We start from the raw sequence: 121,248 nt of genomic DNA on the forward strand, positions 1-121,248 counted from the left end.
GATCTTGTGTGGTGACAAGTTCATTTTTCTGAATGCCTGAAAATTATATCATTTGAGCTTCTCTGTTAAGTGCCTTAGAACAAATGCAGTTGTAGGATACAGCCTGACTGTAGTTGATAGATTTGGCAGTGGACTGATTGCATAGACAAGTTGAGGCTGAGATTCATTGTGGAACTCATGAACCCATGGTGGAATTTGATGACAGATTCATGTTCATGTATCCAGATGATCAATATAATTATCTCAAGTACAGGGGCTTCAGAAAGGAGGAATTGATTAAAAATAAGCAAGGATTTCCTAATGATATGTCTCTGATCATTGGTGGAGCCTAGGGGGCAAGAGATTCTCCTATGTTAGAGATTCCTAAGAAGTGAGTAGATTACAACAGTAGGAATCTTATAGTTATCAGTTTCAATTACAGTATTGACAATCAGTCTTGTATGTAACCTACATTGTCACAATTAAAGTTCTACATCAGTCTAGCCACTCTATGAAATTTTACAAATTATTATAATTTCTTGATATGCTTCTAGATTCCTTCTGAATCACCATCCCTTCCCCTTGGTGTTTTTATTTTTATATAACTGCAGTGTTACCTTGGATTCCAATCTATGAAATGACCGGTTAGGTCCCACAGAGTTGGCCTTCTCCAGGTCCCGTCAACTAGACAATGTCATTTGGCGGGACCTATGGGAAGAACCTTCTCTGGCCCTCTGGAACCAGCTCCCCCCAGAGATTCGTACTACCCCGAGCCTCCTCACCTTTCATAAGAGTCTTAAGACTCATTTATGTCATTGGGCCGATTAGATCTTATCCCCTGGCCAACAAATGATTGTATGACTGCTGTAAGAATGGGTGTGATTGATTTTTAATACAATTAGGGATTTTAGATTGCTATGTAAATTTACTATTTTTTAATATGTTGTAAGCCACCCCGAGTCTTCAGAGAGGAGCGGCAAAAAAATCCAATAGATAGATAGATAGATAGATAGATAGATAGATAGATAGATAGATAGATAGATAGATAAGAAAGAAAGAAAGAAAGAAAGAAAGAAAAGACTTATACCTTCATCCATTTGGCAACCTCTCAAATCTTTTAAGGTGGTAAATGAGGTTTTCTTATAGGCCTATTTCTATTCATTTTACAAATTAATTTATTGTGAAAATTCTTTTTAGTTCTTTAAAATTATCCAGTTCCGCCTCTTTTCGGCTGGTCCTGCCCACTCCGCCCCTTCCCTCCCAAGAGTCTCCTTGCGGCCTGTTTTGGATGGCAGGTAAGTACAAGACTTGCGCAGAGGCTCCTGGAGGGGATGAAAAATGGGCCTCCTGGAAGTTCAGAAATGAGCCATTTCCAGCCTCGGGAGGGCTGGAGGAGGGCATTTTGGCCCTCCCCAGGCTCCAGGAAAGCCCCTGGACCCTGGGGAAGGCAAAAACTGGGCCACTGGGTTACCAAAATTTTTACTACCACACTGTGGGCTTGCCTTATGCATTTTGTTTCAACATCTTTCAGTGCAAATTGGGTGTTCTAGGTTGGAGCTCCATTTTCGCTACCCCACTGCCAGTGATGGGCTACCAAAACTTTTACTACCACACTGTGGGCGTGGCTTATGCATTTTGTTTCAACATCTTTCAGTGCAAATTGGGTGCTGTGGGGTGGAGCTCCAACTTTTGCTACCGGAACGGCATTCCTGACCATTCCTGTAGGAGCCCATCACTGCCCACTGCATTCCCCTCCATCCAGGCAGTAGCCCACCCCGATTATCTACTATATAAAGTATATAAAGTGTATGTACACACACGCTCTTCTAAAATTATACACATTCAACTCAACCTCATTTACTGTGATAGGAAAAACATACCCAGAGTCCAGAAGGGAAAAAAAGAAAAAAAATCAAAATTTTACTACCGGTACTGTGTAGCTGACCAAAATTTTGCTACCGATACTGCGTACCTGACTGTAGATGTAGGAGCCCATCACTACATTTCTGGCCTCCGGAGGTTTCAAGAAAGTCTGCTAGCCCAAAAACAGGGTGTAGGGAGTTGTGCGCTCATGTATGGGGGTGCAGGAGATCGCATGTGCATGAGCAGGGCACACACGGGGGCATTGCATTATGGATGTGGTCACACAGACGCAAGCTATCATGCATGTCTGTATGCTTTCGACATCCGAAGGGGAGGGAGGAAGGTTAGCCATCACTCGCCTAGCACCTCTGAACCAAATGCAAGGGAAGTCTTTTAAGGAAGTATATGTGAGCTTTGGACTCATCTTATTTTTATAGTTAAATAATTTATAGTTAAAAGTTGAAGCATCAGTCTTTTGCATGGGTGGGGTGGGAGGAAAAGGGACAATGTGATTGCCCAAATTACTCTTTTAAATGATAGATCACAGCTGGATTCTTGGAGGGTCAGCCAAGACCAATAGATTAGAATATGATTTAATTTTTGAGAAAGAAATATTTGTAATGAAAAATAACAACAAAAAACGACCACCAGTAATCAAGTCTCCAGTAGCTGTGGAAAAGCTGCTACTTTGCTGAGATTTTGCCCTTGGTTTAAATGTTTGACAAGAGCTTTATAAATGAGCAGGAGAGGTGGTTTATGTTTCATTAATGAGGCTGATAGTGGTTAATTACCAAAGTGGCTATAAACAATCCCCTACCAGATCAGGCAAGAAGGGTCAGTTGCTGCAGTGAAAAGATCCAGCTGGACTAAAGCAGTTTTCATTAACTCTTTAAATACCAAATCTAACAGTATCTTTCTATTGCCTGTTATCAAAAGAATTCAGAAGCAATCACATTACAAGGAACACATGGTGAGTTCAGACATAAGAATCTTTTCTAGAAAGTAAGAAAAGTAACAGTAAGTAAGGGAAGAAAATTTGTGAAAAATCAGTCACAACTAGCCCTGATGATGTTACCTAGTTTGGGTAATGAGATGTCTGAAAGAAAACAACCAAGCTCAGAGAGCAGCAAAAAGCCCTAAGGTCAAATCTTTGAGATGAGGTGGCCTGGAGATAAAATTTCTCTTTTGCAGAGAGATTGATTGATTGATTGATGAACTAACTAAATTATTTTGAATTGAGATCTCAACCCATTAGATTTCCATTCTGCTATTTTTTACCATTTCATGGTACACTGTGAAAATGAGTAATAAATTAAGTGCCACTACTCAAAATATTTCTCATTCATTGTCTTGTAAAACAACCCTCACAATTACTTTATAATTTACTACTTCCATATAATGTTGAATTATGGGATTTCAAGCACTTTGATATCAGAAGGTACTAAATAAAGTGTTGAGTTTAGTGAGCCTTCCTCCTAAGATTATAAAATACAACTTCAGTTATCATTATTTTAAGTCATATGTCTAGTTCAAAATACATGAAGTTCCTAGTTTTCAGTTGTTTTGCTATTATTTTTTCCATTCATTATTTTTACAGTAGCATTTAATGAAAATATCTGAATTAGATGGAGTATAGGTGAAACATTCTGTAGTTTATTTATTTATTAATTTATTAGATTTGTATGCCGCCCATCTCCGTAGACTCGGGGCAGCTCACAACAACAATAAAACAATTCAAGACAAATCTAATAATTTAAAAACATAAAAAAAAACATTATTAAAGCAGACATACACACAAACATACCATGCATGAATTGTATAGGCCCAGGGGAGATGTCTCAATTCCCCCATGCCTGACGGCAGAGGTGGGTGGGGGCAGTTCTAATCTCAGGGGGGAGCTGGTTCCAGAGGGTCAGGGCCGCCACAGAGAAGGCTCTTCCTCTGGGACCCACCAAACAACATTGTTTAGTCGACAGGACCCGGAGAAGGCCAACTCTGTGGGACCTAATCGGTCGCTGGGATTCGTACGGCAGAAGGCGGTCCCGGAGATATTCTGGTCCGATGTCATGAAGGGCTTTATAGGTCATAACCAACACTTTGAATTGTGACCGGAAATTAATCGGCAACCAATGCAGACTGTGGAGTGTTGGTGTAACATGGGCATACCTTGGGAAGCCCATGATTGCTCTCGCAGCTGCATTCTGCACGATCTGACATTTCCGAACACTTCTCAAAGGTAGCCCCATGTAGAGAGCATTACAGTAGTCGAATCTCGAGGTGATGAGGGCATGAGTGACTGTGAGCAGTGAGTCCCGGTCCAGATAAGGCCGCAACTGGTGCACCAGGAGAACCTGGGCAAACGTCCCCCTCAACACAGCTGAAAGATGGTTCTCTAATGTGAGCTGTGGATCGAGGAGGACGCCCAAGTTGCGGACCCTCTCTGAGGGGGTCAATAATTTCCCCCCCAGGGTTATTGACGGACAGATGGAATTGTCTTTGGGAGGCAGAACCCCCAGCCACTCCGTCTTATCCGGGTTGAGTTTGAGTCTGTTGACACCCAGCCAGACCCCAACAGCCTCCAGGCACCGGCACATCACTTCCACTGCTTCATTGACTGGACATGGGGTGGAGATGTACAACTGGGTTCAAGAAACATAAAGAAATGAAAAAGAAATAGTTAAGGTTACCTGGAAAGACATAATCTACTTTCATCATAGTACAGAGAAAAATGTGAAGTGTCTTTATAGTTTGTAACAATAAGTTACAAAATAAGTTGGAGCAGTGGTCCCCAACCTTTGTGGCCCAGGGATTGGGGACCCCTGTGTTAGAGAAATGTCCAAAACAAATAACTGAATATTTTTATTCCTGACCATCTTTAAACAATCCCCACCTTGGGGGAGCATCTCAATTTAATTATGTCATAAAGTCTCAGCTTCATATTATTTGTGCTGGAGAAGATTTAACATTGGCGCCCTATCGTTATTATTTTGCAATGATTAAGGAATGAAATAGGAAAACAATCTAATTTAACAAATACTTGAAAACCGTCCATTATAAAATAACAATTAATATACACAGACAAGCACATAAAACCAATGAAATTATTGCACTGTTAAATGTTAAAATAATTAACATAGAGAAATTTGGAAAACAATTAATTTCAAAAGTAATAAAACTATTGTACTCCTATTTATCTGTAAAATTGAGCTTAAATGGACTCCAACGGATGGTAGAGGGAGGCCTGGAGGAACATTGACCGTGGGGTCGCGATGGATTGGACACAACTTTGCAACTAACAGCAACAACAATCTGTAAAATATTTGGACATCTTTGCACACATGTAATGTTTCTCTTTTCACCAAAAATGTGTACACTGCAAGTCTTGATTCCAAGTGGTATGTACTGATTAATTCACATTGCAGTAAAGTGTCCTGAAACAGCTGACTTGTCTGTTTCTCAGAATGTTGATACCAATCCCAGTAGATGTTCACCAAGATTCCAAGAAATACCAATCCCAGTGGATGTTCACCAAGATTCAATTTTTTTATGGAGGTACAGGAGGTTTGTGACATTTCTGTGATAGTAACTTTTAAAATACATATATTGAACTTGGGTATGTGATGCGTGCTCACAGTATTAATAACTGCAATGTTTACTATCAGAGTTGTAGGAGAACAGTCATGATGCCACAGTACATGATCAATAATGACAAAACCAATAGTACAGTGGTACCTCAAGATACGAACCCCTTGTCTTACGAACAACTCGTGATACGAACCCGGGGTTCAGAAAAATTTTGCCTCTTCTTATGAACTTTTTTCGAGTTACGAACCGGCGTTCGGAGACTGCTGGGAAGCCGCGCGGGGCTTCCCAGAAGCCTCCCGAACGCCGGTTCGTAACTCGAACAAAGTTCGTAAGAAGAGGCAAAATTTTTCTGAACCCTGGGTTTGGGGTTCGGGGGGGTGCTGGGAAGCCCCCCAGGCCGGCTGCGACCTTTTAAAACAGCCACGCCGCTTCCCAGCTGTCTCCTGAAGTCGAACGCCAAAGCCGAACTTCCGCGTTCGGTGTTCGGAGACAGCTGGGAAGTGGCGCGGCTGTTTTAAAAGGTCGCAGCCGGCCTGGGGGGCTTCCCAGCACCCCCGGGTTCGGGGGGGGTGCTGGGAAGCCCCCCAGGCCGGCTGTCACCTTTTAAAACAGCCGCGTGGCTTCCCAGCAGTCGCCGAAAGCTGTTTTTTTGCGGGGGGTTTTTTGGTTGCACGGATTAATTGACTTTACATTGTTTCCTATGGGAAACAATGTTTCATCTTACGAACCTTTCGTCTTACGAACCTCCTCCTTGCACCAATTAAGTTCGTATCATGAGGTATTACTGTAGTTTACTTTTCATATCCAGCTGCCCCACTGTCTACAGTACAGATAAACTATATACACAGATTAATTTGAAGAAACAGGAAGCAGAGATGACCTTACTTTGAGACAAACTGTGATGGTTGTAAGGAATGCCACTAGGATCTGGATTATGAAATACTGTTTCTTATCTATTCTCTATATTGCTCTATATTCTCTATATTGCTCTATATTCTCTATATTCTCTATATTGCTTATCTATTCTCTATATTGAGATACATGCACTTCTACCCATCACCTTTGACTCTATGTCATCTTAACTTAGAGGTTCTGTCACCTTGATAAGTCTATATTATTTTACCTCTCTATGCCTCCTGTAAGTCCATGAAAAATCTTACTATTCAGAGAAATACTATAAATATGAATGTGGCGGTCCTTTAAAGTATTTGACCCCAAAACATTTAAAATTATAAAGTTTTAAAACAACAGTTTAAATGGGGCCCACAAAATAGATTGACAGCTAACCATCTTGATGAAGAATCTATCTATCTGGAACATTACATCTGATGCATTGTCGAGAAATCCAGACCTATTGACGCTACTATTATGATAGTTTGGATATCACCAGGTCTGCTTTTCAGATATATTGCTTCTAATGGTCACAACTAAAAATCATCTATTCCATCTTCAACAAGATAACTTGATAAAAATTTGCATGAAAAGAAAGTAAGTTGAAGAAGAAATGAAAGAAGGATTAAAAGTAGAGGTAACATTATTTCTAGAATTCTATAAAGAAAAAATACGCCATATTAAATGATCTTGAAGATATTTAAGTTTGATTTAAACATGTTAAATCAATGTGTGATGTGAACTAGCCACCTGTGGCTTGTTAAACAAACCATGTTTAAGCAAACATGTATAAGGCAAATCTATGAATGGGACAGGATAATTATAAAAATAGCATGGCAGGAATAAGTATTTTGTTATCTATTTGTTACTTTTTAATCCTCTGTTCATTCTAAACAAACATATTGTCTAGCTACCTCCTTCAACACTGAATGATGCTGTGAAACAAATAACAATTAGCCCAATGTTATCTGAGTAGAAGTAGAGTAGAATCCTGTCTTCTCTATTTCTGGTTTTAAATTCTGTTCACCATGTTGCATTCTGCTTGCTGTTTGTCTTTCCATGAGAAGGTGCAGACAGTTTGTGCTGGTAACGTGCTATGTTAACAGTGTGAAGCAATCAAAATGAGCATATGTCAAACTTTGAATCAGGACAACCAAAAAGTTGAGAGAGCTGGCTCCAGAGATTGCTGGGAAAATGTGACGTGTAGATCCTGATGGCCTCTGTCCCTGATGATTCAGTTATTGTTTGATTTATGTGATCTTGCAGCTGCCCTTGCTTTGACCCTGGGGATGGCTGTGTGGGAAGTTTGTGTCTCTAAGATAGAGTGAAGTGCCGCTCTGTAATGCATTTGGAGCCAAAGTGAGTGCAAAGAAACAGATAAATACAGAAAACCCTCTTTGCTCCAGATGGACTGAAAAGAAGAACTATAAGAGGGCTGAAAAGAGGGACTATAAGAGGACAGTTCCCTGGAACGAAGTGGTGTAAGTAATTTTATTCACTTTTGCCTCAAAATTGTCCATTTTAAAAAAATACTACACTTTAAAATCATTATGTCAAGTTTGTCATGTGACTTTCAAAATGCAGAACTTAATTATGATGAAAGATTTAGTTATTCAATTGCTTTTACTTTTTTTCATTTTAATTATTTTCTTGGTTAGAAATAGTGTGGGGATGTGAGACTGTCTGTCTGTCTGTCTGTCTGTCTGTCTGTCTGTCTGTCTGTCTGTCTGTCTATCTATCTATTATCTACAGAAGCAGGACTTTCAACTTTATCATCTACATTCTCTTTCAATGAAAAGAATACTGGCACATATTTAGTTCTCACCCACATATACGTGCCTTGGCTTCTATTATCTGAAAATTGAATATTGAGTTATATAATATTACATTGTTGCAATGAACATTCTAGTCTTTTAAAGATAAGATATTCAATTGCTTTTTAAGTTACTCTGATTGTTCTGTCCCATCTTCTGGAACAGAATAAATTAGTAAACTAACCATACTAATATAATGTTTAACAATATATTCATTAAACACACTGAAAAGAAAAATGGTGCATCTTTCCATTCTAAACCAATAATGAAATACACAAACTAATCTTGAATAATCTAGAATTATTGGATACAAACATGGGACTGCAACATGGAGATATTAACATTTTGTGATATTAAATAAAATGGTAACAATATTACTATTTCTATTTTAAATAGAACTATATTTGGCTTTACAAAACATTATAATTTGTTACAATGGGAATATTTTGTGATATTCTTATTATATTTGAGTATGGTATGGTATGATATTCCTATGTTATTCTTCGTATTATATGGCATGGTTGTGTAGTTTTGATTGTTTTTTAATGATCATGGGATTTTAATTTTAACTATTAGATTTGTACTATACTGTATTGTTATTGTTGTTGTGAGCTGCCCCAAGTCCTCAGAGAGGAATGGCATGCAAATCTAATAAAATAATAATAATAATAATAGTTGTTGTTGTTGTTGTTGTTGTTATTATTATTATTATTATTATTGTTATTATTATTATATAATATAAACTAAATTATGACTGGAATGTCCAAATAGAAAAACTCCCATTTATTTTCACTGGAAAATTTTACTTCCATTTCATATGCTTACACTTTCCATCTCTAAAGGTAGCTTTTGATAATTGCTATCTTTTGATAAATTTTGATAATTTTCTCCACAGTGATACCACTTAAACAATGATTTAGAAGTACTTATAGGGAAATTTGGCACCGTAATGATTGTATTAATCACTGTGATTTTGATAGTATCAGTGAGTAGAAGATATATCGATATTGATATCCTATTGATTGCGGAAGTCAGAGAAATGTATTTCTCAGCACGTTCAGTATTAATAAAACCTTCTGCTGGGAAGCATCCTTTGAGTATATAAAATAGATGCAATAATGGGGAATTATTTAGCTGGAGAGAAAGCAAGAGTAATGTCACATATGAAATGTATTGCAGTATAGTCATGAATGCAAACAGTTGTAGATGTATTCGGTTAATTTTTCCTTATAGTTAACAGATTTGCTTTAAAATAAAGCTTTTACACATTCAAGTTTGAGAAAATGTGTATGCTGATGTATGCATGTATCAACGGTGGGTTGCTCCTGGCTCGGCCCGGTTCTGGTTAATCTGCAGAAATGCACGTGTTTGTGTGAACATGAACCTGTAGCTATGGGTTTGGAACCCACTACTGGTATGTATGTAATGCTCATAATTACAAACCATTACATACAGTGTGTGTGTGTGTGTGTGTGTGTGTGTCTGTCTGTCTCTCTGTCTCTCTGTCTTTCTCTCTCTCTGTGTCTATGTGAGAGAGAAAGAAGTTGCCATCCATGGCGGGTCATATCGATTTATTTTATTTCTACAGATAATTCTCTATGTAGATTTTACTTCATTTCAAATGACTCAAAACTTCAGAGGAATTCATTTACAAATATATAATATTTGAAAATGAATTCTGCTTTATACAAACTAAAAACTGCTTTATAATAGTAGTCTTAAATGTAGTCATATTTTAATTTTTTTAAGTCTTGTAGCATGTAAAGGAAAATATAGCAAAGTAATTAAACAATGCAAAATAATAAGTCCCTGACATATTAACAATTCTTCATATTTCTGTTATCGTTATGAAGCTTTAATGCTAAAACACTGAAAAATTTAAAGTCCATTAGAAATAATCAAAGTTGTCTATGTAAAATTAAATTTTTATATGACAGCAATAGTTCCAGTTATTTTTGTATATTAGGGTCTGAAGAAAGAGTTAGGACAAAATCCAAATCAAGATTTGAAACTTTTGGTCAAATCTGATGGTTTTGTAACTCTAGATTTTTTCCTCCCAGGAAATAAATGCACTACAGAAATGCAGGAAGACTTTCTGCTCAAATTCCTAAAATTCTCTCTGGTCAAGAAATTTCCCTTTTGACACTACTGTCAAAATATTTACGATAGATGTTAATGGACTGTCAATTGAAACATTCTGAAATACTCCCTGGGGGGTCTCCTCTGAGGCCTATGCTCTACATTGTGCAATAAAGCAAGTATTACATTTTTATTGGCATTTATAATAGTTAACAGCTGCACAGTTTCTTTGCAATAAATAAATAATTTTTTGCCATGAGATTTTTAGTAACATTCATTATTTTTGAATGTTAAAATATTAAGATCAGTATAAAATAAGCAACTCCTTTATTTTGCTTCTTTTGCATGATAATGAATGAATCCTGCTATTTAATCCGTAAAACACTTTAATTCATAAGCTTCCTACACAAATATGTCCAATTGCATCCTTATCATAATTATAATCACCTTTACTTAAAGCAAATTTAAAGCCATTATTTTGTGAAGCTTTCTTCTATATGCAAAATGCCAATACATGCTTCCTCTGATGACAAATACAACTTTTAACAATTTTCCCCATCACAGTTTAGTTCCCCCTACCAGTTTCCCCCTTCTGTTCTAATATCGATTTCTGGAATAAGGGGGTACAATAGGAAGAGAGATTCTGTAGCACTTGTTCTCCTCAGAGGATTCAACAAAGAAAACTCCATGAATGAGATCTCTTTATCTAGTCACTGGAGTCAGTGGTACCTTTCTTTGCCTTTAAATCACAAGTAAATATTTCGTGCACACCTCAGAAACATTGGAGGAAAGTTAAGGTGTTTAAAAAGTTTATGCAGATGTTAGATGTTTAAAAAGTTTATGCAGAATAGAAATATTACTTGGAAAGTCAGGTTCCAAAGAAAAGCTATTTTTGTTTGGGCAGCAGGAAGTGTCAGGTATCCAATTCTTGCCTGTGTGAAGAATATGGTTCTCATAGCAACAATCAAGAATTATACAGGCTATATAACTCCATGGATCTAGTGGTCTCATGTATGACAGCTAGACTCATGAAAAAAGAAAAAGGCCCCAACAGGCAGTTTGTACAGTAAGCAATACTGTCTGAAGGAATTGTTCATGAACATCAGATAACTTCTTTCCGTTTAAGACAGTGCCATGGTGCCTTGCAATTTGTTTTCTGAGTATTTTTCAATATGACAGTTGGGGTTTTAATTTGTTTTCCTAGCCTTTTTTTGCACTCTTTTCTCCTGCCTACTTCCAGGATTTGAAACCATGGTAGTAGAAAAAGAAGTGGGGGAAAGTTGAACCTTCCTGGCCAGCCATTCCATGGTCCATGAGAGTTGGGCGACACAGATCCAGTGCAATTTACTGGGAAATTGTTTATCCTCTGGGACGCAATCCATTGGACTGAGTAAACGGAAGTTGCCCAATACTCCAGACCAGCGATGGCAAAACTATGGCACGCATGCCACAGGTGGCCCGTGGAGCAATATCAGAGGGAAAGTGAAACGTTGCCCTATGTCAGCTCCGGCATGCACGCACTGGCCAGCTGATTTTCGGCCTTCAGAAAGGCTGTTTCTCCCTCTGGATGCTTCAGGAAAGCTGCCCTGAAGCTCTAGAGTGCAAAAAAATAATAATCACCCAATGGACAAATTAGAAATTCAGAAAACGCACTTCCAGTTTGCCCATTCTTGGGTTTTTTTTGCATTCTGGAGGGTTCAGGGAAGCTTCCTGAAGCCCGGGAATGCAAAGAAACAGCACAACGAGCAAATCGGAAATGCATTTTGCAAACTTCCGGTTTGTCCACTGAGCTGTTTTTTGTAATCCAGGCAGGGGTGGGCTACTGCCTGGACCGGGGTGGGTGGGAACGCAGTGGGGTAGCAAAAATGGAGCTCTACTCCAGAGCACTCAATTTGCACTGAAAGATGTTGAAAGAAGATGCAGGGCGTCATGCATAAGCCACACCCACAGTGTGGTAGTAAAATTTTTGGTAGCCCTTCACTGACTCCAGGGCTTCAGGAAGCTTCCCTGAACCTCTACCATCTAAAGTGCAAAAAACAGCACACCGGGCAAACCAGAAGTCTGTTCTTTGTACTCTGGGTAGGGGTGGGCTGCTGCCCGGATGGGTGAGAATACAGTAGGGTAGCAAAAATGGAGCTCCACCCCAGAGCACCCAATTTGCACTTAAAGATGTTGAAAGAAAATGCAGGGCGTCATACATAAGCCACACCCACAGTGTGGTAGTAAAACTTTTGGTAGTCCTTCAACCGGAAGTCCGTTTTTCTGACCTTCTGGTTTGACTGTATTGCTTTGTCTTGTTTTACATTAAATTTATAAGAGGATCATGCACCACTCATTGGTCTTGTTATTCAGCAAGATTAGAGCTCAACTGTTGTCATAGAGTAAATTATTATAGCATACTTTTATGCTGCTTCATGGACCAAAAGCAACTATTTTAAAATAGTTGTTAATTTATACAGTGCCAAATATGACAACTATTCAAATTGCCATTACAAACACCATACATTTGTTACCCGGCAAAATATTGATCTAAAATTCTGTATTTTGAAGGTTGCCCTGCTATTTATGCAAACTATCTGGATTATAAAAGAATTACGAAACTCATTGTGGCTCCGTACTTTCCACCTATCTATTCTGTTCTTAGAATATTCAGGAAAAGGATGCTTATATTTACTTCAATTTTGCCACAAATGGATAGACAAGATTGGTAATTAAACACAACTTTAAAAACAATATTCACTGTATTTTAATAAAATGGGCAACTATAGTTTACAATTACATACCCAACCAATCAATTTCAATCAATCTACTTCTCTTCTGGAACAGCTATTAAACATATTGTGAACTTCCTTCTGTTTTAAATTAACAACCATTTATTATTATGCTTAAACCCAGTACTGTGCTTACTTTTAATTAGGGATTCAAATTTAAGACAAATGAAAATTAAAAATTTCTCTAAAATTCAACAAAATAAATAGTAATCTCATCTAGTATCCAAAAGTGTAATTTGAAACACTGTACATCTATTTCATCACTTCAGCCTGTCATAACTGATGTTTTTATTTTTAAAAAATGGAGCTACTAATTTTTTAAAAAAATAATCCTTATTTTAAGTGGGCCAAATCCACAATAAAAACTTGTTAAAAACACAACTTATCCAGGCTTGTATGTATGAAAGTTTGTTGATAACGAAAACAAAATTCTGGCCTTCTTTTTAATGTCATGATGAAATTTTCTGTCCACTCCTTGTTTCCCTCGCTTTTAGTCTGAAAAATAAAAATGGCCTTTGAATAATATTTCAGGCTCCACATTTCAAAAAAATATATGGGCCCATGAAAATAAACTGAGCCAGGATTAAACCTAAATTTGATTCAACTCATGCATAATTAAAAAATGTAATTACATTAATTAACTGTGCCTACTCTGATTAATCTCTGCATATTTATGTATTTTCCTCTGCTGACATTATATTATATTTTATGGCAACTATTGGAGAGCCTTTGGCATTTGCACTGCAGCTAGTGATCACATCTAACCTCTGAGTCACAATTAATGAATCCTATAGTGGAAGAATCTTATAGAGGAAAGAATTGATTGATTTGAAGACACAATTATTTTCCTTGTATTTCTGCATTAGTGAATGAGTTGTTGAGAAAGTGTAGATTTCTTCAGTTATTCTATATTCAAAATTAATTTGAAACAAAAACCACACACACAATATTCACTTTTAAAAATGTATGTGAATCCAGCTATTTAACCTGTAGGACACTTTAATGTCCAATTGCAAACCACACACAATGTTAACTTTTAAAAATGTATATTTGCTGATTAAAACAGGTCGACTGGGTTCATGCTTTACTGATCAGTTTATCTTATTGATAAAGTTTTCATGATTCATCTAGTTGCCTCTATTTCAAACAAATATTTACAAACAGATAACAAGTGGCAGCATTCCAACCATGCCATGCCTTTTCACTTTTTGCTACTTTGTACTGGAAGAGGGGAAGAGATGCCTGAGGAAGCAAGACTTACAAATCAGAAATACCTTTCAAGAATCTGTAAACAAGGCTTTCACGCACCATGGAACTGTTTTTCAACCTTTCTAACTCTTAAGACATCCAAACGTTAAACATGCCAGTTCAATTGCAATGTGGTTAAAATTAAAAGCCTAGAGGGAAATAATTGCTTGGTTAATTCAAAGTCATTAAATGAAATTCAGCTTTAGGCATGTTTTTAGTCAGGGTTTATTTTTTGGGAGGGGGATTCACTAGAAATAAAGGAAGAAGCACAACTGTTATTACATTAGCTTATGTGATTTGAATCTAACTTTTTGGAACTTGATGCAATATCATAAATCAGGTGTCGGCAACCTGTGACTCTAGAGCACATACGGCTCTTTCAGCCCTCTGCTGAGACTCCCTGAAGCCCTGTTGCAAAAGAAGGATGAAAGAGCTGTAGCCAGTGAAGGGCTACCAAAAATTTTACCACCACACTGTGGGCGTGGCTTATGCAGGATGTCCTGCATTTTCTTTCAACATCTTTTAGTGCAAATTGGGTGCTCTGGGGTGGAGCTCCATTTTTGCTACCCCATTGTGTTCCCCTCACCGTCTGGGCAGTAGTCCATCCCTGGCTGTAGCCCTGTCACCTTAGGGCGGGAGCGAAGCATCTCTGTATGCCTTTGTGTGGCAACAAGATTCCTTCTGGTACATTTGCTGTTTCTGCCAGCAAAAGGGGCTGGAAGAAAATGGCATGGGCAGATATTGCCCTGGCCTTCATCATTCCTCATTGGTGGGGCCAAGAGAAAGAAAGTGGCGGCATGGAGAAGCGCCATTTTCCCCAGCTGAGCGCCAAATGCAAAAGCCCATTGGGATGTCTGTGGCTAGCCTGGCAGAAACATCCCCATTGGCGAGCCAGATGATGGAGAGACCTGGCTCTCACAGCTGTCCCACTGTTTGGCACTTCCAATGCAAGCTGACAACTTTGAGGAAGCTGGGCTGGGGCCAAGGGGAGGCATCAAGGCTGCTTGCACCCTCCTCAGTAAGCTGAGTCTGGAGGAGGGCTCTAGAACCACATGTAGCTCTTTCATCCCTCTGCTGAGACTCCCTGTGGCTCTGTCACAACAGAGGGATGAAAGAGCAGTAGCCCTGTCACCTTAGGCTGAGAGCGAAACGCCCCTGTACACCTTTGTGTGGCCAAGCGCCAGAGGATCGTCCCAACATGCATTTCCAGTGCATGGTCCTCTGTTCTGAAGTGGGATTGAATGGGGGGTAGAAGAAGGGAGCAGGGGGGAAGGTGGCTGTGGAGTACCCCAACTGGCTTTCCATTTGGCATGGGGCATAGTAGACCTCAATAATTAGTTGAATAAAAAAACAAATAATAAATTCAAACTTTTGCTGTAATTATTTTTAAATGTAGCAGATATTATTTTGCATCATATGATATACCGGTAGTATGTTTCAATTTATTTAAGACTTAGTAGAGATGTTTGGATGCCAGTTTAAGTTTCTTTGAATCTGCTATACTGCCAGGAAATAGAATCTTCTATTGTTCATTCTGTCTCAAAATTCCAAATTATTTTCAATGAGTTCTGATCATCATCATAATCAACAACACAATTGGAAGGGACCTTGGAGGTCTTCTAGTCCTACCCTGTTTGGGCAGGAAACCCTACACTACTTCAGACAAATGGTTATCCAACATATTCTTTAAAATGTATAGTGTTGGAATATTCACAGTTTCCGGAGGCAAGCTGTTCCACTGGTTAATTGTTCTAACTCTCAGGAAATTTTTCCTTAGTTCTAAGTTACTTCTCTCCTTATTTAGTTATCAATCTTTCTTTTCTATTCTGTAAATATAATTAGCATTTTTGTTTGTTTTAGGCTTTATGTTGATTTTTTCTAAGTATAGGAATGTTAACCAGAATATTTTCTTGACTTCCAGATTGAACTAGTGTTGGCTTTTTCCATTTTTATGGCAGCTTTATTGTGACCAGGGTATTTACTTTTCTCTCTTTTTCTTTCTCTCTGGTAACTGGTAGTCATCTAAAGATTGGATAACATCATCAGAGTGGGAGGAGGTAGAATTGTTCATCTGCTACTACTGTCACGGGTGGTCTGTTGTTTTTGTTTTTTTAAGGAAACTAAGCACATTACACTATAAAATATCAATTCCATTCGAGACCCTTATGACTCATGTCAACATTAGAAGTTTATTACCAAATTTTAGCAGCAGAATCTCTGAGGCAGAGGTTTCCAAGAATCATAAAATACCAAACCCATAATCATAAAACACCAATCCTATAAGCATGACTTGAGAAGGAAATGTATTAGAAAGGGATTGTGTAGTAAGTCTTCTTTCGCAATGAAAATAGGTTATACAGTACTACATAATTTATATTTCCAACATATTTTTACAGACAATATATAATAAAACAACATGCTCTGTTATCTGTATGTTCACTTTGCAATGAAATGATGTCATCATAGTTCATCTACACACAAAACAAATCTACAAAGAATACGGTTTTCAATGGAGGCCTAAAAAAGATTTTAATCAAATGTATATTGTCAACTAAATTATACTTTAAAGCCATTCATAGAATTGCTTTTTCCATTTCTTCTTTTCGGTATATTTTGTTTCTATAAATTTCTTCTAGAAATCTTCCATTTTGGCAGCAAAATCTTGGTTTTTGTACTTTAAAATAATTAAATGCAATCCCTTTCTTCAGGTCTGATTTTTTTTTAAACAACAATTACATCCATATTGAATGAAGCACTGGAACTGGAACAGAGCATGGCAAATACCTTTGTAACAGTCTCTGATGGATACTGTCTTAGTGAGCCAATACAGTATTATGGTGAGTAAAACAGAAATTTCCAATAAAATACATGTGTTAGTAAAAACAAGAATTTCTGCAATTGTTAAATAAATGTTCTGAATCATATATGAAGAATATTCAAAGATTATTTGGGATGCCATTTTATATCTGAGGGAGTCAAAAATAACACACACACCCAAAATACATTCAATTCAATGATTCAAAGATGATGGAGGTTATTGAGATGATGAATATTTTAACACATTAATTCTTCTTAAAATCTGTTATGAATGTCATTTTTTGTACTTCATAAAATTCTGTACTGTTATCCAGATGTTAAGTCTTCACAGACAATGTTTAGGTCCTTCCTGGATTATATTTTTTAAATCACTGGGAATTGAATCTCCTTCAAGCATAGTACTCCTTTAAACAGAAGATTCTTCTCCTGTAGCCCTTCAAGGAGCAAGTGTTTCCAAGTAAATATATTAATGGTTGTACTGTAAAATTCTGTTTACTTTAATTCTACAAAAATAAAGATGAATTCTCCAGAAAAGGATATATTGTCTACAGGAGTTCCTAAAAGCAGACTCCAAAACTGAAAATAATTCTAGAAACATGCTTCATTTCCAGTTGGACATTATAAAATGACAATGTCATTCATTTTGTTTCTTCCTTTTTTTTTACTTTCCTCTTGGGGTGTTTTCTATATTGTTAACTTTAACCATTAGAGTCATTGGATACAAGATGGGTGGCAAATATTTAACTCAGATGTGGAGGTTGGTGGGTTTTTTAAAAATCAAGTATCAAAAATTTTAGTTAGATATAGAAATATTACCTTATTTTACAATTCAACGTGTCAAATTCTAAATTGTGATTTCCCCCCCCAAAACAATCCAGATATCTTACCAGAACATATCAGTTATCCAGTGCAAGACCTTGATTTCCAAGCTGCTCCTTACTGCCAATATTCAACTGTTCAGTTCCCTCCAGTATTACAGACATCATCTCCACAGACCCATTACAATTCATATGGCTTGGACTCTCAGTTCAGCGATGGTCAATACATCATCAATAATTGTGAACTCAGTAAACCCACCTGCATGGGTGCCCATCATGATGGGGTAGGATACCTTGGACAGAAACGACCCAGGCTTAATCATTCTGCCTTACGAATAAAAGGGCAAGAAGAACTCTGTGTAGTTTGTGGAGACAAGGCATCAGGATATCATTACAATGCGCTCACCTGTGAAGGCTGTAAAGGTAGTAAGAAAAGAATCTTGCATCTTAAGTGGGACTGGCATTTGAAAGGTTTAGGAATGAAGTGCCAAATACTGATTAGTCGCTCAGTCCGTTTTGGAGTGAACAGCATATAAATACAATAAATATAAATATTATATATTATATTATATATAATACAATAATATATTCAAAATACTGTATACATGAGTTAAGAAGATAAGGGGACAGAGATTGGTGTTGGAAATTGTAGGATTGTAAGGTCTAAGCTTATTACAGGAAGCAAATTATGTTCTGTTCATTTGCAAATGACATTTGATAATAGTCAGTGGACTTTAGATAGTTTGATAGTATTAGAGTTGCAGGAGTAAAGATCAAAAGCAGGACATTCAGGGCTATTCAAAAAATAAAGTAATGAGGATTCTGAAGATGAACAAACATAATCTGGAGATTGTTTTATTTTCCCCCTCAATAGTCTTCAGCAATATGGTCCCTGCCAATTGTACTAATCAAGCCTAGCATTGACAAGTGTTCAAATTTTCATCACCGTTGAAGTTCAATAAGCAAATTTTCTTATTGAATTTCAATGGGGTGCGTGTAAAAAATTCTATTTTAGGGAAATATCAGATAATCTTCAGATTAAGTTTGTAATGAACATTCTCAGAAATTCAGCCTAATCTACACATGAAGTGATGGTGAGGAGGAAGGTGTTTTGAAGTTGAAGTTTTGAAGCTGTTTAAAATGTCTAATCTCTTATAAATCATTGTAAGCTATATAAATAATTGCAAATAATTACCTTCTTATCATAATAGCATCCATTTATTTCAGAAGTAAGACAAGTTCAATGGTGCTCATTTCCTTCTAAGAAATTATATTTTAGATTTGTAATTTTTAAATCTTATTTACTGACACTATTTTTCTAAAATACATTAGTATTTTGAACACTACAAATTAAAGTATTGTAAGTTGCTGATGTATAATTTCTTTATTATTTGTCATAATCTGAAATAATCATTGCAAGGATTTTTTCGACGGAGCATCACCAAAAATGCAATATACAGATGCAAGAGTGGAGGTCATTGTGAAATGGATATGTATATGAGGAGGAAGTGTCAGGAATGTCGCCTAAAGAAATGTAAAGCTGTGGGAATGCTGGCTGAATGTGAGTGCCAAAACTACTTCCCTCTTGTTTCTGATATGTACTTAGTTTAGGAACATTTCTGATAAGTTTCATATCATGGAATAGAATAAATTAACCAAATATAGTAATTATTAATACAATTTCAATTTCAACAGTGCCATATATTTTACAATGCAACTTAAATATCAACAGAGTTCTTAAATATGCTTATGAATTTTGGTGTAAATTCTTATAGGTTTGCTAACTGAAGTCCAATGTAAATCAAAACGACTTAGGAAAAAAAGTAGTTTCCTTTGCAACATCAAAATGGAAGATGAGGGAATGGACAGCAAGCATGTATCTTCTACAACCAAACCTTTAAAAGTAGGGTCATCTTTCATATATTTTAATATATTTTTAATGTTTTATATTTTATATGTTTCTGTTATATTATTATTTATATGTATATCATGTCATATTAATTATACATATATAAATTATAAATACTATTAATGATAGTATTTGGCATTGAAGTAAAGCCTACCTTTTTTTCAAAGGTCCAGGAAAGAATGGAATTTACTCCTGCAGAACATGAACTTATTGATCATATTTTGGTTGCTCACCAAAAATGCACCATTCCAGTGGAGGAAGCAAAAAAGTTTGTACGTGCTTATACATTAATTTTTATTTATTTATTTTTGAAGGGGCGTGATAGCTCAGCAGGTAAAGACAGAGCTTGTCAGCTGAAAAGCTGACAGCTTGATTCAAGATTCCAGTGCCACAAGAGTGGTGAACCCCAGCTCCTGTCCACCTAGCAGTTCAAAAATATGCAAATGCAAGTAGATAAATAGATACCACTTTGGTGGGAAAGTAAAGGTAACAGTGTTCCATGTGCCTTGGCCATATGACTAGGCAAATGTCTTTTGACAATGCTGGCTCCTTTGGCTCTCAGTTAGACATTACTGGAAAGGGGAAACCTTTACCTTTATTTTTTGAGAGGTGTAGTATTTCAAATGGCATATAGGCTCATTCTAAATATTTGTAATTAGTTACAGGAAAATACTAATGCTGAAGAGAATTTTCTACGTCTTTCGGAAACAGCAATGGTTCATGTGCAGGTCCTAGTAGATTTTACAAAAAGACTCCCAGGTAATCCTTTTTAATATAGTATTTTACAAACTAATTCTGACCAAACTCTTTAGCTGACTCAAAATATGTACTTACTTTGGGTATACAGTATGACTATAGCAAATTATAATCTCCATGGTCCCAGGTGGCAGATCTTGTATAACTGGATTTGGAAGGTAGATATTACCAAAACAACCTACAGCACAGTGGCAAACTACAAGATTTCCTTATTTCATGTAAATTCATTTTATTTGGGGGGGAAATGGTTTTATATGTCTTTATCAGTATTCTATATTCATTCTAGCTGTTCATCCTGTCTTTATTCCTATTTATTTGTTGATGTTCCTGAAAATAGCCACTATTACTATGGAATTAAAATGTCTATTCACATCTTGTCCATTAGATCTTGAATTGACACTGATATCATCGACTCTAGTGGCATTCATAACTGGTCGAGAGTCAAGACGGTGCTTGTGGCAGTGTAAATAAGGCTGCATCCCTTTATATGTGATTATGTATGCACTGTCAATGCTTTCAAAAGTTTTGTTTGTGTTGCTTTCTTAACTTTTTAACATATTCTCTGGATACTGCTGCTCTAGTTCAAGTATAAATAAGTTTGGACCCAAAGGAAACTGCTATTAATTGATCTAGTTGGCATTCCCCAGTTTTTGATATGTTGGTTATGTTTTTTATGATTTTTGACAATGGATACATTGCAAAATTATAATAGCAGTCTAAGATACTTGATGGAATCCAAATTAGAGATAGATATCAAAATCAGTTTAAATATGTGCCGTCCCTGTACATTTCAATGTAACTGATAAAACTTTAACCATTCCATTGCTGGATCTGGAATGTTCTGCTGGTGCTTTTATTATGGCAGTGATACTCTCTAGTTTTCCACTTTCTGCAAATCATTAGCCCCTGGTGTATTCATAAACTTCTTCAGCGTTTGGAATGCCTTTCAACTTTACATTTAAAGTTTAATTTTCACAATGGACAACAATTTAAAAAATATTTCAAATGTCTGTAATAGTCCTATTTAGGTCCACAATTTTCTTTGTCACAGTACAGTATTCAGTATCAGAGTGTCTAAGATTACTACAGCCCTGGATGTTTCTATTGGCTAAGTGGGACCAAAACATAATTTCTATTCTTTCCTTCTCTTCAAATTACAAGCAGAAAAATGTTGCTGGGCTAGCAGTTTAGAAGCTAAATTCTTTTCGCTCACTGCCTGGAAAGTTCATGAAACTCCCCTCCCCCCACCTTTGGATCTGTCCAACATAGAATTTTTATGATGGGAAACAGAACGTTTCCAGCAACAATTTTCATATCTAAGGCTGCAAAATTTTAAGAGGAATCTAAAAAATTACAGCCTTCAATTTTTTTAATTAATTCTTTTATTATCAGAACAGGTAATTATCCAAGGGTAAATTTTCCTTAGTGTAATTTAACCTATTTCTTTACACTATAGGATTTGAAAGTTTAGCCAATGATGATCAGATTGCACTATTAAAAGGTTCTACAATTGAAGCCATGTTCTTACGCTCAGCACAATTATATAATGAACAAGGAATTGAATATCAGACACCATTTCATGAAAGTAAGTTTAATACCAGTATTTTTATTTTATGTATACAATGAAGTGGCTTACCATGCTTGTTTACTATACTTGTTTACTATAAAGCTTGACCCATCCGTGCCCTTTCTTTTGAATGACCTTTTCTTCTAACAATATAAGCAACAAGCAATGTTCTTGTAGTCTGATTTATTCTGTTAAAAATATTTTAAAAGAATATTCGGGCGGGTTTTTTGTTCTTTATTGTAGATCACTTAAGATTTTCTGACCATACTATATGTGGACAAACTAAAAGTGTTTATCCCATGGAAATGTCTCATAGAGAAGAAAGTCCAACATCTACTAGTACAACAGGTAACAGGGTATTGTTATATATTTAATAAATGGCTAAATAATTATTTAATTTAAATATATCTAGTTTCAGAAAAGTAAATAAAATATATTGAAAATTTATCTGCTGAATTTTTAATAATGAAGTATCTTCATGTCATATTTTTTATTTCATCCAATTCACTATTTGAATTTAGCATCTTTATAACGCCATCATGTATATTTTTCTTTTTAAAAAAAATCCTGGCATCATCTTTGGTCACTTCAACCATTCTTTACATTTTTTCTAGTGTCTATTTCACTTTGTTAAATGTTTCCTCTTAATTTCATATCCTTGTTTCTCACATAGTTTATCACCTCCATTGTTAATATGTTCCATGATCTTTTTTTTACTGACTTCTTAAAATAATCATTATATACCGTATTTCTGGGATTATAAGACACAACGGAGTATAAGACGCACCTTAGTTTTTGAGGAGGAAAATAGGGAAAAGAATCTACTTACCAGGTATTCATCTGGCTAGCGTCCTTAGTCTGAACAGCTTCAGCACATTATTTTCTCCCCTGGTTAAGGGCTAAAAAAAACCTTTATTCTGAGATAGTAACAATGAAAGAGCTTCCAAGCCAATAAGAGCTGGGGACATCATTAGCACCTGGAAATAAACAGTTGGAGCAAGTAGAGCAATGGAAAAAACCCTGCAAAGTCTTAGGGCTTGGAAAACATTCTTCTTCACAGAAAGTAACAATGAAAGAGCTTGCAAGCTGGTAAGAGCTGGGAACATTGTTAGCACCTGGTTAGAGCTGGAGCAAGTAAAGCAATACCAAGACAGGGTTTGGAAAACATTTTTCAATAAAAGAGCTTGCAAGCCGGTAAAAGCTGGGAACATTGTTAGTACCTGGCTAGGGCTGGAAAGAAACTTCTTTGGAGCAAGTTAGAGTAATGGAAAAACTCCTGCAAAGACTTAGGGCTTGGAAACATTATTCACAGAGAGAAACAATGAAAGAGCCTGGAAGGTAAGAGTTGGGAAGATTGTTAGCAGCTAGTTAGGGCAGAGTATAAGACGCACCCTAATTATCCGCCTCTTTTAGGGAGGAAAAAGGTACCTCGTATACACCGAAAAATACGGTCATTAATAAACTATTGTTTAGTAGTTTTTTCTTGTTCTTCCTACACTAGTGGATGAGATGATACTGTGGGTGTTATTATTTTGTGTTCATATAACTTTGAAGGACTTATATTACTTTTCTCAAGTTTAAATTTGAAAAAGTTTTCTTTTTACTAGCTGGAGGTCTATTTTTTTTTAAAAGTTTGTTTTTTCATTTTTCATTTAAGCTTTTTCCATTGAGCTTTAAAAGTCTTACCTTTTACTCCCCCCCCCTGAATATACTAATTTTCACTGGTTTTTTAAATTCACCATTCTGATTCCTCTAACTCAATTCTTTATTTTTAATATGTCTACTACCATTAACTTATGCCAACAACCTTCTCACAAAAAATGTTTCTGAATGAATTTTACTCATTTATATTTAGCCTAATATTTGTGTTAAGACTGAATCAATGATATATTATTTAGCTGTCATCTGATATTTTCTGTTATTTTTATAGGTATAACTGAGGATTTTATCACCGCATTATTTTATTTCTACAGACGCATGGGAGAACTTAATGTGACTGCAACAGAGTATGCATTACTTGTTGCAACTACTGTGTATTTTTCAGGTAGTTTTAGCAATTACAAAAACAAAGTTCAAATTTTAAGAATGAAAACATGTAAAAACTGATTGTGAGCAATCCTATACTGCAATCAAAGTATTGGATTTCAGAAAAACAAATTTTAATGAATTAAAGGGGAGGGTTAAAATGACAGGAGCGAGCACCCAGTGGACTGTATTATAAAAGGCCATCCTAAAAGCCACTGGACTGTATGTAAGGCAAATAACTAAAGGTAAAAGGAAGAAGAAACCGCTATGGTTTAGCAATGATGTAAGGGCTATAGTCAATGAAAAAAGGTTGCCTATAGGAGGTATAAAGAGTCTGGAAGTATAGCTGATAGAGGTGTATAAAATGAGACAGAAAGAGGCGAATCAGATAATATATGCTGCTAAAGCCTCAAAAGAGGAAGAAATTGCCAAATCTGTAAATAAGGGGGATAAAACCTTCTTCATATATATTAGTGATAGGAAGAAGAAAAACTGTAGCATCACGAAGCTTAGTACCGGCAATAATACATGCATTGATGGGAATAAGGAGATCACTGACCATTTCAATAGCTACTTCTGTTCAGTTTTCTCAAAAGACACTTTACAACACTATAGATGGATACAGCATTGCTTTCAGCTGTACGGATTCAGCTCCAGTGATCTTAGAAGCCGATGATTTAGAAGAACGATTAAAGATAAATAAGGCAATGGGTCCAGATGGCATCCACCCCAGAGTTCTTAAAGAACTCAGATTTATCATTGTTACCACCCTGACTGATTTGTTTAACCAATCCCTGTTAACAGGAGATGTTTCTGAGGATTGGAGAATGGCCAGTGTAGAGAAGAAGCTGGTAACTACAGGCCAGTTAGCTTGACATCAGTTATAGTTAAAATGATGGAGACGCTACTCAAAAAGAGGATAAATCAGAACCTAAAAAACAATAACTTATTGGACCCAAATCAGCATGGCTTTACTGAAGGCAAATCATGTCAGACTAATCTCATTGATTTCTTTGACTATGTCACAAAGGTGTTGGATGAAGGTGGTGCGGTGGATATTGCCTATCTGGACTTCAGCAAAGCCTTTGATACGGTTCCACATAAAGAGCTGATAGATAAATTAGTGAAGATTAGATAGTTCAGTGGATTTGCAGCTGGCTGAAGCATAGACATCAGAGAGTTGTTAATGGCGAGTACTCTGAGCAGACAGGTTATAAACGGTGTGCCACAAGGGTCTGTTCTGGCTCCTATTCTTTTTAATATCTTTGTGAGTGACATAGGGGAAAGTTTGGTAGGGAAGGTTTGCCCATTTGCCAATGACTCTAAAGTGTGCAATAGGGTTGATATTCCTGGAGGCATCTGTAATATGGTAAATGATTTAGCTTTACTAGCAATGGAAACTGCAGTTTAATGTTTCCAAATGTAAAATAATGCACTTGGGGAAAAGGAATCTTCAATCTGAGTATTGTATCCATTCAAAGATAAAATACAGGAAATAGTATAAGGGCAGACTAGATGGACCATGAGGTCTTTTTCTGCTGTCAGTCTTCTCTGTTTCTAAAACAGAAATTTTATTTTTCTCTTTTAGGAATACCATAATTTTCCACATTTTAATAAATCTTTAATAAATTATTTTTCTAAATTAAGTATTTATTTTTTAAAAGATACAATACTATATTATCCCTACTCTGCTGAAATTAGCAGATTACCTGAATGAGCATAAGAGATTTCTGGAAAATTGGTAGCCAATAGCACAAGAATATATACAGTAGTATTCTCATACCAAACATGGTTTCTACTTAAGAATCCAATGCTGTCTTTTTTATATTGCCTGGTAATTGACATAAGAACACAAATTAATGGATTCTCTCATAAGGATAGACAAACAGATTTGTATGCGCCATGCTCAGTTTTATGTTCAGTTGCTCTGTAATTTTGAAATATCCTAACAACAGGTGAAGTTGGAAATCATAGCTGTTTTGTTTTACACAAAATTATGTGTATTTTCATATTTAAAAATCATGTTCATATTTTTCAGATCGACCACTCCTAAAAAACAAGCAACATGTAGAAAAACTCCAGGAACCTTTTTTAGGAATTCTGTACAAATATTCAAAAATCTATCATCCTGAAGAACCACAACATTTTGCCCGTCTCATAGGGCGGCTCACTGAACTCAGAACACTTAATCATAACCACTCAGAAGTACTAGTAACTTGGAGAACAAGGGATCCTAAGCTGACTTCTTTACTTTGTGAAATGTGGGACTTACACTGAAAAATTGCTACTTATATGAATTGTTAGAAAGGACTGTTTTCTCAAACATGCTGTTCCTTAATTCTTACTTTTATTTTAATAAATCATTTATGTTAAATGGCTTATATCTCATAAATCTGTTATGTAATTATTCAGAACATTAATTTGTATTTGAAAGCACCCATATGTATTTTGAACAAGCAAAAATATGAAAATGTGTACAATTTATTGAAAAGATGTTACTGCCGCATTTAAAAAAATATGTGTAAAATTTGTTTAAACTATTAGATATTGTAATGCATATGTACCATTCAGACCTCTAGTAAAAGGTTGTTTGATTTTCCATATGGATATACAGTACATTGGGCCTTAAATTAGTACTTACATTATTCTATTTTATGGATAAAGAAAAAAATGATTATAAGAACAATGTTTTATAGGTAGCCCACACATACACAAACACTGCAATTGACCTTGCAAATATTACAATCTGTAATGTATTTGGATATACTGCATAAATGTTGATTAAATTTACCATTTTATATAAATATGCATGTCCCCAAACCATGTCATTCACATCATATTATAATTCATCTCATTTGCCAAAGCTGAATACTTACAACAATTAAATATTAACATTTGTGGACAACAATGTTTCCTTCTCAACAATAATGGAAATGTATTATCACTACATTCCTTTGAAATTTGTTTTCAGTCACTGTATTCTTTTGGGATGATCTTTTTCTGGTCTCCCATCCAAGAACCAAGCAGGTTGCATCCTGCTTACTTTTTGTTAACAACAGGTATAGAATCTGTTTGAATTTTTGGGTTCAGTACTTGAGGCTAATTTAGGCTGGTATTAATGATTTACATTAATATAGTGATAACTAATCCCCAGTTTATCTTTTGATATAATTTCTCAATTTAAAAATCTTCCTGTTAATTTCTATTATTGTAACTTTGAAGATATATATCTTAAAGTTCTGTTTTTTATTGGAAATATCTTTGCATTTAAGAATTATTATTCATAACTAAAATAATATTGTGTAAATGACAAAGCTAATATTTTTCAGGTATATTTAAGTCTAATAAATGCACTATCAGTCTGATTTTCTGCAGCAAATTAATTGATTTCATATGCTTAACTGGGTCAGAAGTCTTTATTTCTAAAATACATTGATACACGTTTAAACGCTAGCCCTCCAATTTAAAATCATATTGAATTATTTCAAAATGTGGAAGAAATAAAACACCAAATGGCAGAGATTGCTGCTATTGGATGGTACAGAGGGTCCGTTAGTTCCTAGTTGAATTTTTTGCGAATAAACACTAACCATGTTTTGTTAGTAGAAAAAAACATTCACCCCGCGTCCTCTTGTCTGATTTGGCTGCGCCCAGATTTTCTAAGTGCTTTCCAATTCAGCGTCAATGAAATCGCCTTGCTTCATTTGTAGATGCCACCGATGGCGAGACGTTGACTGATTTCCTGACACCATTTGCGACTGTTGAGTAGCTCTACTCTGAAAGCTTGCTTACCCTGACCAGCTATCGGCGGCTCTCCAAAACTAAACGGCCATCTGTTTACGAAGCCAGTTCTTTCTCATGTGTTAAACATACAGTATTTCCTTCCCCCCTTCTGATCATAGTGTTGAGTCCAATTCGCTACAACGCTCTCAATTTAGGTTTTGTGAAGACTAAGGGTTGCCTTCAACAAGAAAACGTGAAATATCCAACCGTCTATGGAGTTTCTCAGTCATCCAGGTCACGAGTGTCATGGTGCTTTTTCCCCATGAGGCATTTGGATTTTCTTGAAGACGTTTCGCTTCTCCATTCTTGGATGATAAGCGAAACTGAGAAAGAGGGCTCAAGTCTTCTGAAAGGATCGCGCGAGAATGGTCTGCCTGCGGCGGGTATCTGTGATTTAACGAGATACCGATTATTCTTTTATCTTTGGGCAGACGCCCCTCCTTCTCCCCGAATTAACTTCAATCAAAAGGCGTTAAACCGCCGATCTGCGGCGCGCGCTCGGTTTCCCGCCTTTTGCTTCGTTATTTGTTACGCCCGGTTTGAGGTAAATAGTAATTCACGCACATGACTCCAGAGATTATGGTTGTTGTTGTTGTTTTAGCTCTGCACTATAAAATAAATGTTTAACAAGTGAAAAAAAAATCCCTGCCTGCAATAATACATGTTACTAGTGAGCTATTTCACATTTGCATTCATTGTTGGAATGCAAAACGTTACATTTAGTTAAGCTTTGCTCTTTATTTCATCAGTAATGTTAACAAATGGCACATTGTCTTAGACTAAAGTTAAGTATTACCTCAACATTATTTTTATGATGATGGGCTTTTCAAAATGTTGAGTGATTGACAATTGATCTAGAAACCCATGTTCTAGAAAGAGTGAAGCGAGAGAACATAATTATAAACAAGTAGAAAAGAAGTACATTTGTTTGCATATTGATTCAAAAACATATTGATACAAAAGTTTCTGAATTGTTTGGGAGTCATTTAGAGGTAAATAGCTGTGACTTTAGTTACTGTTCTGTTACTACGCTTTAAGTAAATATAAGTTCATCATTATTTCTTAACAGTTCAGTTAAGGGCATTACTGTATTATATTTTAATTTTAAATAGGTTTTTGCACTTGCTTCTTCCCCTCTAGATAATTTTTAGACTTTGTGGTCTTATGCATATCTTTTATTTTTTGCTTAACTGTAAGTCAGTGTTACTAAATTTGAAAGCCCTCTGGATTTCTACCCCCACTTTTCTATTTTGTTGGAAACATAATATTCTTCATTAAAATATCCAGAAAAAAGAGCAATCATATGGAGACTTTTCATATATAGTAATGAAACCTATGCCAAATTAAATCAACTATATCCAAAAAAGTATTCCAGTTTTAATACCAACTAAACATTCTATCATTTATTTCTATTTTTGTTAATTTATTTCCATTTGTGTGCTTCTGAATCTGCCAGAGACTCCAGTGGTTTACAAAAATAAATCAACAATGAAAACATCCAGGGTAAACAACAATTTTCTTAACTTGAATTATAATAATACAAATTCAGTTTAATAAAACATTAGATTAGAAATAAAAATGTTTCATATTAAGAAATGAAAAGAACACATTTAGCAATTCAAAAACTGTCTAAACTGAGGCTATAAACTGAGAAGATAGTCATTCATACCTAAATGATTGTATCTCATAGAAAGGCAGCTTACTATGATCTTATATTCTAAGATTCATATTTGATCCCAGTCTGTGTCATTGCCTAATGAATAATGATTTATTTAATTGAAATTGGCTTTTAAATATAAGAAATATATAATTTTTATCTTTTAAATATAAGCAATATAATTTTTATCCCAACTATTAGAGTAGTAACAATGCCAGCCTACTATGTAGTATTAGTCTACTATGGTATCAAGTAGTAGATTATAATCTGCAGAGTATGAAAAAGTGCAAAGAGAAGCAACTTGATACAAACAAGAAGTGCAATAAAGCATGAAACATTACTAAATGTTATTTTGAGATTTGAGTCTGGTGTCTTTTTAGAGTGAGAAAGAAGAAGAGAAATCTTTTAAATTTACATTGTTTGTACCACCAAGACTGAGTAACACTCAGGTATCTGCAGTCAAACCACAATCAAGTACACGGGATGAGGGTTTCTTTCAGGTAAATATGAATATATCATTTTTAATCTAAGTAAATGCAGAAAAATGTTAGTTTATCTTGTAAAAAAAGAATAGAAGAAGAATTGAATAGAAGAAAACTTTTTAATTAAAAAAATAATTTCAACATTTATTAAATATCAAGGGCATGAAAACATTGGAAATGAAATAAAACATTTCAGATTTTAAAATTAACATATTTAATTGCTAAAGGTTTGGTCCTAAATTGAAGATCTAAATCAGTTCCCAGTTTTCCTTCATAACCAAAAACTGCTTATCAGAAAGACCCACCAGCACACTGGATTGAAAAAAGGAAGTTTAGATCCCAAGATCCAAGATCTCTAGCCCAGTATGCCAGTTTCTTTGCTCTCTTTGAGCTAAGTCTTTCTAGCCTTTAGAAACACTGCTTTCGCTAGCTTTCTGGCAATCTTTCTGAAGGGTGGAAAGACTGGAAAGTCGTTTTATGCTTCAGTGCTTCAGAAAGATCCTGTTTGGTGATCTTTGTTGCTCAATTGAAAGTTGTGTGTAAGAGATCAGAGGTGTGGAAAACTATGCTATTTCAATGAACTTAAATGCACATAATATTAGATTAAAGTCAGATCTGTTATTACATTTTCTAAGACTTTAATAGTTTTAACATGTCCTGTAAATGAATAATTAGTTTTAATTGACTTTTTCATTATGAATCATAATTTAATTTATACAGTATCGAAGTGCTGTATCTGAATTAATATAATATTACTATTTTTATATTTTTTGCAGAATTTTAGTAATGGAAAAGAAGAATATTATAACTTGAAAAATATTTCAAAACATACAGAAGTCATTGGTACGTTAAAGGATGGATTGCTTAATTTAAAATTGCATTGTTTTATATATGTAATTGATAGCTTTTCTTTAATTTTTTTTTAAATAAAATATATACATTTAGAAACATTTTCTCAATTATCTTTACATTAACCGTCAAACCAATCAGAAAAAGAAGCGAAAGAGAAAACCATAGACATAACAAAAACAAACTATACATAACCACTCCCCCCTTTTGTCCCATTGACAGCTGAGTCCTTATTTATCAATTTATCATACGGTGCATGTTACCAGCGAATACTATTCTGTCTTATGTATAACCAACTTTCACATAAATTTATCTTATTTAATCCTATTTTCCTATCTTCTCACATCTATATTCAATTATTGCAAGATTCTAAACAAAACTACTATTTTAACCCTTTACAAGTCTTTTATACAGCTTATTTTTTCTCCCTTTTTTCAAGCCATTCATAAAAATCGTTCCACGTAGTACTTTGAATCTTCTTGGTCTTTAAGTTCCATAGTCATCTAGTTCTGCACAATCAAGTATTTTTCTGATCAGACTTCTTTTGGATGTTGTTGTTTCTTGTTTCCAATATTGTGCAATATTTATCATTGTTGCTGTTGTTATGTGTTGAATTAGATAGTAATATAGCTTTTCTATTACATTTCTATTTTTTATATTTCATTTTATTTTTCATTTATGATTTATGGTAACCAGATAAACATGCGCCCAGTAGGAAATGTATTATATTATTAATATCCTCATTCAATATTATTTTACTACATTAACAACAACAACAACAATAATAATAATAATTTATTAGATTTGTCCTTTTATCCTGATTCCAAATATTCACAAACATAATTGATAAAATCCATGAAACAGTGTTTAAAAAGCCACTATATCAAACCTGACAAATATTATTGACAAATAAAACTCCAAATATTTATTTATTTATGTATGTATTTATTTATTTATTGATTTGATTTGATTTGCATGTCACCCCTCTCCGCAGACTCAGGGCAGCTATAAATAAAAATGGTATCCCTACATTACTACTAAAATTCACTTTTTATCTTAAATAAGAAATGCCAATAACAAAGAGGCCAAAGTGGGAACAAGAATTGTTTCTAGATAAGATGTAAATGAAATTGTTCTTGTCATGATAAAGGGAGATATTATTTTTTTATACACATTTTTTCACATTTTATTCTTCGTATTTTTTTTGTTGGTAGTTTTTATCTTTGTAACTATAAACTTTAATAAAATCATTACAAAAGTAATGTTTCATTTTACAGACCCTTCTCCACAGAAAGTAAAGCTTGTGCCTGACATAGAGCAAGAGGTCAGTTAATTATATAATAGAAATGTTGTTTTAAAATTTGGATTGCATTAATTTGGGAGTTTGGTTATATTGATTGTTAATTTTTTGGTGAGTTAATAAAAAGGTAGCTGTAGGTCAGCAGGATATACTCCATGTCAAAATGAAATAATATTCCTATCAAAATACAGAATCCTATTTACTCATGTATATAAAATAGCATTGGTGCATTTATGAATTATCTGGCAATGTATTGGCAAGATGCAATCTTTAGTACAGTTTTATCTGCACTTGTATGAAATAGTTCACATTTTTAAATATAACAATTCTTTGTGTATCATTTATTGTTTAATATCTTAATACATGGTTTAGATATGGCAAGTTTATTATATCTTTATCAATTTAGGTATTTTCCTCTTTCTAGATAAAATAATAAACTTTTAATATTTCACTATTTCTTACATGTATATAATGTGAATATTACTGATTTCATCCTTTGTACAACAATACTTTTGAAACTACATGAATAAGAAAAAAACTTTTATTGAGGGAAAGGTAACTACAGTGATCCCCCGAGTTTCGCGATCCCGATCATTGCGAAACGCTATATCGCGATTTTTCCACCCGATGACGTCACTCCCTTACTTTCTCATCTTTCTTTCTCTCTCTCTTTCTCTATCTTGCTTCTTCCTCTCTCACACTCTCTTCCTCCCTCTCTCATCTCTTTCTTTCCTTCTCTCTCTTTCTCTATCTCTCCCCCTCTTGCTCTCGAGCGGCGGGCGGCACCCAGGGAAGGTTCCTTCGGCCGCCCACCAGCTGATCTGCTCGGCAGCGCGGCAGCAGCGAGGAGCCGAAGATGGGGTTTCCCCGTTGCCTGGGCAATGGGGAAACCCCATCTTTGGCTCCTCGCTGCTGCCGCGCTGCAAGCGAGCGGCAAGCGAGCGGCAAGCGAGCAGCCGGGCGGGCGGGCGAACGGGCAAGCGGCAAGCGATCTTGGGGTTTCCCCTTTGCCTGGGCGGCGGGAAGACCCAGGGAAGGTTCCTTCGGCCACCCAACAGCTGATCTGCTCCGCAGCGCGGCAGCAGCGAGGAGCCGAAGATGGGGTTTCCCCCGTTGCCTCCTCGCTGCTGCCGCGCTGCGGAGCAGATCAGCTGTTGGGCGGCCGAAGGAACCTTCCCTGGGTCTTCCCCGGGTCTTCCCCGCCGCCCACACGCAAACTCCACCATCTGCGCATGTGCGGCCATGGAAAAAGGGGCGCGCATGCGCAGATGGTGTTTTTACTTCCGCACCACTACATCCCGAAATATCGATTATCGCGAGGGGTCTTGGAACGGAACTCTCGCGATAATCGGGGGATCACTGTATTCATATTGAAAAATATGGATGAGAACCAAGGCTACATACCATTTATCTTGCTTCTCTGATCAAAATTTATACTTAGTTTAATGATTTTTAAAAAAATTTAAACTGTTTTTTCTGATTGCACATGACAACCTGACAGTTTCATGGATTATGAAATTTAGCCATTCTTAAAGAAAAATTCTCATAGCATGAAGCTTGTTTTTTTTAAATAAAAACTTCAGACTTAGTTTTTACTGAAAATTAAACTGCTTTAGGTCAGTGATGATTTTTTGATACAAATATGTAAGCAAATTAAAAAAAAATTAATACAGTTATGAAATAAATACAATTTCCTGAAGGATACTATTAAGAAGTATTTTTCAGAGTACAGTGAAACCTTGTCTTACGAACTTAATTGGTTCCACGACGAGGTTCGTAAGGTGAAAAGTTCGTAAGATGAAATAAATGGAAAAGCGATTAATGCATGCAAGCCCAAAATTCACCCCTTTTGCCAGCTGAAGTGCCCGTTTTCGCGCTGTTGGGATTTCCCTGAGGCTCCCCTCCATGGGAAACCCCACCTCCGGATTTTGTGATGCTGTAGGGGAATCCCACCAACGCGAAAATGGGCACTTCGGCTGGCAACGGAGGTCCGGAGGTGGGGCATCCCAGCAGCGATGGGTTTGTAAGGTGAAAATAGTTCGGAAGAAGAGGCAAAAAAATCTTAAACCCCGGGTTCATATCTCGAAAAATTTGTATGATGAGGGGTTCATAAAACGAGGTATCACTGTACAACAGTACAGAGTTCACCCAAAAGAGGGTGAAAACTTGGGTGTGTCTTATACACTGAATGTAGTCCCAGCCAGCCAGCCACCCCTACCCTTTGGCCTTTGCATCCCAGCAATTTACCTCCTTGCAGTAAACAGAACAGAGCCTGTGAAGCCAAGCAACTCATTATCAATTTCCTGACTCTCAGCTGATTGAGGCTGCAAGACAAATCACACAGTAAAATAAAAGTGAAACTAAAGTGTAGCTTTAGCTGCAAAGAGAGGCAGAGGCAGAATTTTACTTTCTTGTGCTAATCATTTGCTGAATCTGGATGCAAGAAGATAAGTAATAACTATAAATGTCTATAGAATGTTCAAATTATTGGACTTTTTAAAAGACTGCTTTATTATTGTTCTAGATAGCTTAACAAAATGAAGAAGCTTTTTAAAATAAATGCTTGATCTGAAGAGGCCAAGTGCTTTTGTATTTTCTTTTAAATAATAGAGAATAATGTATATTTCCAGAAAGCCACATTGGTTTTAAAAATCTGTAAAAATATAATCTGATATATAACAGTGCCTTGTTTTAGTATTAAGATACGTTAGCTGAGCTAAACCCTGATTTAGTCATGTTTGGAGTAACTATTGAAATAATTGGGAAGTATGTAATAATTTATTTATTTAAGAAAACTTTCTGGCATTAATATACTGCCATTTCTATGGGTCAGGCATACATGCACATAAATACACAGCTTATATCAGTGATGGCAAACCTTTTTTCCCTCTGGTGCCAAAACAGTGTGTGTGCACATGCGCAAATGCTGGGAACATTGTTAGCACCTGGTTAGAGCTGGAAAGAAACATTCAGAGCAAGTAAAACAATGAAAAAAAACCCTACAAAGAAAGGGTTTGGAATACATTCTTGGCAGAGTGTAGTAATGAAAGAGCTTGCAAGCCAGTAAAAGCTGGAACATTGTTAGCACCTGGTTAGGGCTGAAATTAACTTACTTAGAGCAAGTTAGAGTAATGAAACAAACCCTGCAAAGACTTAGGGCTTGGAAAACATTATTCACAGAGAGTAACAATGAAAGAGCTTGGGTACATTAATAGCACTTTGTTAGGGCTTGAAAGAATTATCTGGAGCAAGTAAAGCAATGAAAAAAAACTCCTACAAAGAAAGGGTTTGGAATACATTCTTGGCAGAGAGTAATAATGAAAGAGCTTGCAAGCCGGCAAAAGCTGGGGACATTGTTAGCACTTGGTTAGGACTAGAAAGAAACTTACTCAGAGCAAGTTAGAGTAATTTAAAAAACCGTAACAAGACTTAGGGCTTGGAAAACATTCTTCGCAGAGGAAACAATGAAAGAGCCTGCAAGGTAAGAGCTGGGAAGATCATTAGCAGCTAGTTAGGGCTGGTGGGGGGGACACCTACATTTAGAGTATAAGACACACCCTAATTATCAGCCTCTTTTAGGGAGGAAAAAGGTGCATCTTATTTACCGGAAAATATGGTAAATGTATATCCAAGAGTAAGTTTAATTGCAAATGTGAGAACTAAAAAGAGATGATACATGCTTAACTAATTATTTATTACACTGAAACCTGTTTTTGTAGAATACTGAGACAATGAATGAGCTTTATTCAAGGCTTTACAAAGAAGCAGAAAAGATCAAGAGATGGAAAGTCAGTGTACAATATGAATTAAAGGAAAAAGAGAAAAAATTGCAAGAAAATAGAAAGATTATTGAAGCATTGCGCAAAGCTATTCAAGAATTACAGGCAAGTGTTTATTGTCCTTTGAAATGAACTTCAAAATAAAGTAATAAAGTAAACTATTTTTGTAAAAAACATGTATTATGCAATTTTAAGATGAGTTCTGTGAGTGTTTTATTATTTTTCCATTGTATGTTAGTATAATTATAGACAATAATCTTTCTGTTTCCCGACTCATCTCACTAAAAAATTCAGAGATTTGTCAAAACTGTTTTTTCTGATTGCACATGTCAAGACAGATCGTGGATATGTTTATATATGTTTGATTCTATAAAATTCATAGAAAAATGACAATAAGACTCACCCTTCACTAGAGTGAACATAGAAAATTGTTAAATAATCCATTTGTTTGCCAGCAATTGATCTGCCTTATCCTGCTATCTCAGTTTCACACAAATATACATTGATTTCTCACTCTCCCCTGCCCCTTTAAAAAAAAGATAACATCCCTAACTTCACCATGGTGGTATGGCTTCATTCTTGCTGGTTTAAAAACAACACTATATTAAGCTAATTTTTAAGTCATGTTATCATGCCATTGCAGTTGGATCCTAGGAGCTGGTAAGTGAGATGAATTGGCCACTCCTATCCATAATTATCTTTGTTTTTATGGTAATTTCATCTTGAAATATAATTTCCTTGCTAATGAGTAAGACAACAGTGATGCAAGAATTTGCAAATGGACAATAATACAAATGATTATATGATGAGTATACAGTTATGACAAAATAAAATCAGAACGTTCGTTATATTTCATTCTTGGGATTCCCAAACATTTTTATACAGCCTGGAAAAACTTTTAGAATTTAAGCTCTGTTGAAAAAAATGTGAATAGTTTTCATTATATTCACCCAGAATATTTCCTAAAATAGAATTAAATTAAGAATTAGAATACGGTAACTTGTAGAAGTCAATCATAAAATAATAATTTTCAGGTACTGATTATCCCCAAAAAGAAATAATGGGATGGGTATCCATGAATGCATTTAATATTAAATAGTAAATATTAAATAGTAGAACTGTATTTAAAACAGGATTTGTATTGGATTCTAAGATCTGAGTTTTGCTAGCTACGTATTGCTGGTTTCCCCCCAAAAGAATATCTTATAGTTTTTTCTTTGTTTCTCCCTATGGGGGTTACACATCCAGACTTTCTACTGTTTGGAGAAAAGGAGTGCTGTTTGTACAGTATATCTCTAAAGTATTTTCTCTTTTTAAAAGATACTTCCAGTAATGATAACCATAGCTATTCATGGCCAGTATTCTCTTTCATTATCTTAACAACACTTATGGATTTGGAATATTTGGGAACTGGAATAAAAGTAGGAACAGTCTGCCATTTTTATATACAGGCTGATTGACAAGTCACAGGCATAACTCAAAATCAAGGTTGAGGCAGTAGGGAATGATCCATTGCTCTTTGGAACTTCTTCATTATGCCTGTAATCAGGCACAGTGCAATAGAGCTGTATTCAGAAGTGGTTCAAGTGATAGTTACTTATTGGCATGGAACAACACCAAGCTAGCAACTGTTACTAACGCAACTTGTAAGCTCTCTAAAGTCTTTGCACTTAGCACATATAACAAAATCTGGCCTACCACTATTAAGGAGAGTAATTGGCAGTAGTTTTGGATGTTATGCTGGAAGAAGAAATAACTATTTTCTTCACAACCGCACAAATTGTACTAGCATACTTTTCTGTCAAACCCAGGATTGAAAAAATATATACACTAACACAGTCATGAAGATAAGTCCATGTTTTTATATTTGGGAGTCACAATTTATTCAAACTAAAATATATCATTTGCATCTTTATGAATTTAGTTTGAAAATGAAAAATTAAGCCTAAAACTTGAAGATGAAATACATGAAAACAATGAACTTCTAAAAGAGTAAGTGATATTACTAAAATATTACTAAAATATTACTAAAACAAATTATAGAACTTAAATTATAGATTATAGCAATTGGCAATACTCTTCTGACTGGCTGATTTCAAACAATGCTAAGTAATATATTCATAGCACAGATCATCTTTAATTTAAAACCACAATTAGACTGGAATTTTTTGTCCTAAATCATAAGTCAAGGACTACCTGTAGTTGAATGGGAAATGCTTTAGGAAATCCTAGGGCTGGTGGGAAAGTTGAAATAGTGAGAAAAATTCCTCATGAAAGGACACCGTTGTTAAATTGTTATCAAGGAAAGAGATCGATGTGTCCGCATCCAGTCGACCTTGCAGTAATTATTGATATATATCTTGGCAAATTTATTCATTCAAACTTGTATGCTGCCATTTCGCTAAAGACAATCCGCTGTTTTGAAATGATAAATCTTCAGCTTGACCCATCTCACATAGTTTTTTTAATATAAATAATTTGTTATTGCTGAGCAAACTAAACAGTTTCTATACTTTTATCAAACTATGGTATCAGATCTATAGTTTGATAGCATATCTACAGGTAGAATATTTTTGATGCATCCCAATAATGTTTTCATCTCATGATAGCCTATGAGCGAAGTAATCTTTAGCTGATTCTGGTGATAAAGTAACAATTTCTCTTTGTTCTGACATTACCAGGAATAGCTGGAAATTACATCTTACCACCATTTATTACACTTGTATCAGCCTTCTATTGGATAGAATTGAGAAAACTTGCAGTGATTGAGAAAAGAGGCAGAAGAGCATTGGTGTAAAACTCACATCGTCATAGTATCACAAGACATATTGGGACTTTTTTCCACTTTGCTAAACTGAGCATGGGCTAGTGTATGACCCATCTGGGCCGGGAGTTTGACAGCCCTGCAATAGAGGGTTGGCTACAATTTCGTAAAGAGATTAGCAAATTTAATATCAATAGTGTTCTTGCTGGTCAGGGATAGATGAAGAGCATGTACATTTCTTTTCTCAGCTATGGAGAAACGTTGTATGACAGTTACATTATGAATAAGCAAGCTTCCTTCCACAATGAGGCATTTTGTTAAAGCAATCAAGTAAGCTCTTAAAAATTTGCACCCAGCAGCACAAATCTTTTCCTCCCCTTTGTTAAGAAATAGGTCTTTTACTTTAATTTGAATCAGGTGAGGAAACTACTCCACAATTTTTAAATTGATCTGTAAAGAAATTTCTTTATAAAGTAAGGAACTATGATAGCAACATAATGTTGTTAATGTTATCTTTTCTCTTCAGAAGCAATGCTACAAGACATTTGTGCAACTTACTTAAAGAAAAATGTATGCAATCAGTAGAGAAGTGCAACAAATGTAAATATTCTTATCTGCGCTATCTTTTCCACACTATAAATCGTAAAAAATACTTATATATGAATAAAAATATTAAATTAATTAATTTTCTAAATTTGTAAATAAAAAAATATGACGTGGTTCTTCACAAAAAAATTTATTATATGTACTATAACAATGATGGTGAATCTTTTTTGGATCAGATGCCAAAACAATGTTTGTGCATGTGTTAGTGTGCCTGCACGTGCTCATAGTAATGCCTCCCCCTGTGCATGCGCACAACCACCCGTGCATGCGCACAACCCCCCATTGGTCCTTCCATGTGCAAGTGCACAGGCTTCACTGACGTCTCTGGACTCCTGAAGACTGAGGAGAGCAAAAAATGGATCAACGGGCCAACTGGATATTCAGAAACAAACTTCCGGTTGGCCCATTGGGCTGCTTTTCACAGTCTCCAGGGTTCAGAAGTTCATTTACGAATTGGGCCATTTCTCTCCATCCCTAGGGTTCAAGAGACTTTCCTGATGTCTGGGGAGAGTGAAAATGGCTGAAAAGAAGGCCAAAAATGAACTGGCCAACACGTGCATGTATGCTGGAACCGATATAGTGCCCTCAGATATGGTTCCATGTGCCACAGATTCGCCATCACTGTACTATAAAGTAATCCTTACATTCAGAACTACTTGTCTGGTCAGTTCCTCAGGAACTATCATGCCTAAATAGGAGTTTACTGATAAAAATAAAAAGGTGTTTTAAATTAAAATTGTTTACTTGGTTGAGGATAGAATGGATGGGTAGATGGATGGATGGATAGATAGATAGATTATGTGTCTTTAAGTCAGTGGTTCTCAAATAGCGGGGCACCCCCCGGGGGGTGCAAAGCAATGCCGGGCGGGCACATGACCTTTGGAAATGTGCTTTTTTGCTGCAGGGAGTAGGATGCACGTTCTATCTAACACTTGTACTGATACCTCCGTCACGTTCTGTGGTGTTGTGTCCAGAGCAGCCTATGCTAAAAGAAAACATCTTGCAAGTTCAATCAAACTTCTTGAACTCGCAAGACGTTTTCTTTTAGAATAGGTGTCCTGGACACAACGGCAAGGAACGGCGTTACCGATACAAGTGTCAGGTAGGATGCGCGTCTCGTGGAGTGGCACTGTTTGAGGGTGGCAGGTCGGGTGGGGCGCAAGATGCACATTGGCGGAGAGTTGGGGGTGCGCAAAATGTGTACTTCTTTCTGGGGAATGTTACAGAAAATAATTGAGAAGCACTCTAAGTCAATGTCAATTCTTAGTTCTCACATAGGTAGATTTCCTCCAAGTGGATCTGTTCCTAATGTCATAAGTCCACCAGTGTAGTTGAGTGTACTATATTACTGTTAGTGGTCTTTCTTTTCTTCAACTTTACCCAACATTATATACTTTTCAAGAGCTTAGGTCTTCCTATAATGTGTCTTAAGTATGGTAATTTGAATTGAGTCATTTCTGCATCTGGTTGATTTGTTTAAAGAATCATTTGTTTGTTTACATGGCTAACCATGATAATCTCAAAAGTCTTCTCAAATTCCAAAATTCCAAAATGTCAAGAATATAGATAGGAAAGCATTTTTAAAAATAAGATTTATAGACAAATTGATAGGACAATCAATTGCTTTATTATGACAGATTATAAAATACTCTGTCCTAAACACCTAACATTTAATCCTAATTTAATTCTAAATTGAAATATGTATTATTAAAGCTGATATTTTTTTATTTGACACACTAACATTTTTTACTCTACATATCATTAATTTTGTTAAAGATGAAGGTGAACGAGAAGAAACCAGACAAATGTATGTGGATCTTAACAATAACATTGAGGTAATACACTGAAAATACTTAAAATAATTAAATGTTTAGACTTGGTTTAGTAATGCATCTTTAGCTGGATCCTGAGGCCATTAGATGATCTTTTAGCTAAAGATGGATGAAATGGTACCTCAAAAAGCAGAAGGTGATTGTGGTGATGCATCAATTGCTGTGGCCTTTCCCCCTTATTTGTTCTTTAAATTATAGTTATGAAAAACTCAAGTGAAAATATAGTTGACTGTTGACCAGCAAGCTGTGGTTACATAGTGGTTAGAAGGCACTATTGCAGATTAATTCTCCTGACTGCCAACAGTTCAATTTCCACTGGCTCAAGGTTGACTCAGCCTTCCATCCTTCTGAGGTCATTAAAATGAGGACCCAGATTGTTGGGAGCAATATACTGATTCTATAAATCGCTTAGAGAGGGCTGTTAAACACCATAAAGTAGTATATAAGTCTAAGTGTTATTGCTATATTTGACTATTGTTTATTTCATTCTGTTTTAATGTTTTCGAAAAGGTTTATTGATTTATTTCCTTTATATCCTACCTAACAACCTGGTCCAAAGTCATAGACTGATTCTGGATGAGCATGGAATTCTCATTATCGATCGTATATATCATTCTACCATATCATACTAATTCCTAATAAATAGTATGCCATCATATCATATATAGAAACGAAGAAACATAGAAGATTGACGGCAGAAAAAGACCTCATGGTCCATCTAGTCTGCCCTTATGCTATTTCCTGTATTTTATCTTAGGATGGATATATGTTTTTCCCAGGCATGTTTAAATTCAGTTACTGTGGATTTACCAACCATGTCTGCTGAAAGTTTGTTCCAAGCATCTACTACTCTTTCAGTAAAATAAAATTTTCTCATGTTGCTTCTGATTTTTTCCTCAATTAACCTCAGATTGTGCCCCCTTGTTCTTGTGTTCACTTTCCTATTAAAAACACTTTCCTCCTGAACCTTATTGAACCTTTTAACATATTTAAATGTTTCAATCATGTTCCCCCTTTTCCTTCTGTCCTCCAGACTATACATATTAAGTTCATTAAGTCTTTCCTGATAAGTTTTATGCTTAAGACCTCCCACCAGTTTTGTAACCCGTCTTTGGACCCGTTCAATTTTGCCAATATCTTTTTGTAGGTGAGTCTCCAGAACTGAACACAGTATTCCAAATGTGGTCTCACCAGCGCTCTATAGAGCGGGATCACAATCTCCCTCTTCCTACTTGTTATACCTCTATGCAGTCAGAAATCACTACTCCTAAATCCTTCTCTTCTGAAGTTTTTGCTAACACAGAACTGCTAATACAACACTCAGATTAAGGATTCCTTTTCTCCAAGTGCATTATTTTACATTTGGAAACATTAAACTGCAGTTTCCATTGCTTTGACCATTTATTTAACAAAGCTAAATCGTTTGTCATATTACAGACGCCTCCAGGAATATCAACCCTATTGCACACTTTAGAGTCATGCGCAAATAGGCAAACCTTCCCTACCAAACCTTCCCCTATGTCACTCACAAAGATATTAAAAAGAATAGGACCCAGAACCAGACCCTTATGACAACCACTTGTAAACAGTCTCTGCTCAGAATACTCGCCATTAACAACAAGCCTCTGATATCTACGCTTCAGCCAACTGCAAATCCAGTGATTAAGTCCAATCTTCACTAATTTATCTATCAGCTCTTTTTGTGGAACGGTATCAAAGGCTTTGCTGAAGTCCAGAAGGCAATATCCATGGCACCACCTTCATCTAATACCTTTGTGACATAGTCAAAGAATTCATTAAATAGTTTTTATTTAAATTCTTTAAAAACATAACAAAAAACAAACAAACATACATTTACAAAATACAAAAAGAAAAAGAAGGGAAAAAACAAAATAAAAACAACATCACCATAACAAATAACAAATAAAGAATTCAATGAGATTAGTCTGACATGATTTTCCGTCAGTAAAGCCATGCTGGTTTGGGTCCAATAAGTTATTGGTTTTTAGGTGCTGATTTATCCTCTTTTTGAGTAGAGTCTCCATCATTTTAACTATAACTGATGTCAAGCTAACTGGCCTGTAGTTACCACCTTCTTCTCTACTCTCCTTCTTGTGGATAGGCACAACACTGGCCATTCTCCAATCATCAGGAACATCTCCTGTTAAAAGGGATTGGTTAAATAAATCAGTCAGCGGGATAGCAATGACAGATCTGAGTTCTTTAAGAACTCTGGGGTGGATACCATCTGGACCCATTGCCTTATTTATTTTATAATTGTTCAAGTTCTTCTAGGACTTCAGCCTCTAAGATCACTGGAGCTGAATCCCTAAAGCTGGAAGCAATGCTATATCCATGCATAGTATTATATTGAATACTCCTTTATATATAGAATTATATAATTCTATATATAATATACATATAGAATATAGTATTATATTCAATATAGTATTATATTGAAGTACTATATTATATATATAAAATTCACTATTGCTTGAACAATTGGAATCTTTAAAAAAAGTAATAATTTTAAAAAATGAAGAAGATTAACAGTGACTAGTCCTGAAGATAAAGTATTGCCAACAAATATCAATGATTATATCTTTGGACACTATGGTATACAGTAAATATTAATATTAAATCTGAATATCTTTATAGAGGATTAATACATTAATTTCTTCAGGAACATTTGTTTTTAGCCAATTTTATTTTCATTTTTAGAGAATGACAAAGGCTTTTGAAGAACTTCGTGTACAAGCAGAAAACACCACACTGAACTATTACTACAAAAGTAAGAATATTATATCTGGCATATCTGTGATGCATAATAACCAAACTAAAATAGTCACTAATAATTATATAATCTTATTTCTTGTTTTCTTATTTGATCTTGTACGAATGCTATGTAAGTCATCTTGAACAATTAAAAGAGAGTTGCAAAAGTGTAATTTTGGTTGAGGTTTTGAAATTATCTCCTATTTTGTTATGTTCTCTTTATTATAAACATATGAAGCATTTAGTGGATTTATTTTATTGAGATATTAATTGAAATTGAAAATATGGAACATATAGCAAAATTTATATATGGAATTTATCAGAAATTTCTATTGGATTGTGTTCCTTGAGACAAGGAATCTAATATAAGTATGAACTAGTGAAGTAGCTCTTTATAACTTTAATAGAAAGAGGTATAGGTAGCCCTTCACAGTTGGGACCAGAATCTTGAGCAAAGCAGTCATTATGCAAAATGCTGATATAACCATTTCATTCAACAACTACAATCCAGTTTCCTTAGTTTCAATTGTTAAGCAGTCACCCAGATTGTGTGGGATGCCTCAGGGAGTGGAGCATGCATCATTGATGCATGGAAAACTGCTGCAGACTGGGAGGCTTTGTCTGGGGATAGACTCACCAGCATACTTGCCACGAGCCAGGAAGCCTGGGTCCTCTCCCTTCTCATCATGTCTTTGAATGCCTTGGCCATCTCCCTATACATCACATCTGGGAGCCTAATTTCTCTGTCCTACTACACTTGGGTCACCCTGGCCTTCTCCCCATTCCTTCATGCCTGGGTCTACTGAATCTTTTTGTCTTTTGCTGCAGCTCCTGAAAGAGCCTTCCCTGCCTTCACTACAAAGATTATTGTTTGGAAGGATAGAAAGTATGGGAGTCACAGTGCCCTTGAAATCATAAAGGCATATGCACTGCTGAGTACATGAATTTTGATCATGTGACTGTAGGTGCTGTAACTACAGGCAGGGGTTATAACTCTTCAGCATCATATATTTAAAACAATCACTGAATAAATGATTGTAAATCAAGGATTGTATTACAAATAATATGGGGAGGGGATAGAGTATATATTTTTATTTATTTATTTATTATTTGTTTTGTCACATATGTATTGGTGATATACAAAGATATAATTTTTATATACATGATATACTAGTAAAAGAGAAACATTAGGACAGGGGATGGAAGGCACTCTGGTACACGTATGCACACCCCTTACTGACCTTAGGAATTGGGAGAGGTCAACAGTAGATAGTCTAAGGGTAAAGTTTTGGGAGTGAGGTGATGATACTACAGAGTCTGGTAGTGAGTTCTGTGCATCTATTTCCTGCAGTTGAGTTTAGAGCAGTTTACTTTAAGTTTGTATCTGTTGTGTGCTCGTGTGTTCTTGCGGTTGAAGCTGAAGTAGTTGTTAACAGGAAGGATGTTGTATCAGATGATTTTATGGGCTATGCTTAGGTCGTATTTAAGACGACGTAGTTCTAAGCTTTCAAACGAAAAAGAATTGGAATCTAACTTGGATTAATGAAGTATGTTTTTTAACTTTAACCAAAAGATGATTTATTTACAGGACGTATATTGTTAAGATAGACAAAGTCAAGCATTTGCTCTTATTGGGAGACTCCAACAGCTGTGTTTTGTGCATGTATACCCAGAAAAAGCAGAAGGAAGTGATTTATATCTGATACATAAAAGCCATACATACACTTCTTGTTAAATATGTTCTTATGTACTCATGTTGGTTTGTTTCTAAAATGGCTTAAGTAAATCCTGTCCAAATTGAGATATTTTGGTAATAGCTTGGAAAAGACTTACACTTACTTACACACTTATACTTACAGACATACAAGACTTACAGTTGTCCCATTCAGCATAAGCATTCTGTTTTGTTCCTTGAGATGAATTTATATCAGTAAGCATCTTTAAATAGTATTAGGCTGCTGTCATTCTAAGACCTGGTGATATATTTTGGAGCAGGTTACTTATAGAGCAGGTTACTTATTTGAGGTTGCAGTAAAATCAGTATGAGATATGATTAGCATACAAAAATATATCTATTATCTTCTCATTTTAAATTAAGGGCTTTCCAACCCTTAGCAAAGCTGGCTGAGGAACTCTGGGAGTTGGAGTCCACAAGTCTTAAAGTTGCCAAGGTTGGAAAACCCCAAGGTTGGAGATAATATGTTTTACTTTCTTTACTAATTTAAATGTTAATGCAAATTATTGTTATTTTGGAAGCAAAAGAAGCAGCTGATAAAATAGAGCATCTTGAAAAAGAACACAAGAGAGAGATAAAGTCCATGGAAAAAGAGGTTTGTTTATGATTACTTATTTTTGTTAGATTAATTATAAGTAATATATATAAATCAACATTTTAAATTATTTTTCTGAATATTGTAAGGGCATTTTATTTTTATAAAAATAATATATAGTTGTAAGTCCTTAATAGAAAATTTGAGTTTTCTCCTAGATTGTCACAATCAATTGTAATAAGAACATAGTAAAGACAAATGAATTAATGCATTTGACAGAAAAAAGAGAAAAAAGAGAGGTGGTATTAAATTGTTGAAACCTGCATTCTACATTGGATGGAAGACTAGCAGAATTTAAAATAAATGTTTTGTTAAAAATAATAGATTTTCAAGAAGCATTTTTATCATCAATTTCAACACTCCTGCTTGGTTCATGAATCCAAATTGAACATTTCAGATAGATACCTGTATTCTTTACTGGAAGATGAATGGAGTCAACCACTTGTGTCCCAATAACTGTAATTAGTTCAAAATGGAAGTAGATACTAGAATAGGGAAGGCATAGCAAAATTTTGTGCTTAACTCTAAATTATAGTTAGAAATATGTACAATCCTTTGGATCACATTAAATCTAGGAATTTGAACATTGTATGCATATATACATGTGTGCCAAAAACCACAAAACAAACTGTACCCGCCTGTAGTGGAAAAATACATAACTTTCTTCAGGTTATAAAGCAGAGGTAAAAAAAAACCTTTTCCATCCCATTTTCATTTGAAATGTCATTATTATGAGAGGTAGGAAACCAGCTAGATAGTGAAATTAAATTCCTTCTTTCGTGCACACAGATACTATATCACAATCCCATTTATTTTCTTAAATTGTAATAGGCAGAAAGAGTGTTATGTTCTTGCATTAAAACTGATAGTGGATGCTGAAATATCTCCTGACTAAAACCACTGGTTTCCCATTTAATCAAGATAAATAGCTGAAGTTGAAGTTTTATATCCCTCTGTCCTCCTCTTATATTGCAGTCTTCACTAAATTCAGATCAAAATGGAGATTGTAAACTCTTAAAATGAAAATCGCTGCTGTACGTAAAAAGCCTGGGATATTGAACTTTTCCTTACTGCTAAATGTGGAGGGACTTAGCTGTATAAGTCATAGAGAGATCAACTGTGAGTTGTTTCATTCTTAGTGTATACCTTGACCTTGTCTGGTATAACTTCAGAAAATTTATGTTCCATTTTAGTTTTATTGCATGTATCAAGTGCAAAGTGTCAGTGCTATATGTTAAGTTGCAGTTTAGAAGATTTATTTCTCAAGTCTATGCACAAGAATCTAGTCAACTAATGGACAATACTAAATTGATGCTAGACAGGAATTAACTGAATTTGGGGTGGGTGGGGCTGGACTTGGGGCTACTCCCTTAATTCCACCTTCTGACTTTGCCTCTTCTCCTATATCTTGCCATATAAAAAACTGTGTAGCACAAGAATATGAAACTCAAAGGTAATCTTGCAAACATAATTTGTCAATTATTTATTTGATTAGATTTCTATACTGAAAGAAGAAAATAGTAAAAAAGATAATAAAATAAAGCAGACAGATAGTCAGCTACAGGAATCAAGATTGTTAATACTTGAATTTGAAGAAATAAGAAGTAAGTATTTTTATTGCTATCCTAGTTATCTTTATCTTTTTGTTTCTCCCTGTAAGTGTGTGTGTGTGTATTCAATTTATTTCTCTCCTCTATTCCTCTTTGTTCTGTTTCTTTTTCATTCTGCTGCTTCCTCCTTCACCGCATTTCTCAGTCAATGTACAAGTGAAATTTTAAAAATTAAAATATCGTGCAAAAGTCCATTTATTTCAGTAATGCAACTTAAAGGTGAAACAATATATGAGAGAGACTCATTACATGCAACGCAAAATATTTCAAGGCATGATTTGTCATAATTGTGATGATTTGGGGTATAGCTCATGAAAACCACAAATCCACCAGGGATCTGCAACTTTAAATACTCAAAGAACCATTTGGACCCATTTCCAACAGAAAACACCGGGAGCCACAAAATCTGAGTGGACATGGCCAACTTGACATCACTTCCTCCCATTTAGTCATATGACACCCTCCCCAAGTCATGCCTAGCCAGGTTTTGTGGTTACAGGTAGTGTTGGGCGAACCCGTTGAAGTTCGGGTTCGGCGGGTTCGGACGAACTTGCCGTCGGAGTTTGGGTAGGTTCGCCGAACCCCAACACCACTGGCCCTGCGGGTGGCGAAGCGCTGGAGGGGTGTGTATCAGGCTCCATCAAACAGGCGATGGCCGGGAGCCGCTGAAAATCCCTGCCCCTAGTTCTCTCATTTCGGCGGCTCCTGGCCATCGCCCGCTTGATGGAGCATGACACCTCCCCCCCAGAGCTTCGCCTCCCGCCGGGCAAGAGGGCTCGAGAGGCAGGTTCTGCTGGGCCGGCTTTTGAGGATCCTGGCGGGGAGCTTCAAGTGGGCGATGTCCGGGAGCTGTCGAAATTAGAAATAGGGGCAGAGATTTTCGGCGGCTCCCGGCCATCACCCGGTTGAAGCTGCCCGCCAGGATCCTCAAAAGCCGGCCCGGTAGAACTTGTCTCTTAAGCCCCCTTGCCTGGCGGGAAGCGAAGCGACTGGAAGGGCGGTGTCAGACTCCATCAAGCGGGCGATGGCCAGGAGCCGCTGAAAATCCCTGCCCCTAGTTCTTTCGTTTCGGCGGCTTCTGGCCATCGCTTGCTTGATGGGGCCTGACACCTCCCCCCCAGCGCTTCAGGATCCTGGCTGGCAGCTTCAAGAGGGCGGTGGGTGGGAGGGGGAGGCGGGGAAGGCTCTGACTCAGAGACCTCCCCACCTCCCCCTCCCGCCCAGCACCTGGTTGAAGCTGCCGGACAGGTTCCTGAATAGCCGGCCAGCAGAACCTGCCTCCCCACCTCTCTGGCCCGGCGTGAAGCGAAGCACTGGGGGGGAGGTCAGGCTCCATCAAACGGGTGATGGCTGGGAGTTGGCGAACATTGAACCTGAACACGGACTTCTAAAAAATCTGGGTTTGGGTTCGGTATGCCGAACCCCACAAAGTTCGGCACGGACCCGAACTATGCAAGTTCGGTTCACCCAACACTAGTTACAGGTGTTTTCTATGGGAAGCAGGTATCTCTCTCCCTCTCTCTCCCATCACTCCCTCTCTCCCATCTCTTTCTTCCTTCTTCTCTATCGTCCTCCCCATCTCTCTTTCACTGTCTCTCTTTCTTTCTCCCTCCCTCCCATCTCTTTTTCTCTCCCTCTTTCCCATCTTTTTCTTTCTCCTTCCCCCCTTCATCTCATCTCTTTCTTTTCATCTCTTTCTCTATCTCGCTTTCATCTTTCTCTCCCCCTCCCCCTCATGTCCTTCTCTTTCTCTGTCTTTTTTCTCTCTCTTTTTCTTTCTCTTTTTTCTTTATCTTGCTCTCTCTCTCCTATCCTCTCCCTCCAGGCTCCCCCGAAGACACTTGGCAGCATAGTAAGGGATGAAACCCCCCATCATCACCAAGGCAGTATCCACTTTAATTCCTTGCAAAACTGGACAAAGATGGAGAGATGGGTGCAGATGGAGCCAAATCAAGCTGAATCTCTCTTTCTCTCTGTGTGTGTGTGTTTCTCTCGCTGCCCAACAGCAACAGGAAATGGTGGGAAGCTACTTCTGGCTTTGTTAGTGCTGGATGTATGACCTGAGAGAGAGAAAGAGAGATAGATAGATAGATGATTATGATAATGATGATGATGATGATGATTATTATTTAGATTTCTATGCCGCCCCTCTCCGCAGACTCCGCAGATAGATAGATAGATAGATAGATAGATAGAGTTGCCAGGGATGAGTGGCAGGAAGTGGGATCCAGGAGGACATAATATCAGTATTCTAGTATTCTAGAGGTTGCCACAATGAGGAGGGGATCACCTTATTTTCCAAAGCACCAGAGAAACAATAGATAGAAACAAATCAAAGAAAGAAGGAACCTGAAATTAAGGAGAAACTTCCTAACAGAACAATTAACCAATGGAACAGTTTGCCTTCCGAAGTTGCAGGTGCTTCATCATTGGTGGTTTTAAGAAGAGACTGGACAGTAATTTGTCTGAAATTGTATAGGGTCTCCTGCTTAAGTAGAGGGTTGGACTAAAAGACCTCCAAAGTCCCTTCCAAACATGTTCTAATTGATTGATTGGTTATATCTAAACTGCTTAATATATTTTAGTAAAAGCAGTTTCTTTGCACTGCAAATCTAGCAATCTATAATATCAGAAATCTTAGTAATGATAGCAGTTTTAGAGCAGTATAAGCTCAGATGAGGAAGAATCAGGAATAAAACAATGCTTATTTTTAAATCTACTTTTTTGCAGAACTACAAAATAAAATAAATTCTTGAATTCAATAGATTCCTGCACTTACTAACTATATTGTACAGATCGGAAACTACTTTGTATCATTTTTCTTCTTTCATGCCCCCTCCTCTCTATTAGTTTGTATTTATGTGTGTATGTATAATTTATTCATTACATTCTTTTCACTTCTAACATACTCTGTGGATTTTACTGCTGTTTCAACCACCAATGTAAAAGTATATGTATTGGACACCTGCAAAAATAGAGAGTTATAATTATTAATTATAAGGAAGTAAAAGGCAGCTTGAAATAGACACAGACTCAAAAAGAATTATAATATGTGTGTTTGTGTTTTATTTTTATAATTATATTGTATACTGAAGATGACATTTAATTTCGTTGTACAAGGTCCAATGACTGAAGTAAACTAAATAAAACCAAACTAAGGAATATAAAATTTTGTTTTATTTTTCTCATTCTGGTTTTTCTGGCTTCTTTTTTTCTTTTTGTTGATACTCTTCCAATTTTATCTTCTTCATTAATTTGGGGTAATCAGTTGGTGGAATAAGAAAGCAGTTGTCATTGACAACTAAATCCAATTAAATAAATAAATAAATAATGGTGCTGACTCTTCGGCATTTATAATTTACTGTCCACTAGGGGGGAGTAAGGTGTAGAGGAAAGTATTAAAGATTTATTCTGTATGTTCCCTTTGTCTTTAACATAGTTCTAAAGCAGAGGTCAGAATTTTGGGAGTTGAGGTTCACAAGTCTTAAAGTTTCCAAGTTTGAAGACCCCTGTACTAAAAGATTAATCTGAAGTCACTTTGTTCCCTGGCAAAAATGCATAGAACTTGTGTTCTTTGAATCTCTTTTCTGTTACAATTATAAACCCCGCCTTACTTATTTTAAGTTACATTCCTGCTTAGATGCACATATAGTTCAGTTTCCAAAAGTCATTTCAATTGATTTATATACCTTTCTTTTTAATTATTTTCTTCACTTTTGTTGCAACCTACAGATCACAGTCTTCCTTTGCAATATAATAATATCACATCCTCCTCCTCCTCTCCTTCCCCTCCCCATTCCACCTTCCTCCTCCTTCACCCAACTAGTGTCCTAGACTGCAAATGTCCTTTGTTTAAAGAATGCTTTAAATCTAAAAACATTTTGCCAAGGAAGCAACAAGAAGCTACAGGCTGAACTTTGCTATATGCTTACCACTGATCAAAACAGTTTAAAAATATCACTTTTTTAAAAAATATCACATTTTTAAAAAGTTTTTAAAATAGATACTGTAGTTGGTATTTATGGAAGGTTTAGATAGAGATCAGTGAGGGATAGCCTTGGTTGTTATGATTGGTGTACATGTTGACTAATATTGTTTATTTAATTTAAAACATACATTTTCTGTACACATGATAGATAGATTCTGTGTCTGTAAACTTTCCTGAAAATATTTTATTTTATTTTTAATATTTAAAATTCAGAACAACAAGATGAGATAATTAAAAAAACAGAAAGCAAACAACAAAACCTTTTGGCAGAATTGGAAAATACTACACATTCTTTGGAAGATACAAAGGTAGGACTTCACAATAGTTTAAGTTCAATAATACTGAATATAAATGAGAAATCCAGGATAGTTTAAATAATGAATATTTTCATTTAGTAGAATCTTAATTATAAAAATGTATCACTACATATAAGTTGGAAAAAATATTTTTTTATTCTCTTTAGAATACTTATAAAAATTTAGAAACTGAGTTGCAAAGTACAGTAAAAACATTAGCAGAAGTTACTGAGCAAAAGGAATTGATTGTAAGAGAATTTGAAGAAACTAAAGTCCTGAATATATCGATTATTGATGGGTTCCAGATTGAAGTTTCTAATTTGAAGGAGATGCTATTGAAAGAAGAAAATAGGTAAAATGGTTTTCTATGTAAATTTTAAAATATAGTTGTGACAAAGGGAAAACATCAACCTCCCTGTGAATAGGACAGCAGCAAAGTATGACTGATTTTAGACTTTGCCTGCTGGGCATAAAGGCTGCTTGATAAAGGAGCAGTTGTGGAGGTTGCAGGCAGATATCAAAGATTAACTAAGACAACTCTAAAAAAGAAGGAGCCTGCTGAATTATCCTTAATAACCCTGTACATACAATGTCCACTACCTTTCTACACTTTCTGGCTTTGACTCAATTCACTGTCCAGCAGAGACCAATTTCTGCTAGCTGGAAACTCTTTCTCAGCAGGAAAGAAAAGGCATCAAAGACTACATGAATAAGAGCTATTTATATTCCCCCCTCTTCCCCTATCCCCCAGACTGGAAGGCCTATTGAGACTTGATAAAAGCAGGAGACCAACTGTTCACTCGTTCCCACTGTTCAACCACTTTTGGATATATGTTTCTTGCAAGAAGACTCACTGCTGGGTAGTTTCTAGCATCATCATTACTTTGTTCTCTTAACAGTAGGCCATATCTGAGAATGTCTCACAGTATTGGGAGTTCAGATGGTAACAAGTCTCTTCTAGTCTCAATTGGGTTGCTCATGTAAGTGAATGTTTCCAGTCTTGTTCTTATTTTAGAAGCCATTACAGATCAGTTATTACCCTCACAGGAAATGAGGCCAGCTGTATTAACACTTTCAGACAAAATAATGTTTAACAAAAAGAGAAGTAGTTACTTACCTGTGGCGTACCTGTGTGTCCGCCCGCAGTTTCGCTAACTGCCCAGGTGCAGTGGCATAATTGCACTGGACTCCTCTAGCACTCAGAGCCATGAGGGTGAGCACACGTCACCGTTCCACCTTAGCAGCCCACCTCTGCGAGGAGGCACCCCAAGAGCAACCCTGACCAGAATTTTTGATGATAAATAACCAAATCTTGAGGTCTCTTGCACCTTCTATCTTTTCTGGGTTCAACCAAAACCTATTGTCCCCCATCCAGATCCTTACAGCTTCCAAGCACTGAAAAAGGCAGCCAGGGCATCATTGAATCACCGAAGATGGAGATGTAAAGCAGTAAATCATCAGCATATTGATAGTATTTCATCTCATAATGTGATATGATCTCACCAAACAGTTTTATATAAATGTTATAAAGAAGAGGAGAAAGTACTGAACTCTGTGGCATTCCATAAAGAAGAAGTAACAGGCTAGATCTGTTGCTCCCTATTAACATTGATTGGGATTGTCCTTGGAAAAAGGAACTGATGTACTGAACCAACACATTATTGTACAACCCAGCCTCAGGCCCTATAACCAGCCCCAAAATATACCCTTGTCAATCATATTGAAAGCCCCTGACAGGTTAAGGAGAATGCACTACCTTCGCATCTTGCTTTCACCAGAATCATTCAGAAGTGTGACTGATGTTGGGTTTTTTTCTATAACCTAGCTTGAAGCATGACTGACAAAGGTCCAAATAATACATTTGATCAAGGACTTTCTGGAGCAGCAAGGTAATGACTTTTTCCATCATCTTCCCCAGAAAGGGGAGATAGAAAACTGGACAAATTTTTTCCAGACAGCTTGGGTCCAGCAATGTTTTCTTGAGGAAGGGGTGCACCAAGACCTTCTTAAATGGTACTGGAAACTCCACCTCTTGTAGCAATGTATTGATCATTGCTTGGATCCATCTGCTCGTTATTGTCCTGGGTGCTTTCACCAACTAGAGGGACAGGAATCTAATAAGTAAGACACAGACTTCAGAGGATAATCAGAACTGCAGAAAAAGCAATTTCTGCCAACCTGCCTTCCATTAAGGATCTGTATAATGCACAAAATTAATACCAGTTTTTAATGTACAGTTTCTCATTGAACCAGCTGCAGACATTATAACTAATGAAACCAAAGCCTTCCCTTTTTACACCGTTCCTTTATCCACACAATAAACTCTGCTAAATGTTGGACTTTCCCTTTTTGTTCCTTATATACTGTACTGGTAAAACCTCTGAAAAGATAAGCTTACAACCTATACTACTAAGTTCATACCCCAAGCCTTGGAAATCATTCTGAACAGAAAGTACATCTTTTTGGGACAGATCATTTGTGCCAAGATATATAATAGCATCAACATCCCAGTCCTTGCTGATATTCTTGACTATCTTAAGAATATGCCTCTTGTCTCTGCTGGCAGTAGCATCTGGCAGACATCTGACCTCTTTCAAAACCTCAATATCCTTTTCTAAATTTACATTTCTTATAATTGAATCACCAATCAGAAGGTAGCTTCTCTCTTTGTAAACCTTGCTGCTCTTGTATGATTGATGTGTAATACCTGATTCACACTTTCCCCTTTCTAAAATACGTTATTCCTCTCGGATCACGATCTCCTGCTTATTTGAGTTATAATTATCTCAACTACCTTGACCTGTCACTTTAGTGTCCCAATTAAGGTCAGCAAGGGCATTATCTCTGTTATGTTGGGACACAGCAAAAGCTTTGTATTTATGGTTCATATTCCAAATTCCTCATATAATGAAACATACAACGAGACTACAAAATTAGGAAAATCTACACTATGATAAGTTTAGACCTACTTTATTTATTATTTATTAAATAAATGTATGACGCCCAACTCACATAAATAATAAATAAAGTAGGTCTAAACTTATCATAGTGTAGATTTTGCTTATGTGTGTGTGATATAGATAATCTTTGAGTTATGAATGAATTGAAGACTATCGATTACATTTGCAAAGTGAGAGGATATTAAGTGAAACCCTTAGACTATCCACGGTTGACCTCTCCAGATTCCTAAGAGGTCAGTAAGGGGCGTACATAAGCGCACTAGAGTGCCTTCCGTCCCCTGTCCTATAGTCTCTCCTATATCTCGTATTTCTTCTCTACTATATCCTCTATAACATTCATTGTGTATTATTGTGTATTGGACAAAATAAATAATAAATAAATAAATGTAAATTGAACGAGCTCACACCCACACTTCTTGTGTATTACAACACATTTGGTAAATAAATGCACAGGTTATTAAGTACGTATGGGATGCCTCAGGGATGGGGAAGACCAGAAGGGGCCTAGTGCAGGAACAAAACCACCTGGCTGTGATGTTCTGAGGCCTCCCCTCACCCTTTCATGCTCCTCTTCCCATAGCTGCTTGAGCATCCTCTGTACACAGTCCTTGCACCCAGCCCTCCATCACTGATTTCTCACTTACTTTCATAGATCTCCAGTGCCTAGGATTCTGAGATAGGAAAGGAGGAGAGACAGTTCCATTGCTAGGCCATGTGGCAGAAAAGTGCCTGTCCTTTTCTGGGACACTTAAAAAAAACCTGTTGTTTTTTGTCATTAGACACATTAGTCTTCTCTGGTAACATTGATCTGCTAACCAGAGCATACAAAGCATTTGTATGACCAATCCTAGAATGCAGTTCACCTGTATGGAACCCACATTGCATATCTGACATCAACACAATTGAGAGAGTCCAGAAATACTTCACAAGAAGTCCTTTACTCCTGTTCCCGCAACAAAATACCTTACTCCACCAGACTTGAAATTCTTTGATTAGATAACTTACAACTCCGTCGCCTCCATTCTGACTTAACTATAGTTCATAAAATCATATATCAAAATGTCCTTCCTGTTAGTGACTACTTAACCTTCAACCGCAACAACACACAAGTACGTAATAGATTTAAACTAAATGTCAACCGCCCTAAATTAGACTGCAAAAAATACGACTTCAGCAATAGAGTAATCAACGCCTCGAATGTGCTACCTGACTCTGTGGTTTCTATTCCTAACCCCAAATCTTTAATATTAGATTATCTACAATCGACCTATCCCCCTTTTTAAGGGGTGTGTAAGGGGCGTGCATAAACACACCATTGTGTCTACCGTCCCTCTTCTGCCCTGTTGTCTTTTATCATTACTTTTTATCATTACTTTATGTTATGTTTATACAAATTATTATCCTATAATTATCTGATGAATATATATAAATAAATATAAATAAATAAACAAACACCAGCCATGTATTCCACAGCAAAAGCAAATGGGGAGGGAAAGAAATGTTCCCCTTCCTTGCTATTTGCCTTTGCTCACTTGCCTAATGGTGGCTGGAGAGAAAAAACGAAGCAGCCAGAAATCTATTCCTTTAGAAATAAACTTTCCTTAGACGTTGTCACTGCATACTAACAGATGTGCAGCTAGTGGTGTTGGAGGAAAAACATGGAAGCCACCCAAACATTTTATTTTTAGAACGAGCTTTCCTTAAACATTGGTCTCTGCAAACTGACAAATGCACAACTAATAGCTGATGGAGGGAAAGGATGGGTTTTTTCGTTGCTTCCATGTTTTCCCTCCATCCATCATTAGCAAGGGACCAAAGACAAACAGGAAGGAAGAGAAAGATTTCCCTTGCCATTTATTTTCACTGTGGAATGGAACACTAGCATTTAGTGACAAAAGGAAAATAGAGAGGTTTTTCCAGCATGTCAGAAAAAGATGGCTGCTTTTCTGCCACATACCCTAGCAATGGATCAGGCTGTTCTCTTTTCCTACCCTGGCATTCTGAATTCTGGAGATCTTCAAAAGATGAGTGAGTGATCAGTGACACAGCAGAACAGAATGTGGGAGAAATAGGCAGCAGGGGCATGCTGCAGAGTCTGCAGTCATTCATAAATGCAAATGACTGCAGGGAAGCTGCAATGCTTATAACTTTGAGACTGGGTCGTAAGTACTTTTGTGGGGAGTCTATTGTAACTTTGAACTGTTTCTAAGATATCTGTCATAACTGGAGAAATACCTGCTCTTTAGATTGTTACAGGGAAAATAATTTGCTAAATATAGAATTGGAATGGTCAGTTAACCACTGCTGTATCTCAGCTTTATAGCCTTATTTATTTATTTATTTATTTATTCAATCATTTTTAGTGGTTATATAATGTGTGCTCACGTTATTCATTCAGACATAATTCCTTTTTCTTAAGCCATTCATTGAATGTTTCAAATTATTTTTAAAGGCAAAAGGAATTGAGAGATGCCTCAGATGCATTAGTTTTGGAACTCCAAAATAAATCAACTGAACTAGGTATGTTGAAGAACTGAAAACAGGTATTGTTCTTTAAAACTATTTAAAATTGTAACAATTTAAATTTTGTATGTATCAATTGTATCGTTCATCCTGTATCATGGTCATGCTGCATTAAATCAATTTATATAGCCACCCATTTCACAAACAACTGGGCGACAAATGAAAGCTAAAAAATATAAATATATTAAAATACTTTTAAAAGTATAAAAAAGCTGAATAAAAAATAATAGATGAAGGAAAATTTAAAAATAATGAAGTCATTTCATTAGTTCACCCATTTCTTGGGGTCCCCAGGCCTGATGACAAAACTGGGTCTTGGGAGACCTCCAGAAGTTCAGTGACAAGGTCAACCTCATCTCAGGGTTGAAAAGATTTCATCAGTGAAAGACACTGCAACAGAAAAGGCTTGCTTCCTAGAGCTACTTATGAGACAGACTCTATCATGCCCCCTCTGCTGCATCTGGTAGGACAGCAAAGTGATACCACTTTGCTTAGTAGCAGCAATCTCTACAATCCTTGTTGTCATTAACCAAATCCCACAGTTGTTAGGCAATTTTCTGCCAACTTCTCACAGTCAGTGGGAAAACAGGCAGGCAAATAGGCAGGTACGTGAGCAGCTGCTGTTGAATGGAAGGGCATCATGCAGCTGCAAGGATGATGTAAGAGGGTGTGACGAAGAGTTGGGGAGAGTGAGGGGGAGAGTGAGGGGCTATGTGAGAGTCAGGGAAAGTGCATAAATGTATTGCGGCCTGTCAGCAGCCTGTAGAATTGGACAGTGAGGAGGTTGGGGAGGAACATGAACCAGTCCTGGCGGCATAGTTCCCTCTAAGCTGAGCAGTGAGCAATCGCTCACTTAAAAATCATCATCAACTCAGAGTTTTTCAAACCTGCCCAGAAGCCGAGAGGGAAATAGTGAGAGGGAAGGAGAGATAGAGGAAGAGAGGAAGATAGAGAAACAGATAGAAAAAAGAGAGGAAGGAAAAGAGAAAGAAAAAGAATGGGAGTAAGGAAGAGAGAAAGAAAATCAAAATCTATTTTGAAACTAGCTCAACTATTTAAGTGGCATTTTGATATTGATAGAGTTGCCCTATTATGAGCTCACTGTTATAGACACACAGTACAGTATTTTATTTTGAAATTCTCTGAGGCAAAACAGGGTGGGTTTTTTATTTGTTTGTTTGTTTGTTTGTTTGTTTGTTTATTTATTTATTTATTTATTTAATATTTCTGTGCCGCCCAGTCCCGAAGGGACTGCCGCTCAGACACTATACTTTTCCGCCCACCCCAAAAATCAATTAGAGGGAACACTGCCTGGCGGTTGGGGAAAGTTTGGACGAAGACTCTGCATCGGAGGCAGAGATGAACCTAGGCAGCAGTGAGGCAGAGGAACAGCTGGAGCCTGATCCCAGTGTGCACACATGCAGAAGTGCCTGAAGACAAGAACATCTAAGAGAGTAGGGTCGACTTGGGAGTAAAGCCACATCTTGGAGATGATTGACCCCTCCCATAGGAAACAAAAGAGGAGTGAACGGGTCATGGGCTTTTGCGGGAAAAAATTAGTTCCTTTGATCATTTCAAGAGTGGAAAGTTCTGTTTGTAATTCAGACTGAACCAATTTTTGACTTGCCTTCCATTTGGAAATTAGTTCTCTGGCGGCGTTCCAGATGTGGTAAGGTTTGTGTTGATAAATATTCCTCTGAAAGACTGTTTGCCAAGTCTTGCAGATATGAATGAAAGAAATTCACAGTTCATGTAAATAAAAGAAGTTTTGCCAGGACTAAGACTCTGCTTCATGCTTTCTAAGGAAGCCTAGGTGCTAGGGGAGGCTGCATGAGTGGGAAAGATTTATCCTAGCAACCTGCAACCTTCCCAGCTGGCTTCTCCATTGATTTTTGCTCTTTTTTAGTTTTCTGAGCATGTTAATGCAGACACTGAAAACATTCATCTGTGCTTTTAAAAAAAAAGAATTAAAGGAAGAATATGACAAAGTGTAGGACAATATACCATTGGATTAAAGATTTTTGAAAGCTCTGACATATTCTGAGTTTTTTGGAATTATATATATGACTCTTCAGATTTCTGCTATTGCTTCAGATCTATGTATCCATTTGTCCATCAAGGCAGCCAGCCTTTTGGTTTGATCCTGATCACATGTTGTTTTGGATATACCCAGTTTTTATTTGAGATCCTCAACACATTATACCTGTCTGAATATGGTTCTTGACCAAAAGAAACAAATGGTTATACATTTATATAAGAATGAATATCAATTAAAATAATTTTATGTAATTTCATATTTGATAATATTGCAGTATATTCTTAATGTTTGACTTAATTGCAGAAATGATGACCAAGCTGAAAAATGATAAAGAAAAGAAAATTGAAGAATTGGAACCAGTCTTAGTAAGGAATTTCTAATATTTTTCCATTCCATTAGCTGACATTCTTACATCTTTCATTTATTGAGGATAATATCTTAAAACCTTCTAAACCTTAAAGTCTTTAAAATCACAAACGATTAAGGGCTGATATTAAAGGATTATGATATGAAGTTACATGCTCATGCAACCCATATAGGTAGAAAGAGTTATGTAGAAAAGGATTTGACATCTGCTTTGAATGAAATAAAACATCATGTTGAGAGTTTCCAGTCCCAACAATGGTAGTTGCTTCTTTTTGACAGAGGTAGTTCAGTGCTGAAATTAAGGCAGATGGCTTGCCAGAGCCTTTCTGGTTTTGGCAATGCTAAAGGTTCACCAGCTGGCTTTTCTGGAACACCCTTTGATTGCCAGCAAACAGGGTAGGAAGTGACATATTGCTCCACCTACTTCTGGAGATACTGTATGTGCAGAATGCAGCTGCGAGAGCAATCATGGGCTTCCCTAGGTATGCCCATGTTACATCAACACTCCGCAGTCTGCATTGGTTGCCGATCAGTTTCCGGTCACAATTCAAAGTGTTGGTTATGACCTATAAAGCCCTTCATGGCATTGGACCAGAATATCTCTGGGGCCACCTTGTGCCACATGAATCCCAGCGACCAGTTAGGTCCCACAGAGTTGGCCTTCTCCGGATCCTGTCGACTAAACAATGTCGTCTGGCGGGACCCAGGGGAAGAGCCTTCTCTGTGGCGGCCCCGACCCTCTGGAACCAGCTCCCCCTGGAGATTAGGCTTGCCCCCACCCTCCTTGCCTTTCGTAAACTCCTTAAAACCCACCTCTGCCGTCAGGCATGGGGGAATTGAGACATCTCCCCCAGGCCTATATAGTTTATGTATGGTATGTTTGTGTTTATGTATTGCTTTTAAATAAGAGTTTTTTAAAGATATTTTAAAATATTAGATTTGTTACTGTACATTATTTTTATTATTGCTGTGAGCCGCCCCGAGTCCATGGAGAGGGGCGGCTTACAAATCTAATTAATAATAATAATAATAATAATAATAATAATAATAATAATAACAACAACAACAATAATAATAATGATTACCAAAAATCTCAATTTATCAAATGCAGAACGCACACCACTTAGTACTCAGTATCCTGCAAAGGCTAAGTGGAAATGTAATATCAGCTTGGTTCAATGTCCATTTGTGGTGGGAGTTTAGAAGTATCTCTTTAATTTCCCTTTGATGAGCCTGTGTATATTAGTCTAGACGTTGTTCATTTGTTCACTGTGAAATGCAGTAGACAATAGATGGAAAAGATAAGCATCAGATCTGCAAACACTGAGAAGCAAGCAAAGTTACAATAAGAACCAAACACAGGCTTGTCAAAAACAGATCATGCCAAACAAATCTTATTTCATTCTTTGACAAAGTAACTAAATTGGTGGACCAGCGAAATGCAGTGGACATAGTATATTTGGATTTCAGTAAGGCATTTGACAAAGTAAACCACCACCGACTTCTTGATAAGCTAAAGAAGCTAAATTTGGTAAGCTAAAAAAATGTGGAATAAACAGCATTACCACCAACTGGCTGACAAACGGCACTCAACATGCAGTCCTTAATGGAACTCCATCTACATGGAGGGAATTATGCAGCATGGCACTGCAAGGCTTCTTTTTAGGCTCACTACTCTTCAACATCTTTATAAATGATTTAGCTGAGGCAGTAGAAAGGGAAGTTGTCAAATTTGCAGATGACACTAAACTAGCCATCAACCCAGAAGATAGACTCAAGATCCAGATAGATATCGGCAAACTTGTACACTGGGCCCGATCTAACAAAATGAAATTCAATGTAGAGAAAAGTAAGGTTTTACCCCAGGCAAGAAAAATCAAATTTGCAGATAGAGATTAGGTGAAACCTGGCTCAATGTTAGTAACTAGTGGATAATCACTTAATTAGGAGCCAGCAGCATGCGGAACAGCCAAAAAAGCCAACATAATCCTAGGTTGCATTAACAGAGGGATAGAATCAAGATCATAAGAAGTGTTTGTACTGCTTTATAAATCCTTAATAAGACCACATTGAGAAGACTGCATTTAGTTTTAATCTTTAAAAAAAAAAAAAAGATGTTGAAACAGTGCAGAAAAGAGCAACAAAGGTGGCTAGGCAGCTGGAGGCTAAAACACGAAGAATGGTTGCAGGAATTGGGTATGTCTATTCTAGTGAGATTGGATATCCATTTGTCTGAAATGGTATAGAGCATTTCAGACAAATGGATATCCAGTCTCACTAGAATAGATGGTGAACCTATGGCATGGGTGCCACAGGTGGCATGCGGAGCCATATCTGCTGGCACGTGAGCTATTGCTCTAGCTCAGCTCCAACATGCATGTGTATGCCGGCCATCTGAATTTTGGCTTGCACAGAGGTTCTGGGGGGTGTTTTTGGCTTCCAAAGAGCCTCCTGGGAGATGGGGGAGGGCGTTTTGATCCTCCCCCGGCTCCAGGGAAGACTTTGGAGCTTGGGGAAAACAAGCCTTCTGGGCCCACCAGAAGTTGGGAAACAGGCCATTTCCGGCCTCCAAAGGGCCTCTGGGGGGAGCAGGGGAAGCTGTTTTTGCCCTCCCCAGGCATTGAATTATAGGTGTGGGCACTCCCGCATGCGTGATAGCGTGCGTACACACTCTTGGTATCCAAGGAAAAAAAGGTTCACCATCACTGGTATAGGGTTTTCTACCTAAGCAGGGGATTGGATTAGAAGGCCTCCAAGCCTTCCAACTCTGTTTATTCTATCCTATTTTCCCAAATGCCATCACTAGCTAAGCAAATAATCCTCTCAACACTGTCAAATTATTTATTAAGTCTGCACTAATATGCACTAGTTTTTTCTCATTCCTATCAGCCATCTCCTCCCACTTATGACTGTATGACTGTAACTTGTTGCTTGTATCTTTAAGATTTCTATTAATATTGATTGTTTCCTGATTGTTTATTTGATCCTTATGACAATCAATAAGTTTTGTACCTTATGATTCTTGACAAATGTATATTTTCTTTTATGTACACCAAGAGCATATGCACCAAAGCAAATTCCTTATGTGTCCAATCACACTGGCCCAATAAGGAATTCTATCCTATCCTATCCTATCCTATTTTATTCTATCCTATCCTATCCTTTTCTATCCTATCCTATCGAAAGGGAATGGTGTGACATGATGATAGTGTTCCAATACTTGAGGAGCTGCCACAAAGAAGAGTGGACTAACCTTTTTTCCAAGGCACCAAAAGGCAAGACAGTGGATGGAAACTAATCAAGGAGAGAAGCAACCTAGAACTAAGAAAGTATTTAACAGTGAGAACAATTAACCAGTGGAATAGCTTGCCTTTACAAGCTGTGGGTGCTCCACTACTGGAGGCTTTTATAAAGAGACTGGACAGCCACTTGTCTGGAAAGTGTTGTGGTTAGCTCTGGCCCAGCTCCTGCCCCAAGGATTTTGGATGTGGGGGAGACATCCACATGCTGCAGGCCTGTTTTGCCCCCAGTGGAATCTGCTGATGAAGGCTCTTCTGACCAAGAAGACATGAGTGACAGGGAGGAGGAGAGTGTGGCAGAGAGCTCAGAAGGAGATCAATTATCTAGCTCCTCCTTGGATTCAGAACAAGAGTTAATGATACAGCCACGCATGCGGAGAGCGATACATAGGCAAGAACAACTGAGAGATTATTATCAAAGAAAATGAGGCCACCTGTGGTTGGTTGGGGCTGTGGTAATTAGTGAGGCTGCTATAAAGAGCAGCCTATGAGTTTGGTCATTGTGGAGAATTATCTGATCATTGTGTTTCGTGACTGCTTTACTGACTTTGACCTTTTGTGTGCTGATTTCCCCCCGCTTTGAAACTAAACTAGAGCAAAGTGTGTTTCACTTTGTGAAAGAAGGACTGTGAATTGCCTCACAGCTGCAAGCTAAGTATCACAGGACTGATAAGGGACTTGTACAAATTACCAGTTTGTTTGGAGACAAGTGGTGCTCTTTGCTATACCAAAAAAGGGCTTAGATTAAGTGAATTTTCATTATAAAGAACATTGTTTTGAATTTTCAAACGTGTGTGTGTCTGAAATTTGTACCTGTGAATTTTTGGGAGGAGTCTACCAGAAAGCCTGACAGAACAGAAAGTATAGGGCAGTGATGGCGAACCTATGGTACAGGTGCCACAGATGGCATGTGGAACCATATCTGCTGGGACGCCAGCTGTTTTCCTAGCTCAGTTCCAACATACATGTGTGTGCCAGCCAGCTGATTTTTTTTGCTCACACAGAGGCTCTGTGAGGGCGTTTTTGGCTTCCAGAGAGCCTCTGGGGGGATGGGGAAGGGCATTTTTACCCTCTCCCAGCTCCAGGGAAGCCTTTGGAGCCTGGGGAGGACAAAACACGTGCCTACTGGGCCCACCAGAAGCTGGGAAACAGGCTGTCTCCAGCCTCCAGAGGGCCTCCGGGGGTGGGGGAAGCTGTTTTCACCCTCCCCAAGCATTAAATTATGGGTGTGGCCACTCACGCATGCACGGATGCTCTTCGGCATCCAAGGAAAAAAAGGTTCGCCAGCACTGGTATAGGGTCTCCTGCTAGAGCAGTTGGTTGGACTAGAAACCTCCAAGGTCCCTTCCAATTCTGTTATTCTGTTACCCAAGGAGGTAACAGCCATATCAGCTTTAAGTCTTTGTTATGCAGAAAGAGGCCCAGGAAGAATTATCCCTAAACTTCCCAGGATATGTCTGATAGTTATGCAGAATGTGTTTTAATCTGGCAAGATTTCTGTCTCAGCAAACAGCAATATAGAAATTACAATGAATAGTTTATTGTGCTGTTCTTGGTTTCTTGCACCTGACACATACTCTCTTGAACTTCTTCACTCATCTCTTGAGAATATACACACCTAATGATGTGGCAGCAAAGCAGGACTTGGGAGGGAAGACTTACAACGTCAGTATAAAAATAGAACAGTTGTCATAAAATGAAACTTTATTCATTTTGTGCCGATTTTTAATTTACTTTAATTTTTGAATAGGTACAAGTCCAAGAATTTTTACATGGAAAACAATTTTTTGAGAAGACCATTGAGAAATTACAAGAAAGAGAAAGAGAATTAAAGGACACTCTTGATACAAGAGAGGTATTGTAAATTGTGATAGATTTTGATATTTATATACAGTATAATTACAAAAACATAGTTTAAAATATCTTCCTGTTTAAAATACAGTAATTATATGCTTGACTCTTTGTCAACCTCTTGAATAGCAGATAAGCATCAAATTGAAGCTGCATTGCATTTCTCTGCATCTACTCACTGGGTACTTTTTTACTATTTTATTTAACAGCTATATGCCACTGTCAATTTTTTTGAAGTGGGGGATGGGGGATTTTAAATGTACAAATATATGACCAATAATTGAACTTACTCAAAAAGAAAAAAAAACTGCACAGTACCATATAGGAATCATCTATCTGGAAGCAGCTAGTGACACATATACCATCTTTAGCGCTTTATTAGCTAAATTAATTGCAGTCAGGCCACCATTTAAGCTTTTATTAAGAAATACAAAATATTTATATTCAGGCAGTCCTTGCTTAATGACTGCCCTACTAATCTGAAGTTATAACAGTGATGAAAAAGTAATTTCATGACCAGTTCTTATACAATCATTGTAGAGTCCCCATAGTCGTGAGATCAATGTGTGGATACTTCATAATTGACAGGTATTTAAGACCATTGCAGTGTTTCCCAGTCACATGATCCCAAGTTGTGCATTTCATAGCCAGCTTCCAACAAGCAGAGTAAATGGAGAAGGCGGAAGAAAAATCACAAATCACAATAACATATCTCATTTAACAACTGCTAAGTGAATAATTTAACCACAGTAGAATGAAGGCATTAGCCCATTATAGTCACATGATGTATTGCTTAATGACTATGTCACTAAGCCAGGGAGTTGTGGTTGCTAAGTGAGGACTGGCTGTATTTGTAGAGGTTTAAAGACTTATTTCATTTGTTTGTAATACAAGCAGTTAGAACACATAACCACCACATTTGTGACTAGAATTTTGGTTATAAGTCATTGTGGTTGTAAGTTGAGGCACCATGTGATCAAACATGATATTATGTCAGTTTTTGTGATGATTATTAGCAGTTGCTAAGTGAACCACATGGTCATAAAGGCAAATACATTTTAACCAATGGGCTTTTTTAAAACCAGAAAATGCCAAAAAAGTTATATTGTTTACTATGCTAATGATGTTATTATAAATTGTATGTTGTAAAAGTACATTCATGGATTAATTGTTACCTGCAGAAAAAAATACATGATTTGGAAATGCAATTGTCTGATGAATTTGAAAATAAACAAAATTGCTTTCAACAACTTGCAACACTGAAAGCAGAGTTTGAAAAAGAAATGTACGTACATATATTAATATATGGTTAATATGCTATTAATTATTAAAGGCTTTTATAATTGGTTTACTTTTAATATATAAAGGACATGCAGAGTATAAGGTAAAAGTAAAGATAAAGGTTTCCTGTCTTTGGAGAGGGCGGCATAGAAATCCAATAAATAAATAAATAAGTAAAATATTACAATTATTACTGTACGATAAGATGCAATGTGATGGAACACAATACAATACTGTTTCCTTTGTCAGTCCTGTCTGAATATAGGGGGTGATGTTCATCTCTATTTCTTAGCTAAGGGAGCCAGCATTGTCTGAAGACATTTCCATGGTCATGCGGGCAACATGACTATATGCCAAGGCACACAGTATACTGCTACTTTCTGACTAAATTGCTATCTATTTATTTACTTTCATTTGCATATTTTGAACTGCTGGATGGACAGGAACAAATAACTGGAGTCCTCCAGATTTAGGTGGAAATGCACCAGCAGTAGGTTGCTCCTGGTTTGGCCCATTTCTAAGAACCAGTAGCTCTGGTAGCGGGAGGCAGAAGCGTTGTGCATGCGCAGAAGCATCGTGTGCAAATATGAGCAAGCACGTGAAACAGTAATAAAGAGTTTTACAACCCATTACTGGAATGTACCATACCAGAGTGCTCCTACCATAGACTTGTGGGGATCCTGGAAAAGTTGGTCAAACACAGTCTCTAATTCATTTATTGAAGAATTTAGTACAACAATTCATAAAACAAGCGAATCTGCCTTCCATCAAAGTGGAAGCCACTTACTTAGTTTGCTTCATGCATGAAGCAAGTTCGGAAATATTATTTCTTTCTACTTTTCTTTTGTTCCCCTTTTTATGAAATAAAATGAAATTTGTAGGCAAAATATACCTATGATATGAGGCTTACCATATTTAAACACTAAAGTAATTTAGTGTTTAAATAGTGTTATTTTGTAGTTGTTATTGTTACATTTTATATACAAATATTTGTGCAAATAGAGGTGTTCAAAATGGCTAAGAACTAGGGTAATTAAGGGTTAGCTGTTGTTGAAGGGAAATTATAGATTTCCTATTTAAGAAAAATTTTGTACCCTGTAGTGAAGGAGTTCCTGAAATATTAATTCACATTTTTTACATTGTCCTTATAAATGTGCTTGGTTGCAGCTTAGCTCCTTCTCTAGATATATTTCGAGATCACACAGATCCATTCTACTTAGAATTGATATTGCTTGATTTGTGATTTTATTTTACTGAACATGCCTAAAGTCGGTTATTTTTGTTTTTTGTGATTTGTAAAGTATGCCGTACACTGACAATATCAGTTTTACAGTGTTTTTATTTGCAGTGACAGAATGCTTTTTGTTTCTAAATTGGTCAGTGGCCATAATGAAATGTACTACTATTATTACTCATACAATTTAACATTATTTGATGAATAATTTATTTCAGTACATATAATACATCTTTATACAGTGGTACCTCATCTTACGAACGCCTCTTCTAACGAACTTTTCAAGATACGAACCCGGTGTTTAAGATTTTTTTGCCTCTTCTTCCGAATTATTTTCACCTTACGAACCCAAGCAGCTGCTGCTGGGATGAAGGGGTTTCTTTCCCCCCCCTTTTTTGAAGAAAGAAAAGGGAGGGGCGGCTTGGAGGGGGAAAGATTTTGCAGAAAACAGCATGCTTGCAAAGGCACTGAAAGGGTGTCTTTGAAGAAAGAAAAGGGAGGGGCGGCTTGGAGGAGGAAAGATTTTGCAGAGAACAACGTGCTTGCAAAGGCACTGAAAGGGTGTCTTTTGAAGAAAGAAAAGGGAGGGGCGGCTTGGAGGAGGAAAGATTTTGCAGAGAACAGCTTGCTTGCAGAGGCACTGAAACTGTGTCCTTTGAAGAAAGAAAGGGGAGGGGCGCCCCCCTTGCCTTTCTTCCTTCCCACTCACCCTTTAGCCTAGCCTTGCTTCTTCCATCCGCCTCCTTTAGCTGCTCCTCCCTGCCCTCTGTTCGCCTCCCTTCTAAAGTTTGGGATTTTCCTGAAGGATTTGCACGCATTATTTGCTTTTACATTGATTCCTATGGGAAACATTGTTTCATCTTACGAACTTTTCACCTTACGAACCTCCTCCTGGAACCAATTAAGTTCATATCATGAGGTACCACTCTATATAGTATACATCTATACTACATAGCAAACCTATGGCACGCATGCCAGAGATGGCATACAGGGCCCTCTTTGTTTATTTATTTGACTTTTATGCCGCCCAATCCCAAAGGACTCAGGGCGGCTTACAATAATAATAGAAATAGAAATACAGATAGATACAAAATGATAAAAAGAAGTTGAATATAATCTAAAACTATAAAACCCCATATTAAAAGAAACTCATTAATTATAAAGCAGTTATAATCCCATACATACAGTACATACCATTCATACACTGTGGCCCTGTCAGTTCATGGCCCCCCAGGCCTGCTGACAAAGCCAGGTCTTCGTGGCCTTATGGAAGGCCAGTATGATAGGAGCAGTATGGACATTGGGGGTAGTTGGTTCCATAGAGTCGGGGTGGCTACAGAGAAGGCCCTCTCCTGTGGTCCCGCCAACCTGTATTGCTTCGTCTGTGTGATCTTATTGGTCTCTGGGAGGTATGTGGCAAGAGACATGTGCCATTGCCTACTGCTCTTCTGGTTTCTGGTATGCACAGGTGTACCAGCCAGTTGGTCTTTGGGTTTCCGGCGCTCCCATCTAGATGTGTGTGCACGCGCCTTCTCGTTTTGGCACTCTGTGTTAAAAAGGTTGGCCGTCAGTGGTAGAGTGCATATACAGTAGATGTGGTCTTAATATGAAACTTGTCAATTTATATAAAAAAAAACATTTGTAGTGGTTTACATACTAAGTGCCATTAAATTGCTGATGGGATCAAAATTTCTGGTCTTATATTAACATTAAGTCTACTTGGTACATCTTGTCACATGTTATAGAGTAGATTAAAATATATGAAAATATAAATAATTGTTTCTAGTATTATTTTTACAGTCTAAAGAATAAAGAGTTAAATATGGAGTGGAACAAAATTTTATATGAGAAAGAACAAATTATAACAGAGAAAAAGATGGTGGATGATGAACTTCAAAAATGTAAAGATGATATTAAGGCAAGTTCCTAACTACATTTTAAAAACTAAACTGGCTATGTATAGATTCTTTTTATGCCAGTAGTTATTTTTAAATTACTAATTTACTAAATGATAGTAGTATGTTTCTAGTGCATCTTACTATGCCTTCATTATTCTTTAAATATGCATAAGAATATAACTTAAATGACTTTTTTTTAAAGGCAGAAAGTGGCTCTAAGTGAATTTCCTATTCCCCCCCCCCCCTTCTATTCACTCAATTCTTGGAGACAATTCTGGACAATTCCATACACTTTTCTTGCAAGGGTTTTCAGAGGCTTCCTTCCTAGGACTGAGGGAAAATTAATTGGTCAAGGTCACCCATCTAATTTTGTGCTCAAGGCAGGAAATAAAACTCATGCTCTCCCAGGTTCTAGTCTGATGCCTTAATCACTACATGAAACTAGATCATGAAAGTTCAAAAGTGACCATTCAATATTTATAGTATATATACTTAATTTATACAAGTTTTGCATTTTATACATTCAGTTGCTTGTCTTTTTTGTTCAGAATATTAAAAATACTGATGAAGAAACTAGAAATAAGATAAACATTTTAAAACAAGCTAACCTCCTATTAAGGTAAGGTAAGGTAAGGTAAGTTTACTGTGGTATGTTCATTAAAATTTAAATTTCAAGTTATTACATGAGGTTGTTATTTATGTAATATAGTCCTTTCTAACTCTAGTTTTACTAACATTATACCACCAGAAAGCAGATAAAAAACAAGGTATGCTTTATCATTTCCTTGTCAAAAGCTGTTCCAGGACTTTATTTGGAGTATTGAACCAAATGCTACTTTCCTAAAGATTGTATTTTATTTGATCAGCCACTGAAGTCAAAACATTTTTCTCTGTTACAGCTTATTTGGAGATAAATATGCCCTGGTGAATGTTTGCGCCTTATAACCCTAATTTTCATTAGGATAGATCTTCACAATTTGGATATAGCAGTGCATATTTTTGACATATATCCTAAACAGTTCATTGGCATCTGTAATAGACAAAAAGAGTTGTTCACTTCAAACATGCAATAGATAAGGAGACAGATTGGAAAAGGTAGTTCTATTCTATACAAATAAATGCAAACATGATTGCACAGGCTGGTGGTGGAGTCCCACAGACTTATTGTCTTGGGGGATTTTAATCTGCTGTCGCTCAGTGAATCCTCCGGATTACCGCAGGAGTTCATGGCCACCATGGCAACCATGGACCTGACTCAAGTAATTCAGGGCCCAACTCATGAAGGGGGCACACTCTCGACATGGTATTGTTGAGAAGGTGGTGTTGCTCTAGCTCCAAAGGTTCTTGGAAGAAGCCGATTATCTAGGCCCCTGTCAGGATTCAGACCCAGCTACAGCATGGAAACTGCTTTGGTTGCGCTGATGGATGATCTGCGGCGGGCCTGGGATAGGGGTTTATCTTCTGTTCTGGTGCTCCTTGACCTCTCAGCAGCTTTCAGTACGATTGACCATGGTATCCTTCTGCACCAACTGGAGGTGTTGGGAGTGGGAGGCACTGTCCTACGATGGTTCTCCTCTTACCTCTCTGGTCGGTCACAGTCGGTGTTAGTGAGGGGTTAGAGGTCGACTCCTAGGTCCCTACCTTGTGGGGTACCTTGGGTCGGTCCTCTCCCCCCTGCTGTTTAATTCAGGTCAAAATTCAAACTGTTGGTTATGACCTACAAAGCCCTATATGGCATCGGGCCAGATTACCTCTGAGACCGCCTTCTGCCATATGAATCCCAGCGCTTGGTTAGGTCCCACAGAGTCAGCCTTCTTAGGGTCCTTGCAACCAGACAATGTCGTTCGCCGGGGCCTAGCCTTCTCTGTGGGGGCCCTGGCCCTCTGGAATCAGCTCCCCCTGGAGATTCGTACTGCCTCCACCCTCCTTGCCTTCTGTAAAAGTTTAATGACCTATTTATGCCGCCAGGCTTGGGGCCATTAGATCTTAGCCCTCTGACCAACGAGTGTTTAGTATGTTTTGCTGAATGAATGGTGATGAATGTTTTTTAAATTATACTAGAGCTTTTAAAGTCTTTTTTAGCCATATTAATTGGATTTTTAGATGTATTGTTATGTTGTTTTGATATGTTGTGAGCCGCCCTGAGTCCTCGGAAAGGGGCAGCATACAAATCCAATAAATAAATAAATAATCTAATATTATTAGCTATGTATGAATATTTCAATTTCTACATGAATTTAACAATGTATTTATTACAAATATTTTATAGGTGCATGGAAGTAATTGCATTTATTATTTTTTTATATATAGCAATGAATTAGAGGAAATAACAGAGAAACTGAAACAGAAGCATGAGGAAGCAAAAAACAGAGTCGATGAAAATGAAGAAAATGTATGAATTCACACTGATTAACATAGAAATATTAATATATGCAAGGTATACCGTATTTTTCGGAGTATAAGATGTACCTGAGTATAAGATGCACCTTAGTTTTTGGGGAGGAAAATAGGGAAAAGAATCTGCTTAGCAGGTATTTATCTGGCTAGCGTCCTTAGTCTGGTCAGCTTCAGCACATTATTTTATACCTTGGTTAAGGCTGAAAAAAAAACATGATTTGGAGAGAGTAACAATAAAGAGCTTGCAAGCCAGTAAGAGCTGGGAACATCTTTAGCACCTGGAAAGAAACATTCCCAGCAAGTAGAGTAATGGAAAAAACCCTGCAAAGACTTAGGGCTTGGAAAACATTCTTCGCAGAGAGTAACAATGAAAGACCTTGCAAACTGGTAAGAGCTGGGAAGATCGTTAGCAGCTAGTTAGGGCTGGGAGTGGGGGGGAAAGCTACATTCAGAATATAAAACGCACCCAAATTATCAGCCTCTTTTAGGGAGTAAAAAGGTGCATTTTATACTCCAAAAAATACGGTAATTAAAAAGTAACATGTAATATGTGATGTTTTGCAAGGAATTAATGTTTGTCTAAAGATATGAAAATAACTGTGTAGGAAAGCAAGTCTCTAGTCCCAGGTCCCTCTTTTTACATGGATGTGAATTGGGAATACTGTATATCATGAAAATTGTAAAAATAATTTGGTGTAGTTGGAATGGGATATTAAAAAGTGTGTGGAAAATCATGTAGCATGTAGACTGTATAATTGATGTAAGAATACGGTTTGATTACATAAATTAATTATCAGTACAACAAAATCCCATTGAAATGATTGGTTCTACATTCAGTTCTGTTCAGTTCTTCTGAGAAACAACAGAGAATTAATATATTTTTAGTTTGTCATATAGATATTTATATTTTATTAATTCAGAAGGGTTTATTCCAAATGTGGAGCTTTGATCACAATTTATTTTTTTAAAGCATAATGGTTTAGACTTTAGAGACTACCCAAAATACTATTACTTAAGGTTTCATGAATCAAATGGACAGCAAATGTTTATGCAACAATTAATGTATTAGTCCCTCAAATGCCATCGGCAAATGAAAAAAAGAAATACCTCCCTATGTTAAATTTTTCCCCATAGTTTTAAAATAGAATTTAATGAAGTTATTAAAGAACTTTATTATACATTTGCCATTATTTATAATATTTTTCTAGGTTAGAAATATTGAAAATGAAATTTCAAAAAAGGAAAAACAATTGAAAGCATTAGAAAACAAGGTATGAAAATGTAAAAAGCTATCCATCAGGCTTTATAGGAACTTTGATATTTATCTATTTTTTAAGTGCTTTAGGATTCAGAAACAATCTTTCTATCAAATAGAAATGTATTATTAATTCTAATCACTAAAAATGTTTATTGCAACTTTTGTTTTTCTATGCATTTAATACTTGTAATTGAAAGTAATAAATGACTATGCATCTATAACTCATATATCCTCCTTTATTAAGTATTTCTGCAGATTTTTAAATTGGACTTAATCTCAACAAATGATTTGGTTTTTAAACTGAAGATAAAACAATTTTCAGAGCTGCAGTCATAGCAAGGTTTGAATAAGCCATAATCAGAAGAAAAATAATCAATCGATCGATCAATTAATTAATTAATTGGACTTATATGTCTTCTGGGAGTTGGGTGGCTTACAGCCAAATACAGATACAAAAGATATTACAGGAAAACCTCCTAAAAACATTAACAAACATCTAAAAACAGCTATCCAATAGCTATTACCCAACATTAACTATCATTTATCAGGTCATTTGTAAGATCAGTAAGATACTAATGGCCTCTTTTGGATTCCTTAGCTTTTTGACTTTTGTTATTCACATTGACTACTGCAGAATATTTTAATGAAAGATAGGAAGACTGTGTCAGTTTTAAATTACAGTGATCCCCCGTTTATTGCGTCCCCAACCATTGCGAATAGGGTACTTCGCTATTTTTCAACCCGGAAGTCAAAAATACCATCTACGCATGCGTGCCGGGCACGCATGCGTAGATGGCAGCGGCTTCCCTGGGTCTTCCCCCTCTTGCTGGCGTCAGCGAGGAGTTTCCCCACCGCCCACGCAAACTCCTCGCTGCCGCCCGCCCTTCGCCCGCCCACGCCGTTCATTCTCGCCGCACGGGCCTGTCCACGCTGTCTCTTGGCGCTTTCCAGCTGAGTCCGGGAGCGAACTCGCTCCCCGACTCAGCTGGAAAGCGCCGAGAGACAGCGTGGACAGGCCCGTTCCTTGGCGCTGTCACTCGGGGCTTTCGTGCTGAGTCCGGGAGCGAACTCGCTCCCCGACTCAGCTGGAAAGCCCCGAGAGACAGCGCCAAGGAACGGGCCTGTCCACGCTGTCTCTCGGCGCTTTCCAGCTGAGTCGGGGAGCGAGTTCGCTCCCGGACTCAGCACGAAAGCGCCGAGAGACAGCGCCCCCCGGACCCCCAACCCGGGTTTGGGGGGTGGTAGGAAGCTCCCATTGTTGGCGGAGACCTTTTAAAACACTCGCGCGGCTTCCAGGACTCGGTTTGGAAGCCGCGCGAGTGTTTTAAAAGGTCTCCGCCAACAATGGGAGCTTCGTAGCACCCCCCCCGAGCCCCCAACCCGGGTTTGGGGGGTGGTAGGAAGCTCCCATTGTTGGCGGAGACCTTTTAAAACACTCGCGCGGCTTCCAGGACTCGGTTTGGAAGCCGCGCGAGTGTTTTAAAAGGTCTCCGCCAACAATGGGAGCTTCGTAGCACCCCCCCCCGAGCCCCCAACCCGGGTTTGGGGGGTGGTAGGAAGCTCCCATTGTTGGCGGAGACCTTTTAAAACACTCGCGCGGCTTCCAGGACTCGGTTTGGAAGCCGCGCGAGTGTTTTAAAAGGTCTCCGCCAACAATGGGAGCTTCCTAGCACCCCCCAAACCCGGGTTGGGGGCTCGGGGGTGTGCTAGCGAGCCTCCCATGTCGGCGGGGATGTTTTAAAACACCCGCGCGACTTTCCAATGAGTCCCGAAGACAACGCGTTTGTCTTCGGGACTCATTGGAAAGTCGCGCGGGTGTTTTAAAACATCCCCGCCGACATGGGAGGCTCGCTAGCACACCCCCGAGCCCCCAACCCGGGTTTGGGGGTGTGCTAGCGAGCCCCTCATGTCGGCGGGGATGTTTTAAAACACCCGCGCGACTTTCCAATGAGTCCCGAAGACAACGCGTTGTCTTCGGGACTCATTGGAAAGTCGCGCGGGTGTTTTAAAACATCCCCGCCGACATGGGAGGCTCGCTAGCACACCCCCGAGCCCCCAACCCGGGTTTGGGGGTGTGCTAGCGAGCCCCTCATGTCGGCGGGGATGTTTTAAAACACCCGCGCCGCCCCCAATCTTAGGCTCCTCGCTAGCGCTGCGGAAGTAAAAACACCCTCTGCACATGCGCAGAGGGTGTTTTTACTTCCGCAGCGCTACTTCGCGAAAACCCGCTCGTTGCGGGGGGTCCTGGAACGGAACCCTCGCAAAGAGCGGGGGATCACTGTAATTTTATGTATCAACCGACGAAGGTTCCTTTTTCTGATGAAAAGGGCTACACACACTAAGAGAACTAACCTAAGAACATTGCCACCCCCCCGTGGTAGGGTGGGGATATTCCCTGGTGAGAGGGGAAAAGAGGCAATATCTAATTTTACCCCTGAACCTTATGTTTTCAATATAACTCTTTTAGACTAGGCAGGGTTTTGGGAGGGGAAGATAGAGAATTGGTTTTAATGTAAATCAAATTGGGTGGGGTTTGTATTTAGTTTTATTTGGGGATGGTTTTGTATTATGTATGGATAGGAGAGGAATGTGATTGTTGAGAATGGAATGAATGAATGGATAGCATAGGGATATTGAATATGTACTTGTATTACTGTATTTTAATGAATTAAGGAAGCCTAATTTTAATGATGGGTGAATGGATATAATTGGAAGAATAGGATGCCTGGGATGAATGGGATAAATGGAAGGGCCAGTTTGCCTGGCAGCCCGGAGGCAGGAGGAGTGGTAGAGCCTATCTCTGGGATGGCAGAGGGCCGGAATATTTCAGTCTTGCTGGTGAAAGGCAGATATGGCAGGAGACATGGGGTAGGCTGCTCTCGGGGAACAAGGGATCTCTACTTGAAAGCGATTCCTCATTCCAGCCCTATGAACTCAGCCCAAGGTATTGGTGACAAGCAAAATCCGAACCCTGGGCTCAGGTTGCTGCTGCTCAATGATAGGTTGGCTGTAAATAAAGCTCCCTTCATCCAGGATTTACTCCAGGGAAGTGTGGGAGGAATTATAGCCAAAAGGACCATTAGTCTACGCAGGCTCGCTGTTTCTGAGATAGCAGGTTGTGAGTCCCTCCTTGTGAAGCTGGACCTCTCCGAATAATTGGATTACATCTGGAATAATTATGTGATATATTATTACTGTTTGAAATATGTTTTGTTGTGCTATTTAGGTTAATAGTTTAAAGAAGCAGATTGAAATGAAAACCAAAAATTTTGAAGTGTTACAACAAGAAGTAAGTACTGATATATTTAATGCATAAAACATAGCATATACGGTATCTATTAAAATTTTCATTCAAATTTGTCCTATTAAATTGTGGAATATGGTAATTCAAAATATTACCTCAGTTCACATTGGTAGCTTAAAGTTCATTCTATAAATTCTGGCTTTATATGGAACTGCTCACTAAAAAGGCCTTTTCCCCTTTTAGAAACAAAATACAGGTGGGAAAAAAGTAGAGTGATACAGTGTTCCCTCGATTTTCGTGGGTTCGAACTTCGCGAAAAGCCTATACCACGGTTTTTCAAAAATATTAATTTAAAAAATACTTTGCAGTTTTTTCCCCTACACCATGGTTTTTACTGTCTGATGACATCATATGTTATCGCCAAACTTTTGTCCGCCTTTAATAAATATTTTTTTAAATAAACTTTAATAAATGAACATGGTAAGTAATAATCTAAATGGTTGCTAAGGGAATGGGAAATTTTAATTTAGGGGTTTAAAGTGTTAAGGGAAGGCTTGTGACACTGTTCATAGCCAAAAATAGTGTATTTACTTCCGCATCTCTACTTCGCGTAAATTCAACTTTCGCGGGTGGTCTCGGAACGCATCCCCCGCGAAAATCGAGGGAACACTGTATTTGTATTAAATATCCATAAAACGTGTGTGCTATATTTGCGTGCATTAATGCTTTTTTTTCTCTTTACACTATCAACTTGTAGGGGAAATGATATTTCAGGCCATGATATATAATGATTATGTTACTGCAATGCAAGGACAACCCATTTGATCTAGATTTAATCTAGAGTCCATAATACCAAGCAAAAGGTTTATGCAAAGATAATTGAATAATAGGATCTGCAAATAACAAGGAGGCAGCATGAATACCTCCTTGTGATTGCTTATTATTCCTTAAAAGAGTTTCACCTTTCTCCCATGCCTCCTGGAAGGAGAGTCCAGTATGGGTTTAGCTCAAGTCTTATTGGTAGGACTGAGTTTCAAATTAACATAAATACATAATAATTAGATACCGCCCCCTTGCTGCCCCAAGTATCCAGTTTTTAAAAACTCAGTCGAGGTTAAGGACATGAGTTTATTTCTCCCTCTAGGTTGAGTATGTAAGTGTTAATAAAATTAATTATATTGAACCTTGTAATTTTTTCCCCTTTCTATTTAATAGGTTCCTGTTTCGGATGGGGTCTCTGCCCTCCGCGGGCACCACCCCCACCTTTTCTCCTTTTGGGGCCTCTTCTCTCAGCGGGTACTGCCCACCGAGGAGCAACTGGGCTATTATTTCATGACCCCGGTGGTCATACTGAGCCCAAATCACCCCAGATGGGGGGTGTCCGTCCCTCCCCATTGCCGGGGGCGGCTGGAGAAACGGACGCCGCTACCAAGCCGCGGCCGCCATTACAAGCCGCCAAACAGCTGATCGGCCGCTCGCAAATGGCGAGCTGAAGACAGCGGCTTCCACAGCTACCGAGACGGCTTGCGAAGAAACGGCTGGCGGCAAAGTGTTTTTTTCCGGCTTCGATGGCGTGGCGCTCGCCCTATGAGGCGATTCATCGCGCCCGCCATGTTTGTGAATAAGCCGAGGGCGCGAACGGCTTCCACCGCCGTTTAAAATAGGCGCGAACTGGGCAGCTGGCCAAAATTATCAGGGCTGCAGTTCTGCCCAGAGACAGTCGACAACGTCACGTGGTATGCTGACAGCCAATTAGAATGCGGTTTAGCTGTCAGTTCTGACTGCATGTCTCACTTGCGAGTGACAACTTTGCGTTACTGACAAGCGACTGTGTGTGTGCATTCCTTTTGTGGATTCGGTTGTAAGTATGCTGCCCCCATATAATAATTAAATATGGCAGACCAACTTGTCATCGGGGAGGAGCAGGCCCAGGCAGTTAAGACACCTGCAAAAGGGAAAGATAAGGCTACAAGCAAGCCTAGGAGTAAATCCTCCCAATCGGGCTCATCTCTTCGTGAGGCTGAGAGGAAGATCAAAGCCCTAGAGCAGCGTTTGGAGGCGGCCTTGTCCCCCCCCATCGTAGGAGGACTGGCTATAGGCCCTTTCCAACCCCTTCCTCCATCTGCTCTTTCACCTGCTGTTTCAATGGGGCTCCAAGGCACCGCAACGGAGAGAGACTGGTCCCCTGACAGGCAGGCACCACAGATTCCTCCTCCATTGCCTTCACCCGCAGCGGGGCTTAGAGGCCTTCTTCATCTAATAGCCAGGCACTGCCTCAGGTGGGGTTGCAGACATCCTATGCTCCCTCATCTACCTTCACACCAACGGCAGCGGGTCTTAGAGACCATACAGATGCTTGGCAGGCCTTTGCACCTATTTTACAGGACATTGTTACTAATGCATATACGCAAGGCATAGCTGCGGCAACCCAACGGGCCAATGCCTTCACATCTCAGACTACCCAACCCAGAGATATCTGGTCAGCACCACCGCCCCCTACTGGGTTGGATTCTATGTCAATTGACCACTCCAACTTTGAGGAAGACAGTGACCATGGAAATGGCTTGTCGGATGATGAATTCACCTTTCCCGAGCAGCCAGCAGTGGCCGGCCTATTTAAACCCTCCTTGTTTAGGGTTTTATTACACAAGGCGAAGCAGGCCTTAGATGTGCCGGGATCAACAACCCTGGTGGAACCAGGCGAGGGGCCACGCACTTCGGCGGCATTGTGCAAGGAACCCACCAAGGAATCAGACAAGGTTCCTGCGCTGGAGATTTTTCTTGAGAACATTAAACGCCCATGGCAACATCCGGCGGCAGCGCAGGGGCCTTCAAACCTGGAACGCAGGTTTTATACATTTGATGACAACGTGGAGAACCTGCTACAGTTTCCCCCTGTGGACAAGCCGGTGGCCACATTGGTCTCCCGTGCTGTCATACCATCAGAGACGGCTGACAATTTAAAACCTGATGAAAGGAGGGCGGAGACACTTCTCAAAAAGACCCATCAGATGGCCGCATGGGCTCTTCGGGCAGCATCCACTGCCTCGTTCTTCAGTCGGGCATCCATCATGTGGATCCAGGAGGTCCAGGCGAGGTTGGGCCCTGACGAGACCCGATTGCGGCAGGACTTAAACAAGCTCCTCGCGACGGCTGAATTTTCCACTGATGCCACACTACATGCCGCTAAATTTGCCTCAATGGCTATAGCATCCACCATTTCGTCGAGGCGTTTACTTTGGCTAAGAAACTGGCAGGTAGATGCCAAGTCGAAGTGGACATTGTCTTCGGCTCCCTTTGAGGGCACAAAATTGTTCGGGGAGGCCCTTGACCCTGTCCTGGTGGAGGATAAGGACAAGAAGAAAGTCCTTCCAAGATCTTTCCGCCGCCAGGACCGAAGGACTGGTCCGTACTCCCGTAGGCAGCCCTTTCGGTGGGACTCGTGGTCAGCCACTTCACAACCGGCCAGGCCTTACTCACAGGGTGCCTTTTCGACATCATATAGGAATGAGAGGTCTTATTCCCAAGATCGGGGTAGAGGTTTCTCCCAAACAAGACGGCCTTTCCGGGGATACCAGCAACGGAACGCTCGACGTTCCAAGTGACTGCCTGGACGACATTCCCTTGGGGGGCAAGTTACAAAAGTTCAGCGAGGTATAGCGGACTACTACTTCAGACCCCTGGGTATTAGCCACTATCTCCCGGGGACTACGGATCGAATTTATGTACAGCCCTCCGCATCATTTCGTCACTTGCCCCGTACCCAGGGATCCCGCAAGGAGGTCTCTCTTGGATCAGGAAATTCTCCACCTCTTGCAGATCCAAGCGATCGAACCCGTTCAGAACAATTCCAAAGGTACGGGATTCTATTCAAAGGTGTTCCTCGTACCCAAGGCGTCCAGGGGTTGCAGACTCATCTTGAACCTCAAACGTTTGAACCAATATGTTCTTTACCGACGGTTCAAGATGAGCTCCCTCCGCTCCATCCTGACCTCCGTTCGAGCAGGGGACCTTCTTACTTCAGTCGATTTAAAGGAGGCCTACCTGCATGTCCCCATACATCCGGCCCATCGACAGTTTCTCAGGTTCTGTCTACACAACGTCCATTACCAATACAGGGCAATGCCCTTTGGCCTGTCATCGGCCCCGCGCACCTTCACGAAAATACTGGATGCACTGCTGGCCGATCTGCGGTCCCAGCCAATCCGAATACTAGCATATTTGGACGACATCTTACTTCTGTCTCCAGACCGCCAAACGGCGCACAGGGACTTGCAAACCACGATGCTTTTTCTACAACATCACGGCTTTACCATCAATATACCAAAGAGCCACTTGATTCCTGCCACCAGACTCATTCACCTGGGTGCAGTGATAGACACAGTCTCCCAGAAGGTGTATCTCTCTCCGGAGCGGCAGCTCAACATCTGCTCTCTGGTAAACAGCCTTCAACGGGAACGGAGGGTCCCATTGTCTTTCCTGTCCAAGGTGCTGGGGACCCTGGTCTCATGCGTGGACATTGTTCCTTGGGCCCGTTACCATTACCGACTGCTTCAGTGGACTTTACTCCCATTCCAGCGACGATGATTAAGCCATACACATCGTCTAACCTCCGTGGGACGCGAATTACAGCTTTCCCTGAGATGGTGGAGATCTCCGGCGCTGCAGCAGGGCACTCCCTTCGGCCAATTCCGTCATACTATCCTCACCACGGATGCCAGTCTGTTGGGGTGGGGCGTCCATGTCAACTCCCAGGTGGCTCAGGGGTCCTAGAGCCCCCAGGAACTACGCCCCATCAATATCAATTTTTTGGAGCTGCGAGCGGTCCGCTTGGCATTACTGACCTTTTCCACCTTACTGGAAGGTCAGCACGTCCTCGTACGTACGGACAACGTGGCGACCAGGGCACATTTAAATCACCAGGGTGGAACGTGGTCTCTCAGGCTGATGGAAGAGACGGTCCTTCTGTTCGACTGGGTGGAGACTCATCTCTCCTCTCTGCATGCAGAACACATTGCGGGGGAGGACAACAAACAGGCGGATTAGCTCAGCCGCCAGGAACTGGACCCGACGGAGTGGAGACTCGATCCGTTTCTGTTTCAAGAAGTCTCGCGTCGGTTCGGGGAACTGGTGGTGGACCTATTCGCCACACCCCAGAATACCCAACTCCTGAGGTTTTACTCCCGTTTTCCATCCCCGGGAGCCGAGGGAGTCAATGCCCTACATCTTCAGTGGCCAAAGGCCCTACTGTACGCCTTTCCTCCGATTCCGCTTATTCCAACAGTGTTAAGGAAGATCCTGATGGAGAAGGCGGAGGTGATCTTGCTAGCGCCTCATTGGCCTCGGAGACCTTGGTTTGCGGACCTCAGGGACATGTCCATCTCCCCACCGTGGAGGATCCCGGACGAACAAATCTCCCTCAGTCAGGGGTTCGTGTACCACCCGGAACCCCAATGGTTCCACCTAACCGCATGGCACTTGAAGGGGACAGGTTGAGAAGCTGTCACCTTCCCGAGAATGTTATTGCAACTATTCAAGCGGCCCGACTCCCTTCCACCGTCCGAATTTATCAGGCGACATGGGCTGCCTTCCAATCTTTCTGCAATGACAGGAACCTATGGCCAGAGGACTCCGCAGTTCTTCCTGTCTTGGAATTTTTGCAGAAAGGTTTGGAGAAAGGTCTGGCGCCAAACACGCTGAAACGCCAGGTTGCGGCGCTTGCCACCATTATAAAGCGGGACGATGGGGGATCTTTAACTTATCACCCTTGGATTAAGGACTTTCTCAGAGGGGCTACGAACACACACCCTCCTCCTGTTCGTCGTTTCCCCACATGGGACTTGACTTTGGTCCTTCAGGCCCTCACGGGCCCACCGTTTGAACCGTTAAGGACTGTTTCATTGCGTTACCTCTCTTTTAAGACGGCCTTTTTGGTCGCAGTCACCTCGGCAAGGCGGGTGTCCGAACTGTCCACGTTATCGGTGAGATCAGATTTGTGTCAGTTTTATCCGGACAGAGTTTGTTTACGTTTGGACCCCACCTTTCTCCCGAAAGTCAACACACACTTTCACAGAGCCCTAGAGTTGGTGTTACCGGATTTCTGTGCTCGTGGTAATCACCCCTTAGAACTTAAGTGGCATAAGGTAGACGTACGCAGAGCGTTGAAGCTTTACATCAGGCGTACCAACACTTTACGCAAAACTGAGGCCTTGTTTGTGTCATTTAGTTCTAGTAGACTGGGCTTCAAGGTTTCTTCAAATACCATTAGCCAGTGGGTAAGACTTTGTATAGTCGAGGCATACAAGGCGAGTTCAAGTACTCCGCCGAGTGGTATACAGGCTCATTCAACAAGTAGTGCGGCTTCCTCGGCGGCTTGGGCGACGCAAGCACCCCTTGAAGATATCTGCAGAGCCGCGGCGTGGAGTTCACCCACAACCTTTATTCGATACAAGAAGTTAGATGCCTTCGCTTCGGCTGAAGCGGCCTTTGGCAGGCGTGTACTCCAGAAAGTGTGCGGGGAGGTACAGCCCATGGTTCACCAATCTCCCTCCCTGGAACATTAAAACTTGGTTATATCCCATGCTGGACTCTCCTTCCAGGAGGCATGGGAGAAGAACCGTTGTACCTACCTGAACGGTCTTCTCGATGCCCTGGAAGGAGAGTCCAAACCCTCCCTGGGAACCATGGGAGTTCTAGTTTTTGTTGTTATTATTGTTCTTATTATTGTTGTTCAATAAAGTTTGATTATTCTTACCTTTTTTCGTTTTTTAAAACTGGATACTTGGGGCAGCAAGGGGGCGGTACCTAATTATTATGTATTTATGTTAATTTGAAACTCAGTCCTACCAATAAGACTTGAGCTAAACCCATGCTGGACTCTCCTTCCAGGGCATCGAGAAGACCGTTCAGGTAGGTACAACGGTTCTTTCATGGGCTTACATGATGTTGGTCAGACTTGAAAATACATATTCCAGTGAAGGAATTATAGCTATAATTGCGTAAATGTTGGTATATAATTAAATATGAAACTAAAGTCTTCATTAATAATTGTTACTAGAATAAAAGCTTGAAAAAGAAACTTGGATCAGAAAGCAAACAACTGAGTATTACTGAAGGAAAGGTTGGCATGTTTATTTTTTACATTAGTGATAAATTTTTGTAAGAAATAATATAGATTTGGGGAATTAGATATGTAAGATATGATACATAGTGGCATTTAACAAAAGCATTTATGAATTACCTTTTTTACTATTATGGCCTGAGGGATACACAGTTTGAACAAAATAGTAGTAAACTAAAGGAATAACAGCTAAAATAAGACATCTGAAAATAATTATTTGCTTCAATTCTTCAACTGAATACAATTCTGCTGACATTAGTTTTGGTACAATAAGGAACGTTAAATATTACTTACTTGGGCATATATTTAAGTATTTGAATGTCATTCAAGGATAATCTTTCTCTGCTATTACTTAAAACAGGTCCTATTTTTTTTAGATTTCCATTAGAGATTCCAAAAACGTGGTGTTACTTGAAAGTCAAATTAATATTACATAATTAATTTCTTAAAACAAGAAACCTGAAAAAGTGGAAATACTTAACTGAAAAGCAGAGATTAGTTGACTTTTAGTGAGGTCTGAAGTAATTCTTAATATTTTTTGAAGTAGGCACATTTAAAAGTGCTGTTAAATTCACTTTTGTTTCCATTGATTTCATGTTCATTTCAGTTCCTCAACTATTTTGGGATCCAATTTGGAAATAAGATTACCATATTTGGATTGCAAAAAACTGAAAAACCTAAACAATTAGAAATGTGGTTCACTGTAAGAAAAATTCAGAAGCAGAATTCATATTATAGAAATGTATGAAAAGTTGTTAGGAAATAAATGATGTTGTTTGGACATATCCCTTGATTATTATGAATAGGAATAAACTTGTTTTCATTTTTGTTCAAAGCTGAATAATTTTCAATTAGAGTTGGAAAACACAAATCGGTTACACAAAGAAACAAGTGACAACTATAAAAATGAAATTGAGATGTCTAAGACAAATGAAAAAAGACTTCTGAAGGAGGTGACAATTTATGTTTTTGGTATTTTATAGAACTGCACAATTTATATTGGCATAATTGTATACAGTATTTTATTCTATGGTTTGTGTTTATGAGTTGTCCACCTGATGAAGTGGACAAGGCCATTGGAGCTGTGAGTTCCACCACCTGTTTACTGGATCCGTGTCCCTCTTGGTTGGTTTCGGCCAGCCGAGAGGTGACATGGAGCTGGGCCCAAGAGATTGTCAACGCCTCCTTGGGGAGGGGGTCCTTTCCGGCCCTTTATAAGGAGGCACTTGTGCGCCCCCTTCTCAAGAAGCCTTCCCTGGACCCAGTCGTGTTTAATAACTACCGTCCAGTCTCCAACCTTCCCTTTATGGGGAAAGTTGTTGAGAAGGTGGTGGCGCTCCAACTCCAGTGGTCCTTGGAAGAAGCCGATTATCTAGGTTCTCAGCAGTCTGGATTCAGGCCCGGCTACAGCACGGAAACTGCTTTGGTCGCGTTGATGGATGATCTCTGGCGGGCCCGGGACAGGGGCTTGTCCTCTGTCCTGGTGCTTCTTGACCTCTCAGCGGCTTTCGATACCATTGACCATGGTATCCTTCTGCGCCGGCTAGAGGGGTTGGGAGTGGGAGGCACTGTTCTTCAGTGGTTCTCCTCCTACCTCTCCGGCCAGTCGCAGTTGGTGTTAGTGGGGGGTCAGAGGTCGATCTCTAGGTCTCTCCCTTGTGGGGTGCCTCAGGGGTCGGTCCTCTCCCCCCTGCTATTTAATATCTACATGAAACCGCTGGGTGAGATCATCGAAGGACATGGGGTGAGGTATCATCAATATGCCGATGATACCCAGCTACACATCTCCACCCCATGTCCAGTCAACGAAGCAGTGGAAGTAATGTGCCGGTGCCTGGAGGCTGTTGGGGCCTGGATGGGTGTCAACAAACTCAAACTCAACTCAGACAAGACGGAGTGGCTGTGGGTTTTGCCTCCCAAGGACAATTCCATCTGTCCGTCCATTACCTTGGGGGGGGAAACTATTGACCCCCTCAGAGAGGGTCCGCAACTTGGGCGTCCTCCTCGATCCACAGCTGACATTGGAACATCATCTTTCGGCTGTGGCAAGGGGGGCGTTTGCCCAGGTTCGCCTGGTGCACCAGTTGCAGCCCTATTTGGACAGGGAGTCACTGCTCACAGTCACTCATGCCCTCATTACCTTGAGGTTCGATTACTGCAACGCTCTACATGGGGCTACCTTTGAAAAGTGTTCAGAAACTTCAGATCATGCAGAATGCGGCCGCGAGAGCCTTTGTGGGGCTTCCTAGATTCGCCCACATTTCTGCAACACACCAAGACCTGCACTAGCTGCCGATGGGTTTCTGGTCACAATTCAAAGTGTTGGTAATCACCTTTAAAGCCCTACATGGCATTGGGCCAGAATACATCCAGAACTGCCTTCTACCGCACGAATCCCAGCGGCCGATAAGATCCCACAGAGTTGGCCTTCTCCGGGTCCCGTCGACCAAACAATGTCGTTTGGCGGGCCCCAGGGGAAGAGCCTTCTCTGTGGCGTCCCTGGCCCTCTGGAACCAACTCCCCCCAGAGATTAGAACTGCCCCCACCCTCCTTGTCTTTTGCAAATTACTTAAGACCCACCTTTGTTGCCAGGCATGGGGGAGTTAAGTTATCCTTTCCCCCTAGGCTACTACAAGTTATGCATGGTATGTTTGTATGTATGTTTGGTTTTTTATAATAAGGGTTTTTTAGTTGTTTTTATTACCGTATATACTCGAGTATAAGCCGACCCGAGTATACGCCGAGGCACCAATTTTTGCCACAAAAAACCTGGGAAAATGTATTGACCCGAGTATAAGCCGAGGTTAGAAAATGCAGTGGCTACTGGTAACTTGTAAAAATGGAAAACAATAAAATTACATTAATTGAGACATGTTTTAGAATATTTATTTTAAAGAAAACCAGTAAACTAGCTGTGTAAATTTAAAAGAGGGTAAACAAATTAACAATATTAACAATAAATTAAAAAGTAAAAAAAGTAACTTGATCAGCAACAAAGCTAAAACCTAAGAGTTAAAATCCTTCACAACTGGATTTCTTCTCATCATTAATTGGATTTACATTATTGTTCTGTTTTTATATATGCTGTGAGCCACCCTGAGTCCTTGGAGAGGGATGGCATACAAATCCAATTAAACAAACAAACAAACAAACAAACAAATAAGTGTATCCAAAGAAGAGCTTCAGCATTAGCTGCTGTGAGGTTATCAGCATAGAAAACCAAATAGATAGATAGATAGATAGATAGATAGATAGATAGATAGATAGATAGATAGATAGAAAGATAGAGATAGATAGAAAGATAGATAGACAGACAGACAGATAGAAAAATAGATAGATAGATAGATAGATAGATAGATAGAAATAGATACAGATAGATAGATAGATAGATAGATAGAAAGATAGACAGATAGAAAGATAGATAGATAGATAGAAAGAAAGAAAAATAGATAGATAGAAAAATAGATAGATAGAAAGATAGATAGATAGATAGATAGATAGATAGATAGATAGAAATAGATATAGATAGATAGACAGACAGACAGACAGACAGATAGGGAGACAGACAGACTAGCGAGACAAGCAAAACTTGCTAAACACAGACAGCTCTTGTGGTTTTGTATCCTAAATATGCAGGTCCTATTTAGAATCAAACTCATTTTTAAAATATGTAAAATGCTTCCCCTCATACTTGTTAATTGAAACTTGCTCTCAAACCCACTTTATAAAAGGCAACTTTTAAAGATCCACAAACACACTTTAGGAATTCCTGTCTAGCTCTGCCTCATAACACATTATTAGATCCTATCCAAGCAAGGACAGCAACTACCACAAAATACCATTTTTTAAACAGTTTAAATCCTTTCAAAGGAGGGGGAGGAGAATCTGACAGCAGGGGGCCTTTTTAATCCAACTAAGGGCAATGCAGAGAGAGCAAGGAATAGTTACTGTAAACCTGTTGACAAATACACACAGGGAGTAAAAAAAAAAGCCTCGGTTTCAGCAAGAGGTAGCTGGCTTTTTTCACGGTGGGGGGGAGAGGGGGTATGCACTCACACACACACCACCTCACCGGCTTTCCATTGCTTTTTTCCCCTCTCGGTTGGAGCACATGGCTGGCTCCTTTGCTTGAGCCAGGGAGAGAAGGCAACAGCCTCCTCGCTCTGGCTCAAGCAATGGCGCCCTCTTGTGGTGACTTTGTCAATGACCCGAGTATAAGCCGAGGTTGTGTTTTTTCAGCCCATTTTTTGGGCTGAAAAACTCGGCTTATACTCGAGTATATACGGTAATTGGATTGTTCATGTTGTTTTACCGCTGTTGTTAGCCGCCCCGAGTCTGCGGAGAAGAGGGGCATACAAATCCAATAAATAATAATAATAATAATAATATTTACAGGTTGACTCTTTAGTAATTTTTATTTGTCTTCAGAATGTTCTCAGTAAACAAGATGTAAAAGATTGATAGGGGCTGAGCGAAGAAGTATTATATCTCATCTTTAGAACTAACTTTAGAAGCAAAATCCTAAAAGTTTGGGAAAGGGGGGAGCTGAAACACATATAAAATGACATATGTAGACAATGTAATGACACTTATCCCGGAGAAAGAAACAATGAATGTCACTTTAAGCAAACAACCTTAGCTTAGATCTTTGTCTCTCTTCCATCCCTATAGATTCAATGCCATAAAATTGTAGTTTTAAACTTTAATTGAAACAATTTGCTTGTTGTAACAATGAGGGCAAGAATAAATGCATTCTTCTTAACCAACAGTTAGATAGAGGACAAAATAAATCTCTTTTAGGCTTTCCCTTTGAAACAAAATTATCTGATAATTTCAATAAAAATACAGTAAGGTCTAGTATAAGGCAAAATAAGATAATACAGTGATATCTCGTCTTACGAACCCCTCGTCATACGAACTTTTCGATATACAAACCCGGGGTTTATTATTTTTTTGGCTCTTCTTCCGAACTATTTTCACCTTACAACACATACACCCGCCACTGGGATGCCCCGCCTCCGGACTTCCGTTGCCAGGCGAAGGCTCCCCTCTTTGGGAGACCCCAACTCTGGACCTTCCATTGCCAGTGAAGCGCCCTTTTTTGCGCTGCTGGGATTCCCCTGAGGCTCCCCTCCATGGGAAACCCCACCTCCGGACTTCCGTGTTTTTGTGATGCTGCAGGAGAATCCCAGCAGGAGAATCCCAGCATCGCAAAAATGGGCGCTTCACTGGCAACGGAAGTCCGGAGGTGGGGTTTCCCAGCGAAGGGAGCGTCAGTGAAATTGCAGCATTGCAAAACCACCAAGTCTGGAGGTGGGATTTCGAGGACTTCCGTGTTTTTGCGATGCTGTGTGTTTTTGCGATACTCCCATGGAGGGGAGCCTCAGGGGAATCCCACTAGCACAAAAATGAGTGCTTCGGCTGTCAAAAGGGGTGAATTTTGGGCTTGCACACATTAATCGCTTTTCCGTTGATTCCTATGGGAAACATTGTTTCGTCTTACGAACTTTTTACCTTACGAACCTTGTCCTGGAACCAATTAAGTTCATAAGACGAGGTATCACTGTACTTTATTAACTTATGAGTTCATACAAACAATGAAAAAGGAATAATATTAAAAACAGTTAGACTACAACTGCAAAATAACAAAATTAACCTTGCATATGCTTCAGATGCTTCTCTTTCCAGTTTCATTCCCATTTTCAAGAAGACATTCTTATAGGGGAAATGGGCAGCACAAAAATTTAATAATATTTTTGTTATTTCCCCCCCTAAAGATATATAGTAGTCTGACCCTTGGAGATTGGCTTGATGTCTGTCTTGGCTCTATATCAAATGTAATCAAGATAAATTCCTATTCCAAATGCCCATTGGAAGTTAACATTGCCATATATTGATTCGTATTGTCTGAGAGTCCAGAAAATTATTACATTAAAAATATAACCAATTCAATGTATGTTAGCCTAATTAAATTCATTTAATCATTTCCTCTCATTTAATCACTCTCAGTCATATGTTTTGTCTTGTTACTAGTTAGAAACAATGAATTCTTTAACTAATGAAGCAGTGACAATGCAGAAAGAAATAGATATTCGATGTCAGCACAAAATTACTGAAATGGTAGCACTTATGGAAAAACATAAGGTAAGCATAGTCTTTTATTTACATATAAACAAGAGATAGATAATGCAATGCTGACTATTAGCACCATTGCCTGTCAGCAACCAATCCTCTTCTCTGTCTATGAGGGCAGGTAGCTCTCTGTCTGGTCAACCGCCTCCTCTAATGCCTGAGGGTTGGAACAGCATCCTCATCCTCTGGCTTCTCAAATATGCTATCCTGGTTCCAATTCCCCCCGCCCGCCCTTCCTCCTCTGAACCAGGTCTGATGAGACCATGACACTCAGTTACTTAGTGATCATTTGAAGCTATAATGAGCCCCTCTAGGACTACTTATAAGTCAATTTTGAAGTTCTGGCAGTCCCCCCCCCGCTGCCCCCATTTTGGGTGCCTGGTAACCAGCCCACCTTCATGTTTTTTGTGACTGTGATTCCTGACCTTTTTTTTGGTGTGGCAGAAATCCATGTTTACTTCTGATATACTTAGGTACAGTGGGCTTGCTTAACAATCATGGTACTCACTGAAGGACTGTGACACTAAAAAGATTGTAAAATTGAGCATGATCACATGGTGTCCCATTTAATGACCAGCACAAGTTATTATCATAATTCAGGGTTCAATTCTGTTTGTAAATTGAAGACTATTTACATACTACCTCTCCTTACACCTGGTTTTACAACCTGAATCTGGAGGGTGAGTTTTGACTTTTCTCTCAGAAGTGAAGCAAACCAAAGTCTTATAGGAGGCTTATTACAAATTTCATGTCCCCTTCACTTTTCATTTCTACTATATGCATTCACTTTTATCTTTCTGATGGGGAATTTAGAAGGAGGGAAAATCTTTTTCACTTATTTTTAATTCCCTGTTATATGTCTGTAATTCTATTAGAAAAAGCCACTTATATCTGCTTCTTGAAAGGAGAAATTTAATCCAACAAGGACCAGTTAGAGTTACTATAAAGCAAAATATTATTGCAGAAAATTGTGGGAAGGATGATATCTGAACAGTAAACATTAGCAGCGATGAATAATTATATCCCAAATGGATTAAGCATTTTGAAGTCATTTTTCTTACTTTAATCATTGTTCTGATTATAGGAAGAGAATCTTAGCATGTTTTCTGAACCATCATCTTGAAAAGGAGCATAGAATCCTTGAATGATGTTACAATACCTTTCCCCACTTTAAACATGCTCTCCTATTTAGGGAAACTGAAGCATTGTTTTAGTATGGCACAATCTCTCCCACCTCATATTTCATCATTCTTAAGCTTCTGTTCTTGATCCCATATTGTTTGCAAATACCCCTATTAAATACATGGGTCTTTTTTCCATATATATACTGAGCTTGTATATAGGAACAGCAGCTTAAGAATGATGAAATATGAGGTGGGAGAAATTTGGGTAGGACAGTTAATTCTCAAGTAATATAGCCAGTGGAACTGTCTGGCTTGTTCTTATTGCATTGGGAGAGGTGAAAATTGTTCAGATCTTGGTCTTTCCCCCCCTCTCTACACAGACATCATCTAGACATACATCCATTCACACACCCACATGCAACCTCCATCAGTGTAGCTGTTGATATTTCTAATGTGAGTCAAAATAGCCCTTCTTTATTTTTGCTTATATACAGGTACCTGATAGCTGGCCTTCCCCATGTTTGATATTCCTACGTCCCAGCATAAAAAATTAGATGGAATCTGCAGTTTTAGTGAGATGGCCTCTGCCAGTCACAACAATTTTAGCTATGAAGGCATACAACTACTAATCCAGGGGTGAAATACTATTGGTTCAGCCCGGTTCGGGTGTACCCATAGCGGTGGCCGCTAGTGGTTTGGAGAACCGGTAGCAGCAGCAGCACGAGGCTCGCCTCACCTACCCAGGTGCCACCATTTTGTTTTTTAACCCTCTGTGCATGCGCAATGCCTTCTGCGCATGTGCAGAGGGTGAAAGTGTGTGCACAATGGTAACGTGTGTGTGTGCAAAGCACTGTCACACACAAATTACACTTGTGCATGCAAATCACACGCTTCCAAACTGGTAGTGAAAGTAAGTAGATTTCACCACTGTGCTAACCAGAAATGTGATGGTGCATTTGCAGTAGGGTTACTATAGCAAAATGTTCCCCTCTGAAGCTCCTTTTCCTTGCAACATAGAATGTCCACAGAGAAAGTATTTGCTGACATAAGAACACCTTTCCCCAACTTAAACATGCAACAGGCTGGTGGTTTCCATTGTGAAAACATGGTTTCAATGAATGTTAAATCAACTAAACTATAAATGAGCTTAAAGAGGGGAAAAAAGAAAATTTACTTCTTGTGGTCAGTAGGTAAAGAGTTACTAGAGAGTCTGAAGTCATTTAACCAAGCTATGACTTCCAGAACTTACAGAAAGGTCCTTTGTTTCCAATAAGTTTTGATAACTGATTAATAGAAATTGCCTTATGAAAAAGAGCACTGTTAAGAATGAAGAGAGTAGCAGAATGCCTTTGTCATTTCATTTTGCTACACAGAAAAGTCTTAAATGCATGTGCAGCACATTAACAGACACTACTATTTTTGAAAAAAGACATCTGCTTGAGGCATATTGACTTTAGTTCAGTACTTCTTACTGAAAAACGAAAGTGATATAATCTCCATAGTAAAAGTTGCTGGTTAAGATAAATCGTGTTTACCCCATGATGTAATGTACTTAATTGAAATAATATACAGCCATTTCCCACTCCCTTAATAATTATATCCAAATCAGTAGTGGGTTCCAAAATCCTTTACTACTGATTTATGGGCGCAGGAGGGCAGAGCATTCCGGATGGGTGGGTGGAACTTCCTGCCGCCGGCCTTAGCGGTTCTAAGAACAGGTCTGAACTGGGAGCAACCCACTGCTGATCCAAATGCCATATTACTTTTAGTTCAGTTCTTATTAATATCACATATTAGGGACACTTCACCATGGGGAAAAGGTATGAGGTCTCTAAGAATTTATGATGATTTGATGGCACATAATCAGTATGGAATGTAATCCTTTTTTAACTACTAAATACAGTATCTGTTCTGTGCAGCACCAATATGATAAAACAGTGGATGAGAAAGATACAGAATTAGAGTTTCATAAGACAAAACTGCAAGAACAGTCATCAGAAATACAGTCTTTGGTAAGAATATCTTGTAAGTTGTTTTTAGACTGATGTGCAGGTACTTTAATTTTCTTTTTTCCTGAAGTATTTGCATGACCATACTGGCTAGTATTTAGATGAAAGAACACTAAAAAATTTCAGAGTAAAACTGCAAGTTAAAAAACTTCCTGACAAATAACAACAACAAATTTGCTATGAAAATTACATGGTGGTATGCATGTATTCACCAGAATTTGAGTTAAACTTTGTTTTTGAATATTTTTTTCCTGTTATATATCTTTACTGCTTTAATAAAAACTGATGAGTATTTCACAGGATCTGTCCCAACTTTATTTCTCACATAATTGTTATTCTCAGAAAAATGAACTTTCTGGTAAGAAAAATGAAGTTTTCTCTCTTCAGGAGCAACTTAAAAGAGAAATTAATGAGAAGGTATGTCTTCTGAACTTATAGTAAAGATACACTGCTGTTCAAATAATAAATTAATAATGTTCTTCCATATGACTAGACACTAAGATATAAATCCTGATTTCTTATATTAGTATAAAAATGTCATCCAGCAGTAATGTGTATAAAATATCCATTTAAATTAACCTGTATCTGATTTTTTATTACAAGCTAATTAATAAACTCATTACATACCTGAAGGAAAAGGTTATAAAAAAGTAAACACCTTTTAATAAAAATATACATATTTGAGGGGTACTCTCTGAACTTGATTTTCTTGCAGATGTTTCATTCATGCTACCTTGATTATATGATCTAGTTTGGTTAATTAAACATTTACAAAAAAATAACCAAGCTCAGAGAACACCAAGGTCCCCTCGTTCCAACCCTGAGCTACAAATATTCTCCTTTATTGATAAAACATGTCTCTTTACAGTAATTTTTAACTGCATGTTTTGTGGAATAACTTTATTATCTTTTAGATAAATGTAGCATCTTCAATGAATTTATATCAGAAGAAGCCTTTTGGAAATCATAGTAAAAGTGGAATTTGTATAGTAGTTTGCCCTATTTGTCAATCTTGAAGCAACTTTTATTCTTTAAAAATATTTTTTAAATATGCAGAAGAATAAAAATAGATTAAAGGCTAAGACCTAAAGTGTGAGCAAAATTGGAAAAATCTGAAGTGGACAGTATTCACCAACTGTATTCACCGACATATTGAGCAATTAAATTAATTGTACAATATGGTCGATAACTTGGAACAATAATTGAATCAAGGCAAGGCAATTATGTGCTGGCTTAGTTTTAATATTTAGTTTTAATATTTGTACACAATTAGATATACTGATGGTTACTAATTTTTCCATTCAACTGAATTAGAAAGTTAACGAGGCTTATTTATAATTTTCATTTGCTAAATTTGCAGCTGAGAGTAGGTATTAAAGTCTTTTCTGAAATTAAATGATCTTAATCAAATATCATGTTACAATATTATGTAAAAAAAATCAATTTTCTTTTTTTACCTTCAGGAGAACCTGGCCATAGAAGCAAATCAGGTAAGGAGAGCATGCAGATGAGGCTTTAGAATTACTTTCAACTCTTTCATAGTTTTGTTCAAGATCATGTGGCCAGAAGGAATGCTTTGACCATTTAGGATTTTTTTTTCCTGATAACATTGCTATCTGGTGTGGCTCATTTTTTAATCTTAATCTTAATTTTAATCTTTAATCTTCCTTTCAAATCAATTTTAGTTTTGATTTATTCAGCTTTCAATGTATCAGTCCAGTTGTTCAGTTTCTAGACATAGTCCTACTGACAGACAGGTAAAATCCAGAGTCCCTTAAGGTAATTTATTTCCCACAATCTGTTTGGCTGGGAAAAAACAAAAACAAAATAACTTATTAGCTTTCTTTGTCAGAATTTCTTATACTTTGAAATAATTTTAACTGAGTAGTTAAATTAATTCAATGTAGTTAAATTTATGGTTTTTTTATTCTTTTTTACTTTTCTTACTATATTTTAATTTTAGAAACTGCAGGCACAATTTACAGAAATTCCTGACTCTCTGTCAGTTAAGCCTTCGTGGACATCTGCCAAGGTTTGTTCCTTAACAAATTCTTTTATTTCTCTTTCCTTTATTTTAGGTTTACAAAGACAGTTATTGTGAAGCTGGTTTTCAGATATTAACCAAGTAATTTTTAGAGAAAAATGTTTTTAAAATATTTTTTCCATTTTTATTAATTCAAGCCTTTTGGCTACATTAGAGCCATTAAGGTATCAGGCTAGAAATCAGGAGAATGTTAAATAAATAGTAACTCTTACTTTAAGAAGGAGACAGCGGCATATATTTATAAGAAAACATAAAGGGACAAAAGAAGAGCAACAAGCAAACAGAAAAATGTGAGATAGAATTATTATTATTATTATTATTATTATTATTTATTGGATTTGTATGCCGCCCCTCTCCGCAGACCCGGGGTGGCTAACAACAATGATAAAAAACAGCATGTAGAGATCCAATTGATAAAACAACTAAAAATCCTTATAATAAAACTAAACATACACACAAATATACCATGCATAACTTGTAATGGCCTAGGGGGAAGGAATATCTTAACTCCCCCATGCTTGGCGGCATAAATGAGTCTTGAGTAGTTTACGAAAGACAGGGAGGGTGGGGGCAGTTCTAATCTCCGGGGGGAGTTGGTTCCAGAGGGCCGGGGCCGCCACAGAGAAGGCTCTTCCCCTGGGGCCTGCCAAACAACATTGTTTATTCAACGGGACCCGGAGAAGGCCAACTCTGTGGGACCATATCGGTCGCTGGGATTCGTGCGGTAGCAGGCGGTTCTGGAGGTAATCTGGTCCCATGCCATGTAGGGCTTTAAAGGTGATAACCAACACTTTGAATTGTGACCGGAAACTGATCAGCAGCTAATGCAAGCCACGGAGTGTTGAAGAAACGTGGGCGAATCTTGGAAGCCCCATGACGGCTCTCGCGGCTGCGTTCTGCATGATCTGAAGTTTCCAAACACTTTTCAAAGGTAGCCCCATGTAGAGAGCGTTGCAGTAATCGAACCTCGAGGTGATGATTGCATGAGCGACTGTGAGCAATGACTCCCTGTCCAAATAGGGCCGGCAACTGGTACATATGCTTACATATGTATTTACATATATATAAATATAATCTCTAACATAAATATTATCATTTTTAAACAAAAGTATTATTTTAGTTGCATAAACATTATACTGAAGTGAGGTTTCAAGTGCAAATGGAACAAAATGAGATTTAATACAGGGATGAAGAAAAACAAAAATTAAAAATATAATTAAAAACAACCAAGAAAACAAAACTGCAAGAAAAAACATTTCAACACTCCCTTTTGTTATTTTCTCTTTTCCATGAGTATTAAAGGGTACACTTTTATTTTTTTAAAACATCTGCAATTATAATTTATTTAGATTCTTTTAATTATATTTAGATAATTTTCTTCTTTTTGTTCAAAAAAATTGTGTCTTAATTTGCCTTATGTTATATATTGTTTATAAGGAATTCATTCCTGCTTAAATGTGGTTAGACTTACATTATGAATGTATATAGTCAATCTTTCCATTGTCACATTTTCTCTGATTTTGGACTTTCAAATCTTGTATTGTCAGCAAGGTTTTGTTTTGTTTTGTAATGTTGTGTGTGCCAGATTCTTGCCTGTCAGCATATATCTTAATAAATTGTGATGCTTTTTTGCTCTGGAGGATCAATATTTCTGGTTTCCAATAAAATTTATCTTCAGGCTTTCCTTAATGCTTTTTATGTCTCTCCCTCCCCAACATCCCTCCCCCCCATTTGAGTCTTTTTGCATGAGTGCTATTATATGGGAAAAAAATTGCATTTTTAATATTTAATGTATGATGTGTCTATTTTGGTAATTATTGCAAGAATTTTATACCATTTATAGAACATGATATACCAATTTTTTCTCATGTTGTGGCTTTGTGTACATTTTACTATTTTTCCCCATAGTTCCACTTATATTTAAAAAAAATTACACTCATTTTATCATTTTTAATTTTTCTCTTAATGTGTTGTATCCTATTGGCATATGTAATCATCTATTTTTATTATCTTAATTATCCTTGAGATAAAAATATTTGAAGATGATGATGAGGCTAGTTGTGAAATTGTTGGATTAGAATTTTATTTTAATTTTGTTAAATTTCAAAGAACAGAGGTAAAAAATGCAAATTTGCAACCAAAGATAAAAGATGGGGAATGGAATAACAAGGAAAGCTTTAAAAAGTAAAATTTAAAAGCAAAAATAAAAAATAACGAAAAATGACTACTTCCCACACTCTTCAATGCAGATACAGTTATAGAAATAACAAAGAAAAGAAAAAATCTCTTAATAATTGCAGCAGTATATAATACCATAATCAATCTGAATTAAATATAAAACAAACAAACAAACAAATAAATAAATACTTTATTGTCATTGTAGGTATATACCCAGTATACTCATGCATCGAAATTTGTATGAGGCCAAAGACCAATCTCAACATACATAACAATATGAACCATCCAACATCCACACAACAGACCAAGTAATATTGTCCAGCAGTTCACTGATGGTGATCCCCTAGTACATTGTTAAGTGCAATTATAGCTCTGGGATAAAAACTGTTCAGAAAACATGTGGTTCGAGTTTTAATTGTTCTGTATCTTCTGCCAGAAGGCAGCAGTACAAAAAGATTGTAAGCAGGATGACAAGAGTCTCTGAGAATATTGTACACCTTTCTAAAACAGCAAGATGTGAAGATATTGCCCAGGGTTGGTAGCTCAAGCCCAGTGATATTCTGGGCAGTTCTAATAATTCTCTGTAAAGCTTTTTTATCCACTAGGGAGCTGCTCCCATACCATGGGAGAATGCCATATCTTAGGACGCTCTCAATGGTGCTGCAACAATAGATGCTGAGATAGATTTATTTTCCTGAGCATTCTTAGGAAGTACAGCCTCTTTTGTGCCTTCTTCACAAGCATGTTAATATTCATAGTCCATGAGATGTCCTCTGTGATATGAATACCCAGAAATTTAAAGCTACCAACCCTCTCAATCTCTTCGCCATTTATGTACAATTATAAAGGTACATCTTTCTTCCTGAACTCAGTTATCAGTTCTTTAGGTTTTTTAGTGTTAAGTGTAAGATTATTTTCTTTGCACCATAATGTCAGCCCTTGTACTTCATTTCTGTAAGCAGACTCATTGTTCCTATTAATCAGCCCTACCACTGTTGTCTGCAAATTTAATAATCGTATTTACATCATATTATGAATTTCAAAATAATAATATTATTAGATTACTAATTAAATACTATATGTGTGTTAGTAGTAGTTAAAGTTTTAATTATATTAATTAAATAGTATAATTAAATACAAATTACATTAATTATAAATTAAAAATGAATTAATTAAATACTAATTAAACACATACACACATACCGTATATAAATTATATAGCATGTAGTATGACCCTAGGTACTCCTCAAAGGGCTTACAGGAATACTAATGTATATATTTGAACTTTTTTCCAGGGCAGGAAGTGTTTCTGGGATTATTACTTTGACTCATTAGGATATTCCATATTCTCTCCCTAGAGTTCAAGTCCTCTGTCAAGCAAAAATGTTAATGTGCTATTATCTTGTTGAATCATTTTAGATGCCTTCCCTCATAAACTATAACAAATTGAATCAAGTGAGACATTTAACATTATGTTGCTTAAAAGTTATTAATAACCTCTTATGGTTTAACTGTTAAAAGGCATAACTTGTTTCTAATATTTTATTTTACATAGTCATATACGGTGAAGACACCACCAAAATGTAAACTTCCAAGAGAAAGCAATTTAGCTTCAGAAGGAAGGAAAAAAAGAAAAGTCATTTTGGATTTGGATTCTCGGTCAGACAGCTCTGAGAACACTGATCTCCTGGTATTAATTAAAAAATTAATCTGTCTTTTTATTGAAATGGCTTGAAATATGTACAAAAAGTAGAATTATTTTATTAATGTTAAATAGTAATATTTAATGTAATATCTTCAACTGTTGCCATTATTCATGATTTTGAAATTTTTATTTTTAGAGCATGAACAGGGCATTCCTTAGGGCTTGATAAAAATTATGAAAAGAAAGTCATAAATGAAATGAAAATGTTTAAAAATTGTAAGTTTATAGGTATACTGATATGATTGGAAAAATATAAATATAAAAGATGGTTGTTTGGGCAAGAGTACCTTTTGTTGACTCTCAACTTGCTTGTTAACTATTAGATGATAAAATATTGCCAACATTCTAGATGGATCATGAGGTCTTTTTCTGCTGTCAGTCTTCTATGTTTCTAACATCGTAAGAAAGACTAGAAGGTACAAGCAACTTACTTCAGAGATTCCATAGTAGCTTCTTTGCTTCTCATTTATGAATTCATTTTATTCTAATTTTTTTTAGCAAGCCCTATTACATTATTTGAGAAGGGGATGATGCATTAGCAATAGAATAGGGAAATATGATGAAAAACACAAAGATATGTAAGATCAAAACAAAGAAATGATGTAGAAACAGCTTGGACTTGCAGAACAATGCCAAAAATGAACAACTTAGAATAGAAGACTTTCTATAGTGCAATAAGATAAGTAAATTCAATTTAAATTTAATCTTCAGAAATATTCAGGGAAAGTGAAGCACTTGTATCTCTTGAGAGTGATATACAATTAGAAGATGGAGAGGATGTGACTATGTAAGAGGTGAAGTTTCTTGCCTTGGCATTGATATTGATTTGATATATCATGTGAATAAAAAATCCAAAACATTCAAGGAAAGTGGGCTGGCAATATAGAGATGACAAATGATGGGAAAAACAAATCATTTTGAGTCAGTTATTACATTACCATGACATGAGTGGAAACTTTCCTTGCTCAAACAAAACTATGGTGCAGATTACTGCAAGTGGCGTGAATAGGAACAAGTAAAATTATTTACATCTAACTTCTTTGATGACAGATTAACCAAAGTAACCTAATGGACAATTAGTGGTTTTAATCTATTCTGGATATAAAACAAATATAACATTTAAATGCCCTTTCTACTTGCAGGAAAGATAGAGAATAAGGGTGTGGGAGTTGTCGGGGGGGGGGAGTTTTTAAATATATTGATATTCACCCTCTTCTAAAGGAGAAGTACTCTATTTGAGGCAGAAGAAAACAATGCCAACTGGAAAAGTGCATCAAATAGATTCCTTTCCAAAAGAGGTTAAGCTGGTATAAGGAATCAGATTCAATGTCAGATCTAACTAAGCATGAATTCTTGGAACAAATAAGAGAGAGACAGACTGGAGATGAGAGGAAAGGGAGAAAAATATCTCCAATCCAGCCTTTATCAACTTGTTCTTACCTGAACCAAAATACATCTTTTATTGGAAATAGTAAAGGGCCCATTAAGCAGCTACCATTTCTAATTAATCATTTAAAACTTTAATTCCAATAAATTATAAAAAGTGATACATTAAATACTTAACTCTAAAGGTCAGTGAGAAAATAGAATACAAAATCAGGTTAATAAGGGAAATAAAAGGATTATAGGTGGAAAATAAACATGTATAATAAAAACCTTCCCAAAGGGAAAAAAATGAGTCAGTAGATACAAAGAGGTGATACTGAGTTCATTCCTAAAGATCTAATACTGTGCTTCAAAGAAATATTGAAGGCTATGATTGAAACTCTGTTGGGAAAAGTGCTGCTTAGAAGATAAATACATACTGTACCATATTTTACATGGATGATATAGCCATTTATTTCAGAACACCTGTTGAATGAAGAACTCTTAAAGTACTTTCATGCACGGTTATGTAAAAAGAAATTGGATATTAATTACCAATGATTAAAATTACAATTTTGCCTCAAAATCTGGTTAATAGACATCTAAGTATCTGGCAATGGTATTTCATTTTAATGGTAATAAGAAAACAGATACAATAATTTTTTCCAACATGCGTAGAGAACTGCAACTATAAATCTTCATTTCTTAAGATCCAAATGTAATAATTATATCCCAGCTTTCTTTAACACATTTCAAAGAAAGCACATATACAGTGGTACCTCATCATACGAACCCCTCGTCATATGAACTTTTCGATATACAAATCCGGGGTTAGGAATTTTTTGCCTCTTCTTACGAACTTTTTTCGCCTTATGAACCTGCTGCGGCCGCTGGGATGCCCCACCTCCGGACTTCCGTTGCAAGCGAAGTGCCCGTTTTTGCAATCCTGGGATTTCCCTGAGGCTCCCCTCCATGGGAAACCCCACCTCTGGACTTCCGCGTTTTTGCGATGGTGCGATTTTGCTGAGGCTTCTCTCGCTGGGAAACCCCACCTCTGGACTTCCATTGCCAGCAGAGCACCCGTTTTTGCGATCCTGGGATTCCCCTCCTGGGATTTCCCTACAGCATCGCAAAAACGCAGAATTCCGGAGGTGGTGTTTCCCATGGAGGGGAGCTTCAAGGGAAACCCACCAACGCAAAAACAGGTGCTTTGGCTTGAAAAAGGTAAATTTTGGGCTTGCACGCATTAATCGGTTTTCCATTGATTCCTATGGGAAACGTTGTTTTGTCTTACGAACTTTTCACCTTACGAACCTCCTCCCGAAACCAACTAAGTTTGTAAGACAAGGTATCACTGTATTTTAGGTTTCTAATTACTGAATTTTTAAGCTCAGAGATTCAGATGTGAAGATATCTTCCAAAAACAGTTTTATATCTTGATGCAGACATGATGAAAACACAGGCAGGTTTATGGTTACTGGTATTTTAAATTCATATTTGAATCTGTGACCTCAAAAATGCTTTTTAAAGTCATCCCAGTTTCCTATGTAGCTAACCCATTTCATCCTTGATGGTGATTTCCAATTTACATGGAATATAACATTAATGTTGAAATTAACACTCTTATGTTTTTTTCCTGTTAACCTATTCTTTCTTAGGGAAAAATTTGTACAGTGGTGTAGTAGTGATTCTCCCATGCCTCTGGAAGGAGAGTCCAGCATGGGATTTAGCTCAAATCTTATTGGTAGGGACTGAGTTTTAAATTAATATAATTAACATATTAAGTAGGTACCGCCCCCTTGCTGCCCCAGTACCTCAGTTTTAAAAAACTCAGTCTAGGATAGGGACGCTGAGTTTCTTGCTCCTGAAGGAGTAGATTTAAACTGTATTTTAATAAATGTATGAGTGTAATAAATGTAAATAATGAATTACCGTTTTAATGCTGTTGTTTATGTCTTTACAGGTCTTTACAGTGTTAAGGGGTTTCTGCCCTCCGCGGGCAGCGCCCCCATCGTTCTCCTTATGGGCCTCTTCTCCCCGCGAGTACTGCCCTGAAGAGGAAGGTTGAGCCGGAGATCCCTGGCCTCCGTGGCCATATCTGGCTCGTTCACCCCAAGTGGGAGGGGTCTGCCCCCTACCCACTTACGGGGGCGGCGGACAGACGATCTAGTCTGGAAAAGCGGCAGGCGCGCTTCTCAGCTGACGCCGGGAGACGCGTCTGAAGCGCTTCACAGCTGATTGCTTAAAGCGCGCCCAGCCGAAGCCGCGGAAGGAGCGGGCTGCCGCAGGAGACATAGGCGGCGAGCCGCTTGGCAATCAGGGCATGCTGACAGCCGAAAGCCACGGCGATTAACGGCCGTGCACACCGCCGCCAGGGGAGGGCTCACCCCCAAGGGCGGCAATCATTCGCGCCCGCCATTTTTTAGGCATTTGACGCGCGGGAGGGAATTCCCGCCCGATTTTCGGCGCGCTTTGGCTGGGAGCCAGGAGCCGGGCTTGTAATCTGCCCGGCAACAAGTCCATTGGCTGAGAGTCTCACTTGAGGTGAGCAACGGCAGACATTTATTGCTGTCACTTGCGAGATAGTCAGTCTCGGTGTATTGGATTTTTGGCTTATTTCTACCAAACGAACATTTGTGAGTAAACGCTGCCCCATTACTTTAATAAGGATGGCTGACCAGCAGGTGCATCAGGGACAGGAGCAACCCCAGTCTGCTCTGGTGTCCTCCAAGGGCAAGGAGAAGGCTTCCTCTAAGACCAAGGCCAAGTCTTCCCAGTCATCCTCCTCCTTGAAAGAAGCTGAGAGGAAAATAAAGGCGTTAGAGCAACGCCTGGATGCAGCTTTGTCTTCTCCAGCTTCAGGGGTTTTCCATATACCCCCTTTTCAGCCACTTACACCGGTGGGGCCATTGCCATCGGGGATCGTGGGCTCTGCCTCAGAAAGGGATTGGTCCTCAGACCGTCAGGCCTTGCCATGCCCGACTCCACCGTTGCCCTCGCCTCATGGCAGACCAGAGAGGCCTGCCTCAATCAGTCAACCCTTATATGGGCCTTCTGCTGGATCACAGGCAGCTGGGGCTCCTTCTGTATCCTTCACACCTACGGCTGCAGGGCTTAGATCCCAAAGTGATGTCTGGCAGACCTTTCCTCCATCCCTGCAGGACATTATTGCCAACGTATATGCACAGGGAATGGTGGTCAGCACCCAGCGAGTAACACCTCCATTACCACAACCGTACCAGCCCAGGGATCTTTGGTCAGCACCACCGCCACCTCCTGGGCTGGACTCATTGGCGGGAGACACTGGGTTTCTGGAAGAAGACAGTGAGCATGGGCACAATGAACTATCTGATGATGATTATGCCTGTCCAGAACAGCCAGCTCCCGCAGGACTGTTTAAGCCAACGTTGTTTAGGCTGCTGTTGCATAAGGTGAAGCAAACCTTAGATGTGCCAGGGGCGAATGCACCTACAGATGCAGGGGATGGACTTAGGACTTCTGCTTCCCTGTGTAAGGAGCAACCTAAGGAATCCGACAACGTGCCTGCAATGGAGATATTCGTAGAAAATATTAAATGCACCTGGCAGCACCCAGCAGAGGCACAGGGTCCCTCCAATGTGGAGTGTCGCTTCAATTTCCGCCAGTGGATAAGCCAGTGGCCACACTGGTATCCAATGCCGTCGTCCCTTCGGAGACTGCGGATAGTCTCAAGCCGGATGAAAGAAGGGCTGAGACACTCCTGAAAAAGGCCCATCAAATGGCAGCATGGGCCCTGCGGGCGGCATCTACTGCATCCATTTTCAATAGGGCATCCATCATGTGGATTCAGGAGGTACAGGCTAGGATGGGGTCTGAGGATTCTCGCCTAAAGCAGGATTTAAACAAGCTCCTAGCGGCGGCCGAATTTTCCGCAGATGCCACCTTGCACGCGGCGAAGTTCTCCGCAAGGGGCATGGCTTCCACAATTTTTTCTCGGCGCCTCCTTTGGCTTCGACATTGGCAGGCGGATGCCAAGTCGAAATGGCGCCTGTCATCTGCCCCTTTCCAGGGCACAAAATTGTTCGGGGAGGTGTTGGAATCTGTCCTTGTGGAGGACAAGGACAAGAGGAAGATCCTCCCCAGATCCTCTAGACGTCAGGATCGCAATAACACCCCGTACCGACGCCGGCAGCCCTTTCGATGGGACCCAGCCTCCGGAACCACCCAGGCCTCCAGACCTTATTCACAAGGTCAATATGGGCAGTCCTATTTGTACCGGGGTGATAGGACCTACTTCCAAGGCCGGGGCAGAGGGTACCAGCAGGCGAGACGCCCCTTTCGGGGTTCCAATCAACGAGGCTTCCGTGGAGCCAAGTGACTCCATAGGGCAGGTCCCTTTGGGGGGAAAACTCCAAAGGTTTTGTACCGCCTGGAGGACCACATCCTCCGACGCCTGGATCTTGGACACAGTAAGCCGGGGCCTACGCCTGGAGTTCCTTCGTATTCCGCCTACCCATTTTGTGTCATGTCCAGTGCCCAAGGACGTTACCAATCGGACATTACTAGAGCAAGAGATTGCGCATCTCCTAGAGATCCAAGCCATCGAGAGGGTGCCAGCCCAGATGGAGGGCATGGGGTTCTACTCCAGGGTCTTCATAGTGCCCAAGGCATCGGGAGGTTGCAGGCTCATTTTGAATCTGAAACACCTAAACAGGTACGTGTTATACCGCAGATTCAAGATGGCCTCCCTTCGCACGATCCTTGCGTCAATCCGGCCCAGAGATCTCATGTCATCCATCGACCTGAAGGAGGCATATTTACACGTTCCCATTCATCCGGAGCACCGGAAATACCTCCGCTTTTATGTCCAAGGGATTCACTATCAGTACCGGGCGATGCCTTTTGGCCTCTCTTCCGCACCGCGTAACTTCACCAAGCTCCTGGATTCGCTAATCACCTCCTTACGGTCCCGATCAATAAGACTTTTAGCTTACTTGGACGACATCCTCGTATTGTCCAGGGATCTGGCGACCGCGTGGCAGGATCTACGGGACACGGTAGCGCTGTTGCAGGAACATGGCTTTACCATAAACGGGAAAAAAAGTCATTTTTCGCCCACCACCACTATAACCCATCTTGGCTCGGTTATAGACACCATCGCCATGAGAGTTTACCTATCTCCAGAGAGACAGCGCAACGTTCAGGACTTAGTCACCAATTTACGTCATCAGAGGATGGTGCCGCTGGCCTTCCTATCCAAGGTCCTAGGGACTCTAGTGTCGTGCGTGGACATCGTTCCCTGGGCACGGTATCATTTTCGCACGCTGCAATGGACTTTACTTCCCTACCAAAAGCGACGTGTGAGTCACACACGCAGATTAATTACGGTACAACGAGGCCTGCGAGACTCCCTAAAATGGTGGAAGTCCCGGGCGATACATCAAGGGTCCCCCTTTGGCCACCACACATCATTGTGACTACGGATGCCAGCCTCCTGGGTTGGGGAGCCCATGTGGACCATCATGTAACTCAAGGGTTGTGGCTTCCTCAGGACTTGATTCCTGTGAATATCAATTTCCTGGAGCTAAAAGCTGTGCGCCTTGCCTTGCTGACCTTCACAACACTTCTCCAGGGAAAGCATGTGTTGGTTCGCATGGACAATGTTGCAACCAGGGCGCACCTCAACCACCAAGGAGGGACCAGATCCCTCAGGTTGATGGAGGAAACGCAACTCCTCTTCGACTGGGCGGAGGTCCATCTTGCGTCACTCCACGCAGAGCACATTGCGGGGGAAGACAATGCTCAGGCGGACTGGCTCAGTCGGCAAGCAGTGGATCCAGCGGAGTGGAGTCTGACCCCACAACTGTTCCAGCAAGTGACCAAAAGGTTTGGCAACCCGAAGGTAGACTTATTCGCGACTCCGCACAATGTCCAGCTCCCGAGGTTTTATTCCAGATTTCCCACACCGGGAGCCGAGGGGACCAATGCCCTGTACCTTCCGTGGCCCAAGGAATTGCTATACGCTTTTCCACCAACACCACTTATTCCAAGGGTCATCGAGAAGATCCTAGTGGAACAGGTGGAGGTCATCCTGATAGCACCGCACTGGCCGCGCCGGGCTTGGTTCGCAGACCTGATGGGGCTCTCAATTGCCCAGCCCTGGAGGATCCCAGACGATCAAATCACCCTCACTCAGGGAGCGATATTCCATCCGGAGCCGCAGTGGTTCCACCTGACCGCTTGGCGCTTGAGGGGGACAGATTGAGAACCTGGAACATTCCTGAGAATGTCATCGCCACGATCCAGTCGGCCAGGAGGCCTTCAATGACTAGGATCTACCAGGCTACTTGGGCCGCATTCACCGCTTTTTGCAAGGTCAGACTTCAGCGGCCGCAGGATGCTAGTTTAGTCTTGGTGTTGGAGTTTTTACAATCCGGTCTGGAGAAGGGATTGGCTCCCAACACCTTAAGAAGACAGGTAGCAGCTTTGGCAACAATTATTCGATCTGAGGATGGTGGGTCATTGTCCCACCATTCGTTGATTAAAGACTTTCTGAAAGGGGCTACCAATAGGCATCCTCCACCGATACGACGTTTCCCTACTTGGGATCTTACTGTGGTATTGCAAGCGCTCACAGCTCCTCTGTTCGAACCGCTGAGAACTGTGCCTTTGAGGATGTTATCCCCTAAAACAGCGTTCTTAGTGGCCATTACATCGGCACGGCGGGTGTCGGAGCTGTCGGCCTTGTCAGTAAGGCCTGACCTTTGTACATTTCAACCTAATAGGGTGATCCTCCGTTTGGACCCAACGTTCATACCTAAGGTCAACACCCACTTTCACCGGACACAGGAACTTGTCTTGCCGGATTTCTGCGTGCATGGATCACATCCGTTGGAACTTAAGTGGCATAAGGTGGACGTGCGCAGAGCTCTGAAACTCTATATCAGGCGCACGGCTCCTTTTAGCAGGACTGAGGCCTTGTTTGTCTCCTTTGGCCAACATCGACTGGGTCTCAGTGTCATCACAGACCATTAGTCAATGGTTGAAGCTTTGTATAGCAGAAGCGTACAAAGCAGGTTCCCAGACATTGCCTAGTGGAATCACGGCTCATTCTACTCATAGTGCCGCTACTTCAGCGGCATGGGCCACACAGGCATCGATAGAGGACATCTGTAGGGCGGCCACGTGGGCCACCCCTACCACCTTTATACGGCATTATAAACTGGACACGTTTGCTTCGGCTGAGGCGGCCTTCGGGAGGAGAGTATTGCAACGAGTGTGTGACACTACAGGGTCATGATTCAATGATATCCCTCCCTTGAACACTGGAACTTGGGTATATCCCATGCTGGACTCTCCTTCCAGAGGCATGGGAGAAGAACCGTTGAACTTACCTGAACGGTCTTCTCCATGTCCTGGAAGGAGAGTCCATACCCTCCCATTGAACCATGGACAGTTGTTGCATTCAGTTAATGGTTGTTGTTTCTTGTTAAATAAATTCTGTTTCTTAATTGAATTCGTTTTTTAAAACTGAGGTACTGGGGCAGCAAGGGGGCGGTACCTACTTAATATGTTAATTATATTAATTTAAAACTCAGTCCCTACCAATAAGATTTGAGCTAAATCCCATGCTGGACTCTCCTTCCAGGACATGGAGAAGACCGTTCAGGTAAGTTCAACGGTTCTTCTAAACATTAGACAGCAATGTGTTCTACCTAGTATGCTAATTTCCCCTGAAAATTGGAATTTTTTAATATGACAGCAGTTTACTCCAACAGCTAGAAGTTCCAAAGTACAGAAAGTTTTTACATTGCTGTGTTGAAAATATTTTCTTTCCACAGTTTTAAAGGGGAAATACAGGAAAATCCTATACATGAAAGAGTGATCCTTTTGTAAAATAAGAAAATTGGGACCGTTGAGGATACCCTTTTTTAACTGCCTGCTATATAGAAATTTGTGTATTAATTATATCTTCCTGATATTGTCAAGAGCATAAATGCTATTATAACAAATTATAATGCCTCAGCAACATGTAAACTTGCTACCTTTTATGTTGCAATTTACAAAATTTTCCAAAAACTTGATTAGGAATAAACTTTGTATAAAAATTGTTTGGCATTTTATAAGTTAAAGCTCACCTGATATTAAACATCTAATTACTTTTAGACATACAATACAGTATAACCATCATTACTGTCTATGTAATTCAGTGTACTTTTTTCTATAGTTGGTTAACTAAGTACATGTATCTTTGGAATCCCTCTTGGTGGTGACAGTAACTAACAAAAACTCTCAAAATTTGGAAATAATTTTCCAGATTTATGAAATAAATAGTTAGCTCACACATATATGTATTATTATTATTATTAAATTTATTTGGCATCTCTCTTGACATGGGGCTACTCTAGGTAGCTCACAACCATAAAAAACATAAAAATAAAAAGAAGTTTAAACAAAATAAAAGTACAATAGAACAATAAAATCACTAAGGGAAAAGACAACAAAGGAACTACATTATATGGTTAGTAAAAAAAGGATGTGCATTTTAGGAGCAGAGATCAGGGGAGGGGAGGCAACATCACCTCCCCTGATCTCTGCTCCTAAAATGCACATCCTTTTTTTACTAACCATATAATGTAGTTTCTTTGTTGAAGCCAGAGTTGAATTCCCCCTTTGGGTCTATAGGCCATCTTGCAGAGCCAGGTATTTAAGCTCTTATGGAATAGGAGGTTGGAGGCAGATCTTACCTTGGAGAGCAGATTGTTCCAAAGGATGGGTGCTTGGAAGAAGTCAAAAGTTCATCTGGAAGAAGTCAAGAGTTCTTTCACTGAAGGAATCTGCAGTAGGCCTTCAGTGCTGGATAAGCTGACAAACCTTTTCAGCACTAAGTGCCCAAACTGTAACAAGCATGCATGTGCATGCAGAGCACCAGAAAACCCAAAATGCCCCAAAACAGGCATGTGCGCACCGGCTAGCTAATCTTCAGCATGTGCATGAGGGCCAGCCAGTTAGTCTTTCTGTCTGCCAGAACACTGAAAACCTGAAGATCAGCTGGCCAACATGCACATGCCTGTTTTGGGGGCATTTCTTTGCCATTTCCTGGGTTGTTTTCCAACCTGAAAATGGCCCCAAAACATCTGAAGAGTGGCCTGAAAGTGGCCCCCAAACAGCCCAGAAAGTGGCGTAGAAAATGGCCTATTTTGGGGGCATTTTTCAGGGTATTTTCTGGCACTCTGATGCGCGCGAAGACCAGCTGGCAGGCCAAAGCGCAGAAGAACAGCTGGCGATGGTGCATGTGCCCACAGAGAGGGTTCTGCATGCCACTTCTTTCACACATGCCAACAAAGGGCTAGACATAACAGGACAATATAGTGTCTTTCCCATACAAATTTGCATTTATATTTTTTTATATCTTTTTGAAAGTTTTATATTTGGTTATCTAAAAAGTATTTAAATAAATTTTCAAAATAATTTATTGGGGTTTTATGAAGCAGGTATCTTCCATTAATATCCATGCAAACTCAGAAGCTTAGGAACAGCTTTGCTGTGATTGTACGGAGCAAATAAAATGCTGTACATAGCTCTGTTTCTTGTAGGAACAGAGCTTTTTTCCAATATTTAAGGATTGTCATTCACACTCATTGAATTAAGTGAAATGGAATCCGTCTTTATGTAATAGCAGGATGGTCAGTTTAGGCCTATTTTTTGTTCTTCAGTGCTATAGGATTCCATTTAATGATTTGATATTTGATATTACAGTGTCAAAATTCTTAATTAATTTATCTGGATTCCTTCCAGACTTTTTGTAAGCATTCAGTCTTTCCAGACATTTCTAAAACTTACATTGTATTTGTTCTTGATTTTAATGGTACTACTCTACTTTTCTCATTTGTAAATGCCGTGTGTCTAATTAGTCTGCTGAGACTTTATTAACTGATTCCATAGAACGAAATATTGTTTAGAAACTGCATTGTACTGTTATGTTCACCAACTACATGAATTACGCATTCCAGGAATATTGGCATATGATTAGGTTAATTTGATTAGAGATTTGAGGGATTCATTGTAATATATATTTAATGTCCACCTTTTTATTTCCCATACACAGAAGCCCTAATACTGTGAAAGCAAAAAACAAAACAAAACGAAAACCCCAGGAGTCTCTTTTTTTCCACAGTAGACTAATACAGCCTCTTTTTATAATGCTACAGAAGCAACAAGGGCAATGAGATTACTATGGAGGAAATGCCAAAGAATAAATATCCTTTCCTACTATGAATTTAGATCACATTTTTGTGAACTGAGAGGGAAGGAGAGAGAGAGAATAGTACATTTTGATGGCTAATACAACACCCTAAATTAGATATAATTTAGTTTTTGCAAGATGTAATATATAATGAAACATGAAAGAAGGGATTCAGTAGATGCAAACACTTACTTTTAACAATTATTTCCCCCCAAGAATATTGTAACAGAACAAGAAATGTTGAAAAAGCTGAATAAAGACTATTCAGAATTTTCTCATCTATGCATCAGGACACCAAAGCAGGTATTTTAATAATTTCCCGAAACCTAAGTTAGACTTCAAAATGACTGTTTACTAAATAGTAACTCAAGTATTTTATCTATAGATTCAAGCTCCATCTGTTCGGAAAACTCCAGGATCTTCAATAAATCTTGCCACTGTACAAAAGATGAGAGAGGCAGGATGGACTGCAATCTCCAAAATTGAGAGAAGAAAAAAAATGAAAGAAGCTGGAAAGCTCTTTATTTAAACCAAATCTTTTTCTCCTTTTTCTAAGAATGAATTGTTCAGTTAGATTATATATATATTCAAAGTTACTTTGCTGTTAATGTTGTGTGAAGCCTCAGTGGGTATATAGATTGACATGCCCTTTGAAACTGTTTTGCAAAGTGGATGCTAATCCCAATCCCAATAAGGGCTAGACATGTTGAAGAGGCCACGGCTCTGTCTGTATTGTTTTGCAACATATTTCTTTATATTTACAGTGAAGCCCATCTCATTGCCTGCATTGGAATGAAATACTCTCGTGATCAGTCAATATAATTAATTGTTATTGGAAATGCACTGTGATAATAAAATTATTTTATTTTATGACAATGAGTTAAGTCATATTCCTAATTAGCACAAGGATTTAAATGTGTCCAAAAACACAATCCTTTGTAGCCTTCCTAGTGATGTTTTCATAAATCGGGATTAAGATTCAAGTGGGTTTTTTTCTAGGAAAAAAATCAGTCTAAATTGCCAAGGTCAGTGATGGCGAAAGGGTGCATGTGTGTGTGATAGCACACACATGCTTGCCCACACCCGTAATGAAATGCTCTCCCCCTGTGAATGCATGTACAACCCCCTCCTGCACTGTCCCCCTGTACATGCACACAGGGCTCACTGAAGTCTCCGGAACCTGTGGATGATGAAAAATGGATTCCAGCTGATTTTTGGCTTTCCAAGGCATGGTCGAAGGTTGTTGTCGCCTTCCCCAGGCTTCCAAACTTCCAGTTGGGCTGTTGGGTCCGTTTTTCACTACCCACAGACTATAGAGACTTTCCTGAAGCCTGGGGAAGGTGAAAATGGCTCTGAAAATGGCTTCGTTGGGAGTGCTTTCGCCAAGCGCTCCCGGAATGCCCATCCCACCTCTCCTGTAGCCCCTTCGCTGACAGCCCTGGATGAAAGCGCTCCCAGCAAAGGGACTGCCAGAGGGGTGGGGTGGGCATTCCGGAAGCGCTCAGAGAAAGCGCTCTCACAGCCCCTTTGCTGGGAGCGCTGTCAGTGAAGGGGCAGCGAGAGGGCTGCTTGAGAGGGCTGCTCACTAGCGGCTAGAGGAGAGGAGAATCTGCAGCTGCCACCACTGCTGCAGCTGCCACCACCGCTACAGCCACCACTGCGGGATGAGCCGCACCCCAAGGCGGGAGGCGGAGGAGGAGAAAGTCAGAGAGAGGGGCAGATCGGGCAGGCAGGGGGCAGTGGCGGGAGACTAGAGGTGTGAGGGGGCTGGAGGCAGATGAGGGGGCCCGGACTCCCATGCCCAAACATGGCCTCCTTCCCCGCTGAGCCTCCCGGCCGCATAGGAAATGCAAAAACCTTTGTAAAGTTCGGAGCCTGGTGCGGTTCCTCCCGTAGCGGTGGCTGCAGCCGCAGTTGCAGCTGCAGCTTCTCCGAGCAGGCGGTAGCTCCGAAGCAGGCTCCAGGTTAAGGCGCAGCTCTCCCCCCGCGGAATCCCGGCGGGGGCTATAATCAAATGGGAAATCCTGGTGGTGACAGTCACAAAGCAGGGGAATCCCTGCGGCAGTCAGAGCACACACGCAGTATGAGAGCGCACGTGCAGTAAGAGCTCGGGTTCGTAAAACGAAAATGGTTCTGAAGACAAGGCAAACAAATCGTAAACCCCGGGTTCGTGTCACAAATGTTGTTATGAAGGGGCGTTTGTAAGACGAGGTATCACTGTACTTCCATTTAAAGAAGAAAAGCATTGCTATATTTTTTGTTCCTATATTCTGTTGTTTAGGTATAAATTTTGTTAATGTAGAAATTTTACCTAGAGCCTATTAAACAACAGAGCTAGCTGCCTGCTTGCAATCGTGTAGCATTAAGAGTAAATCCCACTGAAAGAGTAGCTTTACTGCCAAGTAAATATGCATAAGCTTTACGTGGTTGAGAGATAGGGTATTGATTAGTATCAGTTGTATTAATCAGTTGTATCTGGAATCAACTCCCCCCCCGGAGATTAGAATGGCCCCCACCCTCCTTGTCTTTCGCAAATTACTCAAGACCCACCTATATCGCCAGGCATGGGGGAACTGAGACACCTCCCCCAGTCTTTTATATTTTATGTTTGGTATGTATGTGTTGTATGGTTTTAATTGCGGGGGGGTTTATATATTTTTCTTTTAATATTAGATTTGTTTTTATAGTATTTTGAAAATCTAAACTCATTTTATGCAATGCTGAATTTCCATATTAAATAAGTATGTAATTTTGTGGCTAATCTTGGCAAATTTCAATTAATTAATTAATTAATTAATTAATTGTAGGTGTTTAAAAACCTGTAAAGAATATCTGAAATTTCACCTCTACAGAACAAGCAACAAGTATAACAATTATATTCCTATGTCAAAGAACCCAGAGTTCTTTTGCAGCTGGGTTTTCTAAACTGCTTTTAAGACATTCTAGGTAAGATTCTGCTTCCTGTCAACTTACTGAATTTACATCACCTTAACAAAGATACAATAAATATGTTTCCCACTTCCTACTCAAATCTAATTCTTTATAGGAAGCAAAACATAGCTGCTTATTTTTTCAGTAATATTACATTTATGCAATGTTTGTGACATCTTTAAATTGCCTGATTTTAAAAATATTAATCTTTTGCATTTTCTGTAGCATTATTTATCACTGGAGCACATCTAGTGCTTGTTATTTCAATTGGATGGGATTACCCATTTGAGAGCAATATAGAAATGGTAACTTCCATTTCATGAAAGTGTAAATGACTGATGTCAGTGAGTCGTTGTTTTGGTTAAAAGAAAGGTTAAAACTGAATGATTCATACTTAAATGGCAAGGACCAGATGTCATTGGTTGACACTTTCAGTTTTTAGTGACTCTTAGAGAAGTCATTAATTTAATAGATAGTCAGCATTAAATAGATTTGAATTAGGCTTGTCATATGCTATGGTTTATTGATTAAACCACAATGGGCTGCATACATAGGTCATGGTTTATGCACCATAATGCCTAGGCCCATCCAATACTCTAAGTTAAAACCAGATAAATACCATTGTAATTTAGTGCAATGTGTGAATCTAGACATCGCAAGATTAAATATAAAACTGTTTGATCACATTGATGTAGGTCCTGGACAAAACTTTTTTAGGAAGAGAATTCTGAGAATACCTGGAGCAAACCAAAATTACATATACAGAAATGTAGTGTCACAGCCATGGATAATGTTGCCATATGTTGGAATCTTGCTTCTTTTCGCTAACCGTGAGAGTTCATCTACCAGAAAATAAAATTATTTAGTACAGAAAACTAGAAATGTTCAATTGAGGTGGTGTGAGTGGCACACTTCGGAGAGGGGCGGCATACAAATCTATTTTTATTTACTATTATTATTATTATTATTATTATTATTATTATTATTATTATTAAATGCCACATAAATAATAATGGTTGCTTCCCATTATTATGAATATTTAATTTTATAAAGTTCAAATATTTTCTATCAGACCTTTGGATACTCAAAGCGGAAGTATACCTGACTTCTTTTAGTACAACTTTGCAAATTATATTGGAATAAAGACTAATGGAAATAAGTAAGAAAATGTGTACAATACTAACACTTAAAAAAATATTTAAAATTATAACCTCCATTATTAGACTACTCAGTATCCCTAGATACCATACACATTTCCAGAAATCCTAATAATATCCTATAATTATCCTGTAAAGTAAGGTGATAGGATGATTTTATAATTGTATTTTGGTATCCCTCAGTTATTACACGTAATTTTAATGGGTATTCTATTGAACTAAATTTTTTTAAATGTATTATTATTTATTAGACTTGAATGCCGCCCCTCTCTGGATTGACCAATATTTTCTAAGACTCTTCCTCCCTCCCTCCCTCCCATCTCATATGTTATCCATCTCCCTCCTTCCTTTCTCATATTTTATCTATTTGTATTATATTTCTGGGTTTATATAATTGTAATAGCTTCCTCATACCATGCTTGCTATGCAGTCAACAAGGAAAGATATGAAATAAATTAGTGCTGGTCTTAGACATTCAATCTGCTTTTGTTGTGTAGGAAAATTTTCTCATTAAAAATCTATTAAAGGTTCTAAGAGTTATGAACTGTGGAATGAAATAACTCCAATTCCACGTGATCAGGTGAACTTACGTATTGGCATTTTGACTCCATTATTCCATATACCTCCTTCACTGAAAGTAATTTCACTACACTGCAGGTGATGTTTATATAAGAGTTTATGGGCACTTCCACAGGGCAATGTATCTATTTTCTAATCCTTAAGCAATCTGAAAATTCATCCCTATAGTCTTCTCTTATATTAACCAAGGAATACTGAGAACATAGTATGCCAATCAAACTGTCCCTTCACTTGATCAATAGAAACCTAGAAGCAGTGCTATTGGTTTTATAGTATGTCCAAGCTTCTTAGACTTCATAAACTGGGATTTATTGTAGAGTCTTTTAATACTTGAGTAATCCAAATCTCATCAATGATTCCACACAAAAGGAAAAGAAGTACACAAAGATCCAGCAGTTTGCTAGCCCATTTGCTCTTCTGCACTGTTTCCATTTGGATTCTTTCACCTCTGCTGAAGCAAGCCAGCATTGAAAGTCCTGCCAGATGGATGGGTGAGCAAAAATGAGAAATAGACTTCCCCAACTTTCAGAACATCACCCATATATAAAAATATAGATGACCTTCCTTTGCAATTTGGCTTGCACCACAGCTGAGCCAAGAATAAATCAGCTGCCAAACTCAACTGATGTTAATTTCCAAAATTCCAGAGTGGCTTTTGACTTGGCAGAGTTCTGCAGTCGATCAGCCAAGTTGTGTAAGCTCAGCTGTACAATGAAGTACTAATAAAGGAGAATATTGGTAGCTCGGGGTACTTGGTGCTCTCTGAGCTTCCTTGTTTCCTTGCAGAAGTTTCATTACTCAAACTAGGTAACATCAATGCTAATATAATAAAATCTTTGCATGAAAGTTGGGCATGACAAAAGACGTCAATCCCAATACTGACATATACATAGACTCAGAAATATGTATTCTTATTTATGATTATTGAGAATGGTTATGACTATGGAGAATAAATAATTAGTTTAAAAGTTATTATTATTAACTACAATTCAGTTGCCAGGGAGCGACATTTTAACTCCATTTATTCCAATTCCATTTCCTTGGAATGAATCCTGTATGAGACTGCAGCAGATATTACTGAGATTAGAAGAAGCAATTAATGCAATTATATAAACAGTAGACCAGGAAGGTATTAACCTGGAGAATATAAAATGCACCCAGCGCCTGAACTGTGCATTTTCTCAGAAGCAACGTCAAAGAAACATACAGTGACTGCATGAAGAAAAGACTCTGCAGCCAAGAGACTGGTTCTTGTTCTCTGAGGTGTTCTGAGATTAGACAGCCTAGCAGAGTTGATAGGTATGTATCTCTGGCTTTATGTGCATCTTTATGTGTGAATCTGAGAAAAAAACCCTGTATATTTGTAGGCAGGAATATGTAATGTTCAACAATACAAACCTAAAATACATATTGCTTTGTTTTTGAGGTGCTACAAGATAGGTGTATTTTGGCTGTAAAATAACATGATTATTCCTCAGAAGCATCTTCCTAAGCAGGATTCTGTTTGTTGTGAGGAAAGATTTTTAACAAGAAGTACTATCTACACTGTCAGTTATTCTTGATTTATGTCATTCATTAGCATTTGGTCTATCATTAATCAAGCTTTTTTCTCTGTCAGTGGCTTACAAATTCTGGATATAACATTTGAATGAAGCAGAATGTGTGTGGAAAGTATAACAGCAGAGAAGATACAATCAAAATTTGAAATCATTTCAGTACATTTGAGCAATGAGATGAAATTCAATATGTAAATGAATATGAATGCCTGCATTTAGGTGAACCTTTTTCTCCGGTGCTGAAAGAGCATGCCTACACCTATAATTGAATGCCTAGGGAGGGGCGAAAACAGATTCCCACACCCACCTGGAGGCCCTCTGGAGGCCAGAAATGGCCTGTTTCCCAACTTCTGGTGGGTCCAGTAGATATGTGTTTTGCCTTCCCCAGACTCCAAAGGCTACTCTGGAGCCGGAGAAAGGTAAAAACACCCTCTCCTATCCCCCCGGAGGCTCTTTGGAAGCTAAAAAAACCAGTCTCCCAGAGCCTCTGTGTGAGCCAAAAATCAGCTGGCCAGCACACACATGTATGTTGGAGCTAACAGCTCGCGTGTATAGTGCTTAAGTAGGGAATTATCTCAATATGCCTTCCTTCAATTGAGCATGAGATTAATTGCCCCTGATTTATAGTAATATGGAACTGTGGGTATAGAGACAAGAAAGATATAATGTGTGTTGATAGGAGCCTGATTTCTGTTCCTGTTAGACCTATCCTAGTGATACTTTGATTTATCTTTATATCCAGCATGAATCCTGTCCTTTCCATCTCTCTGCCCCTAGTCTTTGCCTTGACTTTGGGGCAAAGTCTGGCTCTTTGTATCCCTGTTGACTACGTCATCCATGTGGAGAAGAGAGAATGTGGCTACTGCTTAGCTATCAACACCACCATCTGTGAAGGATTCTGCATGACCTGGGTAAGTGGATATAGTCTTGTAAGATACTTCTGAGTCTCTCCTTATAATCCTTCTTGAGCAGAGGTGGGTTCCTACCGGCTCGGTCTGGTTCTATAGAAGCATTAGTAATTTGTCGGCCTGGATCACGGGAACTGGCAACGACTCAGGCCTGCCAATCCCCGAGCCGATTCTCTTGGCACTGTAGGTGCTATCATCTAGTTTTTTGTTTCTGGGAATGCACAGCTTTTTTTAGTACTATGTATGTGTACGGGCGCATGCACCCGCCCATGCAGTGCGTCCCTGAGCAAAACAGCAATAGCAGAATCCGGAACCCATCCTGTTCTTGAGCATATATATCTGAGCATGAATATTTAGGGTTTTCAGCTGATTGGGGCTACGGTAAATGAAATGCTAACAGAATATGAATGTAGTCATGTTCTGCACTTTAGAAATCCTGAACTGTTTTTTTTATATTCCATTTATTTAGGCTAACACTAGTGTTTTATGGATTTTCCACCTGCAAATGACAGTATGTGACTTACTGGCATGTGTTTTATGCCTTTCCCATTAATGACATTGCACCCCAAACTTTGTTTTTTTTCCCTGTATTTTTTTAAAATTTGGGGGAAAGGTGATTGCATAGTGATTAGGAAGGTGATTGCATAGTGATTAGGAAGAGCACAGTGGAGAGCAGAATCCAACTTTATCAGGCTAATTTTAAACAAATCATATCAGGAAGGCAGAATAACCATTGGCATTTTGTTACAGGACAGAAATATTAAGAAGCTACTGCCCCGGAGGCCGAGTGCCCTATCCCAAGATGTATGTACATACAAGGAACTGGTGTACAGGACCGTGATGATACCTGGCTGTCAAAACCATGCTGTCTCTTACTATTCCTACCCTGTGGCACTGAGTTGCAAATGTGGGAAATGCAACACTGATTACAGTGACTGTGTGCAGGAGGCAAGTGGTGCTGGTTTTTGTGCAATGTTCTAGAAGCTACATAACTCTTGGTCTCGGTTCTCTGTATTTTTCATGCACAGCAACAGCTAAAATAAATAAGTTGGGTAGCATATCCATGAGTTTGATCCGTCCATTTATTCAAAGACAGAACGGTAAAATATAATAGGCTACTCATTTTTGTGACTTTCATTGTTTTGAGGTTTCATAGCAAAAAAAGTGTCAAGAATAAAAACAATGCCTTTTTCTTTCCTAAAGTCAGAACAAAGTCTCATGAAATGAAGTCTTATGTTCTGCTTTCTGACTGGAAAAACTAGAGTTAAACCTTTCCTACTCTCTCTATCTTCAATGACCAAGAATTTAACATTTAAATAAAATTTAAAGTATACTAAAATCTTTAAAGAAGAAAAACTGTCCATTTGAAATTTAATCCTTAGCGTGCTGCAGAAAGCTTCAGTGCAATTCTCAAAAGAGCAAAATGCATATATCTAGGTTGATATTGCACTGGTTTGAACATTTTTATTGTAGTAGATTAAGTGGTACAAGGCACATACATAATGTCCTGAAATCCACATATAGTTCTTTAGAAAGAATAACACCTCCACACTCTTGCGCTTTCTCAGACAAGTTCAGTGACAATGGACAAATAATGATCTATATAACATCTAGAACAGTGGTTCTAAATCTGGGGGTTGGGACTCCTTTGGGAGGCTGAACGACCGTTTCACAGGGGTTGCCTAAGACCATGTGAAAAGACAAATTTCCCACGGTGTTAGGAACTAAAGCTTCTATTCTGGTACTTTTTACAATCCAACCAATCAGGCGTTTACAGTGGGGGTGCTCCTCTGACCTTCCTGCCAATCAGCTTAAAGTTCTGTTGGGAGAATTGGCACTAGATTTATGGCTGGAGGTCAACACAACACGAGGAACTGTATTAAAGGGTTGCAGCATTAGAAAGGTTGAGAACCACTGATCTAGAATGTAAAGCTTGTTAAGAAAAAAAAATGCTTAGCAGTTTATTGTACAATCAACAATATAAATAGCCAGGAAACATTTTCAGCTTTCATTTAAGTTAAACTTGTTTTTTTAATAATAATTTTATTAAACATAATTAAAGAGATAAACACTAATACAAACTAAAAAAAGAAAATGAATAGAAAAATAGAAAAAAAGAAATGACTTCTTCCATCATCACAAATACAAGCATTTTTTGTAACTCATTACCTTCTCTTAAAATGAAATAAGTTATCTCTTCACCCTGTATCTCATTTCTTAACTATAAATTCTTAAAACTTCATTTTTCCATCCTGATCAACAAGTCCATTAAGAATTACCCAAGATAACATATTTGTTTTAAACCTGATGAAATAAATCAACTTTATATTCCTTCTTTTACTTTTTACAATCTTGCTTTTTAATCCATTCAAAGAGTATTCTAGAACTCAAGTTCATTATTTCTTGCCTGTCTCATAAAAGGATCCTCTTTTTGTAAATCCAATAGGATAGAAAAGTTATCAACATCATTATTTTGGTTTCTTATTTGTATATACACTTTAATTGTAAAGACAACGGCTGGTTTCATTTGTATATCTAGGATAGCATACACATCATTCTTGTAGCCTGTCATTTTTAAATCCACTTTCAAATCAGTCTTTTCCAATAAAACCTATTTCTCTTACATCTTTTAAACACATTTTATCTATAATAAAAGCACTCCTAAACTTAAACTTCTGGGTATATTATTCACAAATATTGCTTAACATGACCAATGTGAAAGTATTTTGCTCCATTCTGTACTAGTAAGTAAAATTTAAGTATTAATCTTTAATTATTCCTTCTGGTTCCCTCTAGTGTAAAAATATCAAAATTCTATCATTCCTAAGGAAGTAGCATTTTCCCATGAGGAGGATTCTTATTTTAAAATTTTATTTGAAATCCACCTGGACCCTTAGTATCAGGGTGAAAATCCTCCTGGTTTGGTCTAGTTCGGATGAGTAGATAGCAGTTGTGTTGGCTGGTTCACAGAACCTGCATAGCAGTGTAAGGCTCCACATGACCTGCCTCAACACCATCACACCCTGTCACATGACCATGCCCACTTGAAGCCACACCCACCTGACCTCCAAGCCACACCCACAGAATAAGCCACTTTCAAGTAACAACATTCTAATCACCTTTTTGCTTTTTTTTAAAAAGAATTTTTAAAAGTCTTTAATAACTTGTATTTAAAACTTCTTTCACTGCAGATAATAAGAAATTTCCAAAACAAATTAAGCAAGCTCTGTTTTCATAACAGAATCTACTGTGGTTTGGGCTAAGATGTGTTCCCTTGTCTCTCTGATCTGAAAATTCCAGATGTGAAAGGACGGCCGAGTAATGGCCGGCTGGTATTTGTGGTGGGGCTGGAGAACACAGTCACCATTGCAGCCTACTGGGGCTATCTCGTGTGATTACGCCAGATTGCCCAGAGGACAGGGTGGTGAGCCCTATATAAGAGGGACTGGCTCACTGCCAGTCCCCAAAACTCCAAATAATGCTCTTGCTGTCTCCTCATAAGGAACGACTGTCTGGAGTACTTGTGGATGAGCCCAAGTTCTCCTTCTCCAAAAAGGAATTGCGAAGATGGGTGCGCTCACTGGCCCTTCATTCCACAGCAGTGATTGGCTTTCCTCTCAGTGCAACTACCTTTGGTTCACCATTTCTTCCACGAAGTTTTAATTTATACCATACTTGACTCTAAATTGCACA

At 38.6% G+C, this 121,248-nt stretch overlaps 3 protein-coding genes across 4 annotated transcripts; all 3 read left to right on the plus strand.

The window, feature by feature from the left end:
* The first annotated feature begins 7,721 nt into the window (after positions 1-7,721).
* LOC139164069 (bile acid receptor-like) lies at positions 7,722-27,487 on the plus strand. Of its 2 annotated transcripts, none has more exons than XM_070745691.1 (11): positions 7,722-7,799; positions 16,939-17,067; positions 17,926-18,288; positions 19,286-19,426; positions 19,641-19,768; positions 19,942-20,046; positions 20,434-20,533; positions 21,987-22,115; positions 22,341-22,445; positions 24,028-24,141; positions 26,161-27,487. In XM_070745691.1, the coding sequence occupies exons 2-11, from the start codon at positions 17,004-17,006 to the stop codon at positions 26,397-26,399; spliced, it is 1,488 nt and encodes a 495-aa protein (XP_070601792.1). In that variant the 5' UTR covers positions 7,722-7,799; positions 16,939-17,003; the 3' UTR covers positions 26,400-27,487. The 2 variants fall into 2 exon arrangements, with proteins under 2 accessions (XP_070601792.1, XP_070601793.1); XM_070745692.1 differs by lacking the exon at positions 7,722-7,799 and adding an exon at positions 10,306-10,386.
* An 881-nt stretch (positions 27,488-28,368) lies between these two features.
* SYCP1 (synaptonemal complex protein 1) lies at positions 28,369-111,300 on the plus strand. Its single transcript, XM_070745690.1, has 33 exons — positions 28,369-28,449; positions 29,362-29,408; positions 29,943-30,062; positions 30,821-30,887; positions 32,171-32,217; positions 35,913-36,077; positions 37,897-37,964; positions 39,263-39,336; positions 41,119-41,177; positions 43,896-43,965; positions 46,206-46,279; positions 47,775-47,883; positions 52,091-52,185; positions 52,341-52,525; positions 57,586-57,653; positions 59,998-60,059; positions 65,110-65,214; positions 66,392-66,495; positions 69,526-69,643; positions 70,172-70,242; positions 71,934-72,015; positions 73,229-73,291; positions 76,505-76,567; positions 83,580-83,642; positions 84,479-84,595; positions 89,676-89,786; positions 92,818-92,910; positions 93,250-93,324; positions 94,371-94,397; positions 94,871-94,939; positions 98,685-98,819; positions 110,641-110,727; positions 110,810-111,300. Exons 2-33 carry the CDS (start codon positions 29,394-29,396, stop codon positions 110,951-110,953), a joined length of 2,805 nt encoding a protein of 934 aa, XP_070601791.1. The 5' UTR covers positions 28,369-28,449; positions 29,362-29,393; the 3' UTR covers positions 110,954-111,300.
* A 4,874-nt stretch (positions 111,301-116,174) lies between these two features.
* Positions 116,175-118,609, plus strand: TSHB (thyroid stimulating hormone subunit beta). Its single transcript, XM_070748930.1, has 3 exons — positions 116,175-116,390; positions 117,390-117,558; positions 118,306-118,609. The coding sequence occupies exons 1-3, from the start codon at positions 116,308-116,310 to the stop codon at positions 118,534-118,536; spliced, it is 483 nt and encodes a 160-aa protein (XP_070605031.1). The 5' UTR covers positions 116,175-116,307; the 3' UTR covers positions 118,537-118,609.
* Positions 118,610-121,248: the final 2,639 nt, after the last annotated feature.

The sequence above is a fragment of the Erythrolamprus reginae genome, chromosome 3 (genome assembly GCF_031021105.1).
Source record: "Erythrolamprus reginae isolate rEryReg1 chromosome 3, rEryReg1.hap1, whole genome shotgun sequence".
Lineage (NCBI taxonomy): Eukaryota > Metazoa > Chordata > Lepidosauria > Squamata > Dipsadidae > Erythrolamprus > Erythrolamprus reginae.

What these genes read in the sequence shown, in the direction of transcription:
- LOC139164069 (XM_070745691.1), top strand. Translation starts at nt 17,004, where the DNA reads ATGGCAAATACCTTTGTAACAGTCTCTGATGGATACTGTCTTAGTGAG. An exon ending in TGGAGGAAGCAAAAAAGTTT is followed by an intron (nt 20,047 to 20,433) that starts GTACGTGCTTAT and finishes ATTTGTAATTAG; the next exon opens with TTACAGGAAAATACTAATGC. An exon ending in TCAGACACCATTTCATGAAA is followed by an intron (nt 22,116 to 22,340) that starts GTAAGTTTAATA and finishes TCTTTATTGTAG; the next exon opens with ATCACTTAAGATTTTCTGAC.
- SYCP1 (XM_070745690.1), top strand. An exon ending in ACTGAACTATTACTACAAAA is followed by an intron (nt 43,966 to 46,205) that starts GTAAGAATATTA and finishes TTATTTTGGAAG; the next exon opens with CAAAAGAAGCAGCTGATAAA. An exon ending in TGAGTATTACTGAAGGAAAG is followed by an intron (nt 83,643 to 84,478) that starts GTTGGCATGTTT and finishes TTTTGTTCAAAG; the next exon opens with CTGAATAATTTTCAATTAGA.
- TSHB (XM_070748930.1), top strand. Translation starts at nt 116,308, where the DNA reads ATGAAGAAAAGACTCTGCAGCCAAGAGACTGGTTCTTGTTCTCTGAGG. An exon ending in CAGCCTAGCAGAGTTGATAG is followed by an intron (nt 116,391 to 117,389) that starts GTATGTATCTCT and finishes CTTTATATCCAG; the next exon opens with CATGAATCCTGTCCTTTCCA. An exon ending in AAGGATTCTGCATGACCTGG is followed by an intron (nt 117,559 to 118,305) that starts GTAAGTGGATAT and finishes ATTTTGTTACAG; the next exon opens with GACAGAAATATTAAGAAGCT.